This window comes from Callithrix jacchus, chromosome 7 (genome assembly GCF_049354715.1).
Source record: "Callithrix jacchus isolate 240 chromosome 7, calJac240_pri, whole genome shotgun sequence".
In the NCBI taxonomy this organism is placed as follows: domain Eukaryota; kingdom Metazoa; phylum Chordata; class Mammalia; order Primates; family Cebidae; genus Callithrix; species Callithrix jacchus.
This window is the reverse complement of record NC_133508.1, coordinates 149423630-149567808: the sequence shown is the minus strand read 5'-3', so window position 1 is coordinate 149567808 and position 144179 is coordinate 149423630. Positions and strand designations below refer to the sequence as shown.

General features: G+C 42.8%; 3 protein-coding genes and 1 non-coding gene across 8 annotated transcripts; 3 read left to right on the top strand and 1 right to left on the bottom strand.

Moving 5' to 3' along the window:
• The first annotated feature begins 41994 nt into the window (after positions 1-41994).
• TMIGD3 (transmembrane and immunoglobulin domain containing 3) lies at positions 41995-127050 on the top strand. 5 transcript variants are annotated; one of them, NM_001302788.1, is made up of 6 exons: positions 41995-42070; positions 119543-119649; positions 120991-121338; positions 123501-123567; positions 124299-124399; positions 126642-127036. In NM_001302788.1, the coding sequence occupies exons 1-6, from the start codon at positions 42027-42029 to the stop codon at positions 126710-126712; spliced, it is 738 nt and encodes a 245-aa protein (NP_001289717.1). In that variant the 5' UTR covers positions 41995-42026; the 3' UTR covers positions 126713-127036. The 5 variants fall into 5 exon arrangements, with proteins under 5 accessions (NP_001289717.1, NP_001289718.1, NP_001289716.1 ...); NM_001302789.1 differs by having other exon boundaries at positions 41995-42133; positions 126734-127036; NM_001302787.1 differs by having other exon boundaries at positions 41995-42133.
• ADORA3 (adenosine A3 receptor) lies at positions 105591-109928 on the top strand. Its single transcript, NM_001302791.1, is given in 2 exon segments — positions 105591-106688; positions 108809-109928. Coding segments are annotated over 2 exon segments (957 nt in total). The 5' UTR covers positions 105591-106338; the 3' UTR covers positions 109416-109928.
• On the top strand, positions 119888-119989 carry LOC118143397 (U6 spliceosomal RNA). The gene has a single exon (XR_004727618.1). It is a non-coding gene; the product is annotated as a U6 spliceosomal RNA (small nuclear RNA).
• A 5618-nt stretch (positions 127051-132668) lies between the features above and the next one.
• Positions 132669-137733, bottom strand: C7H1orf162 (chromosome 7 C1orf162 homolog). Its single transcript, XM_009001875.5, has 6 exons — positions 137690-137733; positions 135372-135419; positions 134270-134339; positions 133711-133805; positions 133365-133414; positions 132669-133157 (listed from the first exon to the last, which is right to left on the bottom strand). The coding sequence occupies exons 2-6, from the start codon at positions 135406-135408 to the stop codon at positions 133017-133019; spliced, it is 393 nt and encodes a 130-aa protein (XP_009000123.1). The 5' UTR covers positions 135409-135419; positions 137690-137733; the 3' UTR covers positions 132669-133016.
• Between the last annotated feature and the right edge of the window lie 6446 nt (positions 137734-144179).

Below are 144179 nucleotides of genomic sequence, written 5' to 3'. Positions count from 1 at the left end.
CCTGTGTCCATGTGTTCTCATTGTTCAACACCCACTTATGAGTGAGAACATGTGGGATGTTCACCATTTTTTAAACTGCAGTCATGAACATTTTAACTGGGAAGAGTAGGGGAGTGGGTTTTGTAATCCAACACAACTGTTCATGCCCCAAACTTGGGAAGGGAGAGAAGAAGGCATTTTACAAAGGAAAAAATGAAATATTTGTTACCTAAAATTTTCCACTTTGACAAAAACGAAAGTTCAATTTACAAGCTAAAGGAACATTCTGTTGAATCTTCAGTGCAACTCAGAACATCCTCCCAATGGCTTCAGCTCTGCCTAATTTTGACACCTTTCATCTCAGAGTCCCCAGTAAACACTAATTAATTTCCACAGCATTCTGAAGTTGGTCAAGTCTTTCAAATTATAGTGATGACAGGTTGGGCAAGAGGTGGTAATTTTCCCTTGTTGTCATTACCCTTCCCACATGCTGGGCAACTGAAGCATGGAAGAACAGAGGTAAGATGTCGGCGTCAAGGCTCAGAACCAAATCTGTGGGGTTCCAAGAACCAAACCTTGAACACAGAAGTCATCTCTGGGAAGTGGCTTTTTGATTCAGCACTTGTACTTTCCAGCGTCAGCACTTGTATGTGTCAGTAGCTAAGTCTCTCATCCAAGATCCCCAGGTCCTCAGCCTGTGCTTCATCTCAGGAAAACCCTCTGGCAGCTGAAGAGAATGGGGTGGGTGGGGAAGTAGGGTGAGGCCTCAGTGAGTCTGATGGTTGAGTGCTTGAATGGAAATCTAAGAGGGGAAGAAGAAGGGTTCTGTGATTGTGAATTACTACAAGAAGAGGTGATTGGATTGGAAAGAGCTGGCAGGACTTACGCCACATCCTCCCTTGATAATCACAGTGCCATGGCCGTGCCTGATCACACACTTCACTTGCCCTGCCCTCGTGGGTATTAGGTATATCCCCTAAACATTGGAAAGAGGCATAACGTGTAGCTACTGGGGTAGATTTTCCTGAGGTCTTATTCGTATCCACCTTTAATAGAAATAAACAGGACACTTATTTCTAGGTTGATCAAAATGGTCTTAGAGTAGCTAAATAACTTCGTGTCAGCTGGACTTTATTTTTTTAAGTGGCAGAAGAGAAGGATGAGCAATGTTCAGTAGGTAGGAAAGGTTAGAGCAGTAGCTGTTTTCTCCCATCTTCTTCATGATCTCTTGCCTCAGAAAAGTGAGAGAAACATAAAGCAGTGCATATCTGATGAATGTCCTGCCCCAAAGAGTCATCTAACTCTGTGTCTCAGCAGGAAGAGGGGAAAGAGGAAGAGAAACTGACATTTAACGAGTGCCAACTCTATATTGGTCACTATATAGAAATAGTTGAATTTAATCCTCCTGTACAGGCCCCTACTTTGTAGATGTTATTATCCCCATTTAAAAAAAATAAGTTTATTAGAATTTTGCGATTAGGAAGCCACAATACCAAGATTTAAAAGCCAGAGCTTCCTGACTCCAAAATCCTCTTTCTTTTTGGTTATCCTGTTGAAATGCCCCTTTCAAATGAAGACTGACTTGATCCTGAACACAACCTACAGGAAGAAAGGGACCACAGGTGGGCACTGTCTTCTTACTCAACACGGTTATTAGAATGCCCTCAGTGACAGAAAGGGTCAGGATGTAAAAGGGTTGTCTGCAAACGCTGTTTGGCTAAAGGATCTTATTCACTGAATGAACACATTTCTTTCCGGGGTGTGGGATGCGGGTCCTGGTGAAGGATCATGGACTGTGGAGGAAGAAACCCTGTGGTCTGTTGGTTGAAAATTCAGTTAAAGTTTACCCTGAATCACCAGTCAATAAAGTTACATGTGCCTTAAGCTAGATGGATCTTTGAGATCATACTCTTACCCTTGTTATAAAAATAATAATAGCCACATTGATTGAAGCCTTATTATGTGCCAGGAGCTGTTAGGCTTTATATGTGTCATTTAACCCTACAATGATCCTATGAAGAAGATATTATTATTTTCTCTTTTTCACAAATGAAAGGCATAAAAAGGTTAAGAAGATACTTTTCCAAGGTTACACAGAAGGGAAATGGCAGAACTGGGATTTGAACTTTCAACCCTGGGCATCTCTCAACCGTACTGTCTGCTACCAGTCATGAGGGAAGATGGTACATAGATAGGAAGGGTGCGTTTTGTCCTGGGTGGTTGTTTCTCTTTTTTTTTTTTTCTGAGACAGAGTCTCACTCTGTCGCCCAGGCTGGAGTGCAGTGGTGCGTTCTCAGCTCACTGCAACCTCTGCCTCCCGGGTTCAATTGATTCTTCTGCCTCAGCCTCTGTAGTAGCTGGGGCTACAGGCACACACCACCATGCCCGGCTAATTTTTGTATTTTTCGTAGAGACAGGATTTCACCATATTGACCAGGCTGGTCTTGAACTCCAGATCTTGAGATCTGCCTGCCTGTGCCTCCCAAAGTGCTGGGATTATAGGCATGAGCCACCTCATCCGGCCTTGGGTGGTTTTCTCTACTTGGAAAAGGAGATATTTTCCTCCTTTTCCATTTCTGGAGTAATAGCAACCTTTTCCCACAGAAAGCACTGAATCCCTTTATCCACATTCATGTTAACCTGCTAGATAAGTCCATTCACTAAAATCTCTTAGCCCTCCTTAGTCATTACATAGCTCTGTTCCTCCCTTTCCTTCTCCTCAGCCGGTCTTTGGCATCTTCCTCTTATGTTAGCAGTGAGGGGTGATTGTAGACAGGATCTTTTTTCTCAGCAGCGGTTACCACTCTCTGGTAAGGTCATTGTCCCAGATACCCACAGGTATTAGAGAGTGGCTGAAATTCAGCTTCTTGGATACAGAAAAATCCCACACTGATCAAAGGCCTCACCAAAGAGAAGCAGGTGGTTTACTCACACTGAACATTGCCATCGAGGTTAATGAACGTGTTCTTATATGGTCTAAATATAAATATATGGACTTCATTGAGGAGAGACCAGGCCCTCAAGAAAGGTCTTGGAGATCCCACCCTCTGCTGTTATGGAGAGGGGAGTAAGCCAGATGTAGCAACCTCAGCTTCTGATTTTGACCGCTGAAACTCACATCTGCCTAACCTTCTTGTGTAAACAGGGTTGCAAAATTACTCACTCCACTCAGATGTGTAAAGAATGTATATTTTCTTTATCTCACTTATGAGCTCTCACCTGCTGGGTAGCAAGAGAGAAAAGAATTAATTTGAGCTCAATAGATTTTAAAACTAGTCTGATGCAATTATTTAAGCAGTTTCTTTAGGTTTAACTTTGTAACTTTGGGACAAAGCAGTCTTTCACATTCCTTGCTGCTTCTGGTTTCTTGCTGGTAAATGGCACCAGGTCCCCTGGTGTCCTCCCCACATTGCTCTGCCCTCTTAAACATGCTGGTGTGGGGTGATCTACACAGCAGTGTCCTAACACGGAATTTCAGCGGGAATGGGGAAAGAGCTGTCCTGCCTTTGATGTTGTCTAATTGATTTCATTCTTCAGGCAGAATGCTGGAGAGGGGAGGCTAGGAGAAGACAAGCAGCCTCGCTGTCTGGCATGTGGCCACTCCCTAACTCTCCTAGCACTGGCTGGAACAGTTGTGTAAAAGGAAGACAGTGTGGCGATTCCTCAAGGACCTAGAAATAGAAATTCCATTTGACCCAGCAATCCCATTACTGGTTATATATCCAAAGGACTATAAATCGTTCTACTATAAGGACACATGCACACGAATGTTCATTGCAGCACTGTTAACAATAGCAAAGATCTGGAACCAGCCCAAATGCCCATCGATGATAGACTGGATTGGGAAAATGTGGCACTTATAAACCATGGAATACTATGCAGCAATCAAAAACAATGAGTTCATGTCCTTTGTAGGGACATGGATGAACCTGGAAACCATCATTCTCAGCAAACTGACACAAGAACAGAAAATGAAATACCACATATTCTCACTCATAGGCGGGTGAGGAAAAATGAGAACACATGGACACAGGGAGGGGAGTACTAAACACTGGGGTCTATTGGGGGGAATGAGGAGGGACAGTGGGCAGGGGGAGCTGGGGAGGGATAGCCTGGGGAGAAATGCCAAATGTGGGTGAAGGGCAGGAAGGCAGCAAAACACACTGCCATGTGTGTACCTATGCAACTATTTTGCACGTTCTGCACACGTACCCCAAAATCTAAAATGCAATAAAAAAGAAAAAAAAAAAAAGGATGTTCCTCTAGGCTAGCACTTGCTAGCCTCTATCACAGGCAGAGGAACATCCTTTTACACTCAAGGGAAGCTCTAAAATCAGAGACTTGGTTCTTGAACTTCTAGAGATTGTAGAATATCTAGTTTGTTTTTCAAGCTGTTGTGATTAACAGTCCTGACCTGCCAAGGCATTAGGCCAAGCGAGGCCTCTGCAATGTGAGCTGAAAAAAGAGGGATTTAGAGAGGAATGGAAATACTGTGTGTGATATCGTAAAATATATATTTGGTCTTTGTGTTAGTGTGTTCTTGCGTTGCTACAAATACCTGAGGCTGAGTAATTTTTTTAAAAAAGATGTTTTATTTTGGCTCATGGTTCTGCAGGCTGTACACAAAGCATGGTGCCGGCATCTGCTTCTGGTGAGGGCCTCAGGAAGCTTACAATCGTGATGAAGGTGAAAAGGAAGCCAGTGCATCACGTGACAAAGAGGGAGCAAGAGAGAAGGGAGCAGTGCCACACACTTTTAAACAACCTCATCTCATGAGATAGAACTGAGCCAGAGCTCACTCATCACCGAGGGAATGGTGCTAAGTCATTCTTGAGGGATCTGCCCCCGCAATCCAATCACCTCCCACCAGACCCCACCTCCAACACTGGGGATTACATTTCAACATGAGATCTGGAGGGGACAAACATCCAAACCATACCAGTCTTCAACTCCTCTTCCTGGCTTACAACTCCTAAAACTCTTAGAATCTCTAAAGTGCAGTCTTTTTATGTGTTAATGAATTGGCTAGTGGCTCACAACCCCTAGGTAGCTTCAGGATGGGGGTTGGTCACTGGAAAGACCAAGTCATAATCAGAGAGTTGGGACTTTCATTTCACCCCCAACCTCTGGGAAGGAGAGAGGGGTTGAAGCTCAAGTTGATCAACAGTGGCCAGTGTTTTAATTATACCATGCCTATGTAATGAAGCATCCATAAAAACACAAAAGGATAGGGTTCAGAGAGCCCCTGGGTAGCTGAACATGAGGAGGCTCCTAGAGAATGACATGTCCAGAGGGCACGGAAGCTCTGTGTCCCTTCTTTGCCCTATGCATCGAATCATCTGTATGCTTGGTATTATCCTTTATAATATACCAGCTAAGCTGAAGTGTTATCTCTGAGTTCCTGGAGCCACTCTAGCAAATCAGTGGAACCCAAAGAGAGAATCGTCAGAATTCCAATTGAAGCCAGTTGGTTGGAAGTTCTGGAGGCCCAGACTTGTGACTAGTAGGAATTACGGGCAGCTTTGTGAGACTGAGCCCTCAACCTGTGGTTTCTGATGCAATCCCCAGGTAGAAAGTGTTGGAATGGAACTGGAAGGAGGCCAGCTGGTATCCACTGCAGAACTGCTTGCTGGCTGGTGTGTGAGGAGAAACCCCCACACATTTGGTCACTGAAGTCTTCTGTGATGACTGTTGTGTTGTGAAAGCAGAGGAGAAACACAGTTTGAGTTTTTCAACTTTCACACTGTGTTTGCTGAACATTGCTCAGTGTAGGCTTTGGATGGCTGGTCCAGGATGTGTAATAGAATACGCTTAAAAGTGCTCCTCAATAGTTTTGAAGTCTGTGGGACGGACACACACACACACACACACACACACACACATGCTCCTCAACGGAGAGGTAGGATAGTGGAATGCTTAAATATATGGAATCTGGATTCAGACTGGGCTCTGGTATTTCCTTGTGATATAAACAGCTTTACTTACATGTAAACTCAGTTTCTTCATCCTTAAAATGGCATAATAACAGTATCTACCTCCTCAGGTCATTACAAAGTTTACATCTGTTAACATATATAAAAAAGACTTTTGCCTGTCTTATAGTAAGCACTCAGAAAATGTTAGCTATTTAGATTCCAAACACATACAACATTAGATTATAAACCTTGGAAACATCTTATGTACGGTACAGGAGAAAGAACAGGGATTTTCAAAATAGACTAAGTTCTTCAATCTTGAGCAAGTTGTACGGCCACTGTGAGCGTTGTCTGAAAAAGGAAGATAATTACATTATAGTTGTGAGAATTAAATGAAATAATATATGTGAAACACTTAGCAAAGCGTGGCACATGAGGCTCAACCTGTGTTTCTTCACCTTTTTCCTATGTCAGTAATATGCTGTCTTATAATTATTTACTATTATGTTCTCAACCAGAATTCTTGAGCTTTTATAATCTCCAAACTGGCCAGCACATAGTAGAAATTCAATAGAGTCAATAATGGTTCAAATGAGCCTCCAAGTCTGGGGCACGAGACCTAGAATGTCTCTCCTATCAAGTGTTGCTGGTCAGAAGACAGTTCCCACCCCTCCACCAACAACTGCAGTTGTTCTAGGTGTATATTTCTTCCCTTTCTTTATGAAAATTGCTCTGTGGTCTGTCTGAGGCATTTATGTCTGCTTTACTCACATTACTCAACCCACACTTGGAGACAAATGTGTTTGCATAAATACTAGCAGATGAATTTTTTAAATATCGCTTTTTCTCTCCTGGCACTCTGTAAGAGAAACGAGCAAATATAAACAGAGGAGTATCACACTAGAAATCTAGCAGATGGGCTTCTGCTGGGGATCTGGACTTTCCTGGAGTCTACACATTTGGGATATGTAGGATTATGACAAAATCCACTTGTAATGTTCATGCGTTTTATTTCTTGGGAACAATATTAATTGAAGACTGGGTTTAATGCACACTTTCAGCTCCAGTTTTTCCTTTGAGAAACAAGCAGGATCCTACAAACACTCTATGTCGTAGGGATGGTCTTCCTAAGTCTAACATACATCCAGTTTGATTGAGGAATCAAGGAGAAGAAAGAAAAAGAAAGTTTTCTTAACTCCATGCTGTAAGGACAGGGGAAAAAAGGAAACTCTTCACTCCTTATTTCAGATGGCTTCATGTTTATGACCCAGGGTTTATTATGGATATGAAAACATGGGAAGTGACTACACACACTCCTGACATATTTTGATTTAGGCCAACTCAATTCAGACTACACATCTTGAGAAATACATTTATATGAAGGGCGTTGACTATGAGCTATCCTTAACTTCAGCTCACATTTTTGGCCTGGATATTATTTTCATTTATTTATTCATTCAACAAACTTTGTTGAACATCTATGCTATCGACTGAATGTTTATGTCCCCCAACCCCAAATTAATACATTGAAAGCTAATCCTGAATGTGATGATATTTAGAGGTGAGGCAGCCCTTATGTGTGGAATTAGTGCTATTACAAAAGGGACTCCGGTGAGCTTCCTCTCTCCTTCCACTACGTGAGGACATAGTGAGAAGACTGCCATCTATGAACCAGGAAGCAGGCCCTCACCAGCCACCACATCTCTTAGCACTACAGATTTTGGACTTCTCAGCCTCCGGAACTATGAGAAATACATTTCTGATGTTTATAAGCCACCCGCTCAATAGCATTCTGTTATAGCAGCTCAAATGGACCAAGATCATCTGCTTTGGACCAAGCACTGTAAAAGGAATGGGACTATGGCAATGAAGAAGACACACAAGGTCCCTGATATTATAAAACTCAAATCTAGTGGGAAAACAGATTCTTATGTTACAATTTAATGATTCCTCTAAAAAAGGCACCGAAAGCAAGGCCGGGCGTGGTGGCCCACGCCTGTTATCCCAGTACTTTCGGAGGCCGAGGCTGGTGGATCACAAGGTCAAGAGATTGAGACCATCCTGGTCAACATGGTGAAACCCCATCTCTACTAAAAATACAAACAAATAGCTGGGCATGGTGGCGCGTGCCTGTAATCCCAGCTACTCGGGAGGCTGAGGCAGGAGAATTGCCTGAACCCAGGAGGCGGAGGTTGCGGTGAGCTGAGATTGCGCCATTGCACTCCAGCCTGGGTAACAAGAGCGAAACTCCGTCTCAAAAAAAAAAAGAATTTCTCATCCATAATTGACCTGGCTGACCCCAGTAGCCATGTTTTTTTTTTTTAAAGGGGCCCTCAAAGGAATGCTATAAATGATCCTTCCTACCCATAATGGTGATTCCTAGATCTCAGAGAAAGCCCTGCCTTTAATCAATAAACATTAACTCTTTTTTTTTTAATTGCAAGTACGTTTATCTGTTAGGTTTAACAAGGGAGGCAGCATAATGTAGAGCAAAGATCACAGACTTCGAGGTCTGCCTTATGTTATAATGTTGGCTCAAACATTTATTAGCAAGTCCCTTTGGCGAGTTATTTTACTTTTCTGCTGTTTAACTGTCCCGTGTGCAAACTGGAGAAAAGAGCACTTAACTCTGAATTGTTGGGATTTTTAAATGAAATAATCACTTAGAAGTGCTTAGTATGGAGCACATGCTCCTTTACTACGCCCAGGAACTGCATTTTCTATGAAACAGGACTTGCCCTTGAAAGAAAACAGCATTTACATGAAATATTTAATGATAATCGTACAACTTTGAGCTATTTGGCAAATGATAGATTATATCCATAGCCAATTCGCCCAACCCGACTGGTGCCAACTCTCTGCTTTTGCTGCCCTAACTGCGGCTCTCAACACACTTCTCCAGCAGGTAACTGAACCTGGGAAGCCCCGAATAAAGATGTCAGAATGCTCCAGTAGGAAATGAGAATAAGAGACAATTCACACTTTATGTTAAAATAAAAAGATCCTCAGCTTTGCCATGTGTTATCCTTTGTTTTATTGTTTTTGTTTTCTTCACTCAATGAAAATGTCATCTGTCTCATCTAGGATGCTTGAAGACATTGAGCTGGAGATGAGACTTGCGGGTTACATTAGACAGAGAATACACAGCCAGAGGGCTAGTGACATTGGCTCGGAAAATTTCTTTGTTCTTCAGGATCCCTGTGCCAGAAACTCCTATAGCCCAAGGAATCTGCACTAGCACCTCCCTCTGATTGTCCTACAGGTTTCTCCTGCAGCCTTCAGGTGGCTGGTCCAGATATGGGTTTGATTTGCCGCATGGCTAAGTAGTGGGGCTGATTCCGAAAGCTCTAAATTTTGTACCTTAATTGAATCAAGACTTATACTTTGAAAAGCTGAATACAAAGTTAATGTCGAAAACATAGTGGGGGAAGAGGGCTGATTAACTGTACTGATTATTAGGCAACTGTTAATATTGATGGTTGCATGATTTTCTATATGATAACAGTAATATATATTTAGTAAAAAGCAGCACACACAAGTCAATACACAGAATGAGTGCAACTGTGTTACAAGTCTCTGCCTATAAGAGAAATGGAAGGAAACACACTGAAGTGTTAACATTTGGAGGTTGGAACTATGGCTAATATTTTTTGTTTCTACTTTTATTTTTATAGCAATCATTTATTGTTTATAGTCTTACAAACCATTTTGTAATGAAGACTTTAGAGGCCAAGAGTATGCTTCCCTATGATGATTTTCATGAATCATTTCCAAAGAAGATTTTCATTTGTTCACCAGTGGGCTCAGCTGAGCAGAAGTCAAAATGAGCAGAGGCAGGCAGCCCTTAGGGAACTTTATAGGTTCAGAAAGTTCACCTTTATCAAGTCTTGGGTCTGGATCTTTTTTCTTTTCTTTTCTTTTTTCTTTTCTTTCCTTCCCCTCCTTCCCTTCCTTTCTTTCCTTTCCTTCCCTTCCCTTTTCTTTCTTTCCCTTCCCTTCCCTTCTTTCCTTTCCTTGGCTCCTTCCTCCTTCCTTTCTCTCTCTCTTGCCCAGGCTGGAGCACAGTGGCATGATTACAGCTCACGGCAGCCTTGGCCTCCTCGGCTCAAGCGATTCTCCTGCTTCAGCCTCTCAAGTAGCTTGGACTACAGGCGCACACCACCACAACTGGCTGATTCTTTTATTTTTTGTAGAGATGGGGCCTCACTCTGTTGTCTAGGGGATGAGTCTTTCTTTGCAGGTGCTATAGTTGTTTGTAGCTACCAAAGCCGTGTTAGTTTTAAATTTTCCCACCTTCTCTCAAGATCAAATTTTGCTCTTTCCAAGTCATGGCATCTGGTTTTACACTTATGCGGGATAGGGGTGGGAGAACTGCAGAAGATAAAACCAGAGGCTGACACCAGCCCCCACTGCAGGGTCAAGTGAAGCAAAACGTGGCTGGAGGCTTAAAAATCCAAATCAACTTATTTTGTTTTCCTCTGTTTGTAGGCTAGTCCTCGAACTTCCTGGTTTTGACCTAAGAGATGACCAGACAGCTTGTGATCAAATCCTGTCATCCTCATGATTTAAGACCACCTGTCTCAGGGGACATTTTATAATTCTTTTTTCAAAAGATTCTCCCGGAGGTCATTTCACATTAACAGTCCTGAATGTATCCTAGGCCTTGTTCTTTGCACACATGGTTTTTCTTTCTGGTCTTTTTGTGAAAGATTAAAAGTCCACTGTGGGCTGGCCAGGCCTCATGAAATCAGACCGTTTGGCTTGTTCCAAGGGCTCACCCTATTCCACTCCTTTTTTACTTAGAAAGGCTAAAAAAAAAAAAAAAAGTAAGATTCATATCTTAAGTTTTCATATCTTAAAGATTTATATCTTTAACCAGGACAAATTCCCAGTGGCTTCTAAGCAAAGCCGATCCTTATGGGGCAGCACCCCAGGATCTCTGAGCAGAGCCCCATCCTCTTAGGTGCTGTCATGGTCAGGATCAATGCTGCCTGGAGCCTTAGCCTTGAGGTGGCGACCCAGCTCCACCACGACACTTCAGGATCAGGTTTTGGAAAAATGATACATTCTGAACGTTCCCAACAAACAAAAAGGTACAATGAAGAGATTTAAATTCTGCCCTACTCTTGTCACCCAAATACCGTATAACCAGAAAGGGAATGGCCCTGAAGGATTTTCATTGCAGGTTCCCGATTAGCAGCTTTGAGGCAACTTGAACAAAGAATTCCAAGCCCTACAACTCAGAACTGTAAACACAAGAGAACGGCAGTTAGATGATTGTCTAGCTGATTCTTACTAGACAGCCCAGTGTTTGCAGTTCCTGAGGGGCCTGGGCTTAGCTTGAGTCAGCCAGGGTGTGACAAGCCACAGCACTGATCTCACCTTTGCAAGCCAACACAACCCAGCTCCCCGCCCCCTCCGCCCACTCAGCTGCTCTCAGTCACCTCTGCCAACTTGCTCGTTTTGTTTCTATATTTTCTCTCCCTCTCTCTGGGCAGCCGCCTCCTCTGCTATTTACCCCCGCAACACACCCGCTGATCCCCGGAGCTCTGCTGTGGAAGTGTGGTGACTCATCTGTTACTTAGGTATTTTGGGTTCATTACTCTCCAGCCACTTTACTCAGAAGAGCCCAGCAGAGCCAAAACAGAGAAGAGAGGAAATGGGGGCGTGCAGATGGGAGGGGGTGGGGCAGAAATCCAAGAGCTGCTGTGGAAAAGTTCAGCACAGTTGCTGTTGTCACAGCTAGGACTCAGAGAACAAGGCCATTCCAAAAGCAACAACGGGAAGGAAACGGTGCTTTGATTAAGACTTCATTGAGAGAGCTGAAAACACACCCCAGAGTTCCTTCACAACAGAGATGGTGTTTTCAGGAATCCAAAAGAATCGTCATTGCTCTTTGGGAATATTTAGGAGCCACGCCCAAGCTGTGTTGACTTGGCTAAAGCAAGGTGGAAGGGCGCAGTTATAGGATAGTCAAGCACGGCCTACAGAACATGATAGAAATCATGTACCCTAAACTTCAGTCTCCTGCTCCCCGATACACATGTGCCTTTGGCTCATATACCTAGATTTGCTCTGTGGACGATATCTGGTGTTGAGCGGCTGCTGTCCTGAATAGACAGACACTGCTTGTGATGTGAACAATAGTGACCCTGTGTGACAGGTCAGCCAGGAGATTTGTGAATATATATGTTCGAGAGACTTTCAGAATGTTCTTGTTTAGAAATTAATTTTCCTTAAATTGTGCTTCTCTAGAATGTGCAGTACATGATGCTTCTGCTTGCATAGCCTGCTTTGCTTTAGACTGTGTTCCAATCTCTTTAGAAAGAGTATTGAATTACTGTTTGTGACATTTGCCATCCGTTTCTAGTTTGGGGCTAGCAGGATTTGCATGCAGGGAGTATTCATTCTTTTCTAATTAGGTATTCTTTAACAAATAGTCCCCAAATGCCTAATGTTGGAGCCAGCCCTCCAGGTCCAGAGCTGGGGCGTGGGATAGAGTGAGACCTCTGATGAACAATTCCAAAATGGGACTCTGAACTTTGAGTTCTGAGAGAGAAAAGCTGATGAGACTGATTCATGATAAATCTCACGATTATTGAGTTTGGGCTGTTGAATCCTTCTTACGTAGCATGATGTAGGATGTACCCTACAGCTGCTATGTGCAAACCATTTTACTGAAAACAGTGGGGAATACAAAAAAGGTCCGTGATGGAAGTCATGTGTTAGGATAATGGAAATGAAAGATAGAAGGATCTAGGTCTCTGATGACATCATGCCACCATCTCAGCCCAGACAAGTCAGTATCATGTAGTTCATATTATCTGATCTTTAATAACACCATGCGCCCAGACATTTTAAAACACTTCTCAATAACTTTAGGAATAAATTAACTGTGATTGAGTCCTAAATAAAAGAACAAATTATAACTAAAGCTAGGTAATATAGAGAGCTAAATAATGAAATATATTCCAAAACTTATGCAGAGAAATTTACTGAGAGAAATTTACAAAAGCTTTAAAATGTTTATATAGTAAAGAAGAAACACTGGAAATTAATGAGCCACATGTCCATCTCAAGACACTGGATAATGGAACAATAGCATACATGCAAGAAAGTAAATGGAAGAATGTATTAACAGAGCACAAATCAATACAATTTAAAACAAGGTTATGATAGAAAGGATCAGGAAAAGAAAAAGCTGGTTCTTTGGAAAGACTAATGAAACTGACAGGAATAGAAAAAGAAAATCGCTACATATGTAACATTTTTAAAAAAAATAGGAGACTGTTATAAACTTCACGCAACTAAATTTGAAAACTTAAGTGAAATGGCCAGTTCCCAAGAAATATACAACTTACAAAACTGACTAAAGAAGAAATAGAAAATCTAATTTAAAAAACTATAGCTATGTTAAAAAAAGTTGAATTGGTAGTTTAAAATCTGCCTACAAAGACGAAACAAAACATACCAGGGCCAAAGGAGTTTATAAGCAATTCTGCCGAACACCTAAGAACAAGGTAATTATAATCTTGTACGATCTATTCCAGAGAATAGAAAAGGAGGAAATGACTACAACTTATCTTATGGTGCTGGCAGAATTTTGATACCAAACCAGACAAGGAAAATTATAGACCAATCTCTCATAAATGCAGAAGTAAAAATTCTAAAAAAATAATAAAAAATTAAATCTAGTAATGCGTTCAAGTTAATATTTGTGCTCCCTTTGAGCTTATCCCAGAATATAATATTAGAACATTAGAGAGGCTAGGTGCAGTGGCTCACACCTATAATCCCAGCACTTTGGGATGCCGAGGCAGGTGGATCACGAGGTCAGGAGACCGAGACCATCCTAGTCAACATGGTGAAACCCCGTCTCTACCAAAAAAAATACAAAAAATTAGCTGGGCGTGGTGGCGTATGCCTGTAATCCCAGCTACTCAGGAGGCTGAGGCAGGAGAATTGCCTGAACCCAGGAGGCGGAGGTTGCGGTGAGCCGAGATCGCGCCATTGCACTCCAGCCTGGGTAACAAGAGCAAAACTCCGTCTCAAAAAAAAAAAGAAAAAAAGAAAAAGAAAATGTATTATTACAATTTACTACATTTATACATCAAAGGAGAAAAAATTCAAATTATTTTAATGGATGCAAAGAAAACATTTTATAAAATTTAATTCACAGTAAACATTCTTAGCTAATTCATTACAGAAGGAACTTCCTTGACTTGATAAAGACTATTCATCCAAAATTTACAGCAATTAATATGCTTAGTATGCATGCTTGTTAGTTAAATGTTTGTTAGAAGCAAACATTCCATCCTTCAAGTCAGGAATAAGACAAGAATGTCTCCCATCACTATCTCTATTAAACTTAGTACTGGGGATCCTAGCAAGTGATAATAAGAAAATAAAATTAAATGTATAAGGATTTGAAAGGAGGAAAGAAACTACAGTATTCACAACGTTATCTACGTAGAAAACTCAAGACAATCTACAAACTATTAAGAGAGTTCAGCAAAATTCATAGAAACAAGATTAAAATGAAAAATCAGCTGTGTCCCAATGTAAGAAAAACAAATAATTAGAAACTACAGTAGGCTAGATGCGGTGGGTCATGCCTGTAATCCCAGCTCTTTGGGAGGCTGAGATAAAAGGATCCCTTGAGACTAGGAGTTCATGACCAGCCTGCGCAACATGGCAAAACCTCCTCTCTACAAAACAAACAAAAAACAAAAGCAAAAGCAAAATTTAGCTGGGCATGGTGACATGTGCCTGTAGTCCCAGCTACTCAGGAGGCTGAAGTGGAAGGATCACTTGCGCCCAGGAGTTCGAGGCTGCAGTGAGCCGTGATAGCACCACTGTATCCCAGCCTGGTTGACAAAGTGAGACCCTGTTTCAAAAATAAATAAATAAAAAGAAATAATTAAATAAATAAAATGGATGTGACAAAAGGCACAAAATTTCTCTGAAAGGAATCAGGAAACTGTACGTGCGTGGAGTTGTGGTTGCTTAGCATTTAAAGAGGTGGAAATGGAACAAAGAGATTCTCAGCTGAAGGAATTAAGGCCCATGTAGAGGAAATAACACATTGGGAAAGTGTGGAACATTTTCAGGGAGTGTTTAGAAGTTTAATTTAACTGGAATGTAGATTTGGTGCAGAATAATGGTGAAAGATATGTTGGGATAAAGTCATGGAGACATTTTATTTTATTATCTTACAGAGTCAGAATATTGCTATGTTGCCTAGGCTTGAGTTGACTTCCTGGGCTCAAATAATCTTTCTGCCTCAGCCTCCTGAGTAACTGGGACTACAAGTATGTGCCACTATGCATGGCCTTGGAGAAATTGAAATACCCAGTTAAGGTATTTGGTAAGAAAATCTGAATTGCCTAACGTGTACTAAGGTATCAAGATTGCGTTTTAAGTACGTTGGCTCCACTTGAATTATTTTATTAGAAGTTTGGATTCAGATGTTAAAACTAATAAATTAATTTCTTCACTTAAAATTAAAATAGCATTTAGACACCAAAACATTAATAATAGCTGTGTTAATATATTTAAGGGGATGACACAATTTAGAGAAAGATGTAAATACAGAATTCTACTTATAATAAAGCACTTTTTTTACAGTTCTTTCACTGTTAACACTACTTAATTTTTCTACAAGTTTTACTCTGTCTTTATTATAAAAAACACTTTATTTACTTGACCTTATTTTTAGACCCAAAAGCTCAATGGTTTATTCCTTTATTCATTGATTTGATGCTAATATTTATAACATCTTCAGCCATAAACATACAGTCTTTGCTTTCATGAAGCGTATATTCTAGTGCAGATGTTTAAACAAATCATTAATGATCATAGAGGTGATAGAGATATGCACCAGTTGCTCTTCTAGAATGGAATAGGATCCCCATCGAGTGGAAGTAGTTCAAGTTTCCTAGGGAAGAGATGAGTAAGAGGGATATTCAGCAATTAGTAAACTGGGCCAGAGATAAGAGGGTAGAGAGTGTCCCGGGGGGAAGCTCAGGGGCATGAAACATCGTGTGTATACAGTCAAGTGTGATCACAAAACAGCCATTAGAGGTACTTGGTGGAATAAGGGGCTAAAGATGTGGGCAAGGGCATATCATAGGGGACCTTGTGTGTTAGGTGTTTTAATTCCATCCCAAAAACTCCTGGAAGAAAAACCGTAGTATTTTTAAACAGGGAGAAAAACAAGACCTGATTGATTTGCATTTTAGAAAGATTATTCCGGTAGTAATGTGGTATGTGGCAGCAATGTGGCAGATGGACTAGGGAAGAAACATGCAGCAGCCCGCTATGATGCATCATGTGACAAATGGCAAGGGCCTCAGCTAAAGTAGAAGCAGTGGAAGTAGATTACAGAGATGGTAACTTACAGGCTCTAGAAGCATAAGTAACCAATCAGATGTGTGGGTGAGGAGGGGCACGTCCAAAGGAGGAATGCATTTCCAGATTGACACCTGTGTGCATGGCTTGACACCTGAGGCAGGAAGAGAAGCAGGCTTATGAGGGAAGGTGATGAGCTTGTGACCTGTCATCATCAATGCAGAGAGAAGTTTCAGTTGGGCATAGAGATTTGAGGCTGTGGGTCATATGTGGAAGCTGAAATAGTTAGTGTGTTTGTGACCACCAAAGAGAGCTCATAAATAGACCGGGGAAAGCAAAAGCCTTTTTTTTCTGTCTGACCAAAGAATAAAACAGAGAAGGACACAAAAAATGGAGAGAGAACAGTATCACAATAATCAAAAGGAAGGGAGGTCGAGGAAGGAATATTTCACAGCATTAAATACTGTAGAGTGGTAAAGTGAGATAAGGATAGCCCCTTTGGAGATAATTGGTGACTTTGGGGAAGAATTTTGTTGGCATGATGAATGTGTTTGCTAGATTGTACTAGACTTTTAAGTGAATGGGAGGTGAAAGTGGAGGTACACTTTAAAAACTTGGCTTTGAAAAAGAGAAATGGCTAAGAGCTAGAAGAGAAGAGAGGGCAGGTGGAAGTTGTTTTCACAGTAGAGATGAGAATATTTCTATTTTGCTGGGAAAGATCAAGCAGAGGGGAAGCTTGGAGTAAAGGAGACAGGGAGGATAACTAATGAGTAAGTTTCCTGAGACACAGGCAGAGGCCAGATGGAGGGATTAGTTGTGAACTAGAGAAAATGTCCTGAGAGGAGAGAAAGAAGGAATAGAATTAGACTAAAAGATTTTAGGTGTTAGTGATGGAGTTCGGGGAGTTCTAACCTGATAAAGTAGAAGTATGATTTACTGAAGGTGCAGATGAAGAAGGCTGAGAGTTTAAGGAAAAGAGAATGCATGAGAGAGCTGCTGAGCATGGCGGAGGGAAGAGGTTAGCAGCAGCTTGAGAGCCACCTGAAGTTGCAGCAAACGACTCTGCATAATGGCTTCTGCGTGCAGAAGGTGGGAAGGCAACATGCAGGGATGGGACATCGTAGAATGGTGGAAAAACAAGGACGAGGAGGAGGAGGGCTGAGAGCAGCTGCAGGGGAAGATAAGAAGGCAAGGTCACTGGTGTTGAGGAGTCAAGGAAATGTAAGACCTTGTGTTACACTGAGTCTTCTGCGTGGACCTTGGCATTTCAGTTTCACAGTCTGATAGAGGCATAAGCGGTTAGCAGGGGTTGGGGTAGGAATGTAAACCAGATTCCAAAGGTGAAGGTTGGGGCGCTCATGATTTTAGCCAGCCATGATGATTCAATACTGCAGTGCAGTTTGCCGTAAGAAACAATCTCAAAGAAGGCAGCTAAGTGTCTTTTCAGCACTCCCAATTAGCTACTTGCTCGTTTGCTCATTCACCCTTACATCCATACTTTCTTTTTTTTTTTTTTTTTTGAGATGGAGTTTCGCTCTGGTTACCCAGGCTGGAGTGCAATGGCACGATCTCGGCTCACCACAACCTCCACCTCCTGGGTTCAAGCAATTCTCCTGCCTCAGCCTCCCGAGTAGCTGGGACTACAGGCTGCGCCACCATGCCCAGCTAATTTTTGTGTTTTTAGCAGAGATGGGGTTTCACCATATTGACCAAGATGGTCTCGACCTCTTGACCTCGTGATTCACCCGCCTCGGCCTCCCAAAGTGCTGGGATTCTAGGCGTGAGCCACCGCACCCGGCCTTCCATTCATACTTTCATTCAATCTTCAACAACCTGCAAGTATTTAGGGAACACTTACTATATGCCACTCCTCTCTCATTGGAGGTGAAGAAGACATCTCGATTCTCAATTAATCACTACCAAACCACATACATCTCTTCTCCCCATCCCACCCCAACTTTTTTGTTGCTTAGATGTGGTCTCTGTTGCCCAGGGTAGAGTGCAGTGGCACGACATCAGCTCACTGCAGCCTTGACCTCCTGGGCTCAAGCAATCCTCCCACCTCAGCCTCCTGAGTAGCTGGTGCATGCTAATTACAGGTGCATGCTAATCTTTGTGTTTTTTGTGGAGACAGGGTTTCACAGTGTTGCCCAGGCTCCGGGTTGTTTTTTATCATCTCTGAAGTCAGTTGGAAGGTCAGTTAGAGTCGTCATGATGTAGTTGTCCTGGTCTGCCCAGGTTTAAACTTAGTCATAGCTGTTCATATAGTTAAGGACATGACTTCCATTTGGTTAAGGACACTGTTGGTAATAACATATTGAGCTTACTTGATGTTTAAATTACAAAAAAATTACACTGTGATTCCCATATTTGCAGAAGGTATGAACGTAGTGGGACATGAATTTGATATTAGTGAAGCAAATATTCATCATCAGAGAAATGTTTGCAGTTCCATATATTATTTTGAAAAAACAAGAATCAAGAGTTTTATGGGACCTGAGAAAGAAAGATACCTACAAGCAAAATTGTGTTGTTTCATTAGTGATATACATACAAAAGAATCGCCTAAAATCAACCAAGCAATGCAATGGAGGGCGGTAGGAATTGTCCTGTATTTGAAAGCATGCGAGGCTGGTGTGATTAATCCCAGGGTCACAGGGCTGTACTTAGGGTATTGTGTCATAGTTTAGCTGGCTGGGTCTTTTTTTGTTGGTAGTACATAAAATGATGGCATGCCTTCGAATTAAATGTGTCTAAGAGTAGGTGATAGGTGATAACTCACATCCCAGAACTCTGTAAACATCTTCCTTCAGAGAAGCACAGAATGTCAGGACTGTAAGAACCAATTCCCTCCTTTAGCAAATGGGGAAAGTGAAGGCTAAGGGGTGGGTGGCCAGTCCGGGATTACACTCACAGCATGTTCCAGGCAGAGGAAATTCATTTACTATAGGGGAAATAAATTGTCTTGCCTCATGGCAAAAAGAGTAAAAAAAGATAAAAATTACATAATGGCTTGATGGCCCAGACTGACATTAAAAACTGTATGATTGCTTTTTTTTTCCCTATTGGAAGGACGTCAACAGCTTTAATAACTACTAATCTTTGACAACATGCTTCTGATTTATATCCATCATCCAGATCTGTTTAATCTCCTTAATCACCGACCTTGCTGTCTTTATGGTTTAAATATTTCACTGAGCACACTCTCTCAGTGTACCTTTCTATTTTTCCCATGACATTTTAAAGGCGCATTAGACAGTTTTAAAACATATAGAGTAATTCATTGTTTGCTGTGATTATCTTTCAATACCTAAAAAAAAGGAAACAAATTCCCTCCCTGTTAATCCTCCCCTGGAACTAGGATAGTTGAGGCACGCAGGTGTCCAGGCTTGAAAGAGGAGGATTAAATTAGGAACAGAGGTGACATTTATCCTGTCCAGTTGATGAAGCCACCATGGAAGAGCTAGAGACAGACTTATCTCTTTCCACCCCATTCTTTTTGGTCCATGCTATCATAGAAACAATCTATTGATTTACCATCCGTGGCTCTTAATAAGAATATACAGTAAAGGGCGTTAAAATAAAGATGAAAAATACTTAATTTTCTAGTTTTGCAGTGGAAAGCTGTAGACCCTTGTCATGAGATTCTTAGGGCCAGCAGTTGAAGCTCATCCTCCTAGGTTCAGTATTTTAACTGAATAGGCTTCATATTTGTGGGGTTTTTTTTTCCTTGGTTAATTAGAGCTGCTACTCTTCCTAAACAATGGCATCCTGGTCATCAGCCACATCAGGCATATAAAGATTTTCCTATTTATATACCAATTTCTCTAGAGACATTAGAAGGATGTAAACAGCACTATGTGAGAGCCTGTTCATTTCTTTGCCTCCTTTTATTGAGTATGTATGCAGTGTCCCCCACATATATATGTTAGAGCCTAATACTCAGTGTAATAGTATTAAGAGGTGGTACCTTTGGGAATTGATTAAGTCTTGAGGGCTCCACCTGAATGAATGGGATTAGTGCCCCTTATAAAAAAGGCTTGAGAGGCCGGGCGCGGTGGCTCACGCCTGTAATCCCAGCACTTTGGGAGGCTGAGGCAGGTGGATCATGAGGTCAAGAGATCGAGGCCATCCTGGTCAATGTGGTGAAACCCCGTCTCTACTGAAAATACAAAAATTAGCTGGGCATGGTGGCGCGCGCCTGTAGTCCCAGCTACTCGGGAGGCTGAGGCAGGAGAATTGCTTGAACCCAGGAGGTGGAGGTTGCAGTGAGCCGAGATCGCGCCATTGCACTCCAGCCTGGGTAACAAGAGCGAAACTCCGTCTCAAAAAAAAAGGATTGAGAGTGCTTTCTTGCTCCTTCGCTCTTGTAAGGACACACAGAAGGCACCATCTACGAAGAACCAGTTCTCACTAGATGCTGAGTTTGCTGGCACCTTGATCCTAGACTACCCAGTCTCCAGAACTATTAACAGTAAGTTTCTGTTGTTTATAAATTACCCAGTCTAAGGTATTTTGTTACAGCAGCCCAAGCAAATAGACAGGGAGATTTGGCCTTTTCCGGTGATAAAATTCATCTGTGGTACATCTTGTTGTACATCTCCAATCATTTCTCTATGCATGATTTTCACGGTTGAAAATTATCAACTGTGGCCAGGCACAGTGGCTCACGCCTGTTATCCCAGCATTTTGAGAGGCCAAGGCAGGCGGATCACCTGAGGTTAGGCATTCAAGACCAGCCTGGCCAACATGGTGAAACCCCATCTCTACTAAAAATACAAAAATTAGCGGGCATGGTGGTAAGTGCCTGTAATCCTGGGCGACAGAGTGAGACTCCACCTAAAAAAAAAAAAAGAAATAACAATTATATAGACAGTTGTATATCTTGTTTTGCTTATTCAACATTGTTATATAATCATTCCTACTCGTAAGTGTAACCATTAATAGCCGCATAATATCCACTGTTAATGTACGACAATTTTCTTTACCCATTCGCTTGTGATTGTAAACTGCATTTAATTTTTTTGCTATTTTTTTAGTTTGGGTTTTTTTTGGCAACTCATGTTTTCGTTATTGTAAATAATGCTATTATAAACACTTATGCATTAATTTTTTGTGTAAAATGAGACTCACATAGAAATTGTGAAAATATGACTGGGTATTTAAAAAATGTACTGGAGTAGAAGTTAGAGAACTTGTGACCTGAAAGTGACACATCGTGCTTAAACTGACTATATATTTTTTTAATGGGATCTAGCTCTGTTGCCCAGGCTGGAGTATAGTGGCACAATTATAGCTCACTGCAGCCTTGAACTCCTGGGCTAACAGTGATCCTCCTACCTCAGCTTCCCCAGCCACTGGGATTACAGGTGTGAACTACTGCACCTGGTTAAATTGACTGTATTTTTTTTTTTTTAATTTTTTATTTGATTATAGGTTTTGGGGTACATGAGCAGAGCATGCGAGACAGTTGCGTAGGTACACACATGGCAGTGTGCTTTGCTTTTCTTCTCCCCTTCACCCACATTTGGCATTTCTCCCCAGGCTATCCCTCCCCACCTCCCCCTCCCGACTGTATTTTTTTTTTAAGCATGAGCATTTAACTATATCACTATGAGGGGTGGACTCCCTGCTCCAGAGAACAATTGGACACATGTCCAGCAGCCTGGACAGGGAAAGATATTGGGGGTGGGGGAGAACAGGAATGTTTAGAGGTTCAGTGGTGATCTGTGCCTGACAGCCTCTGCTCTGTGACACTGAAATATAGGAATCTCTACAAGATACTTTATAAACATTTTTCTTTCCCATTTTCTAATTAGATGATACCTTCCATAAAGGTGGATTGGCCTCTAGACCTCCATGCACCTTTCGTCCTCTGCAGTTATCACAGGGCTGTATGGTTGTAGGAGCTGGGAACTCAAGACAGCCAGGTTCAGGCCAGGAGCCCAGGCTCTGGCCTGGGTGGGAGTAATCTCCTAGCTTGGCACCCAGGAGTTTCAAAGCACAAGCAGTCTGAAAGCTCTTAGGTCACACTTTCTAACACAGCTGTTAGAATACACACCCTGTAAACAGGAAATGCCTTAGGAAGTACAACTGAGTACTTTTTATTTTTTAAGAAATGACTTAAAAGCCCGAGCAGAGGGTGACGTTTATCTGGCATTACAGTTAACAAGCTAGAGATGCTCCCTGACTGTCCTGGTTTTATGTTCTAGGCAATTGTGTGCCCACTGCTGCCTAACCGGAGGTGAAATATTCCCAAATTAATCTATAACTCATTTTGCTTGTAAAATGAATGTCTCAGTCAAGGGAGTTGTAAGTTACAGGGCTTGTTTTTGCTGTCAGAGGAAAGGAAAGATTTACTGAATCCTAAACCAATATTTAGACACCTCTGTGCTTGGAACATGAAAAATTTAGCACTGGGCAAAAGAAAAAAACATGTAAATCAGAGGACAGGAAAGCTCGATTATTTGAATAGCATCAGGAAAAGCTAAAATTAAGAGCGACTAACTTCTAGAAAAGACTTAGCTGCTTGGATGCAGTGGAATTTCTCCACTCCTTGTGGTCCACCTCTGCCCTTGCCCTGCCCTGTATCCTTTATTTCAGTCACAGAGCCGCACCAAATGGCTGTTCCATACCTCAGGGCCTTTTCATGTGCTCCATAATATCTGGAATACCCGATCCTTTTCCCCTTTTTGTTTGGCAAAGTCCTGCTCATCATTCAAGGCTGAGATGTCACTTGATTCACTTGATTTGGTTATTGCATGAAGACAACATAATACAGTAGAAACAACTTAGACTTCAGGGGGAGAGTGAACTGGGTTGAAATCTTGGTTCCATTTCTCACTAGATGAAATCTTGGACAAGTTCATTTGACCTCTGTTTCCTCCTGAGTTAATGGAGCTAGTATCTCAGCTGGTGTGTGGTGTATGTTAAGTCACACAACTAATTAAAGTGCTTGATAAAAGCATATATATTTTGAGACAGAGTTTCACTCTTGTTACCCAGGCTGGAGTACAATGGCACGATCTCAGCTCACCGCAACCTTCGCCTCTTGGGTTCAAGCAATCTTCCTGCCTCAGCCTCCCGAGTAGCCGGGACTACAGGCGTGTGCCACCATGTCCAGCTAATTTTTTGTATTTTAAGTAGAGACGGGGTTTCACCGTGTTGGCCAGGATGGTCTCAATCTCTTAACTTCATGATCCTCCTGCCTCGGCCTCCCAAAATGCTGGGATTATAGGTGTGAGCCACCGCACCTGGCAGATAAAAGCATATTTAAAGTGCTTATATAAAGTAGACACCCAATGAAAGTCAATTTTCTTTCTCTATTCCCATCTTCCAAGGCTTCCCTGAATTCTCTAGGGAGCATCATTTTATTCAAAACTCAGGGTGTGAGCTTGCCTCTTATCTCTGAGTCTACAGTACCTACATAGTATTCAAATTCTTCATGCCATGCTTAAGCTGTAGCGTTTCCAGATGAAAAGAGGGTTTCCAGAATGGAATCTATTTATGGAATTTTCAATTCATTCATTTATTTAGCAAATATTTATTGAGTTATATCAGTTGGAAGCTAATCCTATCACCTGTGTTCTTGGTCTGTTTTTTCTTCCTTTATGGTAGGGTTTCCTGACCTCCACATTGCTGACATTGGCCCGATAATTCTGTGTCATGAGGGGCTGTGCTGTACGTTGAAGGATATTTAGCAGCATTTCTGGCTCAACCTACCAGTTGCTGGTAACAACTCCTTTAACCCAGTTGTAATGACCACAAATGTTTCCAGACATTGAATGTCCCTGGTCGAGAAAAGCTGCCGTAGAACTTTGCACCCTTGGTTATTCCCTCTCTCCAGTCTTCCTGTTCAGTGTCTGTTGGCTCCTTTCCATCATAGAAATATGCTATTTTCTCCAGTTTTTAAAAGCAAAGCAAATCAATCCACCACAAAACCCTCTGCCATCATAGTCAAGCTCTCTAAAAGTACAGCCTGCATTTACTGTCACTTTCCATCCATTCTTCCACCTGCTCCAGTGAGGCTCCCTGTACCCCACTTCATAAAGGGCCCTGGCAAAGCTCCTACTGGGAAGTGGCAAAACCCTCTTTGGACTGCTCACCTCGATTGGCCTGTGTGACATTTGACGGTTGGTGAATTCCAGGATCTTTCTCTGGTGGTTCTTCTTTGACCCTCCTTCTCAGGCCCTAGTGGTATCTCCTTTGCTCTGCCTCTTAAAATCTGGCATTCCATAAGGCTCTGTTCTTGGTCTTCTCTACTCTGTCTTTCTGGGGCACATTCACTTATTCTCATGGCTTTAAATCTAATGTAAATGCCAATTCCAGCAGGGCGCCGTGGCTCACGCCTGTAATCCCAGCACTTTGAGAGGCCAAGGCACATGGATCATGAGGTCAAGAGATCGAGATCATCCTGGCCAACATGGTGAAATGCCATCTCTACTGAAAATACAAAAATTAGCTGGGCGTGGTGGCACCCCGCTTGTAGTCCCAGCTACGCTACTCCGGAGGTGAGGCAGGAGAATCACTTGAACCCAGAAGTGGAGGTTGCAGTGAGCCGAGATGGCGCCACTGCACTCCAGCCTGGCAACAGAGTGAGACTCCATCTCAAAAAAAAAAAAGCCAGTTCTAAAGTTTTCCATTCTAGCCCACATTTCTCTTTTAAGTACATGTGTGCCTTCCAACCTTCTCAAAGAGAACTTATTATCCACATCTAATCTTCCCAAAGTTGCTTCTTCTCTTACCCTCTCATGCTCCATCTCATCTACCCATGGAGCACAGCGAGAGCATCAGGCCTTGCCAGTGTAAATATTTGGCAGTTTTGTAAAGATGTTTCCTTAGTTTACCTAATACAAACAGTCTCCGACTTACCGTAATTGTTCAACTCTATGTACGGTGTAAAAGCAATATACATTCAGTAGAAACCATACTTCGAGTGCCCGTACAACTATTCTGTTTTTCACTTTTAGCTCAGTATTCAATAAATTACAGGAAGCTGGGCATGGTGACTCACACTTGTAATCCCAGCACTTTGGGAGGCCCAGGTGGGTGAATAACCTGAGGTCAGGATTTTGAGACAAGCCTGGTCAACATGGCAAAACCCTGACTCTACTAAAAATACAAAAAAATTAGCCGGGCATATTGGTGTACACCTGTAATCCCAGCTACCCGGGAGGCTGAGGCAACAGAATTGCTTCTGTGAGCCGAGATGACACCACTGCATTCCAGCCTGAGCGACAAAGTGGGACTCCATCTCAGAAAATAAATAAATACATTACAGGAGATATTCCATAATTTGTTATAAAATAGGTTTTGTGTTAGACGATTTTACTCAATGGTAAGCTAATGTATGTGTTATGAGTATGTCTTAGGTAGGCAAGGTTAAGTTACGAGTTCAATAGGTTAGGTGTTTCAAACCCGTTTCTGACTTAGGCGATGCTTTCACCTTACAAGAATGTGACCTCATCATAAGTTGAGGAGCCTCTGTAGTGCAAGACTCAGTTTGTTTTTCTCCTTCCCTAACCTCTTCAAAACCCTCTGGCTGTGGGTCCACATGGAGCAGCCACCCTTAGTGTTAGGTTAAATGATATAAACTTCATAAAGTGCCTGGCACATAGTAGGTGCTCAGGACATGTCGGCTCCCCTTCCCTGTGTGATATAATGTCACATATCTTTGGTCTTTTTTCCTGGTTCCTGTCATAGCTCCTAAAACCACTGGAATTTCCTGGGTGACAAGAACATCTTTGTTATTCATAATGAGCTCCTTCAGTAACTCCAGAGTTTATGCTAATAAGGCGACTTAGGGTGGGGGCCCTAGTTTGTCTCAGGATAGGACCAGTCACCAGAAAGACCAAGCTATTAGAGGATTGGAACTTTCAAATCCTACCCTCCAACCACCACGAGAAGGAAGAAGGATGTTGCTGATCATCAAGCTCTGTAATACTCAAACAAGAGTTGATGAGATTTGGGACTGCGAAACACTAGGAGACGCCCAAAAGGTGGCTCATCTAGACACGGCATGGAAGCTCTGCAATCCCCCCGCCTGCCATGCCTTGCCCCATCCATCTCTTCATCTGGCTGTTTATCCGTATTCTTTGTAATAAACTGGTAAAACAGTTAATAAGCTGGTAAATGTTTCCCTGCATTCTGTGAGCCATCCCAGCAAATTAACCAAACCCAAGCAGAAACTTGAGGGAATCTTAGCTTATAGCCAGTTGGTGAAAAATAAAAGTAGCCTAGACTTGGAATTGGCCTCGGAAGTGAGGGCAGTTTTGTGGGACTGAGCCCTCAACCACTGAGATCTGATGCTATTTCCAGGTAGATGGAATCAGAATTGGGTTCCAGGATACCCTGTGGGGGTCTGCTGGAGAATTGCTTGGTATGTGGGGAAAATCACACATCTGGTCACAGAAGTGTTCTGTATTGAGTAAATAGGGAGCAGGGAGAGAAGGAAAAAAAATTTGTTTTTTTTTTTTTCCCTTTACACTCTGTAATTCTCTCTGGAAAACTCACTCCAGTACATTACGAATTGGATATTGGTAGTGAGTTCATATGTAATTTTTTTCTTGTGTTCTCAATTTTTTTTCCCATTGAAAATAAATTGTTCTTTGCAACTAGAAAAAAAGTTTCCTTACAACCCTTACACATATGCCTGACCAAACCACTCCCCTCTTACTGGCTTTTCATTGCCCTCATGGTCAAACCCAAACTTCTAAGTATGGCTTTCAAGATCCTCTGTGAGTTGACCTTGATCTGGCTGTGTAACCTTATCTCTTGCTCTACCCACCTTCCCCACACATCCCACACTCTGGCAACTTCAGACCTCTTCCAGGTCCCTGACAAGCCATGCTGTTGCCTGTTTCTTGGTGACCCGTGCCCACAAATCCTCCCCTTCTACACAGTGCCCACACGCAAACACACACTCTAGAATACCTGGCCAATTCTCATTTCTGAAAACTCAGTTCAAACACATCCACTCTTGATACTTTTCTTATTTAACTCTCCAAAGCGAAAGTAAACATGCTCTGCTTCGTCACTCCTTGTCCGTTTAGACATTTGCCAGAGCACCTAAGATACTTGATTGTATTTATTTGCTGACTCATCCTGTCTCCCCCTAAGTGACTGTGGACTCCTTTAAATGCAAGGACTGTGTCTTTTGGCTGGCATGCAGGAGATGCTCAATTAAATATTCTCTAACAGAGAAGCAGTACAGCAGACTTCAGGATGGGAGGAGGGGAGGGAAATAGGCCCACAGCCCCGACTGCCTTTATAGGGCCTGCATTACTTCATGGAAACCAATGTAATTAAGTGGAATAAGGAGAGAAAAAAATTATAATAAAAGCCAAGTACTTTATATGCTTTATGTCTCAGTAAATCCATGATATATACACTAGTTTTTAAATTTGGGAAATTGAGACTTCAGAGAGGTTAAGGATCTTGCCCAGGTGAAACAGCTAGCAAACCTCCAAAATCCAAGTTCCTAATCCAAACCCAATAATATATTTGATTCTACAGTTTGAATGAAGCCCTAAAAAATCTGTTTAGGGAGAAGTGACCATCAAGGATCATCTTGACCACTTAACATACAAGAAACTCACGTTTCTACAAAAGAATACCCATGTATCGGCCAGGTGCGGTGGCTCATGCCTATAATCCCAGCATTTTGGGAGGCCAAGGCAGGTGGGTTACGAGGTCAAGAGATCAAGACCATCCTGGTCAACATGGTGAAATCCCGTTTCTACTAAAAACACAAAAATTAGCTGGGCATGGTGGCGCACGCCTGTAGTCCCAGCTACTTGGGAAGCTGAGGCAGGAGATTTGCTTGAACCCAGGAGACGGAGGTTGCAGTGAGCCGAGATCACACCATTGCACTCCAGCCTGGGTAACAAGAACGAAACTCTGTCTCAAAAAAAATAAAAGAATACCCTTATGTCAGCTGATTAACCCGTTTTCAGGGTCTGGAATTTCTGCTATTCTTTCTTGATTCATCCTCCGACTCTAGAAAAACCACTAAAAACATAAACATCTCCAAGGAGGCCTACCTCCTGGTAGCTTCGTTAATGACTTTAGAGTCTGATTGAGATCAGGTGGCCTCCAAGCTGGCACCAACACCCATTACACTCTCCAAAGATAAGGAAACCAAACATTAGCCAGCCGGAGCAAACAGTGCCATAAGCACACCCGCACATTCTTCCCTCCCCTTACCCTTCCAGAAGAGCAGCAAAATACCACCCCTGTACTTATTTGGGTAGGGAAGTAAGGAACTAAATACAGCTCAACTTGGACTATTTAAGGTTCCTTTAACCCAGAGGGATTCTCCTACAGAGAATGTTTTATTTTCCCCTGCTGAATCAAATGTCTTCCTCTCCTCCTGAGCACTTTAACTGCATTTTAACTCGATGGTCCTGGATTATTATATATATACTTAAGTGGCACTGCAGTCTCTAGTCATGATATATACAAATATAGGATCCAGTTTACTGAGACTCTAGCCACTTGATGTATTTGGTTTTGTGTCTTGCGTATGCAATAGTTTATAACTCTCCTTAGGACTCAGCAACCTATTTCTTCAGTGTCGCTTGCTGTGGTCCTGCAACCAGCAGCATCAGAATCAACTGGGAGCTTGTTAGAAATACAGACTCCAGACACACTGAATTAGAATTTGCATTTTAACAAGTTTCCCAGGTGATCCATATGCACTTTAAAGTTTGAGATGAAGCTACTCGGGAGGCTGAGGCGGGAGAATTGCTTGAACCCAGAAGGCGGAGGTTGCGGTGAGCCGAGATCGTGCCATTGCACTCCAGTCTGGGTAACAACAGCGAAACTCCATCTCAAAAAAAAAAAAAAGTTTGAGATGTCCTGGACTAGAATGTCGTTTATGGATATACTCTTTCATGATCCCAGTGCAGAGAATAGTACACAGGGCAGGTTCAGTTTTCTCTGTCCCCCAAGGTCTTCAGGTGTAGACAAATAATTCTACTGATTCCCTTTTGTATATTTTTTGTGTATCTTATACATTTTTTCAGTGCCCTGCTCAGACATTTTTATTATTGAAATATTTACTGAGCATTCATGTGCTAGATGACTTATGTGCATTATTTCTTCTAATTACTATTGTATTAGTTAAATAAGACTTCCATAGCAAAATACCCCAGACTGAGTGGCTTAAACAACAGAAATCTATCTTCCTGCAGTTCTGGAGGCTGGAAGTTCAAGATAAAGGTGTCAGCAGGTTTCATTTATCCTAAGTCCTCTCTCTGTGGCTTGCAGATGGCCACTTTCTCACTGTGTCCTCACACAGTCTTTTCTCTGTGTGCACTTGTTTCTGGTGTCTCTGTGTCAGTGTTTCCTATTCCCATAAGGACACTTGTAGGTACTGGGTGTTGACATCAACATATAAACTTGGGCAGGGGGACACAATTTGTTCAGCCCATAACAACTATAAAGTAGCTAATTATTATCATCCCCACTTTACAGATGAAGAAACAGAGGCTTAAAGATGTTCAGTACCTTCAGGCTGGGTGTGGTGGCTCATCCCTGTAATCCCAGCAATTTGGGAGGCTGAGGTGGGCATATCACTTGAGGCCAGGAGTTTGAGACCAGCTTGGCCAACATGGCGAAACCCGTTTCTATTAAGCATACAAAAATTTGCTGAGTGTGGTGATGTATGCCTGTAATCCCAGCTACTTGATTTTAGACACAAGAATCATTTGAACCCTTGCATTCTGAGGGCAGAAGTTGCAGTGAGCTGTGATCACACCACTGCACTCCAGCCTGGGCAACAGAGAGAGACTCTGTCCCAAAAAAAAAATAGAATGAAAGAAATTCAGTAACTTATGTAATGTCATACAGCTAGTAATGATAGAGTCAGACAGAGCTGGAATTCATTTATTCATTTATTTCACAAATATTTTTCAGAATATTTACTATGTAGCTTGCATTGTAGTAAGTGATAGAGATACAGGAATCATTATTCCTACTCTCATAAAACATATATTTTTTGCGGATTTTTATTTTGGAGTCTGTATGCTTACCCTATCTACTGCAATAGCAATTCATTTTTTGTGTAGCCACAGATCACATAATTATTATAGCAGAGCCAGTACCTTCCAAATAAAACCAGGCTCTGAATCTGGCTTCCCAAAACCCTATCTGGGACTATACTTGTTTCAGGTCAGTTCCAACTAATTTGCTACAGTGACTGACTCATCCTAGTTTGTCTGGGACTTTCCTAGTTTTAGCCTCAAAGAGCAGTGTCCCAGGAGAAGTGAACGATCTCTACACTGAGAATTACAAAACACTGCTCAGAGAAATCAGACATGACACAAATGGAAAAACATTCCATGTTCATGGATCAGAGGAATCAATATCATTAAAATAGCCATACTGCTCAAAGCAATTTACAGATTCAATGCTCTTCCTATCAAACTACTAATGACATTCTTCACAGAACTAGAGAAAACTATTTTAAAATTCATAGAGAACCACAAAAGAGCCTGAATAGCCAAGGCAATCCTAAGCAAAAAGAACAAAGCTGGAGGCATCATGCTTCCTGACTTCAAGCTATACTGCAGGGCTACAGTAATCAAAATAGCATGGCACTGGTTAAAAAAACAGACATACAGACCAATGGAACAGAATAGAGAACCCAGAAATGAGGCCACACACCTCTGGCCATCTGATCTTTGACAAACCTGACAAGAACAAGCAACGAGGAAAGGACTCCTATTCAATACATGGTGTTAGGAGAACTGGCTAGTCATATGCAAAAGATTGAAACTGGACTCCTTCCTTACACCATATACAAAAATCAACTGAAAAGTAGATTAAAGACTTAAATGGAAAACCCAAAACTATAAAAACCCTGGAAGACAACCTAGGCAATACCATTTTGGACATAGGAACAGTCACATATTTCATGAGAAAGACATCAAAATCAATTGCAACAAAAGCAAAAATTGATACAAATGGCATTTAATTAAACTAAAGAGCTTCTACAGCAAAAGATATTGTCAACAGAGTAAACAGACAACCTACAGAATCGGAGAAAATATTTAAAAATACGCATCCGACAAAGGTCTAATTTCTATCATCTATAAGGGACTTAAACAAATTTATAAGAAAAAACAAATCCATTAAAAAGTGGGAAAAGGACATGACAAGACATTTTTCATAAAAAGACATACATGTGGCCAAAAAGTGTGTGAAAAAAAGCTTAATATCACTGATCATTAGATAAATGCAAATCAAAACCACAATGAGATACCATTTCACACCAGTCAGAATGGCTACCATTAAAAAGTCCAGGCCGTGTGCAGTGGCTCATGCCTGTAATCCCAGCACTTTGGGAGGCCGGGGCAGGTGGATTGCCTGAGGTCAGGAGTTCAAGACCAGCCTGGCTAACATGGTGAAACCCCATCTCTACTAAAAACATAAAAATTAGCCAAGAATTGTGGTACACTCCTATAGTCCCAACTACTCGGGAGACTGAGACAGGAGAATTGCTTCAACCCAGTAGGCAGAGGTTGCAGTGAGCCAAGATCATGCCATTGCATTCCAGCCTGCTCAACAGAGTGAGACTCCTTCTCAAAAAAAAAAAAAAAAAAGTCAGAAAATAACATGCTGGTGAGGCTACACAGAAAAGGGAATGCTTATACACTGTTGGTGGGAGTGCAACCAAACTACCATTTGTCCCATTACTTGGTATATACCCAAAGGCATATAAATCGTTCCACCATAAGGACACATGCACACATATGTTCATTGCAGTACTCTTCACAATAGCAAACACATGGAATCAACTAAATGCCCAACAATGGTAGACTGGATAAAGAAAATGTGGTGCATATTCACCATGAATACTATACAGCCATAATAAAGAATGAGATTATGTCCTTTGCAGGAATGAGATTATGTCCTATGGATGGAGCTGGAGGCCGTTATCCTTTTTTTTAAAGACGGGGTTTCACCATGTTGGGCAGGCTAGTCTTGAACTCCCAACTTCAGGTGATCTGCCCTCCTTGGCCTCCAAAGTGCTTGGATTACAGGCGTGAGCTACCACGCCCAGCCTAGGCCATTATCTTTAGCAAACTAACACAGGAACAGAAAACTAATGCAGCACATTCTCCCTCATAAGTGGGGGTAAATGATGAGAACACATGGACACAAAGAGGGAACAATAGATACTGGGGCCTACCTAGGAGTGGAGAGTGGGGGGAGAGAGAGGAGCAGAAAAAATAACTGTTGGGTACTAGGCTTAGTACCGGGGTGATAAAACAATCTGTACAACAAACCTCTGTGACACGAATTTACCTATATAGCAAACCTGCACATGTACCCCTGAACCTAAATAAAAGTTAAAAAAAAAAACTTTTGTGTCCCAGTAACTTCTTCAGTCCTGAGAAAACCATGATAGTTGGTCACACTACTATTTCCTAGCCTAGACCTTGAGAAGATAGAGGATGAGGAAAAGTCCAGCATCTTGTAAATAGGTAACTTCAGAAGCAGAGCAGATTGATGGAGTGGTGAAACTTCAGCTTCACCTAGGCCCGTCTCTTTGGCTGAAGTAGAAATAATCCGGTCCAGCCTACTGTCGCTAGAGATGGGAAGTGAATCAGGAGATAAATGGAACATCGCAAGCATTGTCCATTCTCAATGTAAGCATGCACACTGTAAATGAACAAGAAGATCTCTTGAGGGACTTCAGCCTGAGGATTCAGGGATTCCTGAGTTGCAAATCTCCATGCATCTTTCCTTAATCTCAGCTTCAATTCACAACATGTAAGAAACTCTAATAGTGGGAAGCTGAGGGGTGGCCCAGGCAGTCCTCTCTGAGTCTGCCATCTTGAAAAGAACAGAGGGCTGTGTGCTTTTTAATGCAAGAGCCTTTGGAATGTGGTGAAAGGAGCTTGTGAAAGGCAGCCAAATCCTACTACATAATGGATTGCTGTGGCATTGCCTGGCGGACCTGCTCTGATACCTCCCTGGTGCTGATGCATCTTTCTGCTGCCATTTGTGTCTTTGCAACTTGCTCAGATGCAGCTCTGGCAAGCTTCTGCATGTGGAAATAGCAGGTTTCTCGGCTGCAGAGGTGCCAAGGGCACTGTGCTGCAGCCTCTGCTTTCTGTTATTCTGTTAGCTCCCAAGGATTCAATAAAGAGGGTCAGGGAATAAGGAGTAATCAGGGAGCCTCATAATTGCCTAAATCTGTGAAAACTCCCAAATAAGAAATTTAGCCTTTTTTAAATTAAAAAATAGCCAAAAATGTATGCCGTTTTATCTATTCCCTCACCAAATTTACAGTTATATATGGAGTTGGGGGCTATATGTTCTTCTAGCAGAATGACCAGTCCCAAAATAAAGGGTTTCCCATAATCTTTCTAATTTCAGAGATAAGGGACTTCTTAGCCATTTTTAGCTCCTCATCATGCTTCTTGTATTCCAAGCTCGTCAATGAATTAATGGATACATGTTTGATTAAGAACCTGTGTGTAATTGTGGTACAATAAAAAATACATTTGGTTTTAGTCTCTTGTTCAAGTCAAGAAGTTTCTAGAACTCTTTGAACTTCCTGACTGACAGTAGTGCCTTTTGTTATTCATAAGGAACTCTTTAACCACACCTGGATTTATGCTAATAACTGACTCAGGTTGGAGCCCCTGGATATTTTCAGGATGGAGGCTGGTCACCAGAAAGGCTGGACTTTCAGTCCCATCTCCTGAACTCCCGAAACAGTGGGAGGCGGGTCTTTTGAAATTGTTTATAAAAACTCTTGAACAATGGGACGTAGGAAGTTTCTAAGTTGTTGAACACAGGGATGGCCTGGGAGGGGGTGCACCTGGAATCACCAGGTACCTTTCCTTAATCTTAGCTTCAATTCACAACATGTAAGAAACTCTAATAGTAGGAAGTGGTAGGGGGAGCCCAGGCAGTCCTGTCTGATAGAATGGAAACTCTGTATACCCTGCCCCATACCGTGCCCCAAACATCTCTTCCATTTGGCTATTCCTATATTGTATCTTTTAAAATAAGCCAGTAAATGTAGGCAAATTGCTTTCCTGAATTCTGTAAGTCATTCTAACCAATGATTAAAACTGAGGGGGAATCATAGGAACCCTTGAATTTGTCGTCAGGTAGAAGTGCAGGTAGCCGGTAGCCTGGGCACCTGGAGTGGGGGTAGTCTCGTGAGACTGAGCCCTCACCCTGTGGGTCTGTGCCAGCTCCAGTTGTTAGTGTCAGAATTGAATTGAATTGTTGGACATTGCTATGGTTTGTCTGTCTTCACCAAAACTCATGTTGAAATTTGGTCTCCATGTGGCTTAACTGGGAAGTGGGGCTTGGTGGGAGTTGTTTGAGTCATGGGGGCGGCTCTCTCATGAATGGCTTGGGTGCCGCTCTTGTAGTCATGAGTTCTTGCTCTGGCCAGACTGGGTTAGTTGCTGCAGGAGTGATTTGTTATAAAGCCAGATGCCCCTCAGGCTTTTCTCTGTTTATGCGCGTTTGCTTCCCCTTAGACTTTCTCTATCATGTTATCACACAGCACAAAATCCCTCACCAGAAGCCAGGGCTATGCCCTTGAACTTCTTAGCCTGCAGAACCACGGGCTAAATAAACTTCTTTATAAATTACCCAGTCTCAGGTCTTCTTTTATAGCAACACAAAATGGACTAAGACAGACACCAAGTTGGTATTGGAGACTTGAAGAATCAGTGCGGAACCACCCGCACTGCCTTCACCCCCACATTTGGCATCAGAAAATACAATGAACATACTAAGTAGCAAGGAGGAGACACAGAAATAATAGGTGGTTACTTACAGAGTTTACAATCAGCTGTGGGTTCAAATGCACATGAAAAAAGGCATAATTCAAAGCCATTTTGATAGGTGCCCAACCTTCAACCTTGGTTTGACCTTGAAGTCCCTTTCACCTTTAGCGTGTTTTCACTCTGTGATTCTCAGACACACAGACAATAGGACTGTGAAAAGGAGCAGGAGGCAAGAGATGGCTCCTTGCCTCTTACGTGGCCTCTGAGGCTTGGTTTTGAAGCCTGTTTCCAGGAAGATCTGCCACACTCTCCAGTCACAACACACATGGCAGCAAGAGCAGGGTGCTGGCTATTTGCTCACAGGGCACTTGAGATCTCATGCCAAAACACAAGTTAGGTTTGCATGTCCGCTGGGACATTAAGAAGGTTCCCTTCTCTACACAGTCAGGGCATAGGACTCAGCAGTTTCCTCCATGACATACTATACTTTGCTTTTATTTTTTCTTTGTCCAAGTGGAAGGAATACCACAGAGACTCCTCTTCTCACTGGGAAAAGACTTTTTAATTTTCCTTGTTAATCAGAACCTTCCAGTGAGACCTTTGAATTCTTGTGTTTCCCAAACATTTTATGGATCCAAAAGTGCTGAAAAGTGGGGGATTCTGATACTTCTGAGCAGATAGTGCAACTTCCTGTACAGCAAACATGATTCCAAGACTTCCGGGAAGACCTCCTGGCCAAAGGTACCTCCCCATCTTAGAGAATAATTCCTTTATGTGGGCCTTGGAGACATTCATGAAATCTTTGGGGCCCTTAAAATTGAACCCCAGAAAGAAAAAAGTTTAGATCCCTGGACTCACTCAGGTAGAAGACGGCCTAGAAATAATCTAGCTCATTACTTTAATTTTCCAGTTCAGAGACAGAACTTGGTTTGCCTGGGATCTTGCACCCAGTACAGTGGCCGAGCTAGACAACTTCTAAGTACAGGTGACCCTGAATCATGAAGGGGTTAAGTTAGGGATGCTGACCTGGCACAGTTGGAAATCCAGGTGTAACTTTTGACTTTTCCAAAACTTAACTACTAACAGCCTACTGTTAACTGGACGCCTTACTGATAACACAGTCAACATAAATAGTCAGTAATATACAAAATAAAATTTTGCATATGTATTATATAATGTATTCTTATAATACAGTAAGCTAGAGAAAAGAAAATGTTATTAAAATCATAAGGAAGAGAAAATATATTTACTATTCATTAAGTGGAAGTGAATCATCACAAAGGTCTTCATCCTCATCATCTTCACATTGAGTAGGCTGAGGAGAAGGTGGAAGAGGAAGGGTTGGTCTTATTGTCTCTGGGGTGGCAGGGGCAGAAGAGATGGAGGAAGTGGAAGGGAAGCAGGAGAGGCAGGCGTACTCTGTAACTTTTATTGAAAAAAATGTGAGTGGCCCTGTGCAGTTCGAACCTGTGTGGTTTTGGGGTCAAATGTATCACCAGAACTCTTTCGGCATTGTTAGGCCACCTCCCTAATGAATGCGCAAAGAATCACTAGCTAGCTGTGGCTGATATAGTTTGGATGTTTATTTCCTCCAAATGTCATGCTAAAAAATGTGATTCCCAATGTTGGAGGTGGGGCCTGGTGGGAAGTGATTGAATCATGGGGGTGGATCCCTCATGAATGGTTTAGCACCATCCCCTTGGTGATGAGTGAGTTCTTGCTCAGTTAGTTCACTTGAGATCTGGGTGTTTATTTTTTATTTTATTTTATTTTTTTTGAGATGGAGTCTCGCTCTGTCGCCAGGCTGAAGTGCAGTGGTGAGATCTTGTCTCCCTGCAACCTCCGCCTCCCGGGTTCAAGCAGTTCTCCTGCCTCAGCCTCCCAAGTAGCTGGGACTACAGGTGCGCGCCACCACTCCCAACTAATTTTTGTATTTTTTAGTAGAAATGGGGTTTCACCATGTTGGCCAGGATGGTCTCAATCTCTTAACCTTGTGATCCACCCGCCTTGGCCTCCCAAAGTTCTGGGATTACAGGCATGAGCCACCACACCCAACTGAGATCTGGGTGTTTAAAAGAGCCTGCCCTCCTCCCCACCACTTCTGGGTTCCTCACCGGCCGTGTAACCTGCCTATTCCTGCTTTGCCTTGCACCATGAACAAAAGCTCCCTGAGGCCTCACTAGAAGCTGAGTAGATGCCGGGGTCATGCTTCCTGTACAGCCTGCAGAACCATGAGCCAATTAAGCCTCTTTTCTCGGCCAGGCGCAGTGGCTCACACCTATAATCCCAGCACTTTGGGAGGCCAAGGTGGGTGGATCACGAAGTCAAGAGATCGAGACCATCCTGGTCAACATCGTGAAACCCCCGTCTCTACTAAAAATACAAAAATTAGCTGGGCATCGTGGTGCACACCTGTAGTCCCAGCTACTCGGGAGGCTGAGGCAGGAGAATTGCTTGAACCCAGGAGGCAGAGGTTGCGGTGAGCCGAGATCATGCCATTGCACTCCAGTCTGGGTAACAACAGCGAAACTCCATCTCAAAAAAAGAAAAGGCTCTTTTCTTTATAAATTACCCACCCTCAGGTATTCCTTTATAGCAATGCAAGAACAGACTAACACGGTGACTATGAACCTTGGGAGATGACTCTAAGAGTAGCCTAGAGGGGCTAAGGTGTGAGAAGGAAGGAATAAGGCCCAAGGTGGTAAGAGGACACTAAACATCATTCTTGCATTTCCCCTGGAAATGTGGATAAGGAGGCACAGTAATGCCCCAGCGTTCCTGGATATTCTGCTCAGAGGTCAGGCATAGGGAGAAATTGACCATATTTGTCTAAGGATCATTATTAGTCTGCGCAGGCTGCCGTAACAAGGTACCACACACTGGCTGGCTTACACAGCAGAAATTTATTTTTTCATACTTCTGGAGGCTGGATGGCCAAGATTAAGATAAAAGAAAATTTGGTTTCTGGTGAGAACTCTCTTCCTGGCTTGCTGATGGTCACTTTCTCAGTATATCCTGGCAAGGCCTTTCCTCTGTGCCCTGCAGAGGGTTGGGCATGGTGGTGGGGAAGATAGAGAGAGAAATAGAGTAAGAGAGACACATATGGCTGGGCACGACGGCTCACGCCTGTAATCCTAGCACTTTGGGAGGCCAAGGTGGGTGGATCACCTGAGGTCAGCAGTTCAAGACCAGCCTGGCCATCATGGTGAAACCCCATCTTTATTTTATAAACATTTTAAAATTAAAAAAAAAAAGAGAGAGACACATAGATAACTCTGGTGTTTCCTCCTCTTCTTATAAGGACCCCAATCCTATTAGTACAGGGCCCTGCTCTTATGACTTCATTTAACCTCAGTATGTCCTTAAAGACCCTGTCTGCAAATATAGTTACATTTGGGGCTAGGGCTTCAATACATGAATTTTGAGAGGGCACAATTCAGTCCATAATAGGATTGTCATTTTATTCTGGAGAGAATTTCCAGCTAGTAGTAAAGAGTCAATCTTGTGTAGCGATGAGATTTTTAGCAAGAACTGGGTTTGCCATATAAGGTCTTTCTACTTTTTGCTGACAAAATTTCTAGCTTCATGGGACACAAAATATTATCCAAAACCTGTTTTCTACCTAGTGTTTAAGTAATTCACGTATCTTACACATCCTGCTGGTGGCACATCCTTCAGGAAGATACCCAAGCACCTTTCACCTCAGGTGAGTCTAGTGCCCCTCCTCTCTGCACCCACTATTCTCTGTGGATAGAGCTCTTACACCTGCATTCATAAGGTAGTTTTACAATGACCTATTTATCTGTCCCCTACTCTAAATGGTGGATTTCTTGAGGGCAGAGCCTATGTCTGTTCTCATTCATGTTTATATTCCTATGTCCTGCTCAGTGCCCATAACGCAGCAGCTGATACATGTTTAATAGATAAAAACAAAATGGCATTTGAAAACTATCGATACACCACAATGCTAATGAAGCTTAAGTGTCAGGGCCCCTTATTTGCATGAGAACCTACCTAGTGATTTTAAATTCATAATTGAGTAGTATTTTCCTTAAAAAGACCCTCCCTTCTCCCCCACTCCAAAACAAAACAAAAAACAAAACCCAACCAACAACTATAGACATGTAGGCTCCACTAACCTGGGCATGCCCCTGGGTTGCTGAGAGGGAGTGTGGCTCTATTTAATATATTTTCCCTGTTTGCCATTGGAGGACAGGGAACCTCCTCAAATGCATTTCTCCTTTCTTGAAATTATTTTGAGAGATATAATCTTGTCACTTTGCCATTCTCTGATCAAAGGAAATGAAAATGCTGAAGCAACGTACCCAGCAGCATGGAACACGTTGACTGCCGACAATTATATTAATCAAAGACAAACAAGATGCCCGAGTGGAAGTCCAGGAGACGTTTCTTCCCACCAACTATTATTCATAATCTTTATGGTGGGGGGATGTATGGCCATTGAGGTCAGCTCTCACACCCTGTGTTCCTGTAGGAGCTCAGTCATTCGCTTGGACACCCAGCTTTGGAGGGCAGTAGTCGTTTGCTCCTTAGGGCCTACAGTGTTAGGGACTGATCTTTAAGCCATCCTGCTGCCCTCATTCTTCATACCTATCCAATGACAGGTCTAGCCAACCCGATCTCTCATACTGTCTCACATTAGCCCGCTTCTCTCTTCTCCTCCACTGTCACTGCCCTCGATTCTTGCCTTGTTTTAGTAATCAGCACCAACTGGTCTTCCTTCTTCCATTCTAGCCTCACTTCAGTTTATGCTCCACATGACAGCCAGAGTGACCTTTTCAACAATCCCAGCTGGCGGGGTGTCTTCCCTCGGTAACTCCCTATTACACTCATGATAAAGCTCGAGTTCCCTTGAATTACACACAAGACATTCAAGCCCAGCCTCTGTTGACTTTTTCTTCCTCATCTCTGCCTACCCTCTTGCTGGCGCTTCAGGACTCATCATTCTGAATTATTTGTACCTCCTCGAAGGTGCCATGCTCTCTGAAATCTGGACGTTGGCACATGTAGCCCCTCTGCCTTGAGGCTTCTTCCATATCCCTGGCTTGTCTCTTCCATTCAGTTTAAATTAGTGCTGTCCAGTCGAAATATTATGTGAGCCACATATTTATTTAATTGTAAATTTTGTAGTACCCACGTTTTATTTATTTTTTCTTTCTTTCTTTTTTTTTTTTTTTAAAAGACGGGGTCTCGTTATGTTGCCCAGGCTGGAGTGCAGTGGCTATTCACAGGCGCGATTCCACTACTGATCAGCACGGGAGTTTTGACCTGCTCTGTTTCTGACCTGGGCCGGTTCACCCCTCCTTAGGCAACCTGGTGGTCCCCCGCTCCCGGGAGGTCACCATATTGATGCCGAACTTAGTGCAGACACCCGATCAGCATAGCGCACTACGGCCCAGAACTCCTGGACTCAAGGGATCCTCCAGCCTCAGCCTCCTGAGTAGCTGGGACTATAGGCATGCGCCACCGGGACTGGCAGTAGCCACATTTTAAAAAAGTAAAAGTAAAAAGTACCTGAGCACTACAAAGCAATCATGAAATCTTAAGGGACGCGATGGCCAAAGTGGAAGTAGTCCTATCAAAACTGTAAGGTTGAACTTAAGGGAAAAATGTTTCCCACGGCTTCAGTTTTATATTTAAATTAATTAGTATTAAACATTTGGTTCCTGGTCATACTAGTCGCATTTCACATCCTTAAGTCTCTTTCCGAATGGCACAGGTTTAGACTTCACTTTCTCTGGCATCCCATCTGCAGTCGGTGCCCTCCCTGTGTTACTATAATAATCAGGGCTTACCCCTCTCACAGTACCAGTTACACTGTGATATAAGCTGTCTGCTTACTTGTCTCTGTTCTTCATCGGACCCAGCTTCTTGACAGTAACGCCTTTGTCTTATTTATCTCTGTATCATCAGCATGCAACAATTCTGGCCTAAAATAATTGCTTGATTTGTTTGAACGAGGTTGAATGCCCGAAAAACAACAATCTTCTGTGGGCCTACAAGGCATTACAAAATCAGGTCCTTCACTTGCTCACTCTGACCTCATCTACCACATTCCCCTTTGTTCATTCTGCTCCAGCCACGCTGGTCTCCTTCCCATTCCATGAATAACCTAAGGATGAGTGGAGCTTAGGGCCTTTGCACTATGTTCTTTGTGCCTGGAAAACCCTTGCCTTGTGGGCAAATTGGCTTTCCTTCTTCCCTTATTGCATTTAGGGGGTTCATTAAATCTGCCTTCCCTGACCAACCTCTTTCCAAAATAGATCCCAATCTACCAGTTAATTTCCTAAGTTTATTTTTCATCATAATGCCCATCACCATTTGGCATGTTATTTATTTAGTTAATCTGACTGTCCCCACTGGAATTCTAGTTTCATGATAGCAAGCACTTTTTCTGGGGTGATCAGGGAAGCATTCACCCAACTAGGTTTTTTTTTTTTTAAAGAGTTGGGGTCTTGCTCTGTTGCCCAGGCTGGAGTGTAGTGGTGGTGCGATCATGGCTGACTGCACCTTCAATTCCCAGGACTTAGGTGATCCTCCTACCTCAGCCTCCCAAGTAGCTAGGAATATAAGTATGAGCCACCATGCTAGGCCTATACTCCCAACTTAGAATAGGTTCTGGCACCTAACAGGTACTTGATAAATATTTATCACTGAAAGAAAGTTAGACTATCACAGAGAAGGTTAGGGAATGGGAAAAGGCAATAAGATACTCAGAAGTAGAGTTCCAGAAATCTCAATACTTCTCCCATTTCAAGTTTACAATGTCCAAATGGCTTGGAAAGTGACACGATGACCAGCTTTTCATTGGTTTATGTGTAAAACTTGAAGCAGGAGTAACAGGATAGTCATGAGTTTTAGGAGCTCGTGAATGGTACAATTTTGCCACCCCCAAAATTAGGGGATTCCTGGTTTTCTACAAGCAGAAGGGTTGGATGAGTGGAATGTTGCTGTTGGAAGCTTCTGTGGCAGTTGGGAGAGATCGCCAGTTGGACCGATGGAAGGGAGTCCAGCAGGACCCATCGAGCAGAAGGAGGCCAGGTGGGAAAGCTCCCGGGAAGAGCAGCCAGGACCGGCATGGGGTTGCTCAAGTCCTGAGTCACAGTGAGTCATAGCAGAAAATAGAGTTGCTGGGACAGAGAGATTGGGGTCTGAGTCTGCACACTGACCACTTTGGAACATCTGTCAGTGACATGGGGCAAGCTACTCACTCAATGCTTCATCCCAGCTTGTAAAATAGGGATAATTTGTATTTCACACGGTCGTGAATATGACGTGAGATAATTCATGTGAAAATGCTCTGTGAACTCGAAAGTGTTTGATAAATACAAGTTATTAGCTCTGGAGGCATTTTTTTCTGGTGAAGCCTCTTGTCTGCCCACCCTACACCTTCGATCATTGAATTTATTGTATATAACTCAGGGCTCCTGTAAACTTTTATTCTGTTATAAAACTCAGGCTTGTTTCTCCTGAATGTCCCTCAAGGTTCAGAAAAACAAAGCTCAATCTGGCCTTGGAGCACTTCAAGAGCCACATCCTGACATTTCAAGGAATACAGTTTTCAAGTTATCTCGTATGTGAATGTCTTATCTCCCCAGATAAAGTGTAAGCTGCTTGTTGTTAAGAGCACAGACTTCAGGCCAGGTGTGGTGGCTCACACCTGTAATCCCAGCACTTTGGGAGGCCAAGGCAGGCGGATCACGAGGTCCAGAGATTGAGACCAGTCTGGCTAACATGGTGAAACCCCGTCTCTACTAAAAATACAAAAAAAAATAGCTGGGCGTGGTGGTGGGTGCCTGTAATCCCAGCTACCTGGGAGACTGAGGCAGGACAATTGCTTAAACCCAGGATTCCAAGGTTGTAGTGAGCCGAGATGGCACCATTGCGCTCCAGCCTGGGCAATAGAGCAAGACTCCATCTCAAAAAAAAAAAAAAAAAAAAAAAACGAAAGAAGAGCACAGACTTCGGTACTGGGTTTAGTACTGAAGATCCTGTCTCAAAAATAAATAAATAAATAAATAAAAATAAAAAGAATTTTTTAAATTTTTATTTATTTTTGAGACAGGATCTCACTCTTTCGCCCTGGCTGTATTACAGTGGTGCTAATCATGGCTCATTGTGGCCTCGACCTCTGGGGCTAAATTGATCTTCCCACCTCAGCCACCTGAGTAGCTGGAAGTATAGGCAAATGCCACTGCATCCAGCCTCAGTTTTGGGTTTAGGGTTTAGCTCTACTTATTTACCAGCCATATAGGACTTTGGGTAGGTTACTTACTCTCTTTAAGCCTTAGTTTTCTCTTCTACACTACTGACATTATAATAGTCATTTATAAAGGACTGTTGCGAGAATTAGCAAAGATAATCCATCTAAAGTTCTTAACCCAGTACCTGGTACATAGTAAGAGACTAATCCGTCTTGGTGATAGCTACCAGCACAAGGCGAAGCATCTACTGGTATCGGGCTTTTCCAAAATACTTGATTGATTGAGAACTGAAAGTAAACCAAAGAAAACAGAGTAATTCAAAACGAATCTTAGTTTTAGTCTCCCAGCCTATCAAGAGGATCTGGAAGGTGTATGGCCTCCTGAGCCAGGCAGGGAAGTAAACAACAATACAGAGGCAATTTATTTTCTTGGGCTGACAATGGATAAATTTCATTTGAAACATGGCCGTGCGTTTAGGCAGAGGAAGGGGATATGGGCTATTTTAGTCCTGAAATGTTGATGGGATGTTTATGAAACACAAGTATGGTGCAGCATGCCACAAATTGTTTAGGACATTTCCCACTTTCAGATCATCTGTCACATTTTCAGACTACATATTCTGATAGTTGTTCAGAAAATCTGATGGACACAAACGCAGGTGTACATGACCAGTGATGATTAACATTTTATTTCTATGGTTATTTATGTAATTTATCCATACAGATGACAGTTTTAAAACTCTTACTGGATTCTACCAACAGGTTTTCGGGGGCAAAGATAAAGTGTAATTCTGAACCTCCTATTCCGGTTGAGGAAACAGACACGTAACTGTATTGAAATGCTGAAGTGCCGTTTTAGGGGTTATGTACAAAATGATGTGGGTACGGAAGACGGGGGAAGATGTGGTGGGGCCAGGACACATTTCACAGAGGAAATGACAGATCTGAAGAATAGCTAATATTTTTCCATGCTGCCCACGAGAAAAGGCCATCTCATAGAAAAGAAATGGCATAAGCAAAGACCTGGAGACACATTGAATACAGGGTGGGGTGGCTGTTGCAGCTGAGAAAAAGACTGAAAAGTTAATTTGGGTTCAGAGATTGGAGGGTTTGAATTCTGTCCTAAGCAGAAATCTAAGCTAGGGATGACCTGGTGTCAGAGGGGAAACGCAGTAGGGAGAGGCCAGGGGCAGAGAGGAGATGGGGAGGAGTGTTGAAAGAGTCCAAGCCAAAAATGATTGGCCCTGAATTAGGACTGTAGCCATGGGAATGGAGAAAGGGGGTTAAATCCAGACATAATTCTGACAGAATGGACCCAACACAGGGCCCTCCTCATGTTATACGTACTCACACATACACACAAATCCACACACATATGAGAGAAAGACTCCACTAAGAGATACTTCTGTAAATGAGAAGGAGAAATCACAAAAAATTCTATAGGAGTGAGCAGTAGGAGAGAAGAGTAATGGCCTATGATTGAATAAAACTCTGTGACCTTGTGCTCTGTGTTCGACCTGACCATGTAACCTTGACGTGGAACCTATGAACTCTGTATCTCAGTTTGTTTCCTCCTTCTTCCTCCCTTTTTCCCCCAACAAGTACACAATCTGCTTCCCTGTCACATAGGAATTTTAATAATAGCTGTCAGCTGGTCACCAGATCTTCCATCTAAAATTAACAATTGGAGCCAGGCACGGTGGCTCACGCCTGTAATCCCAGCACCGGGAGGCTGAGTCGAGCAAATCACTTGAGCCCAGGAGTTTGAGACCAGCCTGGGAAACATGGCAAAACCCCATCACTATGAAAAAACTACAAAACTTAGCCAGGTGTGGTGGTGTGCACTTGTACTCCCAGCTACCTGGGAGGCTGAGGTGGGAAGATCATTTAAGCCTGGGAGGTTGAGGATGCAGTGAGCCATGGTGATTTTGCATGCCACTGCACTCCAGCCTGGGTGACTGAGGGAGACCCTGTCTCAAAAACAAACAAACAAACAAGATTGTGTAGGGAGGAGCTTTGAAGATGGAAAGTTCTATTATTTTCTCTTTCAGGGTATAGTCCTCTTTCAAGTCAGTCTTGCTCACTAGACGCCAGGTAAACGTCAGCCTAGTATAGAATGGGCTTTCAGAGGATGACAGCACTCTTTCACCTGACTTCTGGACCAGCCAGAGAACTGGTGCAGTTGTTGCAGGAGGAAGAGCTAATTGGGCCACAGGTCCTGAGGCAGGAAGAAAAGGTGCTGTGGTGCGTGTGTGTAATCCCAGCACTTTGAAGGCTGTGGCTGGAGTATTATTTGAAGCCAGGAGTTCAAAACCAGCTTTGGCAACAAAGCGGGTCCCTGTCTCTCCAAAAAATAGAAAAAAAAAAAAAGCCGAATGTGGTGATGCATGCCTGTAGTCCCAACTACACAGGAGGCTGAGGCAGAAAGAGTGCTTGAGCCCAGGAGTTCAAGGCTGCAGTGAGCTTTGATTGTGCCATTGCGCTCCAGCCTCGGTGACAGAAAAACTGTCTCTAATAAAGAAAACATTTTTAAAGTATTTATTGGATATTATGTGCCTGCTACCAAAGTCTTCTTTCACTCTGTTCCACGTAATCTATTCATTTACCCAACAAATATTTGTTAAGAACTCAATGAATACCAGCACCTGCCTTAGGCCTTAGGGATATGGAAACAATAAATGAGATCAGGACTCTCTACCTCTGCCCTCACTCTCCATTCTTGATTTTAGCCAAAAGGCTGAGAACAATTGACATCACTGTCTTTGTTAGGTCAACTCTAAAGATGATAAGACAAGGTTGGGATTGTGTGTAGGTGGGGAGTCTTCTCCTGCGATCTCTTGTGTTTAGATAAGAATGCTAAGAGAATGCTAAACAATTTTGTCAGTCTCACCAACTAAATTGGGATCTCTGAGTTTCCAATGCTCAGCCTATTACCTAACACATAAACAATGCTCAGTAAAAGAGTGTTGAATGAAAAAAAATTGCCCGCTCTGAGAGGCAATTTTTAACTCGGTGTTTGATGTGTCAAGAATCTTTGACCTTGAAGTGTGGGACAGGACAACTGATAAGTGCTAAATCCTACTGTGAAAATGCCACTGTTCGGAGTTGCAGAAATACAAGGCGTGCATGAGAGTAGACTTAGTAATTTATGCTGCATCTTTTATTTCACAGCAACAGGTGACCCAACACTCAGTCTCTCCCAGCATTGAGATCTGAAGCCACCGCATAGCTAGATTTATGTCATGACTTTTAGCCAATTAAAGGAAGGAAAGTTTTAAGTTAAGCTGTCATTTTCTTTCCCCAAGACTAGGAAGGCAGTGATAGCAAAAAGAATGTGGATGTTTTAAATATTATTAATAATAATTTTATATTTGTATAATGCTTATACTTTTCCAAAATATAGTTTGTGTCACTGGATACCATTTGACTATATCACATGATAGATAGTATTGAAATTATGGTCACCTTTCCAGATAAGAAAAAGGAGGCAAAATGAGAATAAATGATTTACCTAAAGACACACAGCTGGGTACTGGGAGAATTGGAATACAATTCAAATCTCTTGATGACCAGTATTATGCTGACTTCCATATTTGGTTTTGGAGGCACTAAGTTCCATAAGGAAAAGGATATTGTCTAGGTCACTGTTGAATGGTGGGTGGTCAATAAACATTAGTTTAATGTGTGAAATATGTGCAGTGGTGCGATATTGGCTTACTACAAACTCAGACTCCTGGGTTCAAGCAATTCTTATGCCTTATGGGATATACATACAGCTATAGGATATACATACAGTATATCTATATCTTATGGGATATACATACAGCTATAGGATATACATACAGTATATCTATATCTTATGGGATATACATATAGCTATAGGATATACATACAGCTATAGGATATACATACAGTATATCTATATCTTATGGGATATACATACAGCTATAGGATATACATACAGTATATCTATATCTTATGGGATATACATACAGCTGGGACTACAGGAATACATCACCATGCTCAGCTAATTTTTGTATATTTAGTAGAGACAGGGTCTTGCCATGTTCACCAGGCTGGTCTCAAGTGATCCTTCTGCCTTGGCCTCCCAAAGTGCTGGAATTACAGGTGTGAGCCACTGTGCCTTGCCTGTCTGTTCATTTTTGATAGCCTCTATTTCTTTTCTCCTATTTTCAATTAATTATCTTACTTTTAAAAGTGTTATACATACTTAAAAGTATTCTGTAGCCATTAATAACTACGTTTAAAGTCTTGGTAGGTAATTTTTTCCTTACATGGTGTTTCTGCTGTCTCTTATTCAGGGAATTTTGTTTCCTCATGTATTTTGTGATTTCTGAAAATTGTGAGCAAACATTTTTTGCAACTTTTTTAGATTCTTAGATTCCTGAGTGGAGAGAATTTGTGTTTGCTTTTGCCAGGGCCTTGGGGTGATGCAACCTGGATCACTTTGAAGGGACATGAAAGAAATGTGAGCCAGGTGTGGTGGCTCACAACTGTAATCCCAGCACTTTGAGAGGCCAATCCGAGTGGATCACAAGGTCAGGAGTTCAAGACCAGCCTGGCCAAGATGGTGAAACCCCGTCTCTACTAAAAATACAAAAACTAGCCAAACATGGTGGTGGGCGCCTGTAATCTCAGCTTCTCAGGAGGCTGAGGCAGAGAATTGCTTGAACCCGGGAGGCAGAGGTTGCAGTGAGCTGAGATTGCACCACTGCATTCCAGCCTGGGTGACAGAGTGAGACTCTGTCTCCAAAAAAAAAAAAAAAAAAAAAAAGAAACGTGAATTCAGGCTGTAACCTTATCAGAGGTCTCACACGTGGTTAAAAATTTTCAAGAGAAGACTTTCGGACCTTGTACCAAGTGCCATTATTTTTTTACTAGACTCCTTTGAGGGGTATATGTGTGTCTCTTTTAACTATTCCCTGAGGATGTGATCCTTTGCAATCCTGGATAAATGTTTGGGTCTCTAATCTTAGTTTTGAATTTGTGTAGACCTGAGACTTATTGTCATGCGGCCAAGTGACCACTGAAACAAGGGCTCTGGATTACTGTGGACCAGCAAATGTTCCAGAACAGGTACCAGCTTTAGCATTCACCCTCCTCTTGAGATCTGTGCTGTGCCTCTTTTGACCTTTGACTATTTCTTATATTTTCTTGTCAAAGAAAAGATGTTTTTAATTTTTTATGTGGAAGTTTTGAGAGGTTTTTTTAAAAAAAGGTTTTTCAAATTCCTCTGTAATACTAAGTTCCTCCATGGGTTCTTACACTTCTAAATTCCGGGATGTTTCTAACTTGATGTATGTTTTTATGTGTATTAATTCAATTTTCACAACAAGTCTATGAGATAGATATTATCATTATAATCATTCCCATTTTAAAGATGGAGAAATTGAGGCATAGAGAAGTTGAGTAATTTGCCCAAGGCCACATAGCTAATAAGTGGTGGTAATCTAAATCTGGGAATTCTGGCTTTTAGTGCACGTAACCATTCCAGTCAGTCACATTCAGTTTCTGCTTTGTGCCTGAACTCCTCCTTCTGGCTTACAATCAGAATGGGGAAGCAATGTATACCCATGTGGAACCACTGGAAAATAACACAATATATACTCAAACTCTTTGTATAGATTCTTAAATTCTACAGATGTTTGCAGGAAGAGTGATCAATGAGGAAGTTTCTTGGCAGTTTTGAACTCGAAGTAGGTGTTAAGAGATGGATTTGAGTTGACTAAACAGGAAAAAAGGGGAAAGGAAAGGAATTCCGATAAAAAGTAAAGTGGAATTTGAGCCTAATGTCAGAGGTAGAAAAGAACATGACAGTGTATGTGTAAAAATACTGGCCTATGAAGCAGAAAGTCATCTTCAAGAAGAAATAGACATTCAGCTGAGTAGGTAGGAAGGATCCTGAAAGCCAGATAAAGAAATTTAGGTCTAATCAGTAGAAATTAGGTTTAAGGAAGATGCCTTTGTAACAGCATACTGGTTGGAAGTTGTCAAAAACTGAAACAGCTGAGATTTTACTCTACACGTAAGCTTAGAAGTTATCCTGTTGCCAGGATGATGGTAGAGGACATGAGACCTCCTGAGTCAGAGACAAAGGACTCTATTACTCACAGGACAGGGGCAGCATGAATGTCAGTTTCATGTCCATTCCCCTTGCTCTTCAAATTCCATAGAGGTGATGTAAAACGAATGCTGTATATGTCGTGAGTTTTTGCCAAAGCTGAGGAATTCCAAGCCTGGGAAACTCACATTTTCTATAATGGAATGTATGCATACCTGCCTGGCCTTTGCCTTGGAGAAAGACCTTTTAATTATACGGTGCAATAAACAAACCTGTTCTCTGCTCTAGAGAAAGACAGTCCAAAAATAAGGCCATCTGTTCCTCTGGGGAAGAAACATGAAAAACTGTTTCCCGACAGCAGTCATCTGAGAAGTAGTAATCTGAGCATTAATTGTTTAGGACGTTTTCATGTAAGCTCCACAAAAGTGGAGCTCTTACTGTTGTCAGTCTTGCTCACTGTAATAGTCCTAGAGATGAGTGTATAACCTTAGAAAATGTTCGATGGATGTATTTAGTGCGTAACAATTTTTGAATGTTCACTATATGCAGGCCTAGTACTAATCACTTGACAAGTGCTAACTCATTTAATCCTCATAGCAATAAATACTTTTATTATCTCATTTTACAGATGGTGAAACTGAGGCCTAAACCATTTTAATTGACTTGCTCTAGGTCATACGTATAGATTCCAGAACACCAGCATACGATTCCGGAACTGGTGGTTTTAAATAGTATAAGAAATTGCCTCTCAGGGCCGGTCTGGTGGTGGTAGTGACTAAGAAAAACAGATAAAGGTTACCTTTAAAGGAATAACTGGCTAACTTTGGTGATTTTCTGAATATAGTAGATAAAAAGTGGGTGAGTTGCGGTCTCTGTGAAGATGGTAGAGTAAGGTACTCTGAAAATGAACTCCACCATAAAAACAACTACAAAGCTGGCAAAAGGATCAGAATCTACTTTTTCAGAACCTGGAAATTAACCAAATGCTTGCAGCAACTCAGGGAACATGTATTCAGGAAAAATAGCTGAGTTTTCTTTCTTTTTTTTTTTGAGACGGAGTTTCGCTCTTGTTACCCAGACTGGAGTGCAATGGCACGATCTCGGCTCACCACAACCTCCGTCTCCTGGGTTCAGGCAATTCTCCTGCCTCAGCCTCCTGAGTAGCTGGGACTACAGGCTCGCACCACCATGCCCACCTAATTTTTTTAAATATTTATAGTAGAGACGGGGTTTCACCTTGTTGACCAGGATGGTCTCGATCTCTTGACCTTGTGATCCACCTGCCTCGGCCTCCCAAAGTGCAAGGATTATAGGTGTGAGCCACCGCGCCTGCCCTAATACCTGAGTTTTCATAGGAGAGACAGATTTGTGACGTTATAACTTGCTATCCAGCTCCCCAGCTCAGTGGTAGCCTTGAAAATAACAGCCTGCATTCTAGCACCAGTATCAGAAGAAGTCGAATGAATGTCGTCGTTTGGAAGTATTTGTCCTTGGTTGATTGTCTGATGACTCCCTAAGAAACAGGCTCAAAAATCATGTTTTATCTTGTTTCAGAGCTTGCCCAGCCCTAAAGCCACTATCCGGAGTCACTTGAAAGCACAGGTAAATGTTTTAGCCTTTGTTACAGAGACAATGGATGACAGTTGGGGCAAACAATGGACGAACCACATATCTTGGGAGGAAAGCCTAAATGAAATTCTTCAGCAAGCAAGGACTTTGCAACGCTCTTATATTTCTGGGAATTTAGAAGCCCAGGTGCATGCCGAGGACTATTAACATGCTCAAGAAAGACCAGAGAAAGTCCCCACGGCTCCCCTCTTGTTTAGCTGAGCAAACAAAGTGAAGGCCAAGGCCAAGTGGTAAACTGCTTGGTGGAGTGCTGAAGGCACGCCCCAATAAAGACACAGAATCTCTCTGTAAAGACTGATTTACCTGGAGAACTTTTTTGCTCCAGGTGTTTAAGGAAATCTTTGTCCAATCATTAGCTGACCACTAAGTTAACAGAACAGAGACTTCAGTGGCTGTACATCAAAAGACTATAGACTTTATATAATTAGTTGAGAAAACTCACGAAACAAACTTGCTATGGCAAGCAGCAACAACAAAGCCTATGGATGGATTAGAACTTGATTTCTAGATTTGCCAAATTATTCAAAATGTCCAGTTGTCCATTAAAAATTATGAGACGTGCTCAGTGCATTAATCCATTTTTGCACTGCTGTAAAGATACTACCCAAGACTGGGTAATTTATAAAGGAAAGTGGTTTAATCGACCCGCAGTTCCAGATGGCTGGGGAGGCCTCAGGAAACTTACAATCATGGCAAAAGGGGAGGCAGGCTCATCTTACATGGCAGCAAGAGAGAGAGAGAGAGAAAGAGAGCGAGCGCACCTATATGTCAGCACAGGAAAAACTACCATTTATAAAACCATCAGATCTCAGGATAATTCACTCACTATCACTAGGGCAGCTTAAAGGAAACTGCCCCAATAATCCAATCATTTGCCACCAGGTCTCTTCTTAAATATCTGAGGATTACAATTCAAGATGAAATTTTGGTGGGGACACAAAGCCTAACCATATTGCAAATAAATAAGAAAGTGTGGCCCATTCACTGGAAAAAAATCAATAGAAAGTGTTCTTGAGGAAGCTCAGGCATTGGCTTACCAAACAAAGATTTTAAATTAGCTATTTAAAATGTGTTCCGGCCAGTCGTGGTGGCTCACACCTGTAATCCTAGCACTTTGGGAGGCCAAGGTGGGTGGATCACCTGAGGTCAGGAGTTCAAGACCAGCCTGGCCATCATGGTGAAACCCCATCTTTATTAAAAAAAAAAAAAATAAAATAAAATGTGTTCAAAGACTTAAAAGAAACCATATCTCAAGAACTAAATAAAGCATGAAAATGATGCCTCATCAAATAGAGAATATCAATAAGGAGGTAGAAATTATAAAAAGAAACCAAATGAAAATTCTAGAGTTGAAAAGTATAATATTTAAGTTAAAAATTTACTAGGGGGGCTCAATAACAAAGCTGAGGATGCAGAAGAAAGAATCAGCTACTTCAAGATAAATCAATTGAGATTATCCTATTTGAGGAACAGAAAGAAAAGAGAAAAATGAACAGGGCCTAAGAAACCCATGGGACATCATTAAGCAAACTAAGATATGTATAATGAGAGTTCCAGAAGTAAGGAGAGAGGGAGAAAAGAGGGCAGAAAGAATATTAAAGAAATAATGTCCAAAAATTTCACAAATTTGATGAAAAATATTAATCTACCACTACAAGGAACACAAAAAACTTCAAGTAGGACAAATTCAAACAGATCCACATCCAGGCACATCATAAACTCTCAAAAGCTCAACATGGAGACTCTTAAAAGCAATGAGGAGCAATATATCATATTCAAGGGATTTTTAATAAAATTAGACTTCCCATCAGAAACCACAGATGCCAGAAGGCAGTGGCAATACATACTAAAAATTCTATATTTGGCAAAAATATCCTTCAGAAATGAAGAAATTAGGACATTTTCAGATAAATAAAAACTGAGTTTATTGCTAGCAAATTTGCCTTACAAGAAATGCTAAAGAGAATTCTTTAGGCTAAAGTAAGAGTAACTAGAGTAACTCAAATCCACAAGAAGAAATAAAGCACAGGCTGGGCATGGTGGCTCACACTTGTAATCCCAACACTTTGGGAGGCTGAAGCAGGTGGATCACTTGAAGTCAGGAGTTTGAGACTAGCCTGACCAACGTGGTGAAACTTCATCTCTACTAAAAATACAAAAATTAGCCAGGTGTGGTGGTGTGCACCTGTAATTCCGGCTACTTTGGAGGCTGAGGCAGGCTAATCAATCGTTTGAACCCAGGAGATAGAGGCTCAGTGAGCTGAGATTGCACTACTGCACTTCAGCCTAGGCTACCCCCCCGAAAAAAGAATACCGGTAATGATAACTACAAAGATAATTATAGAAGACGTTATTAATGTATTTTTGTTTGTAACTCCTTTTTTAAAATCTGATTTAAAATACAACTACATAAGGCAATAATTATAAATTTATGTTGATGAAAAGCAATTTATTAAGATGCAATTGTGGGAATAACAGCATAAAGGAAGAAACTGAACTATATAGGAGCAAAATTGTGTATAATATTAAAAGCAAGTTGGTATTTCTGAATTACATTGTTATAAATTAAAATGTTAATTATAATTCCCAGGGAAGGCTGGACATGGTGGCTCACACCTGTAATCCCAACACTTTGGAGGCCAAGGCGGGTGGATCACCTGAGGTCAGGAGTTCAAGACCAGCCTGACCAACATGGTGAAACCCCGTCTTTATTTATAAAATTTAAAATTAAAAAAAAGAAAAAATTTCCAGGGAAATCACCAAGAAAATAACTCAAAAGTATGCAGTAAAAGAAATGGTAAAGGAATTAAAGTGATGCCCTAGAAAAGCATCTATTTAACACAGAAGAAAGTAGTAATGGAGGAACTGACGTACAAAAAAGATATAAGACATATACATAATGTATAGCAAAATGACACGTGAGCCCTTTCTTTTCAGTAACTACATTAATGTTAATGAAATTCTCCAATTAAAAGGCAGAGGTCAGAAGAATGAATTAAAAGAAACATGATGCAACTATATGCTCTTTCTAAAAGTCTCCCTTTAGATTTAAAGACACAAATGGGTTGAAAGTAAAAGAATGGAAAAAGGTAAGTATTTTCTGCAAACAGTAGCAAAAAGAGAGTTGGCACAGCTATCCTAAAACCAGACAGATGTATCAGGCTTTAGGACAAAAATCGTCATGACAGACAAAGAAGGCCATTTTATAATGATAAAGGAGTCAATCCACTAAGAAGATATAACAATGGGGCCGGGCGCGGTGGCTCAAGCCAGTAATCCCAGCACTTTGGGAGGCCGAGGTGGGTGGATCACAAGGTCAGGAGATCGAGACCATCCTGTTCAACATGGTGAAAGCCCGTCTCTACTCAAAATACAAAATATTAGCTGGGCATGGTGGCGCGTGCCTGTAATCCCAGCTCCTCGGGAGGCTGAGGCAGGAGAATTGCCTGAACCCAGGAGGCGGAGGTTGCGGTGAGCCGAGATTGTGCCATTGCACTCCAGCCTGGGTAACAAGAGCGAAACTCCGTCTGAAAAATAAATAAATAAATAAATAAAAAAGAATATATAACAATGATAAACATGGATACATTTAACAATAGATACCCAAATACATGAAGCAAAAAACTGGCAGAATTGAAGGGAGAAACAGACATTTCTACAGTAATATTTGGAGACTTTAGTACCACACTTTCAATAATGTATAGCACAAATGGAAGATCATCAAGGAAGTAAGACTTGACAACACTATAAACCCACTAGACTTAACAGACATCTAAAAAGCACTCCACATAACAACGGCCAAATAACATTCTTCTCAAATGCACATGGGACATTCTCCAGATTAAACTATAAACTAGGCCACAGAGCAAGTCTGAATAAATTTTAAAATGTTGAAATTATATAAAATACGTTCTCTGACCACATTGAGATGAAATTGGGCTGGGTGTGGTAGCATGTGCCTATAATCCCAGCTACTCAGGAGGCTGAGGTGTGAAGATTGCTTGAGCCTAGGAGTTCAAGGCCTGCCTGGGCAACATTGTGAGACCAAATCTTTAAAAATGTTTGGAAGTCAACAACAGCTGTAAATCAGGAAAGTTCCTAAATATATGGGCATTAAACAATATACTTTTAAACAAACAATGGGTCAAAGAAGAAATTACAAGAGACATTAGAAAATACTTGAGTAAATACAAATGAAAACATAACGTAGACAAACTTATGGGATACAGAGAATGCTGGAAGAAAGCTTAGAGGGAAACTTATAATTAGTTGTAAACACCTTCATTAACAAAGAAGAAAGATCTTAACTCAACAACATAATCTTCCATCTTTATAAACTAGAAAACGAGGGGCAGACTGAACCCAAAGCAAGAAAAAGGAGGAAAATAATAAAGATTAGGATGAAAAAAGAGTAGAAAAAGTATTAGAGAAAATCAATGAAACCAAAAGTTGGTTCTTTTAAAAGGTCAGCAAAATTGGCAATCCTTTCTCTATGCTGACCAGAAAAATAGGGAGAAAACAAAAATTACAAAAATCAGGAATGAGAGCAGTCACCTTACTATCAACCTTAAAGAAATAAAAAGAATTATAAGACTGCTGCGAGCAATTGCATGACAACCAATTTTTATAATCTGGAGAAAATGGACAAATTTCTAAAAACATACAAACTACTAAAACTCACTCAAGAAAGAGTAGAAAATCTGGATAGATGTATAAAAAGTAAACAAATTGAGTCAGTAATAAAAAAACTTCCAACAGAAAAAAGCCCAAGACACGGCTGGCTATTGTGGCTCATGCCTGTAATCCCAGCATTTTGGTAAGACAGGGCAGAAGGATTACTTGAGGCCAGAAGTTGTAGACCAGCGTGTGCAACATAGCAAGACCCTGTCCCCACAAAAAATTTTAAAAATTAGCTGAGCATGGTGGTGTGCCACACCCTACCCGACCCTGTCTTAAAAGGTGCAAAAAGACGGGCACGGTGGCTCACGCCTGTAATCCCAGCACTTTGGGAGGCCGAGGCGGGTGGATCACGAGGTCAAGAGATCGAGACCATCCTGGTCAATATGGTGAAACCCCATCTCTACTAAAAATACAAAAAAAATTATCTGGGCATGGTGGCGCGTGCCTGTAATCCCAGCTACTCAGGAGGCTGAGGCAGGAGAATTGCCTGAACCCAGGAGGCGGAGGTTGTGGTGAGCCGAGATTGCGCCATTGCACTCCAGCCTGGGTAACAAGAGCGAAACTCCGTCTCAAAAAAAAAAAAAAAAAAAAGTGCAAAAAAGGAAAAAGACAAGAAAAGAAAAGCCCATGACTAGATGGGTTCATTGATAAATTCTGCCAAGTTTTCAAATAATTATCCTTAAGCTTTCACAAACTTTTTAAAAAAAATGAAGGGAAGGATATACTTCCTAACGCCTGCTATGAGACCAATATTGCCATAATACTGAAACCAGACAAAGACAACAGGGAAAAGAAAATAACAGACTAATATCCATTATGAATATAGCTATAAAAATCTTAACAAAATGCGAACAAATTGACTTCAGTAGCATATGAAAATGATTATCTGAGGGGTCTTCAAAAGTTCATGGAAAACACATATGAGAAAAGAATGCCTGGATTTTAATTTTTTGCACTAAAATAAACTTGCACTACCTTATAACATGTCTGAACAGGATCTAGATTGAGGCACTAAGAAGGATAAGGCATCAGTGTGAAAAGAGCCTCTATTGGAGCACCATGAATTTTGTTAAAATTGAAGCAGGAAGAAACATCACATTTGTAGTGCAGCTTGAGTTGGAGAATGGTGAAATCATTGGTGCTTTACAGAAAGGTTATGGGGACAATGCCCCAAAGAATTCAGCAATTTACAAATGGATAACTCGTTTTATGAAAGCATGTGATGATGCTGAATATGAAGCCTACAGTGGCAGACCATCCACATCCATTTATGAGAAAGAAATTTATCTTGTTTGTGCCCTAATCGAAGAGGATCATTGATTAACAGCAGAAACAATAGTTAATGCCATAGACTTCTCAGTGGGTTCAGCTTACCCAATTCTGACTGAAAAATTAAAGTTGTGCAAACTTTCCACTTGATGGATCCCCAAACCATTGTGCCCAGATCAGCTGCAAAAAAGAGTAGAGCTTTCAAAGGACATTCTAAACAAGTAGAATCAAGATCCTGAAGCATTTCTTTAAGGGATTATAACAGGAGATGAAATATAGTTTTACCAGTATGATCCTAAAGACAAGGCACAATCAAAGCAATGGCTACCAAGAGGTACAAAGTGGTCCATGCCGGGTGCAGTGGCTCATGTCTGTAATCCCAGTGCTTTGGGAGGCTGAAGTGGATGGGTCACTTGAGACCAGGAGTTTGAGACCAGTCTGGGCAACATGGTGAAACCCTGTCTCCACTAAAAACACAAAAATTAGCCAGGTATGATGGCACAGGCCTGTAGTCCCAGCTGCTTGGGAGGCTGAGGCAGGAGAATCACTTGAACCTGGGAGGTAGAGGTTGCAGCGAGCTGAGGTCGTGCCATTGCACTCCAGACTGGGCAACAGAGTGAGACTCTGTCTCAAAAGACAGACAAATTAACAAACAAAAAAAGTGGTCCTATCAAGGCAAAAGTGGACTGGTCAAGAGCAAAGGTCATGGCAACAATTTTTTGGTTGCTCAAAGCATTTACTTGTTGACTTCCTGGAGAGCCAAAGAATGATAACATCTGCTTATTATGAGAGTGTTTGAATAGAGTTAGCCAAAGCTTGAGCAGAAAAATACCCAGGGAAGCTCCACCAGAGAGTCTTTCTCCACCATGACGATGTTCCTGCTCATTCCTCTCATCAAACAAGTACGATCTTGTGAAAGTTTTGATGACAAATCATTAGGCATCTATTCTGCAGTCCTGACTTGGCTCCTTCTGACTCCTTTCTATGTCTTAATCCTTAAAACATCCGTAAAAGGCACCAATTTTTCTTCAGTTTATAATGTAAAAAAAAAAAAAAAAATGGCATTGGCATCGAATTTCCAGGACCCTCAGTTCTCTAGGGATGAACTAAGTGGCCGGTATCATCGCTTACAAAAGTGTCTGAAATTGATGGAGCTTAGTGTTGAGAAATTAGTTTCTATTTTATATTTTTAATGCCATTTTTTCACAAACTTTTTGAAGTCTTCTTGTACATCACTACCAAGTGGAGTTTATACCGGAAATGAAAGATTGATTTGATGTGTAAAAATTAATCAATATAGTAAACCTTATTAATAGGATAAAAGGAAAAACTATTATCTTAATAAACACAGAAAAAGCATTTGACAAAATCCAGTGCCCTTTCATGATTTGAAAACACACCAGACCAGAAAAGAAGGGAAATTTTTCAATCTCGTAAAGGCCATCTTTTGAAAACCCCACTGCTAACATTATACTTAATGTTGAAAGATTGAAAATTTCCCCCTAAGATTATGAAAAAAAAAAAAGAAAGGAAAGAATATGACTATTCTCACTACTTCTATTCAATACTCCAATGCTCTTTTGAAAGTTCTAGCCAGAGCATCTAGGCAAAAAAGAAATAAAAGCCATTCATATTGGAAAGGAAGTAAAACTATATTTTTTCATAGTTGATATGATCCATGTATAATTTAAATATAGAAAACCTGAAAGAACACACACACTACACACACACTACACACACACTACACACACACTACACACACAACACACACACTACACACACACAACACACACATACTACACACACACTACACACACTACACACACACTACACACACACACTACACACACTACACACGCACACTACACACACACTACACACACACTACACACACACACTACACACACTACACACGCACACTACACACACACTACACACACTACACACACACTACACACACACACTACACACACTACACACGCACACTACACACACTACACACACACACTACACACACTACACACACACTACACACACACTACACACGCACACTACACACACACTACACACACTACACACGCACACTACACACACACTACACACACACACACACAATTAAATCTAGTAAATGAATTCAGCAAAGTTGAAAGATACAAGACCAATATACAAAAATCAGTTGTATTTTTGTGTTAGCTGTAAACAATCCAACAATGAAAGTAAGAGAATAATTTTATGTACAATAACATCAAAAAGAACACAATACTTGGGCATTATTCCACTTTACACTCCTTAGGATGGCTATTACTAAAAAACAAAACAAAACAAAACCAAAAAATCAGAAAATAACAATGTTGGTGATGATATGGAGAAATTAAATCCCTTGGGCACTGCTAGTGGGAATGTACAGTGGTGTAGCCACTGTGAAAAACAATATGACAATTCCTCAAAAAAATACAAATAGAATCACCAATATGATCCAGCGATTCTATTTCTGGGTATAGATCTAAGATCATTAAAAGTAGGAACTTAAACAGATATTTGTGCACCCATGTTCATACCAGACTTATTCACAATAGCCTAAAGGTGGAAGCAACTAAGTGTCTATCACAGGATGAACTGATAAACAAAACGTGGTATATACATGCAATGGAATAATATTCAGCCTTGAAAAGGAAGAACATTCTGACATATGCTACAAATGAATGAACCCTAAGGACATTATGCTAAGTGAAATGAGGCAGTCACAAAAGGACAAGTATTAGGTGATTTCACTTATATGAAGTACCTGGAGTAGTTCAGTTCACAGAGACAGAAAGTAGAAGAATGGTGCTTCCCAGAGGCTGGGAGAGGGAAGAATGGGGAGTTACTGTTTAATGGGTACAGGGTTTCAGTTTGGGAAGATGAAGACAGTTTTAGAGATGGATAGTGGTAATGGTTGCATAACAATGTGAATGTTCTTAATGCCACTGAGCTGTACAGTTCAAATACTTAAAATGGTAAAACAAAACACCAAACAAATTGAAACAAGAAGAGAGGAAACAAGATGGCAGTACTTTACAAACTGCTCTGCAGTTTTAATGTAAAACCTATAAAAAGTCAAACTGTTTTATTTTTTATTTTTGCAGAAATGGACAAGCTAATCCTAAAATCCACATAGAAATGCAAGAGACCTTGAATAACCAAAATAGTATTGAAAAAGAAATAGTTGAAGGACACACAATTCCAGATTTTAAAACTTAACTACAAAGCTACAGTCTTCTAAAGGGTATAGTATTCACATAAGGCTAGACATATAGACTAATGGAATTAAATTAAAATTCAGAAATAAATCCATCCACCGGTGGACAATTGATTTTCAACAAGGTTTCTAAGACTATTCAAGGGGGGAAAGGACAGTCTTCTCAACAGATAGTGCTGGGACAACTGAATATCCACATATCAAACAATGAAGTCGGACTCCTAGCTTACACTGTATACAAAAATTGCCAGGTGCAGTGGCTTATGCCTGTAATCCCAGCACTTTGGGAGGCTGAGGCAAATGGATCACCTGAGGTCAGGAGTTCGAGACTAGCCTGGCCAACGTGGCAAAACCCTGTCTCTACTAAAAATACAAAAAATTTAGCCAGGTGCGGTGGCACGTGCCTGTAGTCCCAGCTACTCTGGAGGCTGAGGCATGAGAATCGCTTGAACCTGGGTGGTGGAGATTGCAGTGAGCTGAGATCTGGCCACTATACTCCAGCCTGGGTGACAGAGTGATACTCTGTCTCAATTAAAAAAAAAAAAAAAAAACTCAAAATGGATCAAATAACTAAATGTAAGAACTAAAATAATAAAGCTTTTCAAAGGAAACATAGGTGTAAATCTCTGTGACCTTAGATTAGGTAATGGTTTCTTTTTTTTTTTTGAGACAGAGTTTCGCTCTTGTTACCCAGGCTGGAGTGCAGTGGTGCAATCTCGGCTCACCGCTACCTCCACCTCCTGGGTTCAGGCAATTCTCCTGCCTCAGCCTCCCGAGTAGCTGGGATTACAGGCACGCACCACAACGCCCAGCTAATTTTTTGTATTTTTAGTAGAGACGGGTTTTCACCACGTTGACCAGGATGGTCTCGATCTCTTGACGTCATGATCCACCCGCCTCGGCCTCCCAAAGTGCTGGGATTACAGGCTTGAGCCACCACGCCCGGCCTAGGTAATGGTTTCTTAAATATGACACAAAAAGCACAAGCAACAAAAGAAAATAGAGAAGTTAGACTTCATCAAAATTAAAAACTTTAGTGCACCAAAGGGCACTACCAAGAAAGTGAAAGTACAAACCATAGAATGGGGGAAAATATTTGTAAATCATATATCTGATAATAGTCTAGTAGCCAGAATATATAAAGAACTCTTAAAACTCAACAACAAAAGACAAATAATCCAATTTAAAAATGAGCAAAGATATTTCTGCAAACAAGATACACAAATGATCAATAAGCACGTGAAAAGACGCATAGCATCATTGTCATTACACAAATGTAAATCGTGACTGCAGTTGGATACAACTTCACATTCACCAGGATGGCTGTGATTTAAAAAAAGGAAAAGTAAGTGTTGGCAAGGATAGGGAGAAATGGAAGTCCCCATACACTACTGGTGGGAGTGAAATGGTGGAGCTGCTGTGGAAAACAGTGTGGCAGTTCCTCAAAAAGTTGAAAATAAAGTGACTATATGATCCAGCAATTCCACTTTTTAGTATATACCCACGAAATTGGGTAATTTCAAAAATTGATGTTCACATTCATTTTGAACGTTTAATTCAAAAATGGATGTTCACACAAAAACTTGTCCACCAAAGTTCATGGCAGCATTACTCATAGCAGCCTGAAAAAGGAACAAACCAAATGTTCATCCACTGATAAGGGGCTAAACAAAATGTGGTATATAATGGAATGTCATTCAGCTGTAAAAATGAATGAAATACTGATACATGTTACAACATGGATGAACCTTGAAAACATTATCCTGAAAGAAATAAGTTAGACACAAAAGGCTACATATTCTATTATTCCATCTATAGAAAGGTCCAAAATAGTCAGATCCATAGAAACAGGTTGTAGATTGGTAGTGCCAGGATGAGGGGAGGAGGAAATTGGGAAGTCTGGGAAATCCTCCGGAATTGGATAGCGGTGATGGTTGTACGACACTGTGAATATACTAAAAATTACTGAGTTGTGTACCTTAAAGTTGATAAAATGCTGAATTTTATGTTATGTGGATTTGAGCTCAATTTTTAAAAAAAGATGAGTGACTCCACTTTAGATTTTATGCCTGGGTGAATTTAGAGACTAATATTGCACTGACAGAGATGAGTAAGTTAGAAAAGGAAGCCTGATACTCAGGACAAATGGCAAATTTGACTTAAAACATATTCAAATGTTTCGGACTGAAGGCTGTACATTTGATTGGAAACTGTGACTTCCAATAGATGCCTAGGGAGACTACAGGGTTAGAAATAAAATTTAGAAACCTTCAACATAGACTATAGCAGGGCCTGGGAGTATGAAATGCCCCCTAAGGAGAGAGTCTCGTCTTTACCTGTCACCATCTACTCTTTCTCTGAGAAGGCCCAATGCTTTAAAATAAACCCTCACCAACTTCATAAATGCCCTTGCCACCCCGGGATGACAAGATGAATGATAATGTAGGAGTAAGGGTAATGCTATTTTTGTTTGAAGCTGTCCGATCTGCAGTAGGGCTTCTTCCCCCGACCTCCTCCTCCCACCCCTCCTCTTCTTCCTCCTTCTCCTCTTCCTCCTCCTCCTCTTCCTCTTTCTCCTCTTCCTCCTCCTCCTCCTCTTTTATCCTCCTCCTCCTCCTTCTCTCTCCTCCTCCTCCCCCTCCTCCTCTCCCTCTTCCTCTTCCTTCTCTTCCTCTTCCTCCTTAAGACAGAGGGCCTAATCTTTTAATGAGGAAAATCTACTGCTCATTTTCCCAAAGGATTAAGACATCTAGAAAGGATTGTGTTAACATTTTGGTGAACACTCTCCATTGGGAGTTTTGAGCAGAAGAGTGATATGACCCAATTATGTTTCTAAGAGATCACTCTGGTTGCTGAGTGGCAAATAGACGGGAGATGGTATTTGGCGAGACCAGACAGTATAGTTTTTCCCTTTTGGCAGTAAATCTCCTTGAAAATAAAATTTGTCAGTTGCTCTTTCAGAATCAGGTTCTTCTCTGATTTTAAGGTTAAACACACACACACACACACACACACACACACACACACACACACCAGAGTTCACACAGAATCACTTTAATTTGATTTTTATTGGTTCATCAGTGAAAATACTCTAAAAGCTATACTTCACAGTGGAGTTACCAAAGAGCTGTCACCTGCGCTGTGTGTGTGTCTCTGTGTGTGTGTGTGTCTGTGTGTAACAGAAATAATTTCTTCAGAAATAATCCAGATTTTATAACCCAGTGGGAGAATCTACAAATAGACTTTTGATGTCAGTTTCTCATGGTTCTAAAACAAATATATGGCTGGGCACCATGGCTGTAATCCCAGCACTTTGGAAGGCCAGGGTGGGAGGATCACCTTAGTTTGGAAGTTCAAGACCAGCCTGGCCAACATGGTGAAACCTCATCTCTACTACAAATATAAAAAGCCAGGTATGGTGGTGCACACCTGTAGTCCCAGCCACTCGGGAGGTTGAGGCAGGAGAATCACTTGAACCCAGGAGGTGGAGGTTGCAGTGAGTCAAGGCAGCACCACTGCACTCCAGCCCAGGTGACAGGGTGAGACTCCATCTCAAAAAAAAAAAAAAGACAGGTTTTGAATCTAGAAACTGGTCTGTATGTAGACAAACATGTCCACTATGGTTAGTTTGCATGTAAGAGAAATGCTCCCTTCACAGTGTAAGTCACAGAAGCAAGGTCATTCATTCTTCTGCTGCATGAAGTCTGCACCGCACTTCTCTCATAGAGAGAAGTGAACTCTCTCTGCATCGCCCTCAACTTGCCCTCTCAAGGACTGAGCCCATTCTTTTACCGAATAAATGGAGGTTGTCAGGCAGCTTCCTGCTCTACCATTGCTCAGCTGGCACAGTCCTTCACTCACGTGGATGGAGCCACGCAGACACTTCTCTTCTAACTTCTTTTCATCGCCCCAGGTTAAGCTGCTAAGAGAGGTAGTCCTATTTAAAGAAGGGAATGCTTGGCCGCGTGCGGTGCCTGAAGCTTATAATCCCAGCACTTTGGGAGGCCGAGGCGGGTGGATCACGAGGTCAAGGGATCGAGACCATCCTGGTCAACATGGTGAAACTCCGTCTCTACTAGAAATACAAAAAATTAGCTGGGCACGGTGGCGCGTGCCTGTAATCCCAGCTACTCAGGAAGCTGAGGCAGGAGAATTGCCTGAACCCAGGAGGCGGAGGTTGCGGTGAGCCAAGATCGCGCCATTGCACTCCAGCCTGAGTAACAAGAGCGAAACTCCATCTCAAAAAAAAAAAAAAAAAAAAAGGGGGAATGCTTGTGGAATGAATGGTGCTCCTGGTGACACACCTCATAAAATCATACGAAGTCGTCGCCTTGCCTCTCCGCCCCATTCGTTTCTTTGGAAGGCAGTGGATCTTTTGTTTCAATTTTGACAGGATTTTCTCAGTCTCTGCCACGTGCGGTTTGATTGCAGTTCCTCACCTTTCTTGAGACTCTCCAGTTCCTTGGCCTTGGTGATGCTCTCTTCTGGGGTCTTCAACTTCTCAGGCTCTTTCATGGGCCCCTCGTCCCGTGCTCCGCCACTGAATGTTGGGTTTCTGAGGGTCTGCTTTCGCCCCCTGCACTTTTCTCTCTCTCAGCTTTTCTTGGTTATCTCTTTTATTCTTGTGATTATAACAATTGAGTATGTGTGAATGATTTCCAAATAGACCTTTCTCCCAGAGTTTCAGACTATGCATTCTACTGTCTGCCAAGCGTCACTATTGGACACTTCATGACACCTCCAACTTGGCATGTCCCAAATTACCTCCCCTACAAATGTAATGCTTCTTTTTAAAGTCTGCCTGCAAATCGTCTACTGATTTTAGTTCAGTCAGAATTCGTTTAGGGTAATCATAGAGGACTTTAGCTTCCTTATATAGACCTTGAGCTAAGAATGTAAAGCCCGGAGCTCATCATTTTCTTTTCCGAAGTTCTCCAGCACATTTAGAAGCAATTAATCAATCCCATTATGGTTTGTATTTTCACTGAAATATTCTATGGCAGCAAATACTTGTTCATCCAAAGCTTTCCTTTTATGGCAGAAGTCGGCAAACCAAGCCTCCTGGGCCAAATCTGGCTTGCTCCTATTTTTGTAAATAAAGTTTTATTGGAACACAGCCACATTCATTCATATACATATTGTCTGTGGTTGCTTTTATGCTGTAACCACAGAGTTGAGTAGAAGCAGAGACTATACAGAGTCTAGCTGGAGTCTATGCAGCAGAGACTTCTTGGCTTCCAGGTTTAAAATATTTATCATCTGTCCCTTTTCTTTTTCTTTTTTTTTTTTTTTTGAGTTTCGCTGTTGTTACCCAGGCTGGAGTGCAATGGTGTGATCTCGGCTCACCGCAACCTCCGCCTCCTGGGTTCAGGCAATTCTCCTGCCTCAGCCTCCTGAGTAGCTGGGATTACAGGCACGCGCCACCATGTCCAGCTAAGTTTTGTATTTTTAGTAGAGATGGAGTTTCACCATGTTGACCAGGATGGTCTCGATCTCTTGACCTCGTGATTCACCCGCCTCGGCCTCCCAAAGTGCTGGGATTATAGGCGTGAGCCACCGCGCCCGGCCTCATCTGTCCTTTTTCAGAAACAGTTTGCCAATCCTTGTTCTATAGGCATTTGTTTAAAGGGGTTGATGGGATAGTTGGTTGCATAAGGTTGGTGCCCTCTTTACCACTGGAAACAGGGCATTAGGAAAATTGGAGGATAAATTCCAGATAGCCCAGAACCTGTTTAGACAACTCATTCTTAAGATTCTATACCCCTGGAATCTTGTCTGTAACTGAATTCTCTTATCGGGGTTTGTCAGGGAAGCAGAACCACCAGAAGTTGAACCTTACACAATTGTGAGATGTGATTAACCAGTCTCTGTGAGGCTGTTGTCTTTGTGTCTCATGCTGGGGCATGAAGTTTGCATGACTGGCATACAGGAAGTGGAGAGATGCATGTAAACCAGGGAAAGGAGGAGGAACAAGCTGAATCCAAGAACCACCAACTGGAACCCAGAAAGACGGATGGATCGTGTGTCAGTCTCTCCCACCTCTAACTTTGATGGTGTGGGTGTGTGTCTACAGGAGAAGCTGGCACACTTTGTCTTGGAGCTAAATACTCACCTGGCTCAAGAGTCAGAAAAGCTGATGGAAGATCCAGGAGGAGGTGGAGAAGCTAGCCGTAGGGCTGGCTGCTGCCCCAAGCCAAGAAGATGGAGCAGCAGATAAGTGATATCACGTCCATGTGAGCTTCATCAGTGCCTGGTGCTCCTGCACCACCCTTTGCATGTCAAAACATTATGGATGCTGCTTCACTTCCACCTTCCAGAACTCACACAAAATGTCTCTTCTTGTTTATCCCAACCAGAAACATGTAAGGAAGAGCAGTCTGGGAAATAGTCATTTTAACCAAGTTAACAAATTACAAACTACCGTAATCACACTTCCAATTATCAACTGTAATCAAATTGTTTAAAATTTTAATTAAAATAATTTAAGTTTCTAATAAAATTATTAAATTTCAGTTTCCCTGTGCATCTGGTCTCAAGTTATGGTGCATCACTAAGTTTCTAAAGCTAGGTACCTGGATTTCTTCCTCTCTGTCCTGATCATTAGTCATTCACCAAACATGTTTAGGTTCTCAATGTGTTTCTAATGTCTGTCCTTTAGCAGGGAGCTAGCTAATTAAGGCTTTCACTATCTTTTGCCTTATTGCTATAGCTTCATCACCAGCCTCCCTGCCTCTTCTTTTGTCCTGTTTAAATCTGTCCCCTTTCTATGGTTGGTTTAAGCTGCCTCAAACATGAATTGACCTGCATTATGCTTTCTCCATTTACTTCTCCAGAAAGTTGTGATTGACAGTGGAGACTGGGAGTAGGGGGATATTATGTAAGGTTATGAGTAGCTTCCTTGCTTTTTCTGTAGTTCCTAGATTTCTTATTGTGGTAAAAAATAACAGCATAAAATTTACCATTTAAAAATGTACAGTTACGTGACATTAAGTACATATACATTGTGAAATCATTACTACTATCCATCTCTGAAATGTTTTCATCTTCCTAAACGAAAACTCCCTACCCATTAAACAGTAAATCTCCATTCTACCCCTCTCCCTGAGTCCCTGGCAACCACCATTCCTATGAATTTGATTAATGATTACTCTAGGTACATAGTATAAGTGGAATCATACGGTATTTGTCCTTTTGTGAAGGTCTTATTTCACTTAGCATAATTGTGCTTTACCCTGCAGTAGCATGTGCCAGGATTTCCTTCCTTTTTAAGGCTGAATACTATTCCATTGTGTATGTAAAGCACATTTTGTATAACCATTTGTTTGCTGGATTGCTTCCACCTTCTGACAATTGTTAGCAATGCTACTATGAATGTGGATGCATAAATATCTGTTTGAATTCTTACTTTCAATTATTGATGGTATATTACCAGAAGGGGAATTGTTAGATCAGATGGTAATTCTACTCTTAACTTTTTTGAGAAACTTCCATCCTGTTTTTGTCAGCAGTTACACCATTTTACATTTTCACCAACAAATGCATAAGGTTTCTAATTTCTCCACATCCTTACCAACACTTATTATTCATTTATTTAAAAAATGATAGCCACCTTAATGGGTTTGAAGTGGTCCCACATTGTGGCTTTGATTTGCCTTTCTCTGATGATTAGTGATGTTGAGCTTCTTTCTATCTGTTTATTGACCATTTGTATATTTATTTAGAGACAGGATTCTGCTCTGTCACCCAGGCTGAAGTTCAGCGGCATACTTATAGCTCATTGCAGCCTCTAATTTCTGGGCTTCAGCAAGTATCTAGGACTACAGGTGTGTGCCACCATGCTTAGCTCAGCCTCCCAAATATCTGGGACTACAGGTGCGTGTCACCATGTCTAGCTAATTTAAAAAATATTTTGTGGAGGTAAAGTCTCATATCTTGCACAGGTTGGTCTTAAACTCCTGGCCCTAAATGATCCTCCTGCCTCAGCTTCCCACAGAGCTGGGATTATAGGTGTGAGCCACTGTGCCTGGCCTTTTCCCCATTTTTTAAATTGGATTTTTTGTTATTAAGTTATGTATGTTCCGTAAATATTCTAGACATTAACCCCTTAGCAGATATATGATTTGCAACTATTTTCTCCAATTCCATGGGTTGTCTTTGTACTCCATCAATAGTGTCCTTTAATACACAAATGTTTTAAACTTTGGTGTGTTCCATTTATCTATTTCCTTTTTTGTTGCCTGTGAATTTGGTGTCATATATAAGAAATCATTGCCAACTCTGATGCCACAAAGCTTTCCCCTGTGTTTTCTTCTTAGAGTTTTATAGTTTTTATTCTCTTTTTTTTTCGAGATGGAGTTTTGCTGTTGTTACCCAGACTGGAGTGCAATGGCACAATCTCGGCTCACCGCAACCTCCGCCTCCTGGGTTCAAGCAATTCTCCTGCCTCAGCCTCCTGAGTAGCTGGAACTACAGGCACACGCCACCATGGCCAGATAATTTTTGTATTTTTAGTAGAGACGGGGTTTCACCTTGTTGACCAGGATGGTCTCAATCTCTTGACCTTGTGATCCACCCACCTCAGCCTCCCAAAGTGCTGGGATTATAGGCCTGAGCCACCATGCCTGGCCTAGTTTTTATTCCTATGTTTAGGTCTTTGACCCATTGTGAATTGATTTTTATATATGGTGTAAGTTAAGGGCTTTTTTTTCTTTTGCATGCAGATATCTAGTTTCCCAACACTATTTGTTGAAATCTGCCCTTTCTTCATTCAGTGGTCTTGGTACCATTGTAAAAAGTCGTTTGACCATATGTGTGATAATTTATTTCTGGAGCCTCTATTCTATCACAATGATCTGAATATCTATGTTTACTCCGATGCCACACTCTTTTGATTATGATAGCTTTGTAGTAGGTTTTGAAATCAGGAAGTGTAAAATATCCAAGCTTTTTCTTCTTTTCCAAGGTTTTGGCCATTCAAAGTTGTAGTTTCTAGCTTTATAAAAAATATAATGAATATTAATTTCATTGGTAATAAAACATCAAAAGGCACATTTAATGGAACACTCTTTATCCAGACAACTTCCTACATACACAAAGTAAAACTTCTTCTAGGATCCCCATTGTGTACTGAATAAAGTGAAACCTCTATAGCAGCTCATTACAGGTTCTCCGCATCCTGTCTTCTATGGACTTATTCTCCCTTGTCTCACCTTTGTCCTCACCCTCTGTCTTGAGCTTTTTTCCTAACTTTTAAACCGATGCCTAACTGCTCTGCCTGTACTTCTTATTATAACCCATTTTCTTTATATGGTTGTGCCTCTCCCATATTACTCTCTCTGTTAAGAACACCCTTTCCACTTTTCTGGCTTGACTCTCCTAGTTCCTCCTTTAGAAATTAAATTACATGTCATCTTCTCCAGGATTTTCTCACCCTTCCTCCTCCAGGTTAGGTTAAGATTCTCTCTTCTCAGCTGGGCACGGTGGCTCAAGCCTGTAATCCCAGCATTTTGGGAGGCCGAGGCGGGTGAATCACGAGGTCAAGAGATCGAGACCATCCTGGTCAACATAGTGAAACCCCGTCTCTACTCAAAATACAAAAAATTAGCTGGGCACGGTGGCACGTGCCTGTAATCCCAGCTACTCGGGAGGCTGAGGCAGGAGAATTGCCTGAACCCAGGAGGCGGAGGTTGTGGTGAGCCGAGATTGCGCCATTGCACTCCAGCCTGGCGAAACTCTGTCTCAAAAAAAAAAAAAAAGATTCTCTCTTCTCAGTTCCAATGGTCCCCAATCTATGCTGTTTCGTTAAGCCATTGTATTACATAGCAACTGTGTATAAGCTCTTCAGTGTCAGTAACCAGATCTTCTTCTTCTTTGACTTCCAATGACTAAATGCAATTTTTGACACAGTTAACATCTGTTAAAATAATCTTAACATTTAAATCTTTAATTCATCTCAAGTTAATTTTTGTATATGGTTAAAGATGGGAGGGGGGTCTAGTTTCATTCTTCTGCATATGGCTAGCCAGTTTTCCTAGCACCCTTTATTGGATAGGGAGTCCTTTCCCTATTGCTTGTCTTTTTCAAGTTTGTAGAAGATCAGATGGTTTAGGTGTGCAGCTTTGTTTGTGGGTTCTCTGTTCTGTTTCATTAACTCAAGCAATAAAAATCCTAGAAGAAAACTTATGATATACCCTTCTTGATATTAACCTTGGAAAACAATTTATTACTAAGTCCTCCAAAGCAATTACAAGAAAAACAGAACGTAGGACCTAATTAAAGAGCTTCTGCAGAGCAAAAGAAACTATCAACAGCATAAATAAACAAGTTTCAAAATGGGAGAAAATATTAGCAAACTATGCATCCAGCAAAAGTCCAATATCCAGAATCCATAAGGAACTTAAAAAAAAAAAAAGCAAATAACAAATAAAATGTGGGCAAAGGACATGGACACTTCTCAAAATAAGACATTGGAATAGCCAGCAAAGATAAAAGAAATGCTCATCATCGCTAATCATCCAAGAAATGCAAATCAGAACCATAATGAGGCTGGGCATGTGGCTCACACCTGCAATCCCAGCACTTTGGGAGGCTGAGGCAGGTGAATCTCTTGAGGCCAGGAGTTCAAGAACAGTCTGGTCAACACAGCGAAACCCCATCTCTCTTAAAATTACAAAAGAATTAGCCAGGCATGGTGGCACACACCTGTAATTCCAGCTACTTAGATGGCTGAGGCATGAGAATGGCTTGAACCTGTTGCAAGGAGCAGATATTGCACCACTGAACTCCAGCCTGGGTGACAGGAGGAGACTCTGTCTCAAAAAACAAACCAACCAACAAACAAACACCGTAATAAGATACCATCTACACCAGTCAGAATGGCTGTTATTAAAAAGTCAAGAAAACAGCGGATGCTGGTGAGGCTGCAGAGAAAAGGAATGCTTATGCCCTCTTGGTGGGAATGTAAGTTAGTTCAGCTATTGCAGAAATCACTCCGGAGATTTCTCAAAGTACGTAGAACTATTATTCAACCCAGCAATCCCATTACTGGGTATATAGCCAACGGAAAATACATTATTCTATGAAAAGGACACCTGTATTTGTATGTTTATGGCAATACTATTCACAATATCAAAGGCATGGAATTAATGTAGGGGCCCTTCAGTGGTGGATTGCATAAAGAAAATGTGGTACATATATACTGTGGAATACTATGTAGCCGTAAAAGAGAGCAAAATCATGTCCTTTGCAGCAACATGGATATAGCTGGAGTCCATTGTCCTAAGCATATTAGTGCAGAAACAGAAAAGCAAATGCGGCATGCTCTCACTTAAGAGTGGGAGCTAAACATTAAATATACATGGCCATAAAGATGGGAACAATAGACACTGGGGACTGCTAGAGGGGAAGGAAGGAGGCAGTCATGGGCTAAAGAACACAGTATCAAGTAACATGCTCACTCCCTGAGCGATGGGATCTGCTGTATCCCAAACCTCTGCATCACACAACACATCCGGGTGGCAAACCTGCTTTTGTAGTCCCTGAATCTAAATAAAAGTTGAAGTTAGTTTTTAAGAAATTAAAAAATAAACCTAACACAACTGAAAGGAATTCACTCTTTCCAAGGCAAGGAACTTGGGTGGGATATCACTATCACTGGCAAGTGGGAGAGATCCTCTAGTGTAGGTCCTGGGGATCAGGCTCACTGAGGTGTAGAATATATGAACCCTTGCAGAGGAATGTAAGTATCACATGTACTCCATAGAGTAGACTTGGGAAATTTCCCTACTGCCAGGTGACAGCCATACAGGGCATCTATTTTCTAAAGTATATAAAGTTCAGGTCATTCCAAAGGCCACTGGGCAAAAACTCAATTCCTCTGTGGCGTAGTAATCCTTTCCTGGAGCAATGCCTGAGGCCCTGTGAACCTTTTTTTATTCCCCAGTGCATTTAGATAGAAACATGCTTTATGTAACTTCAGTTCTTGAATTCTTGAGAATGTTTCTCCAAATGCCTTTCAATGACTACAGATGTTGCGATTGTTTTGTAGACAATATGGTTCTAAACCCAAAGGAGACTCAGTGGGCTTGGTTCCTGGCACATGAAAGGTAAACAAATGCATTTAGGACAAAACGAGTGTGGTACATGCCCCCCATGAAGGGCCAGATGTAGCGAGTAGGCTGACTCAGCTGCCACAACCAAAGACAGACATCCTCATCAGAACCACCTCCTCATGTGCTTTCGGAGCCCTTAGTCACACACAGATGTTTCTAAACATGTGCTTTTGAACAGTGAGCCTGGTAATGGAAAGAACTTGCCATTTCTGTAGACACATGGAGGGAAGTGAGGGATAAACTTCCCAACTCAAATCCCCCTTCCCAGTACGGTAAACTTGAGAGCAAGGAGTCACCCAGATACACCTGCTGTTCTGCACAGGATCTTGTCCATCCTATGTATTTGATAAAAGTTTGATATGAAATCAATTCCAGAGGCACAAACTGTGTTTTTCAGTGAAATTGGTGTGATTTTCAGAACATCATAGGAAGTGTATTTTTTGTGGCTGTTATCATCCGTAACATCCTCCAGATCCGCTCAATTTTCTGATCCAACTCCTCTTAAAAACTGGGAAAATGCCGTATGTGTTAACAAATAGCAAATACGTGGTCTGATATCCTAAATGCTTAGATATTTAAGGAAAGCATTTAAAGAAAATAATAAGAGGGCTGTTTTAGTAGTAAGGGTGCCTGGAGAAAAATGCCCTTAAATAAATGAATTGTAAACTGGTCCAGCAAGAAAAGAGATCACATCTGTTTTCATCCCAGTCATCATGGCCCCTGTATGTGTCATATTGCTAATTGTATTGTTTTAATTTTACTTAAAATGTATTAATTCTACATTAGATATGTCTTTGGGCAAAATAAAACTGCTCTTTCAGAGATGTAATATTTTTATTCCTTATCAATTATGGAGTGTGTTCAGACTACTTTCTAGTTCTTTTTTTTTTTTTTTTTTTGAGACGGAGTTTCACTCTTGTTACCCAGGCTGGAGTGCAATGGCGCGATCTCGGCTCACCGCAACCTCCGCCTCCTGGGTTCGGGCACTTCTCCTGCCTCAGCCTCCCGAGCAGCTGGGATTACAGGCACACGCCACCATGCCCAGCTAATTTTTTTGTATTTTTAGTAGAGACGGGGTTTCACCTACTTTCTAATTCTTTAAAATAATGGGGGCACTCCTTTAAAATAGTAAAAGGGAAAGCTCCTCTTTAAAGAGGAGACCTCTGGCGTCCTTTCTGATGTCCTAAGACAAATTTTAAAGTGCTGCTTGGACTTCTGATCTCTTTGGTCTCATTTGCCCAAAAAAGGCAGTTTCTCCTTTAAAAAACAGTGCTTTATGAACATATCTTTTGTGTCAAAATTGCTGTTTATACACCTGCCTGCCTCACTAAATGATGCTCTGATTACCTTCAGGTGCTCAGCAAATGTTCACTGAGCCCCGTGCTGAGCTCTTTGCTGTGCTAGGAGCTACAAGGGAATCCAACGCAAGACATTTACTGAGCTCCTCCACTCTGTTGGACACTGGAATACAACATTTGAAAAGATAGTCCCTGTGTTCAAAAAGCTCAGAATCCACGTGAGGTGATAGCCTGTGAAGAAATATGTGTACAGCAATTTGGGCAGCCCTGTGCTGGAGGTGACTGCCCTGGGAGGAGTGAGAGAGAGCCGTTGCTCCAACAGTGGGGAAGAGGGACTTTTCAGAGAGCGGGTGATACATGATCCTAGGCCTTGAAGGATGAGCACCATTTCACCAGTTAAAGAAGAGTTAGGTGAAAATAGCAGGGTAATAAGTTTGGGTAGCTAAGGTGGTTGCAGGAAAACTTGAAAACCAGGGGAAGAATCTGAACCTGAATTGCTAAGTACAAGGAAGCAGTCAACTGCAGGCTTCCTGATGGAATGACCGGTGCATTGTTGAAGGAAAATTGGCCAGACACAATGCATTGGGGACAGGTGGCCTGGAGGCAACCATGTACCATCATTGGAAGGTGAAAAAGCCTGGGCCTGGGGGATGAACAAAGGGTTGGAGAGGAAAGGAAGGGACAACTGCAGGGAGGAACAGTGCTTGGCACAGGGAAGGAGACAAATACATATCTGTTGAGTGGATAATTAACAGGACTTGATGTATCAAAAAAAGGGATGAATATGAAACACGACTGTGACTCTAAGGATTTCAACCTAAGTGACGAAAAAATGGTTTATTATTTCATTGACAAGGATTGAGTGTATGAGAGGTGAAATGGATTCAAAGAAAAAGAAATTAACTCAGTCCCAGTAAACTCCTGCTGGCTACAGGTTTGCTTCCTTCTCCTGAGGACAGGACTTAGTATACAGCAATTTATCATGATCATTGATAGGAAGTTAATAGTGCAGGTAAGCAGAGGAAATGAGGGCACGGCTTTCAGTCTTGTGTCCTAAGATGGCTTGTCCTAGGGATTCCCCCAAAGCACTGCTTGGGCTTTTAGCCTCTTCAGCCTCAGTTTCCTCATCTGAAAAATGTGGAAGTTGATCTGTGGCTAATGTCCTTATAATATTAATAATCAGTGACTGTTCTTTTTGTTGATATCAGTGTTTTTTTCTCTCCTTAAAAAAAAAAAACAACTTAAAAAATAAACCCCAACTCTTTAGGCCTATTTCTTCCCTCTGATGAGGGTAGAGGAAACAAATTTTATGAGGCCCAGAGAGAAGCTAAAGGACTCATGAGCTGAAGGGCTATTTCTCACTGGTTTAGAGGATCCCATTGCCATAAATGGAAGTGGTGTTTGGAGTGTTGTTTTTGCCATATCTCCTGGACTTAAATGGAACTAAATTCTCTTGCAGACATGGAGAGGAGAAGGGAGGAGAGGAGGGGGTGCCTGGGCTGGAAGCTGGCTGCTGGTCTGTGCACTGAAGGTCCAAGTTCAAATATGCTTTCAGGGAAGCTTCAGTTCAATGTTCTTTCCTCATACAATGAAGCTGTTGTGTGTCCAGAGGCCGGGAGAAGGCAGCTGGATTTCTAGAGTTCAATGTCTAGCATCTTTTTGATTCCTTTTGATTCTTCTCTGTTGGAGACATCCCACAGGACACACGCATTTCTACGTGAGCCTGGAGAGTAAAATCCTAGCCAGTCATTGTCGTAAACTCTCAGAAACAAGCAGCACATCCTGAACAGGAGTCATTGGCCCTCAGCACGTGCTCTCTGTGATTGCTGAGCAACATGTGAATAATGCCTTTCAGTGAGACAAGGGGCAATCAAGCACTCTATCCCCACTTTCAACATTTGCTCTGCCTACGATGACCATTTTAGGTGGGCAAGTTCTTGGACTGCTGGATCCTTTTGCCGTGTTAGTTTAATTTTGTAAACTACCCTTACAGGAATGTGTTGAACAAATGCCCATCTGATTTCAAAAGTCCAGAGGGATTCCATGCCCACTGCTTGTAGCATCTAATCAGATCATGCCTGAAATGGCTCTGACCCTCTCCCTGGAACAATTTCTAGAGCGATATGTATGTATATACTGCACTAAGCCTCTGTGAGATATATTTTCTGTGATTTCTCTTTAAACAGAATGAAGCATAAGGAAGCTGGCACAAAAGGAAGCTGGGATTTAGAGGTGGGGTGGGTGGATGCATTTCGAAAAAATAGTTAACATTCATTCAGTGCTTACTCAGTGCCAGGTACTGTTGAGGTATTTTATGAATTAAATCATTGAATCCTCAATATTACTCTATAAGATAGTGTTATTCTCTTGATCACCTTAAAAATGGGAAAACTGAGGCACAAACAGGTTGTCATGAAGCTGGTAGGCAGTTCGGCCAGGCCTCCTACATCTGGTACTTACAGCTAGATGCTATACTAATTTCCTGTGAGCGAGGTGCTCCCCTGACTTTGGTGTCTCGTGGTTCCCTGACAGTCATGTTGTGTTTTAGTTTGAAATGCAGCTCTTAAGTATTCCCTGACTTTAGGTTCTGATTCCTGTAAATAAGACGAGCAGAAAGTAATGGGAGAGTAAATAGCGGGTGGAGAGTGAGGGAGGAAGTCAGTATTGAGTTCACACTCACACATACGCACATGCACATTCTCGCATGCACACCACACACACACACACACTCACAATCTGGACCCTTGATTTTACATTTACATCATTCATGTGTTCCCAGAGGCTCCTCACACATGCACACCACACACACCACACACACACACACACACACACTCACAATCTGGACCCTTGATTTTACGTTTACATCATTCATGTGTTCCCAGAGGCTCCTCACACATGCACACCACACACACCACACACACACACACACACACACACACACTCACAATCTGGACCCTTGATTTTACGTTTACATCATTCATGTGTTCCCAGAGCCTCCTCACACATGCACACACCACACACACACACACACACACTCACAATCTGGACCCTTGATTTTACGTTTACATCATTCATGTGTTCCCAGAGGCTCCTCACACATGCACACACCACACACACACACACACACTCACAATCTGGACCCTTGATTTTACGTTTACATCATTCATGTGTTCCCAGAGGCTCCTCACACATGCACACACCACACACACACACACACACACACTCACAATCTGGACCCTTGATTTTACGTTTACATCATTCATGTGTTCCCAGAGGCTCCTTTCCTGCCAGGTTATACACAGGCCTTCCCTGAGGGATCAGTTCTTCCCACTTCAGGCCATGGGAAGGGGCAGGAAAAAGACTTCCTTTCAAAGGGCCTGCTAGAAAACGGTGTTTGGAGAGAACGCTGATAAAAATTGATCAATTAAACCGCAACAGTAAGCACCGAACATCCAAGAGTGAGACGGTACAATTGTCAACTCTCAGATTGTGGCAGAAACCAGTCTTGTCCTTTAGGAGCTCAGCATAGACAAAAGCAACCACCAATTCTCACGTGTCCTCTCCCTGATGTTCCTACAACCCAGGATGTCAAGATTGTCATTTCGGGACATGTTTTGTGATATGCTGTCATGTATGCTATAGTTTCTTGTATCCTGGATTTAAAAACAACTCCAACTCCTGCAATCACACAATTAAATGCTGTGTTGTCATTACAATGAATGGGGTTGTATTACCATTGAAAGATACCCATGATATGTTCATTAGGTGATATAAGCTTGTAGAACAATACGTATGGCACGATTCCCTTTGTATAATGAAGATAAAAATACATGCATAATGGCCATGATAAAAATACATAATAATATCTATATCATTCTTATTATATAGAGGCATTATTCCAAGTGTTTTATGTTTATTAACGTATCTTCAGAACAAATCTATGAAGTGGATACAATATTATCTCAATTTTATATGAAGAAACCAAAGTATAAAGAGGCTAAGTAACTGGCTCAAAGTCACCCAACTAGAAAATGGGCAAGTCAGAATTCAAACTCAGGCATCCTGGCTCCAAAGTGTTTACTATTAACCAATATGATGTACTGGCTGGGTGTGGTGGCTTATGCTTATAATCTTAGCACTTTGGGAGCCGAGGTGGGTGGATAACTTGAGTTCAGGAGTTCCAGACCAGCCTGGGCAACATGGAAAAACTCCATCTCTATGAAAAATACAAAACATTAGCCAAGTGTTGTGGCACACACCTGTAGCCCCACCTGCTCGGGGAGCTGAGACAAGAGTATTACTTGAGCCGAGGGAGCAAAGGCTGCAGTGAGCCTAGATCATGCCACTGCACTCCAGCCTCGATGACAAAGTGAGACTCTGTCTCAAAAATAAATAAATAAGGCCGGGCGCGGTGGCTCAAGCCTGTAATCCCAGCACTTTGGAAGGACAAGGTGGGTGGATCACGAGGTCAAAAGATCGAGACCATCCTGGTCAACATGGTGAAACCCCGTCTCTACTAAAAATACAAAAAATTAGCTGGGCACGGTGGCACGTGCCTGTAATCCCAGCTGCTCAGGAGGCTGAGGCAGGAGAATTCCTGAACCCAGGAGGCGGAGGTTGCGGTGAGCCGAGTTCGTGCCATTGCACTCCAGCCTGGGTAACAAGAGCGAAACTCTGTCTCGAAAAAAAAAAAAATAAAATATAAATAAATAAATAAGCTGTACTATAAGTAATGTGTAAGTACAGAAACCTTGTAGACAAATCCACCACAAACTGCTCATACTGGTTAGCTAAGAGATGTGGAAATGACAGGTGGGATGAAGGACAGGAAGCAATATTTTAATTTTATATACCTTTATACTTTTTACTATCGTTCTTAAACTATTTTATTACTTGTCTACAATTTTTAGATTCCATTAAGAAATGCAGATAACCATTGTATCTGCGGTAGCCCAGTTAAAAAGACTGAACAGATTATTTTCAGGAAGAGAGAATAAGAACTGGGTCGGGTTTACCAGTGAAAGGAAAGAGCAGGCAGGACAAGACTCAAAGAGAAGACGGAGACAGAGGGCATGAGTCAGTAGAAACAGCAAAGAAGGAAACAGCTGAAATCTGCGAATCAACAGATGGTGAGGAATCTGGAGCGCTTCAAGGACCGCACTTAAATACGAAGTCTCAGCGGAGGGGAAGAAACGTGTGTTCTCCAGGTACAGAAACGAAGTATTTTGCACATGTTAAAAGTTAACCAATAATTATCCTTTTGGAAAATAGTCAACGGGCCCTGGGGATCCAATTATAACCTGCTTGGCTCCATCCAGAGACAACATATTCTGGTTAGGAGGGACAGTTAAAGCAGGAGTGGACTCCATGTCTTTGAAAAAGGCAAAGACAGATTGGTCCTCCCCTCTACAGAGCAGTGTGGATAAACAGGGCCACCCACAACCACACTAGTGGGACACCTAAGGCTTCTGTGAGGTAGTTTCAGTCCAGTAGATTCCAGAAGTTCTTTTACCAGGTCTGCTATCAACTCATCCACCTTCACCCTTGGACTAGAGCTGAGGTCTCTGGAAGAAGAAGTGTGCCATTGCCTTTCATGCCAGGGCCTTCCTGATACGAGCCGTGGTTAGGCAGCACTCAGCCCTGAGTGGTGTGCCACAGAGACCATCACTCCTTGTGGGGGCTCACAGGGGGCACTGTTATAAAAGGGGCTGAGTTTCTTTTTTCCTTTTGTTCTTTCTTTTTAAAAACTCTTAAAGGTAGAGAGAGGATCTCGCTATGTTGCCCAGGCTGGTCTTGAACTCGTCACCTGGAGCTATTCTCCTGTCTCAGCCTCCCACAGTGCTTGGATTATAGGTGTGAGCCACTGTACCCAGCTCAGGGACTGAGTCTCTGGAAAAAGTAACCTCTGAAGGACTATCTGCCAAGTCCAAGAATAGTCATTCACTTGGAATACTTCCGGCGAATACAAATGAGATTTTCTTAGTATTTTCCTGGGCCTGGACGGACTTTCTTTTAGGGCATGGCATGTTTTCATTGTGATAAATATAAAGAGGTGCCATCTTCATGTCTCCTTCCTATGGCTAAGGAGATGGACCTGGGAGAAACCAAGGGCGCTAGTTTTCAGAACAGAACACTGAACAAGAGAGAGTTGTAACCAGGAAGAGAAAGCTTTGGAGATCTGAAGAGGGTCGCCCTGAAGTCTTCAGCTGAGTGAGAGCTGGTCAGTCCATGCACGTGCGAAAACTACCTTCAGCTAGGAAAGGAACCATGCCAAAGAAGCAGAGTACCGGGCTATATCTTTCCTCCCATCCAGAGTGAAAACTGCATAAGTCATAGGGTTTTGGGTAATACTTAGATACTGCCTCAACGGTAGGAGAAAATTAGCTCAGATCAAAGGTGGCTCTTGGTTGCATCTAACAAAGCTTTTTTCCTTTGTTTTTCTTTATTTTTTGTTAAAACATTGTTTTCACCCAACAAAGTTTAAAAGTAACATAATTATGTTCCAGAACAAAGCTTACAAATATGTACAGGAAACCAGGCATAATGGCACATTCCTATAGTCCCAGCTACCTGGGAGGCAGAGGCAGGGGGATCACTTAAGCCCAGGAGTTTGAGTCAAGCCTGGGCAACATAGAATCTGTCTCTTAAAAAATAAATATAAACATTTTAAAAAGAATATTTAGAGGAATACAAAAATATCTAGCACTAACAAGGCAAAATTCACAAAGCCTAATCATCCAATTTAAAAATCATTTGGCATGTAAAGGAACAGAAATGTAATTCACAGTGAGGAGCAAAATAAAAAGAAGCAGACCCAGAAATGACACATTTCCTAGAATTAGTAGACAGCATTTAATAGTAGTTACGTATTCTATATGTTCAAGAAGGCAAAAATAGAGCATGTTAGATAGAGACATAGAAGACAGACAAAAGACCTGAATGAAGTTCTGGAGATGAAAATGACAATATCTGAGATTTAAAATGCAGTAGATTAAATACTGTGAATAAAAGATCAGTAAACATGAAGACAGCAGTACAAATGATACCAACAAACATAAAGAGGAAAAATAGTATTTTTTTTTTTTTTTTGAGATAGGTGTTGCTCTGTCACCCAGGCTGGAATGCAGTGGCATGATCTTGGCTCACTGCAACCTCTGTCTCCCAGGTTCAAGTGATCCTCCCACCTCAGCCTCCACAGTAGCTGGGACTAGAGGTGCCTGCCACCAAGCCTAGCTAATTTTTGTATTTTTTGTAGAGACTAGATTTTGCCATGTTGCACAGACTGGTCTCAAGCTCCTGAGCTCAAGCAATCGGTCTGTCTTCACTGTGCCTGGCCTAAAAGAATTTTTAAAAGTGAGACTGGGTATGGTGGCTCACTCCTGTAATCCCAGCACTTTGGGAGGCCAAGGTGGGCGGATCACCGGAGGTCAGCCTGGCCAACATGGAGAAACCCCATCTCTTAAAAAAAAAAAGTGAAAAAGCATGAGTAAGCTATGACACAATCTCATTCAGCTAAATATTCTTGTAAATAGAGTTCCCTAAAGGAGAGGAGAAATAGGGATGGACAGCAAAAATATTTGAAGAAGAAATGGTTGAGGAATTTCCAAATTTGATTAATACCGTAAAGTCAAATATCCAAGAAGCTTAATGAACCCCAGGAAAAATAAACAAAAAGCCTCATGAATAATTACATCAAGAAACATCATTATCAAATTGCTCAAAAGTAGAGATAAAGATAAAATCTTAAAAACATTCAGAAAAGGCTGGGCGTGGTGGCTCATGTCTATAATCCCAGCACTTTGGGAGTCTGAGGCAGGTGAATCATGAGGTCAAGAGATTTAAAAAAAAGAAAAAAAGAAAAAAAAAATAAAAAGAGAGAGATTCTATTATCATGGATAGTAAGACTCACTATTATCAAGATGTCATTTCTTCCCAACTATATCTTTAGTTCTGAAAATTCCACCAAGTTATTTTGTGGACATTAACAGATTGATTCCAAAATTAATATGAAGATACAAAACCTCAGAATAGCCAACACGATATTAAAGGAGAACACAGTCAGAGGACTGACACTACCGGACTTCAAGACTCACTATAAAACCATAGTAATCGCCGGGCACAGTGGCTCATGCCTATAATCCCAGCACTTTGGGAGGCTGAGGCGGGTAGATCACGAGGTCAAGAGATGGAGACCATCCTGGTCAACAAGGTGAAACCCCGTCTCTACTAAAAATATAAAAATTAGCTGGGCATGGTGGTGTGTGCCTGTAGTCCCAGCTACTCGGGAGGCTGAGGCAGGAGAATTGCTTGAACCCAGGAGGCGGAGGTTGCGGTGAGCCGAGATTGTGCCATTGCACTCCAGCATGGGTAACAAGAGCGAAACTCCGTCTCAAAAAACAAACAAACAAACAAACAAACAAACAAACAAACAAACATAAACTATAGTAATTAAGACAGTGTGATATTGGCAAGCAACAGAAAGGTAGATCAGTGGAACAGAATAGAAAAACCATAAATAGACATATATAAATATGGTCAATTGATTTTTGACAAGGGAGCAAAGGCAATACAATGTCTTCATTGTAAGAAAGAGTCTTTTCAACCAATGGTGATGAGCAAACGACATCCACATGCAAAAAGGTAAAATAAAATCTGGACACAGACCTTACATCTTTCACAAAAATGAACTCAAAATGGATTATAAACTTAAATGTAAAATGCAAATCTATAAGACTCCTAAAAGGTAACACAGGAGAAAATCTAGACGACTTTTGGATGTGATGGTGCCTTTTTAGATACAACTCCAAAAGCATGATCCAAAAAAAATTGACAAACTAGACATCATTACAGGTAACTTCTACTTTTCAAAAAACAATGTCAAGAGAGAATGAGAAGATAAGCCACTGTTGGGAGATAATTTTTGCAAAAGACATATTCGATAAAGGACTGTTATCCAAAATATACAAAGAACTCCTAAACCTCAACAATAAAAAAATGAACAACTCAATTAAAAGATGGGCAAAAGACCTGAACAGACAGCTCACCAAAGATGATATAAGGATGGCAAATAAGCATATGAAAAGATGACCCATTGCATATGTCACTAGGAATTGCAAATTAAAGCAACAATAAGATAGCACCACACAACTATTAAAATGGCCAAAATTCAAAACATTAATAGTACTAAATCCTGGTGAGGATGCATTCATTATTGGGGGAAATGCAAAATGGTGATGCCACTTTGGTAGACAGTTTGGCAGTTTCCGACCAAACTAAATATATTCTTATATATTTATAAGCAATCATGTTTCTTGGGTTATTTACCCAAATGAGTTGAAAACTTATGTCCACAGAAAAACCTACACATGGGTGTTTGTATCAGATTTATTTATAATTGCCAAAACCTGGAAGTAAATAAGATATTCTACAGTAGGTGAATAGATAAACTGTGGTACATGCAGACAATTGAATCATATTCAGTGCTGAAAAGAAATGAGCTATCAAGTTATGAAAACACATGGGGGGGGGCAGGCGTGGTTGCTCACGCCTGTAATCACAGCACTTGGGAGGGCCAAGGCAGGTGGATCACTTGAGGTTAGGAGTTCAGGTGAAATCCTGTCTGTACTAAAAATACAAAAAATAAGCCAGTTCTGGTGGCATGTGCCTGTCGTCCCAGCTACTCAGAAGACCAAGGTAGCCTGGGCAACAGAGCAAGACTCAGTCTAAAAAAAGAAAAGGAGAAAACTAAAATGTATATTACAAAGTGAAAAAAGTCAATCTAAAAAAGCCACATGCTGTATGATTCCAAATATATGAAACATATGACCCTCTGAAAAAGGCAAAACTATGGGCAAAGAGCAGTAAAACTAAGTAAAACATCAGTGGCTTCCAGGGCAGGGAGAGATGAAACGATGGAGCAGAGGATTTTTAGTGAAACTATTCAGTATGATTCTGTAACAGTAGATACAGGTATCATGCATTTTTCAAAACCCAATGAATAAACAACATCAACAGTGAACCCTAATATAAAGTATGAACTTTGGGTGATAATGATGTGTCAATGCAGGTTCTTTCTTTATAATACATGTACCACTCTGGTGGGGGATGTTCTTTCATTGTAACAAATGTGCCACTCTCATGGGAGAGCCTATTAGTCTGTTTTCATGGTATTAATAAAGACATAATAAAGACTGGCTAATTTATAAAGGAAAGGAGTTTAATTGACTCACAGTTCCGCAGGGCTCGGGAGGCCTCAGGAAACTTACAATCATGATAGAAGGGGAAGCAAACATGTCCTTTTTCACATGGCAGCAGGAGAGAAAATGAGAACCAAGCAAAGGGGGAAGCCCCTTTTAAATCCATCAGAACTCGTGAGAACTTGCTCATTTTTACGAGAATAGCATGGGGAACCACCCTCAATAATTCAATTATCTCTCAACAGGTCCCTCATGGGGATTATGGGAACTAAAATTCAAGATGAGATTTGGGTGAGGACACAGTCAAACTATATCAGAGAGGTTGTGTGTGTGGCAGGGAGGTAGGGGGACATATGGGTACTCTGTACTTTCCACTCAATTTTGCTGTGAACATAAGATCGCTCTAAAAAATAAAGTATATTTTTAAAAATTATTCAAAATGCTTAATTCTAAAGAAGGCACAGAAAGAGGAAAAGGGAACATATGACATAAATAGAAAAGAAATGTCCAGATGATAGATTTAAATCCAATCATATCAAAAATTACATTAAATCTAACTAAAAGGCAGAGATAAAAATCAATTCTATGCAGCCTCCAGAGAGATTAGTTTTGTTTTAGTTTGTTTTGAGACAGAGTCTTGCTCTGTCGCCCAGGCTGGAGTGCAGTGGTGCAATCTTGACTCACTGAAACCTCTGTCTCCTAGGTTCAAGCGATTCTCCTGACTCTGCCTCCTGAGTAGCTGGGACTGTAGGCATGCAGCACCATGCCCAGCTAAGTTTTTGTATTTTTAGTAGAGACAGGGTTTCATTATGTTGGCCAGGCTGGTCTCAAACTCCTCACCTCAAATGTTCTGCTTGCCTCGGCCTCCCAAAGTGCTGATTTTATAGGCATGAGCCACCATGCCTAGCCAGAGAAATTAGTTTTAAATATAGAGACATAGATAGGATAAAAGTCACAAGATGAAAAGTCATACAGCATGGTAACACTCATCAGCAGAAAGCTGCAGAGGTGCTATTAGTATAAAACAAAATAGATTTCAGCGCAAAGAATATTACTAGGGATAATGAGAGTAATTTCATAGTAATAACAGGGTCAATTCTTCAAGAGGACTAGCAATTCCAAACATTTATGTACTTAATAACAGAGCTTCAAAACTGTTAGAAATGCAAGAAGAAACAGACAAATTCACAATTATAATTAAAATTTTAAATCCCCTCCCTCAGTAATTTGAGAACAAGTAGACAGAAAGTCAGCAAGGATATAGAAAAACTGGATAACACCATTAATAAACTCAGCCTAACCAGCAGTTATAAACCTAACCACACAATAAATTAGAATACATATCCTTTTTAAGTGAACATAGGACATTTACCAATGAAACATAAGTTGCAATACATTTAAAAGGATTTAAATCATACAAACTGTTCTCTCAACACCTGAAATTAAATTAGAAGTCAATAATGATAACAGGAAACTCCTAAAGTATTTAGAAATTAACACATATCTCAATAATCCACAAGTCAAAGAAGATATCAAAAGGTAAATTAGAGGCTAGGAGCGGTGGCTCCCACCTGTAATCCCAGCACTTCGGGAGTCCAAGATGGGAGAATGGCTTGAACTCATGAGTTTGAGACTAGCCTGGCCAACATGGTGAAACCCTGTGTCTACTAAAAATACAAAAATTAGCCAGGTGTGGTGGCACGCACCTGTAATCCCAGCTGCTCAGAAGGCTGAGGCAGTAGAATCACTTGAATCCAGGAGGTGAGGTTGCAGTGAGCTGAGATTGCGCCACTGTACTCCATCCTGGGTGACAATGTGAAACTGCCTCAAAAAAAAAAAAAAAAAAAAAAAAAACGTTGGGGGGGAAATTAGGAAGTACTTTGAAATAAATAAGGGTAAAGTAAAAATATAACCTAAAAATTTGCAGCATACGGCTAAAGCCGTGCTTAGAGGGAAATAGATAGCACTGACTACCTATATTACCAAGTGTTCCAGAAAGTGACTAAACCGTATTACTGACAAGTATATTTCACCAAGTGTGGTGGAAAAGGCACGACTTCAGTAAGTATATCATTAAACATTTTTTTTTAAAAAAGAAGAAAGGTATCAAATCAATTTCCTTAATTTCACTATAAGAAAGAAAAAGAAGGGGGGTGGGGAGGAGGAAAAAAAGAAAGAAAGGAAGAGTAAACTAAACTCGATGCAAGCAGAAGAGAAAAAATAAAACAGAAATCAGTGACATAGAAAACAAAAGTATAATAGAGAAAATCAATGAAACAAAAACTGGTTATTTGAAAATATTAATAAAATTGATAAACTTTACTCTGATTGATCAAGGAGAAAGACTAAATTAATAATATCAAAAATTAAAGAGGGCACATCACTACAGCTCCCACCCACACTGAAAAGATAATCAGTAATTATTATTTACAATTTTTTGCCAAGAAATTCAACAATTTAGATAAAACGGAAAAAATATTTTAAAGACAAACTGGTTAAAGCTAAATAAATTAAATTTATAATCACAAATTTTCACATAAAGAAAACTCCAAGCCCAGATAGTTTTACTAATAAATTTTATCAAACACTTAAGGATGGAAGATTACCATTTCCACATAAACTCTTCCAGAAATTGAAGAAAATACTTCCCAGCTTGTTCTATGAAATCTACTCTTTATGACAACCTATTTAGTTTCCAGCATTGCTTTGGTACTGAAATCAGACAGACATTACAGGAAAAAAAAAAAATCATAGACCAATAGCCTCCATTAGATAAATGGGGAAAAAATCCTCAAAATCTTTTGCAAAGTTGAGTCTAACATTATATAAAAAGGATAATACAGTACATAGTGTCCAAGTGGGGTTTATCACAGAAATAAAGAGGTTGATTCACTATGCAAAATCCAATTTGTAATCCATATATTAAGATCTATAATAATAAAAACCATATTGTTATGTCAATATATGCAGGAAAAAAAGTTTTGACAAAATCCAACATCACCAATATAAACTCGTAATGAAGTAGGAATAGAAAGAAACATTCTCAGTGGGATATAAGGGCATCTGTGAAAAACCTACAACAAACATCATAGTTAATGACAAAAGACTGAATGCTTTCAGGAACAAGTAAGCATGGCTACTCTCACCCTTTCTATTTACCATTGTACTAAAGTTAGCCAGTGGAATAAGGCAAGAAAAAGAAGTAATAGGCATTCTGCTTGGAAAGGGATGAGGTAAAACTTTTTTTTCTTGCAGATTAAATGATTGCCTATGTAGAAAATATTGTATAAGTTCAAATATACAAAAATTAATTGTATTTCTCATTCTAGTCATGAACATGAGAAATTGAAATTTAAGAATAATACCATTTGCAATAGCAACAAATATATACAAATAATAGCAACAAACAATACTTAAGAATACATTTAATAAAAGGTATGTAAAATCTGAATTCTGAAAATTACAAAGCATTGCTGAGAGAAATTAAAGAGGGACAAATAAAGTGGAGAGATACAATGTGTTTGTTTGCACATTATAAGATTATGTGTTGTTGAATTGGAAATTCTCTCCTAAACTGATCTGTCAATTTAACACAGTCCAAATTCCTAGAAGACTTTTTCTGAAGAAATTGAAAAGCTGATTTTAATATTATGTGAAAATTCAAAAGACCTAGAATAGCCAAAACAACTCTGATGAAGAAGAACCAAGTTGGAGTACTAACACTACCTGATTTAAAGACTCCATAAAATGATGGGAATCAAGATGATGTGGTATTGGTATCAAGACAGAGAAATAGATCGATGTAACACAGTAGAGCAAAAATAGAAATAAACCCATATCTATATGGTCAATTAATTTTCAAGAAAGGTGCCAAAACAACTGAATGGGTAAAGAACAATCTTTTCAACAAATGGGGCTGAAGTAATTGACATCCCATATGCAATAAAATGAACCTCAACCCTTACCTCACACCATATACAAAAACTAATTTGAAATGTAATATTAACTTGAATATAAGACTAAAACTTTAAAATTTCTAGGAGAAAACATAGGAGAAGGGCTTAGTGGCCTTGGGTTTGGTAAAGGTTTCTTAAATATAATGCAAAAGCACAAAATATAAAGCAAAAATAAATAATAAAAATGAAATATTTTGTCCTTCTTAAGGTACTCGTAAGAATATAAAAAGGTTGGCCACAAACTGGGAAAAAAAAGATTTGCAATTTTTTTTTTTTTTTTTTTGCAACGGTCTTACTCTGTTGCACAGGCTGGAGTGCAGTGGCGTGATCTTGGCTCACTGCAACCTCAGCCTCCTGGGTTCAAGCGATTCTCCTGCCTCAGCCTCCCAAGTAGCTGGGACTATAGGTGCATGCCACCATGCCCAGCTAATTTTTGTTTTCTTAGTAGAGACAGGGTTTCACCATGTTGGCCAGTATGGTCTTGATCTCCTGACCTCATGATCAGCCGGCCTTGGCCTCCCAAAGTCCTGGGATTGTAGGTGTGAGCCACCACACCCAGCCTGCAAATCTTATGTCTGACAAAGGACTTATAACTAAAATATACAAAGAATTCTAGCAACTTCATTAAGAATATGAAAACCCAATAGAAAAACGGGCACAAGATTTAATAGTTACTTCACCAAGGATGTTATACAAATATCAACAAAGCACATAAGAAGGTGCTCAGTTTCAATGCTTAGCAGGCATATGCACATTAAAATAACATACCATTATGTAACCAGCAGAATGGCTAAAACGAAAGCAACTGACCATTCCAAGCGCTGGTAAGGATCTATGTGGAGAAACTGGACCTCTCATTCATTACTGGTGGCAATGTAAAATAGTATAATCATATTAAAAGAAAATTTGGCAATTTCTTGAGAAGTTATACATCCACTATATGATCCAGTCAGTCCATAACCAGATATCTACCAAAAAACATGTCCTCATAAGACTTCTTCATGAATATTTATGGCAACTTTATTTGTAATAGCCCCAAACTGGAAACAGTCCATATGTCCATCAATAGGTGAACGCACAAGCAAATTATGACAGATCCACACAATGGAATCCTGCTCAACATTAACAATGAATGAACCACCGATGCACATAACCAATGGATGAATGCCAAAATTATTTAGGAAGTGAAAGCTAATCTATAATAACAGAGAGCAGATCAATAGTTAAGGGATAGGGTGGGGAGGTGTGGGGAGAGATCGGAGGGAGGACTTACAAAGATGCATGAGAAGACTTGGGAGCGATAGCCATGTTTATTATCTTGAGTGTGGTGATGGTTTCACGGGTGTATACATATGCCAAAACTTAGGTAAGTCAAACGGTGCACTTTAAATATATGCAATTTGTTGCATGCTAATTAGACTTCAATAAAGGTATAAAACAAAAAGAATTCATTTCAGATTGCTACCTACCGGCATGCAAACATATAACTGAAACAAAAATACCATTACTATGTACAATGTAATCTGACATATCCATTCTACTCCATTTAATTGAAAATACGGTGTGATCATGATCCACTAAGTTGATTTCAGGATTCCTGAATGAGTTCATACCTGTAGTTTGAAAAACACTGTTTTCAGATATATTTGAAAAATGAATGCTTCCACCCAAAACAATCTCTTGGTTACACTGACAAGCCCCTCTGAGACAGTTTCTGCCTTTACTACTAAACTTCATCTCCCCTTCTATTCACCTTGTTGAGAAATCATACAGCCTTAAAGAAAATGTCCTCACCTTGCAGTTTCTTGCATTGGAAACTGAGATTTACTCTCACCCTTTGGCCATCATCATCTTATTATCTTGTTGGGGAGATTGTTGATTTTATGATCTTGTAATAAACACTTTTCTGTAATGACTCTAGTCAGGAGGAACAAAGTGGGGCTTTTGGTGAACGATGCCAGCTACCTGTCTGCACAGGTACTAAGGTTGCCAAGGCCTTTGGACTTCACTAACACGGGTAGCAGCTGCTATCAACTCTCATTTCCTCCATAAAAGAAAGCAAGCTGGCTCTGGCAGTGAACCCACTCTTTGTGACAACCTATTTAGCTTCCTGAAGAATTTACTATTGGTTGTTGTTGTTTTTGCCTATGCATTAAAGACCATATGGAAAGAGGTTCCTGTTTGTCCTGTTTGCTAACACACAGTACCTTAACAACGGTTAACTGTGTCTTTGTACAACAGGGCCCAGAAAAGAAGAGAAAAAGGCATTAAGCTGGAGGAGGGGAACAGAACAAAGAAATGATAAAGAAACCTGGGCTTGGGTTAGTTTCAATTCTGCTATGAATGCATCTTTCTGTACGCAACTTGAAAATTACGTGCCTGGTCTATCTTCAATTACACATCTCTCAGTGTCACGGGTTGTGAATCCATTTGCAAATTCAGTGCATTTTATGTTCATAAAGATTTTAATAAATTAATCTGGAACTGAAAGGAAATGAAACTCAGGCAGAAGTTTGAGTTGTGATTCTGCCCTCTGGCTCTTCAGCCATTAAACAAAATGCTGCCATTATCTCCCAAGACCATGATCTTCTCAGTGGTTCCAGAGGAACTAATGGAGTAGACGCTCAAACCAAGCCCCGTGGCACACTCAGGGGACAGAGGACTGTAAATGAGAGCTTAAATTCCTAGTCGGGAAAGGATGGCCTAGGTCACTGTTTATTTAGCTCCAAAAATCTTATATCTAGCTGTGCTCTGATAAGTAGCCAGAGGTTGTAAATTCAGAATTTGAACAGTTTTGGGAGAAGAGAATCAGAGTGCATTAATGGTATTGCTTCTGGGCAAATAGATTTCAGTATCTGGTTCACACCTTCCTCATTTAGGAACCAGGAGAGAGCATGACGTAATGATGATACTTGGCCCTTGATGTTAGGCAAAGCTTGGTTCAGATTCTATCTCTGCTGCCTGTCAGTCCTGTGACCATGGGAAATTTGCTTAACCTCTCTGAACTTTAGGCTGCTCATTTAGATTACTGTTTCTCACCTGGTAGTGATACCCATCCTCCAAGTTCTCCCAGGGAACGTTTGGTAATGTTTGGAGACACTTTTGATTGTCATGACTTGGCTGGGGGTTGCTACTGGCATTTAGAGGGCAGAAGCCATGGCTGCTGGTAAACATCCTGTAGTGCACTGACAACTCCTCACAGCAAAGAATCGTCCAGGCCAAATCTCATTATGTCTGAGGTTGAGAAACCCTGGTTTAGAGATAATGTATGCAAAGTGTCTGACTTAAAATAGGTAGATGCTGAGTGAATGGTAGCTACCTTTTCAAATGATCATTTCAGTGTGACTGATTAAAACCCAGATTCTAGGGAAGGGAAGACCATCTCCGTCTGTCTAATATTCAGAAAAAGTCCCGAACAGTGGGAACTGCAATCTATCAAACAGCCCAGGTACAGCAAAAAGGTTAAAAGTGGTGGCTCTGGAGCCAACCTGCTTGGGTCCAGATCCTGGCTCTACCATTAACTACATATGTGTTCTTGAGGAAGTCACTGAACTTCAGCCTACTGATCTACAAAACGGGTGCAAAATGATACCCGCCTCACAGAATGTGTTAAGATCCAGAAAGAATCCAGTCTGCAAAGAAAGTCCTCAACTAGTATTTGCTGTTATTACTGGGGGTGTTATCATGAAGCTAATGCTAAGAGGGGCACCGGTTTTATTAAGAAGCTATGAAGTGTTTGATGTGAAGTGTGAAGGAGAACACACCAAACAGAAATAGATAATCCACGCAGCAGCAGAGAAGTGCGTCAACCCACTGGGGACCCACCATTGGTTGTTGGGCAAAGTGCCAGGTGTCTATAACCATCATCTCACTGAAACCCCTCCACAGCTCTTTGAAGCGGCTTTTATTAACCTATTTCAGTCGCACTTTACAGGTGTGAAAATATGCTCAGAACAATTAAAGCAACTTGAGAAAACTCACACACCCTGCCACTAAGTGGCAGGGCGGGGTTATGAATCCTAGTGTGACTCTGGTGTGCATTTTTCATGGACTGAAATTCAGAAATGCTCTACACAGGGCAAATTCTCAGAATATGAAATATTTAACCAGTTTTCTGTATGTAAGGAAAGGAAGACAAATTTAAAATCAAGCCTCTGGCTCTAGTAGGTTGGATGCAACAAATGGCCTGGGGTATGTAGAGAAGAGAGCGACAGGCAATCTGGACAGCAGGATGCAATTAACAAGAGCTGTCCTTGATTTTTTTTTTTCCATTGACAACAGCTAAATCCAGGGAAGTCACCCTGCATTGCAATAGCAGCATAAAGCTACTTAGGAAGAACATTTCTTGGAAACGTCTAAGCCTGGTAGCCTAAGAGAAGGGATGTGGATTCAGTCTCTCCAGGAGAGATTTTACTGAGGGTTCCTCAAACATCCCTCATCCCACTAAATGTTTCATGAGGCTAGCATGTGTGTTTGTGTGTGTGTGTGTTCGTGCGTGTGTGCGTGTGCGTGTGCGTGTGTGTGTGGTTACACATTCCCAAGCATGAGCTTGTGCTCCTGCACTTGGGAGGGAGGGAGTGAGTAGGGGGATGGGGTCTTAAGTGCCTGGGACTGAGAAGCCAGCAGAACCAGGGAAAGGTTCTAGGTAGTTGCTGTGGCCTTCCCCTAAACACACAGCTCTGTTTAGATAAGGGTGGGAATGGTGCCTAGAAAAAGCGGAAAGGTCTGATTTATCCCAAGACTAGCTGTGTTAAGAGGTTTATGCATCAACTCCTGGCTGGGGCTGTGGAACAAGTGCTGTTTCGTGGATCCCTGGCTTTCCAGAGGGTCCCCTTCACCTTATCCCGTGTTGGAAGGCATCACACACTGCTCGTACTGGGAAAACCCTCTTTCAAGCTGAGGTCTTCTTCAGACTGCAGCTTTGGGGCTTACTGCCTGGAATAATGGGAGTTGAGGCCTTATCAGAAACCCTGGGCCCCACTCACCCAGCAGAAGCTGAGGAGGAGCCAAGAACAGGCCACAGGGCTCGGTCTTTGCCATTGTGTGTCCTGTGTGTTCTGTTGAGGGGGTAGGAGGGTCTGTTCTTCCCTGGGCAGAAATGCTCCCTCAAGTTCACTAACCTGGTTGTTTAAATATAGGAGAGGAAACAGATGCCGGCTGGGGCGGAAGTCTAAGGAGAAGAAGGGGTCTTGGCAGTGGTTTGCTGAGGCTGATAAGAGCAGGAGATGTGCTCCAAGCCTAGCCCCTGATAATTTGCTTTTGGGCCTTTCTGACGTCGCCCTGGGCTGTCGCCATCAGAACTTGGCTTTTCTGCAAGTTCCTCCTCCTGACTGACCTGGCGGGGGACTATTTTTAAGTTGATCTTTGTGACTTCCTTTTGGCTGGCATTCCCACTCCCCTCTCTCAAATTCCCTGAGGGCAGCTTCCTGCTTAGGCCAACTTTAGCACAAAGTGCTGCCTGCAAGGCCCTGGGAGGTGAGGGCTGTCTGTCCCTGGACGGTGGCCCTGCCGACGTGGGTGCTGAGGGCTCTGTCCTGGCAGCAGAGGGCAAACCCAGTCCTCTCGTGATGGGGATGTGGAGAGGACTCCCAGCCTCCCAGGACAGGCCTCGGATCAGTCCTCCAGCAGGAATCACGCGGCCCCACCTGCAGCTCCCGGCCGCCCCCTGACATATAACCGGTAGGAAAGCTGTGATCAGTTCCTCCAATCTGGGCCGGGGCGGTGCTGACCTCTGGGTGCTGCGGGGAACTCCCCTCCCTCCGGCCTCCCCGGCTCCCGAGTTCCGGAGGAGTGCGTCCGGCCCGCGCAACACCAGCATCCTCAAATTGTGTCTCCGATGAATCAGGTCGACAGTCCCGCCCCATCCACCAGCCGCAGTGGAGCAGGGGAGAAGAGCAGACGCCACTGCGACTTCTGGGGGGTTGCCGGGCCACAGTCCCCGGCGCCAGGGCCCCCTCAGCGCTGCTCCTGCGCCGCCTCTGTGTCCCCGTTCCCAGGCGCAGGGGAGCGGCCGGAGCAGCCGCGGAATCCAGACGCTGCCAGGAGGCCCGGCGCGCATCGCCTCTGGCACAAGGGACAGTTGGCTGCTGCAGGGACCTCCTTCCTTGTCATCTGCTGAAAGGGGACTGGCAGTGTCCCCAGCTCCCGTCAGGGAACACGAAGCCCCTGTCCTCTCCCAATCTCTACAGCCAGGGCAGGAACACGCCTCTCAGCCTCCTCACACAAGCAGGGCTGAGAACCTCAGGCCACAGTGTGGGACTGGCACTTCCCCAAGGCGCAGGAGAAGCCAGGCTCAGTTTTTAGTAGGTGGGAGTTCTGGTTCAGCCACCCCAGTGAAATCAGGCAGGAAGAGCCAGTCGATCACCCCCTGTGTCCGCCAGTGTGATGCCCAGAGCATCATTTCCAGGTTAGTCCGGTCGAGAACTAGGTCTCACTCTAGAGAGTCCCTCTGCAGTGGAAGAGCTAAAGCCTGTCATTCTGTTGATTTCAGGATTCTAAACGCTCAGCCTGTTTCCCGTCTGCAGAAATGAGCAAATCCCACCTCTCAAGGTTGCAATTGGATTCAATGAGGGGTTCCAGGCAGTGTAACACAGGCGACTGGGCATGGGACTGCCTGAGGTCAAGGCCAGGTCTACCCTTTGCTAGCAGTGCAAACTTGGGGCAAGTTACTTGACCTTATCAAGCAATAAAATGAAAATGGCCGGCTCTATTATACGGCTATGCCAAGAATCAAGCCTCTGACAGAGTATTCCAAGGTTAATGAAAGATTAGAGGATGTGCTAGTGTGATCCAGGCCCAGAGAGAGCCCTGGAGGGTTACGTTATTGTGTAACTGCATGGGGAAGTCTCAGCATGGCGCCTGGCTTTAAGGGAGACAACATGATATGGCGTGTGTGTGTGTGTGTGTCTGTGTGTGTGTGTGTGTGTGTGTGTTCCCACACTGCACGCACACTCATATACTAGCAGTGGGGTGACGGCAGTTCTGGGTATGGTTCAGACTTTGCTGCTGATTTTTTTTTTTTTTAAGATAAGGTCTCACCCTGTCACCCAGGCTGGAGTGCAGTGGTGACGTGATCCTGGCTCATTGCAGCCTCAACCTCACAGGCTTGACCTCACTGACCTCCCAAGTAGCTGGGACTACAGGTGCAGGTCTATAATTTTTTACACTACCCCTGACTAACTTTTTCTGATTTTTTTTTTTTGTAGAGACAAGGTCTTGCTATGTTGCTCATGCTGGTCTTGAGCTCCTGGGCTCAAGCAATCCCGGCTCGGCCTTCCAAAGCACTGGGATCACAGGTGTGAGCTGCCCCACATCCCAGGCTTGACTTGTAGCTACTACATCTACTCCGCCTTTGGGCCTTTGTCATCGTCCTATTGTTTGCTAAGAGCCATTTTGGCTTTGCCACACAGGAGTTTAACATCTTAAATGGCCAGGCCTGGTGGATCACGCCTGTAATCCCAGCACTTTGGGAGGCCAAGGCGGGCAGATGATGAGGTCAGGAATTTGAGACCATCCCGGCTAACACGGTGAAACTCCGTCTCTGTTAAAAATACAAAAAATTAGCCAGACATGGTGGCATGTGCCTGTCGTCCTAGCTATTTGGGAGGCTGAGGCAGGAGAACTGCTTGAACCTGGGAGGCAGAGGTTCTCGGTGAGTCGAGATCTGCACTCCAGCCTGGGCGACACAGCGAGACTCCGTCCCTAAAACAAAACAAACAAACAAAAAGCCATCTTAAATGATATTTATCAAAGGGTATGTGCATCCTCCCTTCATTTGATCGAGACACAGCAGAGTGAATGTTTGGGAGGTAAAAGAAGGGGAGGGGTTGTGAGGCCTGTGTGCAGTTTTCTGTTGCACCTTCACCCTTTGCCCTCCTCCCTGAGATTCCTGGACCTTCTTCCCACAACCCCTCCCACCAGCTCCCCTGCATCCCCACCCCAGCTGGGGGCTGCCCTGCCTCCCTGCAGATGTTTCCAGTTTGCAGACTGCATGGAGTTCACGTTGGTCATTTGTTCCATTTGCTCAGAAACAACAGCTAGCATTATTGGCAGGAAATGAAGAGGGTGCCAACTCCAAGATAACACAGAAAGCCCTAGTCATGGGCACTAGGCGTGGGTGGGGTAGAGGGAGGAGCACAGGCTGGACCATCTGCGGTGACCTAGGGTTCTGCTGAAGTCATGGTCACTGAAGCAGTGTCTAACTTTCCTCTGGAAATAAGCAGGCCAGTTGACTTATCTTAGAGGGACAAAGACAGAATGAGGTTTTATCTTGGAGGCCTGGGAGAGACTGGAGAGCCTGGCTCCCCAACTCTGAGGCTAAACTCTTAGCCTAGAATAAATTCTTTTTTTTTTTTTTTTTTTTTGAGACTGAGTTTTGTTCTTGTTGCCCAGGCTGGAGTGCATGGTGTGATCTCAGCTCACCACAATCTCTGCTTCCTGAGTTCAAGCAATTCTCCTGCCTCAGCTTCCCGAGTAGCTGAGATTGCAGGCATGCACCACCACACCCAGCTAATTTTGTATTTTTAGTAGAGATGGGGTTTCACCAAGTTGGTCAGGCTGGTCTCGAGCTCCCGACCTTAGGTGATCCACCTGCCTTGGCCTCTGAAAGTGCTGGGATTATAGGAGTGAGCCACCGCACCTGGATCTAGAATAAATTCTATTTCTATACTCCTTTGAAAGCAGAAACTATTCCAGGCTTAATGAAAGATTAGAGGATGTTTTGTGTTTCAGGTCAAGAGAAAATACAAATAAATGTAATGCAAATTAAATTACTGGCCTCGTGCGCTTGTGTTTGCCGTTGTGCAGTTGTTTTGGCCAGAGTGGGCTGTAATATCCCCCCTTGTTGCTGTCACTCAGCAACCCTCATACCCTCAGCAGGAGGTGGCCCCTGGATAGTAGTGAGTAGTGCTGAGCGATCCACCAGGCCTTCTCAAATGAGTGACACTCAAGAAGCAGAAACTGTGATTATTGCTCTGAATACCCTAGTTCTCAATATCTGGCCCTTGGAGGGCTTTGCCTGCAGCAACTGAGAGGGTCTGGGTGGCTGTCGGCGGCTGGTGTCCTGGAAGACTACATGTCTGAAAGCTGTGAACCATCAGGCCTGGGGCAGCCTTTCCCCAATGTTCACTAAGTCCACCCAGCAGGCCTGCTTGTGCTGATAAACCACTGCTTCCTGGGAAAGGTGGAGAAGGGAGAGGAAGAAGGTACAGTCTCCCATAATCTGTTTAGGAAACTTCCTGTTTCTAAAGCTAGAGATACCACTGGGGCAGTTGGAACAGGGATAGAGCACCTCCAGAGAAAGATGGAGACCATCAGCTCTGTAGAAACACAGCGGGACACATCCTTGCGGCTTCCCAACAAGCCTGTGTCTCACAGTTCAGTAGCCCACAGGGTGGTGAGTGTGGAATGATTTTCCTTGAATTCAACCTCTACCAAGCACCTTGTAGGTGGAAGTGGAGCACCAGTTGGGCACTGGAGTGGCTCTGATCATGAAGCATCACCCCCTGATGCCACCCAGCTGCAGCACTCACATTCCTGGTAGCTGTCCGAGGTGGTGGTGCAGGGGACCGAGTGCTGTGCCAACTGCCATGTCTAGGTTACTTCGTCCGGTGAGCAGAGAGGTATCTTCTTAAAGCAGGAAATGAAGACACAGAGATCGAGCAATTTGGCCAAGGTCATCCATTCAGAAAGAGAGTTCAAAATAAGAGAGATGCAGCATATTTGAAACACATGGCTGGAGGCTGACAGTGATTTCTCCTGTGGAGCACGTTGGGGTGAGTCGAGTGGGGCGGGCCTGATGCCCAGTGAGGAGGTGTGAGAGTGTGTGCTATGCCGGACGCACAGGTGGCGGCAAGTGTCTCACTACAGCTGGACATCCATTAGGCACAGCTTGAGAGGGCCTGAAAGGCACTGCCGATGTGGGTAGTGTAACTGATTAGCACCCACTATTCCACCCATTAGCATGGGTTGACGGGCTGACTGGTAAAGGGCAAGTGCAGTGATGAAGAAGGAAGGGTCAGCTGTGTGCTTGATCGGAGGGCCCTAAGCATTTTGGCCCAGGTTTTAGAAAATGGAGACAGAGTGACAAAGGAGCCAGTGAAGGGGGCTTGCTAGCAAAGAAACCTGGCTGCATTTCCAGGTTTGACCTTGAACTAGCCACTCTGGGCCTCTGTTCTCTCTGGTGTTCCATCTCACTCCAAATGTGTTGTGACCTAAAAACTTCATCATGAACACAGTGATTTGGGGCGAGATCAGCGGTCAGGGATCAGGAGTAACGTGCCAGACTAAGCTGGCAGCGAGCGCCAGAGGTGGTTCCAGGTCTGGCAGATAGAATTGTGAACAAGACAAGCAAGGGGACAGACCAAAGGCAAATAAAAGAAGAAATGAACTCTGATTGTGAAAGGTGTGGCATGGGAAATAGAGGATGGAGAGAGTATGTGCACGTGTGTGTACATGTGTGTATGTATATGTGTGTGTATGAGTGTGTGTGTGTATGTGTGTGTGTCTATGTGTGTGTGTGTGCATGTGTGTCTGTGTGTGTGTGTGTGTGTGTGTGCGCATGTGTGTAAGGGGCACCGATTGGGATAGATCACAGAGATGAGGGAATGAAATGGGTCGTTATGGGTAAAATGCTGAAATAGCAGCTGTAATGTCAATAGTAGACATTCTGTCTGAGGGTCACTTTAACTACGTCCAAATAGGTCACATGGTGTTTTCTATCTGTACTGGGTTGCCATTGAAGTTAGAAGATGCAAAAACCTTTTTTTTTTTGAGATGAAGTCTCACACTGTCACCCTGGCTGGAGTGCAATGGCAAGATCTCAGCTCACTGCAACCTCCACCTCCCAGGTTCATGAGATTCTCCTGCCTCAGCCTCCTCAGTACCTGGGATTACAGGCGTGTGCCACCATATCCAGCTAATCTTTTTTTTTTTTTTTTTTTGTATTTTTAAGTATTTCAGTATTTTGTATTTTTAGTAGAGACAGTGTTTCACTATGTTGGCCAGACTGGTCTTGAACTCCTGACCTCGTGATCTGCCCGCCCTGCCCAAAATTCTGGGATTACAGGCATGAGCCACTGCGCCCAGCCACAAAAACCTATTTTTTGTTGACAAGGAGGTTTTCCAATATCCCTTCTGATTCCTCACTGAGCATACAGAGGTATAGTTAGCATTCCTACATGTAAGGAGAAGACAGACCTGAGAATAATACATAATACATCCAACTGCAATCTATTGCGCGCCTTATATGTGGCAGGTATATTTTAGGCTCTTCAGGCTTTGGGGAGACGGGAAGTAGGAGGAAGATACAAAAATGAAAAAAGCATAATTTCTTCACTTAAGGAGCTTACCAGCTAGTGGGAGAAGCAGTCATGTAAATAAATAACTACGGAATTGTGTAGTAAGTGCTCCAAGAGGAATGTGTAAGCTGATGTGGGAGTGCAAAGGAAGAAGCCATCAGCTCAGCGTGACAGTAACTTCAGTCCTTGGTGGGAATAGGTGGGGTGCGCATCAATAAAAATACATGCCTCCTGCAGGAATCATAGCAGTATGGTTTACACAGTTCCATTCCTAGGGGAGCGTTTCCTAATACTGCTGGATGTGGATGCCTGCGTGCTATATTCAAAGAATCACTTTAAATGAGGGGACACTGACAGTCTCATCAGTTTTTTTTTTTCTTTTGCCAAAATTGATAATCTAAAACATTATTTTGGACCACTTGTGGGAGAAAAAATCCTCACCCCCAAATCACTGGGGTACTGACAGGCGTCCCTGCCTGACGGACTGGACCAGTCAACCTGCAATAGGCCTGGAAATGCACGGGTACTCCTAACGTGAGTTCTGTGGAGTATTTCTTACACCTTGCACACTGCCAGGAACGATGTGTAACTCCTCATGAAAAACAGGGCCTGACAGAATTACTAAAACACTGGTCGCCAGGGGATGATATGAGGCACACAGACATCCTAGAAAATGTAAGCAAAGTGTGATGACTGAGACCGAACATCGGCCCCGACACTCCTGGCTTCTCACACACAAATGGATGAGACAAACCCTGCCACTAACCAGATGAACAAGGCAGTCTAGTTTATTAAGAAAAATGACCTCTTTTCTAGCACTAAAACTCCTCGGAGAAATTTATCCTGTGAAACTTTATGCAAGAGACAGAGCAACAGATAGTATCTTCGATCATGGTCTCTTAGATCATGTCTGGAAGCTGAAACATACTTCTCAGGACAGTTTTTTTTTTTGTTAACCTTTCGTGAAAAGCAGAGGGACTGAGGTCATCTGGGAAGGCATTTCAGCAGGGACCTAAAGTAAAGCAGTTTTGCAGTGTCGTGTTCTGTTCAGAGACGAGGTGCAGGAGTTGCTGGTAGGGAGCGCAGAGGAAGGGCCTGCTGGCTGCTCTCCATGGGTCTGGAATAAAACCCTTGGCTGAGTTTTGAGAGGAGCTGGAGAGTACACCATTGACTCCGAATGCACTGCCTTCAATAGCTGGCCCAGCCTGTGAAGGAAGTCTTACCCGTTAGGATACCGAAGAATGTCTGCCCAAAACGGCAATGTGGGTCTTTGCACAATTGACATTGTACTGTTTTTGTGTGAATCACTTAAAGAGCCAGGGCTTGGCAGCCAAGATGGACTTGGGTTCAGGCCCTAGCTCTGCCATTTGCTGCTGTGCTGCCCAGAGAGAGTCAGTTCTCCCCTAGCCTTCGTTTTCCATCTGTGAAATGGCAGGATTGGTATAGGATTGTGAGTGATGAGTGTGAAACCCCTGGCAAAGTGCCTGACACATGTGAATTGGCATTTTATTAGTGGCAGCTCTTACAGTAATAATCATGAAAGGACCTTGTGCAGTAGGAGGGGAAGACACACGCATCAAATCAGGAGGTTGCGTCTCTCCCACTGTGGCAGTAGGGTGTGCATGCCATTCCTTAAGAAGTTTTGTCCCATTTGGTAGGTAGCAGGTTAGAAGAAGGAGGCCAGAACATCACCCTGCTGTAAACACTGGTCTATCCAGAGCTCATTCCTACACCTTCCAGTGTTTAGCTATAGGGCATGAGGACCAACATCAGGATCCAAAGTCTTCCTGAGTGAAATCAAGGGATGAGGCCCAACCGCTGTGAATAACCCCTGATGGATGGGGACACCTGGTCTGAGTGCCCAGAAGCCTGAGGCTGTGATAAAGAGGAGGCTGGGTGGCCGAGAGACATGTGGGCATTTAGAGAAATCTTGGAAGCTCTCCAGCAAAGGCTGGGAAAATTGGCCCTGTGCTTACAGGAGGGGAAGGATAGGTCAGAGGCTGATGGGTGCCAAGGGAAGGATCAATGATGTGTGTGGCAAAAAATCCCAGTGTAACCCCCTACTGGCAAATCCCTCCTGGTCTCCTCCATTCTCATCTTAAGCGAGGAGACCAGAAGCTGGGCGGCTCCCATCCTGGTGCTGCTTTTACCAGTTGTATGATCCTGAGCAGATCACTCATTCCCTCCGCCTCAGTTTCCTCCTCTGTGAGATGGGATTGAGGACACCTGCCTTGTGGGGTTGTTGATTTAATAAAGTTGATTGTGTGAAGAGCTTTGCACATGACAAAGAAAAACATAAATACTGCGTTTATTGGAAAAGTCACCGATTTGAAAGGCGAAGCTGATTCTCCACCTTCTTGAGTCAGGAGGACTGAACTTGGTACTGCCCAGGAATATTCTGTGGGATTGGATGAACTTCAGGCAGTCGGCCACCTATTCATGTTCCCCTTGCCTTCCCTTAGTTCTCACTTTTTTCATTTTCTGCACCATCTGAGGTTGCTAGTTAAGCAGTTTCAAAGGAGAGTTTCAAGTTCTCCTTCCCGTTTTCCTTTTCAGCAGCCCCCTGGGTCCCGAATGACAGCAGAAACGTGCTGCCCCCCGGTGGCCACCATCGAGCATAGCGCCTCAGGAGGGGCGCGGGAGTAATTCTTGCAGAAGCTTGAAGCCGACGCTACCCTGCTAAGACCCCGGCAGTGGAAACGCTTCCTCGCTCTCTGGGTGCCTTCGTTCAGTTAGCTGAACTCTTCCCTTTCCCCTGGGGTCTGGAGACCTCCTGACACACTCGGTGTGGATGGGGGTCTGGTGGGTGAGGCTGAGCGCCCAGAGCAGTTCCCCTTCGTGGGGCAGGATTTCCTGTTGCTCAGAGCGAAGGAACATTGACCTCCCTTTCCAGGCCTCACCCTCCCTCCCACCGACACTGGCACGGAGTGAAGCTCCGTGTACTCAGACTACAGGCTGTGAGTCTTGGGCTCCTTGGATGGGCTTCAGTGGCTGGGCCCTGGTTAGGAGGCCCCCAGATCAGCCCCCGGCGCGGCGCGGGGAAGCCCAGCCTCTTCCCTCGGGCTTGATGGAGCGGCAGAGCCGGGAGCGTGGACGGGGAGGGGCCTAGGGGAGCGCCGCCTTCAGGGCTGACTCCGAGCACTTGCGTTTTCTAAGCCTCTGCTGTCAGCTAGCAAGCACGAAGCTCTGTAAAAAAATACAAGTCTTTGGGGAAGTGGTGATGGGGCCAAGAGGAAGTGAGCAAGCTGATTTTGTGCAACTCTGCAGGCGGCCGTGGGGTGGGAGAGAGCCCTGGGCAGAAGCCGCCACCTTTCGCCTGCCCGGCATCCTGTCTCAGCTGCTCGTCGACCAGTTCTAGGGCTCCAGAGGTCTTTTTCCTGGGCTCCTGCTAACACTGCATCTTGCTGTTTTTGTAGGCTGGCAGCTGGGGTTTTCTAGGCTTTTCGGAGAAGCTGCAAAGGATCGGATGAATCATCTCTCCTGCCAGCCTCTCAGATTGTTAAGCAGAATCGCAAGGGCAAGGTTGCACTCCTGTGGTTGAGCCCCGTTGCATCAGCCCCAAGTAGGCCTCAGGCCAGGGTTTGGGACAGGTGAGGCCTTTCCCTTTCCCCTCCAGTCACTCTTCCTGTGATTTAAGCCCGTAGTTTCTCCCAGACCTTTGCTTCCCTAATGGAGTTCAGGTTCTTTTAGTAGAATTTTAAAATTTATTTTTAATTAAAAAAAAATAGAGATGGAGGTGCCTCACTATGTTGGCCAGGTTGGTCTTGAACTCCTGACCTCAGGCAATCCTCTCACCTCAGCCTCCGGAAATGCTAGGGTTACAGGCTGAGCCACCACACACCCAGCCTCTTCTGGTAGAATTGAAAAAGCCATGGCCTTTCTTTTAGGTGGAAAATTCTCCTGAACCACAGTTAATTTACATATTTTTTTTATTAAAAGAAAAACTTGGCACCTTGATCTAATGAAAATGGTTTCCTTTCTGGCCCAGAGCACCCCAGACTTACCAGCAGCCTGCTCATGCAATCATCTGTTTGGTCCTGCCATCTCTTCCCAGCTCAGAGCCGCTGCCAAATCTACATTATACTTGTGCTTTGTGCCCACAGTCTTGGTGGCTACTTTCTTTTTTAGATCTGAGACTACTTTCCGCTCCTGGTTTTGATAGCATGGTAACATCAAACCCAGGGACTCCTTGTGCTTTTGAAAGCTTCGTATAGTTCATTGGCTCATTTACTTACCGAGAGCTGGCGTTCAGAACCTGGGCTCTGAAGCAGAAGCCGGGGTTTGAATGCTGGCTTTGCCACTGCCTAGCTTACAACCTTGGGCAGTTATTTAACCCTGCTGAGCCTCAACTTGCTCAGCATAGTGATAGTATCTATTTCATTAGGAAGCATTGAATGAGTCTGTGAAGATAAGCTGCTTAACACTTGGTAGTTGGTATGATGGAGGGTACTTTAGAGTCCTTGCCGATTTATTGTTTCCTCATATACCCAATGCCAGGTTTATGCCACCTGATTCACTGAGGCGCTTTCCTATTCATTCATCAAAAATGTACTGAGCACCTACGATCTGCCAGGCATCAGAGCAGGGGCTAGAAACGCAGAAATGGAAAGTGGTGGTCCCTTTCTCCAGGAACTTACAGGCCAAGTGGGAAGTCACATACACACAGCACAGTGGGGTTCCAGGGGAGAGGCGAAGTCTGGGAAGTTTTCTTCAAGGTCCTGTTGGGGAACAGTCTTGAAGGAGAAGTATTTGTTTTCTAGGTGGACTTGGGGGAGAAGGGTCCTGCAAACCAGGCAGAGTGTGTGCATGGGGGAGAGGAAGTGAAAGAGGGTGACTCTGAGCCACGAGTTGCTTAGCATATTGGCGCTGATGGTGTCTGTAAGGACCCAGGTGAAAGGAGACTGCAGAGGAGACCCGCCACGAAGGGCATAAGCCACGAAGGGCATAAGCCACTCCAAGGAGTCTGGACTTGATCCTGAGGCAATACAGAGACTAAATGGTTTAGAAGGGGCAGGGAATATCCTGGGTATTGAGCTCTGGTGTGGTTGCTGTTGTTGCCTGAGGCACGGGGTGGGAAGCTGCAGCATCTCCTACTTGAGATGTGATGAAGTCCGTGACCAAGAGTGGCCATGCGCCACGGGCTGTGGGTGCAGCGGTGGGGAATGGGCAAATGAGGTGACCTGCTGCCTCAGCCTCTCTGTCCTCTTTCCCAGATTGCCTTTTGGTTTTCAGTCTAGGGCTGCGCCAAGTTCTAGGCCAGAATGTTAAGTGACTGTGACAGTCCTTCCCCTCTGTTCTCAAATCACCCCCCACCCACCCCAGCAGTGATGGACCTTGTCTATTCAGAGAACATGAAGGAAGGGCTTCCCTTGTTCACAGAAAAGGAATTCCCATGGTGCATGCAGAGAATTCTGAGGGTAGAATTCCTAGGTGGGCAGAGGTGGCTAGATTGGTGACCCTGTGTAGGTCTCCTGCCTTTCTTCTCTCTAGTGGGTCATTCTTTCATGTGTTAGCTTGCCTGCAGCATGCTGTGTTTAGACACAAACCTCTTTCCTTGGTTTCTCTGACCCAGCTGAGATGGACTGATTCCAAAGTAACTTACCTATATACTGGAGTAGGGGTAGGGAGGGTTTTTTGCAGTGTTTAACCGGGATTCACAGTGTTATATAGTGAGAAAGGCTGTTTTTTTTCTCATGGTAGCATGCAGCCTTCTGGAAAGTTCTCTTGGCAACTTTCTGCTCCGAAGCACAGCTAAAGAAAGCAGTTACAGTAAAAACATTTCTGAGAGGCCACGTTGGAGGCTGATGAAGTTTTTCAGGTTCCAGCAGTGCAGGGATGTGGGCAGAACCGACGCTGGAAAATACTAGAATGATGGAAATTCATTTGGAGAGGGCTGCCCTTTTTAATGTCTGCGGAGTTTGCTCAGGGAGGAATGACCAGTCTGGCAGGGATGAGCATGGGATTTGGTAAGACTTGGATCAACCTGGGATACAGCGGTCAGGGTAGGGGCAGAATCAATGAATGATGCCACCAACAGGAGGACCCTGACCGGCCCCTCCCTCATGCCCCTCTCCAAAGTGCTTGTTAGTAAACACCAGAACAGCACTGTTGTTACTGCTGAATTTTATTTTGGGCTGTACATATTTAGATGCTTAAGGTAAAGATGATAAAGCCCTCAAGCCCCTATGTGGCTTCAGTCCAAGTGTTCCTTCCCACTGCCTCTCTAGCATGCCTGGTTAAAACAACCTCTTTGTGTGGTGTTGAGACGCACCCGAACCAGATAGGAACGCAAATAACAATTGTGTTCAAGTGTTTGGTTCCCAGAAGTTGATGACTAGGTAAGGCATTTTCGGGGAGAGGGGGCTGAGTCCCAGTCGCCTGTTCCTGCAGGGTGGGGCTGAGGCTTGGGGAGTCTGGGCAGGAAGGTATGCCATGTGATTCTGATGCACACCTTCCTTTTCCTTCTTTCTGTATGTCTGGTCATGCTGTTATGCTGTCGTCCCTCACATAGGCTGGACACCGGCCGGCTGCCAGTGTAAGGGCCAGTGTGATTTTGCTGGGGTGTGAGCAGCAGAGAATCTTTGCTTATCCCTTTGACCAAGCATCTCTGCTGCAAGGGCTGGGCATTAGCTGTGTTCAGCGAGGCGTCAACTCATGCAAGCACTTAGCAGGAGTAGTCTGGCTAAGGTTAGGAGGCTGCCACCCAAGTCTCTTTTTTGTTTCTCTTCTTCTTCCGTTTGCCTTTTTGTCATAAGATTTTTTTGCAGCTGGCAGAAAGATTGCGTAGTCAGTGCTTCCAGCTCCCCCAGTCCTGCACTGTCATCTGGTCCCTGAATGAATGAATTCTGATACCCGATCTCGTCTTGAGCCTTCTCCATGCCACTCATGACTCCTCCTCTGCTCTTTCTATCTTTTTGCTGAGAGTTCCTGGCTCTGTACTTCCTCTTGGCCTGTCTCACTTCCTGAAACACCCTGAAGAGGGTTGCTTATCTGGATGGAACTAAAAAAGCTGAAGATAGAGGCCTTGACGGCCTCTGTTTGGGGAACTAAGAGCAGCAGCGCTTTCAGATTCAGTCCATGTAGAACTGTCCTCCAGGGTTCTGGGAACTCAAGGATGTGTGGCGCTCAAAGGGACTGGAAGTGATCCACCTGTGAGGAGCCCTTTATAAGGAGAGGGGTCTCCAAGAGATCACCCCACCAGAAAAGAGTAGGAATGAGTGATCTGTGAATTTTAGACTGTCACTGCACATGGACCTCTGGGAAGACGTCTGGCGAGAGCTACACCCACTGGCCCTACGGACGAATCTTGCTGGCTCACCTGTTCCCCTGGAGGTTCCCCTGGGAAGGCAAGATGTCCGTCAACAGCACTGCTCCGTCATTGGCCAACATTACCTACATCACCATGGAAATTTTTATTGGACTCTGTGCCATAGTGGGCAATGTGCTCGTCATCTGGGTGATCAAGCTGAACCCCAGTCTGCAGAGCACCACCTTCTATTTCATTGGCTCCCTAGCCCTGGCTGACATTGCTGTTGGGATGCTGGTCATGCCTTTGGCCATTGTCATCAGCCTGGGCATCACGATCCACTTCTACAGCTGCCTTTTTATGAGCTGCTTGCTGCTGATCTTTACCCACGCCTCCATCATGTCCTTGCTGGCCATCGCTGTGGACCGATACTTGCGGGTCAAGCTGACCGTCAGGTAGCCTGAGGGGTGGTGGGGTGGGCAGCGGTTAAGGCACATGGGAAATGAGGCTACAAAGCCCAGAGCCCAGACTTTTTGAATGAAAATGAATCCAGATTGGCCCTTGATGTTGACAGAGGGCAATAAGCGTCTTTTTCTGATATGGTCTGTGAGGGGGTTAGCAACAGTGAGTTGGAATTCAGGAGCTAGAATCAGAGGAATGCTCCGATCTTGTCTCCACTGACTAGGGGTGGGTGCTCAGTCCCCCCAGCTATGACCACTAATCACTGGCTAAAAATGATGAAATCTTGATGCATCTTTAATTCGTAATAAGTGCTCTTGAATTTTAGAAATGATAAAAACCTACTAGATGAGACGTACTATTTTAGGAGAAGCAGGCAGATAAGAATAAGAGGAGATAAACTGATGGTTCTGTTTTTTGCAAATGTAGGTTGTTATTTTACCTTTGCTTCCTGTTCTGTACCGACTTCAATGCTGAGAAAGGGATTCTTGGTATATATATATACATATATATCTTTCCCCCTCCTCCTCCTCCTGTGTGAGAGCTTTTTTTTCCCAAAAAACGTTCTTCATTACATGTGACCATATGAAGAGAAGGGACCGCCAAATGGAGAAATCTCATTCCCCGGGTGACCTAAATTGCATTGGTCTCGTGTTTCTCCTCAGTTCTCTTGAGGAAAGAGCTTCGTGAGGGAGCTACAAAGAAGCTTCAGATGCGGACAGGTCCAGGTTCAAGTCTCAGATGTGAGATGTGATCTTGGACCAGTTGTTGGACCTTCTGTCCTTTGGTTTCCACTCCATGTCACGGTGGCTACCGTGCTTGGAACGCAGGTTTACCTTGTTTTAATTTTAGCCCCACCACTTCTAACTTGTGTAAGTTACTTCTTTGTGTTTCACTTTTTAATCTATAAAATGGGGATAATTGGACTTTCCTCGTAAGATGAAATGAGTTAACATATGTCTAGTACCAGTCACACAATCTGTGCTCAATAAATCGTAGGTATCGTTACTATGATTTTCACAGTTGCCATCAATAAAATTGAGATTATGGCCGGGCGTGGTGGCTCACACCTATAATCCAAGCACTTTGGAGGCCAAGGCGGGCGGATCACCTGAGGTCGGGAGTTCAAGACCAGCCTGACCAACATGGTGAAACCCCATCTTAAAAAATAAAATAAAATAAAATAAAAATAAAAATAGAAGGCCGGGCGCGGTGGCTTAAGCCTGTAATCCCAGCACTTTGGGAGGCCGAGGCGGGTCGATCACAAGGTCAAGAGATTGAGAACATCCTGGTCAACATGGTGAAACCCCGTCTCTACTAAAAACATACAAAAAATTATTTGGGCGTGGTGGCATGTGCCTGTAATCCCAGCTACTTGGGAGGCTGAGGCAGGAGAATTGCCTGAACCCAGGAGGTGGAGGTTGCGGTGAGCCGAGATCACGCCACAGCACTCCAGCCTGGGTAACAAGAGTGAGACTCCGTCTCAAAAAAAGAAAAAATAATAAAATAAAATTGAAGTTATAATAAAATAGCTCCCATTTTTATTGTGAGATTTAATTGAGTTAAAATCTACTGATACTTAACTATATTTGTTTCCTTTTTGTGGCCTGTGTAGGCTGTTGGCAGGAAGGACAGTTTAAGGAGAAATGGGGACTCTTACTGGATGAGTCTTTTAAGGTCTCTGAAACACTTCAACACAATTTTGTAACTTCATTGATTCATTTAACTCAAATACCAAGCATGGATGCCCATGAAGGTAGAGAAGTAGGAGCAGGCTGTAAAGCTCTCGGGAAGTGGAGCCCCGAGGGGGCACATAAGCACTAGACTCTAGGCAACATCTTCCTAATCTATTCAGGAGTGTTCTTCTTTAGACGAGTCCTCAGAGGAGTTTGCTGGATTTCTCTCCAACCGTTGTCTGCTCATTTTGACTTCATATCCAGTGGAGTTTAGCTGGAATCACCGTAGAACATCAATACTATCCTGTCTTAGCAGAATATTGGAGAATTAAGAGAGTGTATGCCTCACCTCACCTTCTCTCTTTCCTTTACCAGCTCCGTCTCCCCCTACCCTTTAGCAGTTCCTGCTGTGGACTCACTGACTCTCTTCATTCACACAGATACAGGAGGGTCACCACTCACAGAAGAATATGGCTGGGCCTGGGCCTCTGCTGGCTGGTGTCATTTCTGGTGGGATTGACCCCCATGTTTGGTTGGAACATGAAGCTGACCTCAGAGTACTACAGAAACGTCACCTTCCTGTCATGCCGGTTCCCTTCCGTCATGAGCATGGACTACATGGTATACTTCAGCTTCTTCACCTGGATTTTCATTCCTCTGGTCATCATGTGTGCAATCTATCTTGACATCTTTTACATCATCCGGAGCAAACTCAGACAGAACTTCTCTAACTCCAAAGAGACAGGCGCATTTTACGGACGGGAGTTCAAGACGGCGAAGTCCCTGTTTCTGGTGCTTTTCTTGTTTGCTTTGTCATGGTTGCCTTTGTCCATCGTCAACTGCGTCACCTACTTTCATGGTGAGGTACCACAGCTTGTGCTGCACTTGGGCATCCTGCTGTCCCATGCCAACTCCATGATGAACCCTATTGTCTATGCCTATAAAATAAAGAAGTTCAAGGAAACCTATCTTTTGATCCTCAAAGCCTGTGTGGTCTGCCATCCCTCTGATTCTTTGGACACAAGCATTGAGAAGAATTCTGAGTAGTTGTCCATGAGCGATGACTCTCTGTCTCATTGACCTTCAGATTCACCATCAACAAATATTTGAGGGTCTGTCTGCCTGGGCCAAGGGATTTTTACATCCTTGACTACTTCCAGTGAGGTGGGAGCATCGCCAGGGCTCCCCAGTTATACCTCCCCCACTCCACTGGTCTCCATTTTTATTTCCACTCCACTTTTTCCTTTTCCTTCTCTAATTCAGTGTTTTGGAGGCCTGACTTGGGGACAATGTATCATTGATACTATTGTCTGTTTTCCTCCTTCCCATAGAAGAATAAGTCATGAAGCCTAAAGGGTGCCTCGTTGACTTACTGACAAAAGGTTCTAGGTGGGCTGAACATGTGTGTGGTGGTGATTCGGTTCCATGCCATTGTGGAATTGAGCAGGGAACCTGCTCTCAGAGGGTGCCCAGGAGATGCTGGGAACAGAAGGAATAAACTGAGTTCAAGGACGACTTAAACTGCGGAATTCACCTGTGGATCTTTTGAGTAAATAAAGGACATTAGCTAACTGTTGTGTAGCTCTTTGCTGGGGTCACTTGGGGCTTAAAAACCCAGCTGGCTGCCTTTGGCACTCAGCCTACTTGCTACTTGGAGCCATGTGGTGGCATAGGCACCTTCTTACTCTGCCCCAGAGCACCCTTCTCCTTATTCTCGGGTTCGTCAGACCATTTGCTAATTTTATGAACCATTCATTCATTCATCCATTGTGAGAGGAAGAATTCTATTCATTTCTCCTGGTGTTTCATTCTCGTAGGAGTAGTGGGGGAAGGGCAGAAAGAGACAGTGGATCGCTATTATTTGTTGACAATGGATAGCTATTATTTCTTTTTTTTTTTTTTTTAGAGACGGGGTTTAACCATGTTGGCCAGGATGGTCTTGATCTCTTGACCTCGTGATCTTGACTTCAGCCTCCCAAAGTGCTGGGATTACAGGTGTGAGCCACCATGCCTGGCCTCTTTTCTTCCTTTCATTTTTTTTTTTTTTTTTTTGAGACAGAGTCTTGCTCTGTCACCCAGGCTAGTGTGTAGTAGCTTGATTACAGATCACTGCAGCCTCAACGTCCCTGGCTTAAGGGATCCTCCCACCTCAGCCTCCCAAGTGACTGGGACCAGGAGCATGCCATCAAGCCCAGCTAATTTTTTTTTTTTAGTTTTTGTAAAGACAGGGTCTCTTTATGTTGCTCAGGCTGGTCTTGAACACCTGGGCTCAAGTGATCTTCCTGCCTTGGCCTCCCAAAGTGTTGGGATTATAGGTGTGAACCACTGCACCTGGCCTGTTGAGCACTTTTTATGCACTAAGTTCTTTGGATGCGTTATCTCCTTTGTTCCTGACAATCTGTGAGGTGGGTGCCACTATAATGATCATCTCCATTTTGCAGAAGAAAAAACTGAGGCACAGAGAAGTTAAGTAACTTGTCCATCGTTTCCTGATTAACAAATAATAGAACCAGAAATTAAGCTTAACCCTGCCTTACAGGGCAACTCAAGTGTCTTGCCACCTATTCTCAGACATAAAGAGGAACTTGTAACTTTAAAGCCCAAACTTTCAAGATCATCTTATGCACAATTAACAGACAGACAGGTACAAACTACAGCTTTGTACACTTGACGACTTCCGTTTTTTTGCCTTACCTACTAGCTGATCTCTAATTCATCAGGATACCAGACAGGATAGAGTGCCAGTCACATCTTCTGAGCTTTGACTGTGGCTTTAGAGATTCAAGGTGGCATCTCTGGTTTGGTCTATCCAAATTTGCTGCTGTGAACTCTTACTCCCAAGACAATATTTAGCTTGACAAGAGCAACAAGATGGATACTTCAATTAAACAATATCAAAGAGAATAAGTGTATCTGAAAATGAAATTAATTCTTAGCCAGTCCTGAAGGTTTATCCTAAACCTAATTTTAGGCCAGAGCCTGATAACCAAATTTATCTTGTTAACATTTCATTTCGGTAAAGGAATCTTGCTTCTCCTCCAGTCAGCCCAGGAATCAAGAATTCTAGGCGTTTCCCCTCTAATTTGTGGTAGTTAAAAGACACCTCCAGGATGAGGGCCTATGTTTATTCTATGGCTGCAGGTGTCTCAGACACACTATTTACCTTGGGACAACTCTTGCCCCTTTGGAGAAATGAGAGGAAGGGTCCTGCAGCCCCAGTCTCCTGGAAATCTTCAGACCATGCTTCTTAATTTACAAACAGTTTCTAATGTAGTTGCCATAGAAACACTTAACACTACCCTGTCTTTCAAAACATGATCTAAAGGGACCACTTCCCTCAAGGCAAAACAGCAATCTGTCCTGAGCCATTTGGTATCCTTAGCTCCTGAGTTTCAGAACCGCTTTTACTTTTTTCTTTTCTTCCCTCTTCCCTCCCCCCCCCCCCCCCCCCCCCCCCCCCCCCCGTCTCTCCTTTTACTTATTGTCACAGCTTAGCAAGTCCACTGATAGCTTGCTGGGAGTTGTGTTTTTTATTTTTGTCTAATGGGAATCTCCTGACTTAAGGTGTTCCATAAGCCCATAAGCCCAGGAGTCCTTATAGTGAAAATAAATGTCTTTCAAAGTAAACTCACTGGTGAGGAGCTTGATTAGAAGTGATACGATTCACCCTGGTTTCCGGTTTAGAGATTAGTGTCATGGGATTAGTGTCACAGGCCCCTCTTCTGGCTAGCTCTCTTTCAGTTAAACAGTAAAAGATAACTGTGGGCTTTTATTCTAAAGGAATAAGATTACAAAGGCCACCCCGACAAAACTGAGGTTTGCTTCCTCCTTCTCCTCCATATGAATAAGCTGGAACAAGGGTAGATGTTAAGTAACTGGGTTTATTTGTCGTTAAAAAAAAAAAAATCAGGCGGGGTGCAGTGGCTCAAGCCTGTAATCCCAGCACTTTGGGAGGCCGAGGCGGGTGGATCATGAGGTCACGAGATCAAGACCCTCCTGGTCAACATAGTGAAACCCCGTCTCTAATAAAAATACAAAAAATTAGCTGGGCATGGTGGGGCGTGCCTGTAATCCCAGCTACTCAGGAGGCTGAGGCAGAAGAATTGCCTGAACCCAGGAGGTGGAGGTTGTGGTGAGCCGAGATCGTGCCATTGCACTCCAGGCTGGGTAACAAGAGCGAAACTCCATCTCAAAAAAAAAAAAAAAAAAGAAAATCAAGTCAACTGGGGAAGAATGCAGAGGCCAACCTAATGAGAAGAAGCAAAGGCTGTTTACTCTGAGCTTCTGTATCAAGGGAGTCAGCTGTAGTCACTTGCATTTTGGCAGAGACTCAAAGGTAGGCAGAAGAGTGGGAAACATGTATAGTAGCATAAAAATACAAACTTAGGCACATTAACATTTTAATGAGTTTATTTGAGCATTCAATGATTCATGAATTGGGCAGCACCGGACTACAAGTGGTTCAGTGCTCCACCAGAGGAGGTGGGAGAGGAAACTTTTACAAGGTATTTGTGGAAGTAAGACGAAGAAAATACATTTTATTGGTTAACGTGGGAAGCCTCTAGTTTGAAATTAGTTTGGTGGTCTCTGATTGGCTTAGCTGAAGTTTTGTTTCACTGTTTGCCCTGAGTTGGGTTTCAGTTTGTGTTATGTAGGAATCCAAGGCACCACAGCCGTCTTCGACTAACAGCTGTCCAATTAATTTGTTTTCAACAGTGAAAAAAGGGAAAGGCTTTAGGTGTGCCTTGATTAGAGGCTGTTGGCATGGGAAAGCTGTAGGCAGGCTAACTAGAAGTGAGGCATCCTATGTCATTAACTGGGGACACATATTTGGCTTTCTTGGTTGGTCCTAAGATGAAACTGGGAACAAAAATTAGGGGAGTTTTTAGGAGCATGGATTATCTTCAGCACATTCATGCAGTAACAGAAAACCAAATACTGCATGTCCTTCCTTATAATTCTCCTAATTTTTGTCTTCAGATTCAATTTAGGACTAAGAAATCCAAATGTGTTATTAATCAAGTCCTGGCTATTTTTAAATGCCGCTTTAAAAACTTTTTAAATATTTTTAGGTTTTAAACTTCCCTTTTAGGTTCAGGGATACCTGTGCAGGTTTGTTATAATGGTAAACTCATGTCACGAGGGTTTGTTGTATGGATTATACCATCACATGGATACTAAGCCTGGTACCCAACAGTTATTTTTTCTGCTCCTCTCCCTTCTCCCACCCTCCACCCTCAAGTAAGCCCTGTGTCTGTTGTTTCCCTCTTTTGTCTCCATGTTTTATCATTATTTAGCTACCACTTATAAGGGAGGACATGCAGTATTTGGTTTTCTGTTACTGCATTGGTTTGCTAAAAACAATGGCCTCCAGCTCCATCCATGTTCCAGCAAAGGACATGATCTTGTTCTTTTTCATGGCTGCATAGTAGTCCATGGTATACATGTGCCACATTTTTTTTTAATCCAAACTGCTATTGATGGGCATTTAGGTTGATTCCATGTCTTTGCTATTGTGAATAGTGCTGCAGTGAACATGCACATGTATGTGTCTTTATGATAGAACAATTTATATTTCTTTGGGTATATACCCAGTAATGGAATTGCTGGGTTGAATGATAGTTCTGTTTTCAGCTCTTTGAGGAATTGCTACACTGCTTTCCACAAATTGAACAAATTTCATTTAGTAATTGGTTCAATTCATACACCAGTTGAATAATTTAAACTCCCACCAACAGTGTTTAAGCGTTCTCTTTTCTCTGTAACCTCACCAGCATCTGTTATTTTTTGATGTTTTAATAACAGCCATTCTGAGTGGTGTGAGATGGTATCTCATTTTGATTTTGATTTGCATTTCTCTAATGATCAGTGATATTAAGCTTTTTTTCACATGCTTGTTGGCTGCACGTATGTCCTTCTGAAAAGTGTTCATGTCCTTTGTCCACTTTTTAATGGAGCTGTTTTTTTTCCTTGTACATTTGTTAAAGTTCCTTATAGATGCTGGATATTAGATCTTTGTCAGATGCATAATTCACAAATAGTCTTCCGACTCTATAAGCTGTCTGTTTACTCCGTTGATCATTTCTCTTGCTGTGCAGAGAAGCTCTGAGGTTTTTAGATCCCATTTGTCAGTTTTTGCTTTGGTGGTGGTTGCTTTTGGCCTTTTCATCATGAAATCTTTGCCAGTTCCTATGTCCAGAATGGTATTGGCTAGTTTGCCTTCCAGGGTTCTTATAGTTTTGGATTTTACATTTAAATTTTTAATCCGTTTGAGTTGATTTTTGCATATGGTGTCAGGAAGGGGTCCAGTTTCAATATTCTGCATATGGCTAGCCAGTTATCCCAGCACCATCTATTGAATAGAAAGTCTTTTCCCCACTGCTTGTTTTGCCAGTTTTGTCAAGGATCAGATGGTTGTAGATATGTAGCTTTATTTTTGGGTTCTCCATTCTTTTTTTTTTCTTCTTCTTCTTTTTTTGAGACGGAGTTTCGCTCTTGTTACCCAGGCTGGAGAGTATTGGCACAATCTCGGCTCACCGCAACCTCTGCCTTCTGGGTTCAGGCAATTCTTCTGCCTCAGCCTCCTGAGTAGCTGGGATTATAGGCACGTGCCACCATGCCCAGCTGATTTTTTTTATTTTTAGTAGAGACGGGGTTTCACCATGTTGACCAAGATGGTCTTGATCTCTTGACCTCGTGATCCACCCGCCTCGGCCTCCCAAAGTGCTGGGATTACAGGCTTGAGCCACCGTGCCCAGCCGGGTTCTCCATTCTATTCCAGTGTCTGTTTTTGTACTAGTACCATGCTGTTTTGCTTACTGTAGTCCTGTAGTATAGTTTGAAATTGATGTGATATCCTCTAGCTTGGTTCTTTTTGCTTAGGATTGCCTTAGTTATTTGGGCTTTTTAAAAAATTCCATATTATTTTTTAAATAATATTTTCTAGTTCTGTGAAGAGTGTCATTGGTAGTTTGATAAGAATCACACTGAATCTGTACATTGCTTTGGGCAATATGGCCATGTTAATGTTATTGATTCTTCCTATCTATGAGCATGGAATGTTTTCCTGTGTTTTGTAATTTTCATGATAGAGATCTTGCAGCCGGGTGCGGTGGCTCATGCCTATAATCCCAGCATTTTGGGAAGCCGAGGCAGGTGAATCGCGAGGTCAAGAGATCGAGACCATCCTGGTCAACATGGTGAAACCCTGTCTCTACTAAAAATACAAAATTAGCTGGGCATGGTGGCGCACACCTGTAGTCCCAGCTACTCAGGAGGCTGAGGCAGGAGAATTGCTTGAACCAGGAGGAGGAGGTTGCAAAGAGCCGAGATTGCACCATTGCACTGCAGCCTGGGTAATAAGAGCGAAACTCCATCTCAAAAAAAAAAAGATAGAAATCTTTCACCTCCCTGATAAGCTGTGTTCCTAGGCATTTTATTCTTTTGTGGCAATTGTGAATGAGATTGCATTCCTGATTTGGCTCTTAGCCTGGCTGTTGTTGGTGTACAGGAATGCTAGTGATTTTTGTACATTGATTTTGTATTCTGAAACTTTGCTGAAGATGTTTAATAGCTGAAAGAGATTTGGGGCTGAGACTATGGGGTTTTCTTGATACAGAATCATGTGGTCCACAAGCGTGGATAGTTTGACTTCTTCTTTTCCTATTTAGATGCCCTTTATTTATGTCTCTTGCCTGACTGCTTTAAGGCCTGGCTATTTTGGGTTGATTGTTAAAGGGGCTATTGTTTGGCTTTCTGGCTTAAGAAAGCAATCTGACTTCCTACCAGTCTGACTGACAGCAGACTGGCTTACTATTTACTGATTAGCTGTTGGTTTTCTGAGCAGGCTGCTGCAGGTTGTAGGTCAGAATTCTATTTTCATATATGGTCTGGCCTCCTAATGGTCCACTTGTGTATTCAGTTTCTTATAACCAAATGCACATTTTCTAGAGAAACTCTGCTCTTAGCTACTATAGCTGGGTATAATGGGAATAAGAACATTTGGGCTGCATGTTTTCCCAACTACTCAGATGACAGAATTTCTGTAAAGACCCTTTGTAAATTCTAACATGCTCTAAAATAATTTTACAGTATTACAACTACTGTGAAAGCAGCACAGTGTGACGAAAATAGTTTTTGTTTGTTTTCTCCCAGATTTACCATAAAATCATAGTGGCTCTACTAGCTGTGTGAATGTGGGCAAGCTACTTAAACTTCTGAGCCTCAATTGTCTTCATTTGTAAGATCGGATTAATAATATCTGTGTCAAAGTTGTTTTTGTGTTTTGATTTTTACTTTTTCTTATGGAAAATTTCAAACACACAAAAGTGGAGTGACTATGTCTTAGTTTGTGTGTGTTGCTATAAGAGAATACCTGAGGCTGGGTAATTAATGAAGAAAAGAGGTTTGTTCGGTGCACAGTTCCACAGGCATCTGTTTGGCTTCTGGTGTGGGCCTCATGCTGCTTCCATTCATGGTGGAAGGCAAAAAGGAGCCAGAATGCACAGATGACATGGTGAAAGCAAGGAAGCAGGCTGGGGGAGGTGCCAGGCTCTTTGAAACAATCAGCTCTCATGGGAACTAATAGATTGAGAACTCACTCATTACCATGATGACAATGATGGCACCAAGACATTGACGAGGGATCCACCCCTATGATTCAAACACTTCCCACTAGACCCCACCTCCAACATAGAGGATCAAATCTCAACATGAGGTTTGGAGGGTCAAATATGCAAACTATAGCAGACTAAAAGAAGGACCCCTTATTTGTCTATTATCCTGCTTAGTAATTATCAACTTACAGCCAATCTTGTTTCATTTGTGCCTGTATCCACTTGCCCTGCCCTGATTATCCTGAAATTTCAGGTATCAAGTTGTTTTATCTATAAACATTTCATTTGGCATTCTAAAAGATCTTTTAAAACTTATTTGGTTTATTCTTATTGCCTATTTACCTTCATATTTATACATCTAAATAGAATGAAAGTTAATTCTTTTTTCTTTTTTTTTTTTTTTTGAGGTGGAGTTTCACTCTTGTTACCCAGGCTGGAGTGCAATGGCACGATCTCGGCTCACGCAACCTCTGCCTCCTGGGTTCAGGCAATTCTCCTGCCTCAGCCTCCTGAATAGCTGGGATTACAGGCATGTGCCACCATGCCCAGCTAATTTTTTGTATTTTTAGTAGAGACGGGGTTTCACCATGTTGACCAGGATGGTCTGGATCTCTTGACCTCATGATCCACCCACCTCAGCCTCCCAAAGTGCTGGGAGTACAGGTGTGAGCCACTGCACCTGGCCGAAAGTTAATTCTATGGAATTACTACATCAAGCAATATTCAAAATGTTAGTAGACACATCATTCATTCTCTGTGACTCTTGCACTCTCACTCCCTTTGCAGTTACTTTTTTGTGTCTTGGGCATTTTGCTGGTATCTGGGCACAATACATTTCTCTTTTGCTGGTTGCTTTGGCTTCATGTTGCCATCTCTGAGCAATGCTGAGTGTGTGTGTTTTGCATGCAGTATTGTTAGAGATAAGGACTGCTTTTTAAAAATATAACCACAATATTTGCAGTAATTATCCATTGCTGTGCAACAAATTACACCCAAAACTTAGAGGCTTGAAACAGCAATACTTCATCATCTCTTATGGTTTCTATGGGTCAGGAATTCAGGGGGCATTTTGGTTGAGTGGTTAATGCATGGTCTCTCATGAGGGTACTAGGTCTGCAGTCATCTGCAGGCTTGACTGTGGCTGGAGCATCCACTCCTGAAGTGACTCTCACATGTCTAGTGAACTGTTTTTTCCATATGGGCCCCTCTACAGCCTGCTCAAGAGTCCTCGCAGCATCGTGGCTGATTTTCCCTAGAGGAGCAGCATGAGAGCCTAGGGTGGAAGCTGCACACCTTTGATGACCCATCCTCTGAAATCACATGCCATCACTTCTGCCATAATGTATTGATCACACAGGCCAGTCCTGATTCAGTGTGGGAGGGGACTACATAACAGCATGAATTCCAGGAGCCACTGTGAAGGCTGGCTACGACAATGCCATTATCACATCTCAAAAAATAAATCAAAGAATTATATCCTAATCGTATCACTGGCCATATATTCTGAATTGTTTGCTTCAATCGTGATCCAAATAAGTTCCATATATTATAATTTGTCAATATGTCTCTTAAGTCCCTTTGGATCCACATATTCTCCTTTCCTTCCTTCCTTGTTTATTCATGTAATTTAATTGTGGAACTCATAGATGTTTTTGATGAGGAGCACCTGAGGTGATGTAGATAAAAACCTACCATGATACAGGCTTGCTGGTGGCCCACATGCTGACTACACATGAATTAGAGACAGGCTCCCCTTTCTCCAGAGAGGACATTATTGCACGACTGGACAATCCATGTATGACCCTCAGAGGGACGTGCTGACTCTGGGGCGTGATAAGTAGCACCCTGCTTAACTTTACCTGAGAGGTGGTTCAATAATTCAGACTTTGAAAGCCAGTGGTCAGAGCACATGAGTCCCATTAGAATCAGGAGAAGCTGCTGCAGCTGCATAGATGGAGCTCCCTGATTTGTTCCAACTCTTCTCAGGAAAGCTTTCAGGAAGTCTGAAGACTGCAGCCCAAACTGTGGTCATCCAAACACCCACACTTCTGCTTGCTCGCATGTTTCAGGTCCCAGGCACGCAGGCTACTGACAGCTGGCGTGCTCCACCCCTGGCCGTGCTCCCCATATGAGCCTGCAGTATCCACCTGGGAGCTGGGTTAGTTGAGAATCTGATTACTAGGAGTCCTCTCAACTGTATAAGAAATTGGGCCTCCAAGAGTGGTGAACAGACAAAATGAGTGGCCTCTGATGAGGCAGCAGAACAGGTTACAGTGGAGCACATACAAATGGGTGCCAGTGATGGTTGTGAGCATGTGCTTTTCTGAGTGTGGGCCAGAGCCCATTTATCCAGGAGGGACAGCTCTACTGCCCAGAATTTTCTTAGTTGCCCGGTCAATAAGTTTAAGTCTATGAAGAGCATCTGTGTGGTACCCTTGTGCAGTGTACCTATACATGGCAGCACTGCTTGGATTAACTGGTTGTTTTCCCTTTTCACTGGTCTCGTTAAACCAGGATAAAGCCATATTAAGCTCAAGCCTATCTGTTTCCCTTAAACAGATTTGGGATTCCTGTGCTCCCTGGGTACATTCTATTAATCCAGTTGATGGCTTGCGTCCTTCTCGTCATGTGGCTCGTCATTCTACTCCCGTTGACTCTCTTTTCAGGTAAGATGGGGGAAGGAACAGTTCCAGCCCTTTAAGCTGTGGCCTTCCCAGAGATTTTGCACTGAAATCCTCTCCTACTTGGAGTCCCTGCTTATTAGTTTGAACCGTCTGAGGAATGGGATGAGAAAATAAAAGGAGACAAAAATAGCTCTTGTCCATGTTGGCTCTTGTTCTTAGCTCAGATAAGAGACTTTGCGAGGAAATTGGAAAGCTTGGCTAACATGATGGCTCTCTGCACGCACTTTGGAGGCACACATACTAAAATTAGAATGATACAGGTAGATTAGCATGGCCCTTGTGCAAGGACGACATGCAAATTCATTATGCATTCCATATTTTCCCCAGCATCTCTACCAAAATAATATAAAATAAAATAGGAGCTCTGTATTTTCTCTTTTAGCTCATCCAAGTTCCCCTTCCCCCTTCTCCCCTCAAAAATATATGTGCAGATATATGAGGATACAACTTTCCTTTTCCCGCTCATGCTTGACTCCACAGATGAGACTGGGAAGACTGGCCTTTTCCGAGCTCTGTCGACCTTCAGTTGTGCAGTGTTTAGACTTGCTGAATTTTTCTCTGGGTCAGCATTCATACTTCTAAACTGAAGATCATGCTGTCTTCCTTGTGGGGTTGTTATAAAAACTCAATGTTATAAAGAACATGAGCCTACATTTGAGTGGTCTCTGCTACACAGCTGGAAGGCTGAAGGAAGGATAGGCTGTGCTGTACCATCTCCTCTCCTTGGTCAGACATTTTCCCTGCCACAGTCCAGCTGGACCTGGTGTGCGTGACTTTCTCATTGTGCAATATCTGAGATGATAGAGGTGCCTATGCTGATCTTGCGGGAGGGAACATGAAGTTCTTATCCCCTAAAGACAGAATACGACTTCCTCTGTTTTCAGCCCTGTGCAGTCAGCAGAAGATGAGTTCAAGATCAAGGTGTTTGGCGAGTTTGGTTTCATTCTGAGGCCTTCCCTTGGTCTGCAGATGACTACCTTCCGGCTATGTCCTCACGGGCCATTCCTCTGTCTGTACTGTCAGAGTCCTAATCTCTTCTTTATATAAGGACACCATTTAAATTGAATTAAGGACTACCCCAGTGACCCTATGTTAATTAATTATCTCTTTAAAGGCCTTATATCCAAACACTCTGGGGGCATGGGAGGTTAGGACTGAAACATATAAGTTTTGAAGGCAACATAGTTCAGCCCATAACAGTTGCCAATCAAAAAGAAGCAAAAATCAGTCTCCGATTCTTTAATTATCCTTCAGGAGGGCAGGAGCTGCAATGTTTTGAGAGAACAATGGCGTGTGTGCAGGTGCGCGTGTGTGTTTTCACAGATGCCATGGTCATGGATGAAAAGGTCAAGGAAAGCTTTGTGCTGGACACAGCTTCTGCCATCTGCAACTACAATGCCCGCTACAAGGACCACCGCAAATACTGGTGCCGAGGCTACTTCCGTGACTACTGCAACATCATCGCCTTCTCTCCCAACAGCACCAATCATGTGGCCCTGAGGGACACAGGGAACCAGCTCATTGTCACTATGTCCTGCCTGGCTAAGGAGGACGCAGGCTGGTACTGGTGTGGCATCCAGCGGGACTTTGCCAGGGATTACATGGATTTTACAGAGCTGATTGTAACTGACAAGAAAGAAACCCTGGTCAGTGACTTTTGGTCTGGGAAAGGTAAGGAGCCTGCCAGGGTCTGACTGGAGGTGACCCATGGCCACAGGTGTATGCTGCTGAGAGAGAATTCACTGAAGCTGGTGAGCCCCAACTCGGACTCCCACTGTGTTCTTTGGGGCTACGTGGCCTCTCTCTTCCTCTAGCAATCATGGGGTGGTCATTGACAGAGCTGGGGAATAGCTGGAAATTGGGGACAAGGAGAATGTCTGTGCCCTGGGGTGTATTTAGAACCTCTCTTCCCTTGCAGCAATCTGGTCTAAGGACCTTGGAAAAGGCTGACAGGGTCTAGTAGATGTGACATCTTTGTTTTGAAAGGCTTTGAAGTTGTTATTAAATGTCTGTGTGCCTGTGGGTCTAGAATTTTGAAGATTAGTTTCTTGAGAGGTGTCTAAGTTTGCAAAAAATGACCCAGGTGCCTGGTAACTGTCACCTTAAATAATTTGATAATATACAGAGGTAGCCAGGTAACGGTGGCTCACTCCTGTAATCCCAGCACTTTGGGAGGCTGAGGCGATTGGATTGCTAGAGCCCAGGAGTTTGAGACCAGCCTGGGCAAAGTGGAGAAAGCTCATCTCTACAAAAATTACAAAAATTAGCTGGGTGTGGTGGTGCCCACTTGTGGTCCCAGCTAGTTGGGAGGCTGAGTAGGCAGAATCATCTGAGCCCAGGGAGGTTGAGGCTGCAAAGAGCTGTGATTGCACCGCTGCACTTCAGCCTGGGTGACAGAGTCATCTCAAAAAATAATAATGAAAATGTACTGAGATAAATGCTGTGGCCCAACTAGTAAGCACCCTCTTTTGCTTTTAAGGAATGTGCAGTTTTTATTCGGAGACATGGGGAAGGTGTGGGTGGAACTGGAGTCCATAGCGGAGAAGTCTGAGTTGAGCAATTGGGACTTTTGGCTGGAGCTAAGACACAGGATTTCCAGATGTTCCCCTAAGTTCTTTCTGCTAAATGATGAAAACCTCCTTTTGCAACAGAAAAATCTCTGTTTCTCAGACAGAGGACTTATGGAAGGCACTAGCCTTTCTTTCTTTTTTTTTTTTGAGCTGGAGTTTCGCTCTTGTTACCCAGGCTGGAGTGCAATGGCGCGATCTTGGCTCACCGCAACCTCTGCCTCCTGGGTTCAGACAATTCTCCTGCCTCAGCCTCCTGAGTAGCTGGGATCACAGGCACACACCACCATGCCCAGCTAATTTTTTGTATTTTCAGTAGAGACGGGGTTTCACCATGTTGACCAGGATGGTCTCGATCTGTTGACCTTGTGATCCACCCGCCTCGGCCTCCCAAAGTGCTGGGATTACCGCGCCTGGCCTCTTTCTTTTTTTTATTTTCCTGTGTCTTCTCCTTGTTTCCATTTCTAGAAAGGATGTCCTTTTCTATCACAGTCCAAAGCACAATGCTGGTAGGAAAACAAACCAGAAGGGCTTAAGGGGTGCCTTGGGAAACCTGTCGCCATGCTGGAAAGAGAGTTTTGCTCACACTTTGCCAGCTGGTGATTGATTCTGCCAGGATCTTACTGAATGTGACATCGTTCACGCCCACAGTGTTTCTACTTCATGTGGTTCTGCTTTTAGTCAACTGTGCAGCTTGACCCGAATCTGAGGCTCAGACAAGAGAAGTCCCACCTGAACATACTCCTCAGTTTAGATGAAGCACAGATCCTTCCCAAGTCTTATCGGAGGAGGCATTGTAGGTGGTCGTGGCGCCATTGCTCCCATTGGGTTTTCGTCATAAGAAAAATACGGCAATTATATCACCAACGAGTAGTTCTTTAAAAATAGGATTGGCCCTCTGGTGCTTCTAGGGTCCATCCCCTCCTATGGGGAAAAGACCACAGTGTGGGACTCTGGGCCACTTCTAGTCAATGTGGGGCCTTTGTCCAAATCTGGAAAAGGGGCTGCTTCCTTCAGGTGCATGGAGGCAGGGTGCATGGCTTAACAGAGTGCGGGCTAAATGTCTGCCCTTGTTTGTCCCCTCAGCCTTGCTCCTTGTGCAGGGCACATTTATACAACTGTACTTGGTGCCTCTGTTTTACTCTGAAGTCAACCAGGGGACCCACTCTCTGGAGATTGAGAGAATGATAGGCAGAGCTGCAGCTGAGAGGCAGAGGCAGGGCCTGGCTATGGGCCTCACCAGACTTAACAATCCTTCTGATTCAGACCTACCAGGCAACAAAACCAGAAGCTGCAAGACTCCCAGAGTTGTCCGCAAGGCTGACTACTCCAGGTGAGCCATAGTCTCAGGGGACGAATGGGCGTGGGGCAGTGGGGTGGAGGTAGGGGCCGGGGGACAATTGTATAATATGACAGTTGATTTGCACCGACAGCTTTTCTGCTGCACATTATTTCTCCATTTGAACTATGTATCCTTAATGTGAGTATTTGCTTTCTTTAAAAAAAAAATATATATATATATAGTTTAAGACTCTTGGTTGAAAGCTGAAAAAAATACCCTCTAGCTATTTTAATTGAAAGGGGACATTTATCATAGGGAGAGAACGGCGTTTGCAATGTCGGCCACCCTTGAAAATCATCGGGAGCGTCATCAGGACTTTACCTCCATCTCTAATCTTGAAACTGCATGTTTGCTTCCTTCTCTCTCTGTTCTGACCTGGCATATTTCTGTTTTTTCCCCCAACAGTCAGCCATTTATAGTTCCTGAGTTTATTTCTCCCCCATTCAAGAGGCTGGCCAGTCTGAGACTGGATTCTCCTAGACCCAATCCACAGTTAATTTCTGAGGAAAGGGTTCATTGACCCAGCTTAGTCAGATGCTCAGCAGGTCCCATCGAGTGTGGTTCAAAGGACGGGGTCACTCTGAAGGAATACAGCTGCCAGGTGCTACTGTAACTGGATGCGGGGCGGGCAGGTGTACACATCCCAGAGAAAGGGATCCAGAGCTGAGAACCAATAGGTAGTTTCTTCCAAGGAACATAAAGTCTGCTGTGGTTCCTTCCAGGACGTCCATTCTCATCATTTGCATACTGATCACGGGCTTGGGAATCATCTCTATAATCAGTCATTTGACCAAAAGGAGGAGAAGTCAAAGGAATAGAAGGAGTAAGTAGCTACTGTCGGGGGCGGGGTGGGCAAGAATTAGAAAAAATGAAAGAGGTCAAGGATCGTCTTTCAAATGAGTGAACATGAGCCTCTTTGTATTGCCTGGTCACCTGGGAACAATCCAGCCAGCCATGGGCCAGGGTAGACATCTACTTGATGGTGACAAGGCATCATGAGAAGTAACAGAGGGAGCAGTAGACCTTTCTTTCTTTCTTTTTTTTTTTTTTTTTTGAGACAGAGTTTCACTCTTGCTGTCCAGTCTGGAGGGCAGCAACCTCAGCTCACTGCAACTTCTATCTCCCAGGTCCAAGCAATTCTCCTACCTCTGCGTCCCGAGTAGCTGGGATTACAGGCATGCACCACCACACCCGGCTAATTTTTTGCATTTTTAGTAGAGACGGGGTTTCACCGTGTTGGCCAGGCTGGTTTCAAACTCCGGACCTCAGGGGATCCACCTGCCTCAGCCCCCTAAAGTGCTGGGATTACAGGTGTGAGCCACCATAACCGGCCCACCGGAGCTTTCTTAAGTGGATACATGTGTAGACCAGGAAGGAGGGAGGCCCTGAGACCACAGCACAGGTTCCACATCTGCAGAGCCACCTACCTCCTCAGCTCACAAACTCTGGGCTCCTGTCAAAGGAAGGAGCTTCTGGGACCCCTGGGTAAGCAGGTGTAGAAAAGTCTCCTTTTTCATATACACAGAGTGTTGCTCCGTTGCCCAGGCTGGAGTGCAGAAGTGTGATCATAGGTCACTGCAGCCTCATACTCCTGGCCTCAAGCCATCCTCCCACCTCAGCCTCTAAGTAGCTGGGCCCACAGGCATCTGCCACCATGCCTGGCCAGTTAAATTTTTTTTTTTTTTAAACAGAGTCTTGCTCTGTTGTCAGTCTGGAGTGCAGTGGCTCCATCTCGGCTCACTGCAACCTCCGCCTCCCAGGTTCAAGCGATTCTCCTGCCTCAGCCTGATCTTTAGGTTTCCCCATTCCTAAATAGAGAAGGGACTGAGTGCCCACCTTTCCCTTTGGGACAGCACCAGAGACACCAAGGCTGGTCTTAAACTGTTTTGAGAATCCTCCAAGCCAACATATGGCGAATCTGCCAACCTCTGAAGTGTACCCAGAGGCGAAAGAACATCACACAGTTGCCACTGTTGGGCCAATGGTAGCTCCTCATTTTTCTTTTCAGGCTCAGAAACCACAGGAACACCTTAGGCGATGAAGAGACTGTAGGCCTAATTAGAAAACAGACTGCAACCTCCTGTGGGTATGGAAATGCAGAAGAACATTTCAGAGAAAGAGAAAAAACTCCTAGTAACCCTTGCTAGTGACACACCGGGATCCGTAGCCAGAAGAATCTGAAATGCCCAGCAAAGGCTGCAAGGCCTCATCCTTTCCCTGTGATATTTTGTTCCTGTGGTCAGAACAGGAGCCCTAAAAAAAGTAGTGGCTTCTGCAGCATTGTTGACCTTTGTCCTCCAGCAGCCTTGAACTACAAAGCTGGGGCATGTGGGCAACACCTTTTTCAGGTCTGCCCAAGCCCATTCCCTCTGGGACACGATTGTAGTCTAGGTTTTTGCTAAAACCATTGTCTACTTTATTCTTTTCTGGGCCTATTTTCTTCTTTATAAGTTGAGGGTCTCATTTGCATACCCTCCAATATTTTTATTCATTAGTTCAAGAGAAAAGGACCATGCTAGCTAGATGCTGGGGATATAAAGACGGGCAAAAGAGACGGCGTCTGCGTTCGCGGAACTTGTAGAGGGGAAGACAAGCGATCACACATCAACACCCAAATGCAACATTGCCAGCTGGAGTTGGTGCTCTAAAGGGGAGGCGCATGATACTGTGAAAGGCGAGGCAGTAGAACCCAACCCTCTTCCTTTTTAGCAAGAAGTTGTACAGCCTGTTGTAGCCAGGGCCTGCCTCCTCAGACTCAGGCAGCTGAAACGTGGCAGCCTGAACGAAGGCTCGTAGCTTTGACATTCTGATTCTGAAGCTCAGTTGTGTTCACATTGCCAAAACTCGGTGAGAGGCGAATGCGAGCCCCATGTACCAAGCTTTGCTGTTGACTTTCCTACCGATGAGCTTTGCAGTAATGATATCTGATCTCAGCCCTGAAAATAAACTTGTGTTCAGTCCCCATGAAACCCCCATGATAGAGTTTGCAACTTTCGCTGCAGAGACACTCCTCAGAGGTAGGCAATAGTTCTCAACTCAATTTCTCTTTCTATTCCCCACCAAAGTAGGCAACTATTTGAAGCCCTTCTCACGTATCCTGACTCCAAAGAACGTGGCTCCTACTGAACAGATGTGACTGAAGATTTCTTTTATTTAGTTTATAAAGTGATGCTACAACAGAACAGCCCCCATGACAACTGCCCCACACCTCACAGACTGATTCTGATCTCCTGGGAATTCTGAAGGACCCTCTATCCTTGCCAGCAGTCATTTGCAGCCTGGTAACAGCAATGGGAGTCAGAGGAGCTGTGACAGACCGTATGCAAGCAAGGCTGCACTCAAATAACATCCCCAGGTCTAAGTTCTCATGCATTCCATCAGTCAGAAGGGAAGAAGAGGTGAAGAATTTGCATCGGGGGCCAGGAAATCACTTATTTTTATTAGCCAATAAATTCCTGTCTGGTGTTGAATGAACTCTTGAGATACTAGTAACTTCTTCTAGGGTATCGCTGGAAAAGTATTTCTGGAAAAGTTTCTTTCAAAGAATAACATTCTAACTCATTTCTGAATTGGTATCAAATGCTGTCCAATCCAAAGAAAGGGAGATACACTAAATCAGGAGTTCTCACATTCTCCTGGTGAAAAGGCCATTCCTCTCATCCATTTTGGGAAACTGCCACCTGACTAAGGGGATGCTGCTTTTGATCAGTGAGAAACCAAGGTGTGATAAGTGAAATACTCATTCAAATCGAGAAACACAAATCAAGAATAAGGCATTGGCAGCCATAGGTGCAAGTGAGGTCATATTGTCATTCATGCCAGAATTACCAACACTCTTAGCTCCCACCTGCCTATCTACACCCTCTCTCCCCATATAGGGTCTCTTTTGCTATTTCTGGGAGTTCCCAGGGCCTCCCCATCACTGTCTGTGCTGCCCACATCACAACCCTGCTTTTCACCATGCCATGATCTCTTCTAATGGGCGTACTGGCCCGCTTCAGTCCTCAGGATACTCGAGTGGCTTTCTAGTCTGAGCAGAGTTGGAACAGGGAGGTTGTTGATATGATTCTGCACATGCCCTGTGTGTTTACACCCAGACTCCCACAAAGTCTTTCATGAACACACTTCCTTCATCTTCCACCCTAACTCCCCTCTCCAAAGGTAGGGAATTCAAAGCTACTCAACAGCCTGATGGGAAGGGATGAGGGTGCGGACACCACACCTCTGTGTTTCTGTACAACCCGCCTCCCTGCCAGAGACTCAGATCAAACATCAGAAGTGCTCTCTTTTTCCTCAGCCGCAAAACAGCCCCAATCCCTCCACTGTGGCCCTGTACTGAATTTAAACAAACAGGGTCATCAACACACCATTTCTGCAAATAGCAATTCAGTTTGGGTTCAGTTAGGACATCCCATTCTACAAGGTGAGATAGCAGATGTGGATCTTCTGCAGCTGATGAAGACATCTACAGATGTCTTGGAAGATTTACACTCATGATGTCCGGAGAGCTATTTCCCTATAGGTCTGTTCTGATTCCATGATCTAGGATTCAAAAGCCTTTGTTCTGCTCTTACCTAGCAAAGATCTTTGAATCTGGGATCAATCTTTTATCCTCCAGCAAGGCTGGTCGCATGATGTGAAGACAAAAAACAAGACTCAGTATAGGGCTGTACTGTTAAAAACAAATGGAGGTGGGCGGCTTCAAGAAAACAGGGAAGAGCAATTAATTAATTTGATTTTTCCTGTACGAGTGGATAGCCATGCGATAATGCTTAGTGTACTCTTGCATCTATGTTTATAAGGTGCCGACCCTGAACTGGAAGGCTGACAGGGCCTCTAGCTTCAGGGTTGGCAGAATTGTTTGACGTCAGCCTCGAGTTCGGGAAGAGCTGAAAGCTCCAGATGCTTCCCTGTGTGTGCTTCCTACAGTGAGCAAACAGAAGGCCATTCCTGGGTCTCTGCTGCCCTCGTGGGGCTAGCCGCCCTAGTGTTGCTGTGGCCGCTTCACTGAACTAGCTCCCTTAAACCTGTCTTTCTCCTAGACCTGTTCACTCCCACAGGGAGACTATGCTTTTTTTTTTTTTTTTTTTTTTTAAATCATACTCTCTTCCACCAGCCTCTCCCTCAAAATCCAGCCTCCAGGAGCAGCTGCTCTCTCTCAGAAAGAACATGCTCTCTGGATCATGTCACCTGACTCTTTGCCTTTCTCATCTTTTTGCCTTCATAAATAAGTGCTATGGGGTGGCTTGGTATGGAGGCCAGATGCAAGGAATTTGAAGTCAGAGGACTTGATTTAAATTTTTGTTCTGCCTTTTTATTTTTATTTTTTTTAGCCAGATGTCATTGAGTAAACTATTTTATCTCCTTGGACTTCAATTTTCTTAACTTGATTTTGCAAATTGTTATTATTATATTAAGACAGAGTCTGACTGCCACCCACGCTGGAGTACCGTGGTGTCATCTTGGCTCACTGCAGCCTTAACCTCCTGGGCTCAAGCGATCTTTCCACCTTTCCTTCCCAAGTAGCTGGGACCACAGGCATGCACCACCACGCCTGGCTAATAATTTTATTTTCTGTAGAGATGGGGTCTTCCTATGTTGCCCAGACAGGTCTCAAATTTGGGGCTCAAGCAATCTTCCTGCCTTGGCCTCCCAAAGTACTGGAATTACAGGCAAGAGCCATCACACCCAGACCCCAAAATACTATTTCATGTATTTTTGAAAGATCTGTGGTGGTTGCTTCTCTCCCGCTCCTGCTTCCTTCGGTATTCATCGAACCCTCACAGAACACTATGAGGTTACAACTATTACTCATTTTAGATACAGAAATGGAGGCACAGAGAGGTTAAATCGCTGAAAGTGTAATAAGCCTCAGGAAGTTCTAGCCAATTTGGTGTAGACTGAGCTCCATTAAGGCAACACTCCTCAGTGACTCCCCGTGGGAGGTAGAGGGGACTGTCTGACATTGGAGACTGGGAATAGGAACTGGGCATACATACTTTCTCTCTTCCCCTTCCTTTTTTGCTCTTTTGGGTGCAACTTTGAGAGAGAACATAATCTCTTCTGCAATCCCTTATGGGCAGGCTGAACGACCGCATCGCGTGTGGGAAGGGGCGGGGCTTGCTTATAACTCAGTTCTGGAGTTCAGGATTGTGAACTTCTTTGCAGCTGTCGTGTAAGCTCTGTTCTCCGAGGGTGACCATATTCATAATAAAGATGATATTTTGGTTTCTGTCTGCTGAGTCCTCTCATTTATGTCTGTCTACTTAGGGATCTTCAGTATCACAAGTAACAATTTCCCCTCCCCAGAGGCTGTCACTAAGACCTGTTAATTGCGTTTTCTCCTGGAGATATACTAGATATATAGATACACATATACTTTACTACATGTGAGTAGAGCATATTCAGAATGCTGTTCGACAGCTTGCAACGTATCATAAATATCTTTTTAAATTAGAACATAGAGAGCTGCCTCATTCTTTTTAATGGCTACATTGTACCCAATTAACCAGTCCCCTTTCCATGTCCAGTGAAGATTTTCTCAATCTTTCACTATTTCAGGGAATTGAGCATAATGGATAAACATGCAAACTCTGGAGCCAGCCTACCTAGGGTTGAGTTCCGGTGCCACTACTTACTAGCAATGTGAACTTGGGCAAGTTACTTAACCTCTCTGTGCCTCCATTTCTGTATGAAATGAGTAATAATTGTGACCTCATAGTAGCTGGGATTACAGGCAAGCACCAGCCTACCCAGTTAATTTCACAGTGTTCCGTGAGGATTCCATGAATACATGCCACACGCTTGGAATCATGCTGAAAGTGTAGTAAGCATCAGTGAGATCTAGGCAGTTTGATCACTGCTGTAATTCAAGTTATGTAGGCAATTTTCCATGTATTTGAGCAGGATAAATCCTTAGGATTTCCTGTAAATCCTTAGAAAAGAATTTAGAATGTTGTTGGCTATTGCCAAATCATCTTCTGTGGTAGCTGTACAAATGTGCTGTCCCACTAGTAGTATATGTGTGTCTTGGTTCCCCCCAATCTTTTTTTTTTTTTGAGACAAAGTCTCGCTCTGTTGCCCAGGCTGGAGGGCAGTGGCACGATCTTGGCTCACTGCAACTGCCTACTCCCTGGTTCAAGGGATTCTCCTGCTTCAGCCTCCCAAGTAGCGGGGATTACAGGTTTGCACCACCATACCCAGCTAATTTTTGTATTTTAATAAAGACGGGGTCTTACCATGTTGGCCAGGATGGTCTCAATCTCCTGACCTAGTGATCCACCCGCCTTGGCCTCCCAAAGTGCTGGGATTACAGGCATGAGCCACCGTGCCCAGCGGTTCCCTTCAATCTTGTTCACGCAGTTTGTTAGCAAACTTTTTGAATTTTGCCAGTCTTATTGATGAAAAAATTATCTAATTGTAGTTGTAATCATTATTTCCCTTATAATGAATGTGTACATGTTTTTATACATTTTAGTCATTTATATATTCTTTCCTGCAAGTTGCCCACCTGTATCCCTTGTCCTTTCTATTGCGTTGTTCATTTTTCCCCTATTGATTTAAAATAAATCTTTCTTTGTCTATGAGATGCTTTGCAAGTGTTTACTACGCTTGTCATTTGTCTTTTGACTTTTTAATGGTACTTTGGAAGTCAGGTTAATCTTTTCCGGTTTCTGGGCTTTGTGACGTACATTCAAAGGCATGCTCTACAAAAATATTTTTTATAATTCTCCCATATTTTCTTCTAGTGTTTTATGATTTTTACAATTACATTTTTGACATCTCTGGAATATATTATCATGTAAGAGGTGAAATATGGATCCTACTTTATTTTCATTTACATGGTTACCCATATATCTTAATACCATTTATTGAATAAACCAATTTCTCCCAAATGATTTCATATGCCATCTTCCTCACGCTCTAAATTTCCTTATGTGTTTGGTCTATTTCTGGTCTTTAAATTCTATTCGATTGATTAATTTATTCATGCACCAATAACATATTGCTTTACTTAGTCATGCTTAATAAAACGGGCACTTCAGTTAGCTGCAAGGGCTAGCCTTCCCACATAACTTTTATTTATTATTTACTTATTTTGATACATTTTCCTGAGTTTGCTGTTTTGTTTATTGTTTGCATAGAAAATTTAGAGTAAGCTTGCCTAGCAAAAAATAATCTTATTGATATTTTGTTGTCATTGTTCACCTTTGGGACTCATCTGATGATTTATTTATTTATTTATCTATTTATTTTGCGGGGGAGCTTTCTGGCAAAATCTGGAAAGCCTGCTATAAAAATGCCATTATAAATATCATCAAGTGTGTTGCACACAGGGAAGGGAGTAGCACTCACAGGGCTAGTTGGGAGTGGTGGAGGGGAGGGGAGGGACAGCTTGGGGGGAGGATGGGGAAGGATAACACTGGGAGAAATGCCTGACATAGGTGATGAGGGGGTGGGGGCGGATGGAGACAGCAAACCACCATGGCATGTATGTACGTATGCAACAATCCTGCAGGGTGCAGGACATGCACATATACCCCAGAGCCCAAATACAAAAAAAATAAAAAATAAAAATAATAAATATCATCAAGTGTCACAGCTCTTTTATAATGGCATTTGATATGTGATTATTCATTAGGATTTTGGGGGAATTAATGTTTAGATTAATCTTTGTCTTTGGTTTTCATATAATATTGTTATCCATATCTCTTATGCTATAGGACAGAAGTGGAAATCTCCATTTACGTAGTGCTTTTATACAGTAGGGACCTTGTATTTGTGTAGAATTCTGGGATGTACACAATGCTTATGTATAAGATATTTCATTTAATCCTCACACTAAATATTAGTGTTAAGTGTTATCTCTGTTTTCAAGATGAAAAACTTGAGGCTTAAAAAGTTTAACAAGCTTCCCTAAATGAATGCAGCTAGTTAGTAGCAGAGTTTGAGACCTTCACCCCAATCAAACCTGACCTTGTTTCCAAGTGCCATCACCTTTCGTGGCTGTGAATGAGCTATGGACTTTTAGTCTTGACCTCTGGAGAAGGTGGCAGGAACAGACAAATAAATAATAAAGAGGGAGGCAGCACTATGGGGGGTTTGCTTTTATTTGGAATTCCTGGTTCATTTGGTTGACTCCTCCCAAGCTGATTCACCATGCTGGGTGAATATCTGTTCACTGAGCTCCGTACCACACACTTTGGAAGGGTACAAGAAAGGCAGTCTATGCCCCCAAGGACCTCACAGGCTGTCTGTTCAAGTGGGAGGGCCATCAGTCTTTTCTCTGTCCAGGGCAGCATTGCCAGATCACACCTAAACAACTCCGACTGCAGTTTTACACAGGTGTTGGTCCAACATTTGTGAAAAAGGGAAAGTGATGTGTGAAGATGGAGCTGAGAGGAGAGGAAGTAGATTCAAGCCTCATTGGAAAAGCCGGGTTAGTTCTTTACTTTAATTTGAGCATAGACAATGGGGTCGAAGTCTGCAGCATGGTTCTCAGCCAAGCGATTGCTCTTTTCTTCTGAGTGTTTGAAGGTCATGTTAGCACAGACAGGTGAGTCCTCTGGGATGGACGACAGCTACAGTGGGAGAAAAAGGAGGAATGAGTGAGTTCAGTTTGGGGCAAAAGGTTGCTCTTTAGAAGCAACTTGAGCACTTTGGTCAAAGAATCACTTGCCCAGTATCTGGAAATCAATACCACCATTCTAGCAGATAATGCAGAGTGTGCAGGGGAAATCCAATGACAGTAGCCCTTCAGTGTCCTCAAAACAGTGTGATTATCTTACCATGGCCGGAGGATCTGTGTGAGGATCCAGGGCTTGGGGCTTGGGGTGACCTGCCACAGTGCCGGAAAGAAGAGGGACCCATCTTAGCAATGAGCCTGGAGAAATGGGAAGCCTCTCCCTTCAATCTTGGGTGAAGGGTCGGGTGGGGAGGAGGTGTTGGCAGGTGGGGAGGGCAGGGTAGAAGAAAAATGAAGGGTTTCGAGTTCTCAGTCTGCAGACAGGGTGGGCTAAGCAGGTTTTTATCACACTGCACCCTCCCCCACCTCCTCCCGGTACTCACTCATAGCTAATTCTAGTCTCAGTGGCAGAGAAAGAAGGGCTGTCCTGTCCCCTGGAGAATGCTTACATTTTCTGTAGCTCTTTATGATGAGGAAGATAAAGGCCATCAGCAGCAGCGTCAACAGAACCCCAACACAAAACGCAAGGATTAAATGTTCTTTGCTGTTTTGGCAAAGAAAGGGAGAGGATGAACTGTTGGACTTTTGAAGGCCTTTCCTAAAGGTCAGAGTGTAACCTTTCCTGCCTGTGGATGGACTCCTGCAAAGGTTTTCCTACTGGTTAATAGACCCAGTGGTTTTTAGCTTTTGCTTTTGAGTTTCACATCCATTTGGGGCCCCTGTGAAAGCTGTGGCCTCTCCACTTCCTGCTCCGTCAACCCACACAATGTTCATCATTCCCCACCCAGCAAATTTAACCTATAAGCTGAGGGGATCCATGGGTCTCCTGAAGCTTAGGGGAGGCCAAGTTAAGAGCCATACTCCTGAGATCACAAACTGACTTCGTTCTTTTACAGTTTCTGGTCCTTTCTCCCCAGACTCCCTGACCAAGTCTCCAAGCCGAGGCTGTCAACACAACACAAATCCCATGAGGTACAAGATGAAACAGATGGGAGAATGCTCATTTACTTGCGGGAGTTGGAGAGACAGGGTGCAGAGCTAGCTGCTGGGGCCGCTGTGGGGAGAGTGTCTTGTCTTTCTACAAGAAAACACAAAAGGAATTAGTGTATCTGCCACTTTTCATGATATCCTTCCAGCTTAAGTGTCCCCGGGTGCCCCATTCTGCCCAAGCAACCGGTGGAAATTCAGGATGGGGCTGCAACTGTTATAAAAATGGGAGAACATTATTTTTTCAGATGCCAAGTACTTTTTTTTTTTTTTTGAGACGGAGTTTCGTTCTTGTTACCCAGGCTGGAGTGCAATGGCGCGATCTCGGCTCACCGCAACCTCCGCCTCCTGGGTTCAGGCAATTCTCCTGCCTCAGCCTCCTGAGTAGCTGGGATTACAGGCATGCACCACCATGCCCAGCTAATTTTTTGTATTTTTAGTAGAGACGGGGTTTCACCATGTTGACCAGAATGGTCTTGATCTCTTGACCTCGTGATCCACCCGCCTCGGCCTCCCAAAGTGCTGGGATTACAGGCGTGAGCCACCGCGCCCGGCCGATTCCAAGTACTTTTAAATGAAAATTAGAACTGGAACTTAAAAATCAACCAGCTACATAAATGAAATACAAGCCTAGTGTCCCTTTGATAAACAAAAAAATCTCAGATGTTGCCCTCCTCAAAGATGTTAATAGGAATCCCTAAAGAGATAGGCTCCCGACCTAAGGAAGGCACCTCCCTGCTAGGGAGAAACGGAACCAATGTTTCCCAGAGTCTTGGGGAATTTGACCTTGAAACTGCTGCCCTTTTTTGTTTGCTTGTTTTGCAAGGCAGGGCCTAGCCAAAAACAGCCACAGTGGTTTTCTCAATGCCTACAGCACAAATGGGGAGCAGGACCCAGCTGGTTTGATATCAAGCAGAGACACCTTTTACTTAGATTTGGAGGGCAAGGTAGTTCTTTATGGTTCCCCCTTTCACCCCTCCCGGCATTAGATTCTGCGTCATGGTAAAATCGGATTCTTCCGACTCCAGAAATGCTAGTGCTTTTCCATTACAGCCCTTCAGCACCATTTCTAGTTCTTTTAGCTCAGAAGTGAAGCAAATAATTATTCCTGTCGTAAACTCACCAGTGTTGGGTTTAGGTGTGGAGTTATTTCCTCCCATGCTGTCATCCCCTGAGAATAAGAAAAGGTATCTCTTAGAAAGCTTGGAAGGGAGAGGCAGCTGAGGGGCCAGCTCTGAGACTGTGATTGTCAATAAGAGTAGTAATGGCCGGGCCCGGTGGCTCAAGCCTGTAATCCCAGCACTTTGGGAGGCCGAGGTGGGAGGATCACGAGGTCAAGAGATCAAGACCACCCTGGCCAACGTGGTGAAACCCCGTCTCTACTAAAAATACAAAAAAAAATTAGCTGGGCATGGTGGCGCGTGCCTGTAGTCTCAGCTACCTGGGAGGCTAAGGCAGAAGAATTGCTTGAACCCGGGAGGCGGAGGTTTCAGTGAGCTGAGATCATGCCACTGCACTCCAGCCTGGTGCCTGGTGACAGAGCAAGAATCTGTCTCAAAAAAAAAAAAAAAAAAAAAAAAAGAGTAGTAACAATGAGAGGCAATTTGTAGGTGTTCTGGTGCTATTGGTGGTCACAGACCACTCATCACTGGTCAAAAACTCTGGTGTTTCTGCAGCTCAGCAGCCAGCCTTCCCATTTGCAGATCTAGAAATTTGATCTTATCAGGGCACCAAGAATTGACTGATTTCTCCAGAGCTGATTCCCACGAACCAACTCACAGGAGACTGACGTATAAGCTGAATTGAATTAACGTAAGCTATGTGTTGGTGCAACCAGTGAATTTTGCCTATCAGAACATGTAAGAATGCCAATTAAAAATCATAATTTTGCTTGGTAAGCACTGGAGTAAGTATGAGAGAAAATGAATGGATGAGTTTTATATTGACAGTCAACTAGGTCTGATGTATCAGCCTTACGCTTCCCTGGCATTGCTGCCTAGACTTTGACAAACCCGCTCTTGGAGACCCTTACTCTAGGCTTCATTAGACACTTCTAATCTGTTCATGGATTGTCTTCTCAAGTCTGCCGATATTCTTGTTTAGGCTTTCTATCAAAACGTACAGAGTATCTGAAGACAGAAAAGTGAAATCACCCAAACTCCCTACTACTCATTAATATTTCTACTGTCTTTCCTTTTAGTCATACTTCCATGCATTTTTTAAAAAGCTAGTTGAGATATTTCTTTATGTAAGAAGTTATATCTTCCTTTTTAAATCAGCATTTATCATATGCATTCTTCTATGTCACTAAACACTTTTTATAACATTTTTAGTGGCAATAGGTCCTTCCATTATACCTGTTTGCTTAACGGATTCCCCACTTATTGATAGAACTGTTTCCATTTATATTTAAATCAATAACAATGAAACAGATATTTTTGTGCGTAAAACATTGTATGCATCCCTGATTTTCTTTTTTTTTAGGAGGCCACAATTTTACTTCCTATTTAGGCAAACTCATGGGAAAATGTTTTGGCTTTGTTATTTATTCTATATTTTAAGGTCATTTATTTAAACAAATGCCATCAATTATTTATTGTTGTATTGTTCAGCTCTCAAAAGTTAACTTCCAAGTCCTTGGAGCTGTGGGAGGGTAGGGAGGATACCTCATCTCCATGCACCTGTTACAACAGCAACACTGCCAAGTACCTTACAATTCACCAAACATTTTTAGATCAGGCACAATGTCAGATAATAAGAAAGGGGCCAACAGGGAAATGTGACAAGGAGTCTGAGCCATGATAACAGGAAGGCCATAGTCCGCAGCAGAATCGGTAGTGGTAATTTTTCTCACCTTTCTTTGTTCCTTTTCTGGTTTGTAAGTCAATGGTGCTCTTTGCAGACCGCCATAAAATATTGAAATATATGTTGGTGTGAAATAGAATATGAGCTTACACTAGGCTTTGTCACTGGGGAGGGGAGGAAGATTGGGTCATAGGTTTCTGTAAAATGCTGCCCTTCACATCAGCAGTTCTGCATTTACAAAAATGTTACCGTAGCCTCTGTAAAAGCATTAGGCCACCCCACCCTAACTTTCACATAAATGGACAAAATCATCACACAATACCACAGGGAAATAGCTACTCACAAATCCAGGCCAAAAAAAGCAGGCAACACATTTCCCTTTCAGCACACCCCAAACGTTTGGCAGAAGCATACATTAAAATAGAAATGATGCTATATTTACTTTTTCACGTTTCATCCAACACTGGAGAATCTTACTGGTTGCCGTAAAACACATCAACTAAATAGACCCATTCGAACACAGCCCTCCCCACACCAAATAAAACAGGTGATAGAAACCACTAACAACTAGATGACACTTACTTTTGGCGAGCGATTATTTAATCTAGATTAAAAGCATGTGGTAAATGCATTTACCTTTCAAGAAAACGTCCGGTCATAAGATGCAATCATTTAAGACTGAGCTCTTGGTTTGCTTCCGTGACTATGTTTGCTTCCTATGTTTCAGAAATGACGAAATAAAGATTACTGCCTCTGCCACTGCCAGCGTCACATTGTGTGTCACAAAGATCTAAACTCAAGGGTAGACTTCCTCTTTGATGTCAACGTTATGATCTTTTCATCTTTCTTTTGTGTTCCTTTGTGTCTGACACATGAATGCCAGAACATAAGGAGACAAGACAGGTTTCTTGCGAATTAAATATTTATTATTTACTTTAACCACTGTGCCAGATTTTCTATGGAAGGCGCATCATTATGACATTATCATTGTCATCAAAAGCCTTATAGTCTCATCTATTCCAACCAGGGAGATGAGGCTGATAGTGAAAAATGAAGAGCAAACAGTGTTAGGAGTTAAGTACTAGCTGTGCGGACTTCAAATGTGTTCAGAGAGTTTAGATCCCTTCAAAGGGAAGGTGAATCATTTCTTATAAATATTTATTTGTAAAATAATATGAATAATATACTTATTAAGTAAATGCTATAGGCCATACGGTGGGCTGGTTATAGGATTTTTTTTTTTTTTTTTTGAGAAGGAGTTTCACACTTGTCACCCAGGCTGAAGGGCAATGATACCATCTCGGCTCACTGCAGTCTCCGCCTCCCGGGCTCAAGTGATTCTCCTGCCTCAGCCTCCCAAGTAGCTGGGATTACAGGCATGAGCTACCACTCCTGGCTAATTTTGTATTTTTAGTAGAGGCGAGTTTCACCATGTTGGTCAGGCTGGTCTCAAACTCCTGATCTCAAATGTTCTACCTGCCTTGGCCTCCCAAAGTGCTGGGATTACACCTGACCAGGTATTAAAGGCTTTTTGGAGAGCAAGGTAGAAAAGTTCCTTGCCTCGTGGACTCTACCACTTAATTGAGAAGAGAAATGAAAAACAAGTAAATGATAAGTCAATGACACATTGCATTAAGGACCATGAAGGAAAGAAACAGAGTGCTAGCTAGAGAGAATACACTGGGAGAATGTCTTTAGAGAAGATGGAGGACTGGGGAAGCCTTCTCTAAGGAGTGGGCATTTCCACTTAGAGGACTCAAGTATGAGAAGGAGCTGGCCAGGCATAGAGTCTGGGGAAGAGGTTTTCAGGTGGAGAGAAGAGTAACTCACAGCTGGTGGAGCTGGAGAAATCAGGCAAGGATACATGCAGGTAAACCTTGAGCACGGATAGGCTTCGGGTGGATGGAGGGAGAAAGGGCTGTGGGAGGGGTGCCCAGGCCCAGGTTGGTTGCTGAAATTCAAGTGATGTATTTCTGGGATATCAGCACAGTTCAAAAGTGGGACATTTTGAGTGGGTGTGGTGGTTGACTCCTGTAATTCAGCACTTTGGGAGGCTGAGGCAGGAGGATCCCTTGAGCCCAGGAGTGTGAGGCTGCAGTGAGTCACAATCATGCCATTGCACTTCAGCCTGAGTGACAGAGTGCTTAAATAACCAAATAAAATAAACAGAGTGGTGCGTTTGGAGAGGGTGAGAGAGAGAAAATAGTTTACATAGATGGATTATAGCCAGATGGCGAGGAGCTTTAAATCCAAGCAAGATACAGTTAAAACATTTTACAAAAACACTATATCTGTTTGATTGAGATATAACATGATAAACATAGCCTTTTTGACAGATTATACAATATCATATAAGGTAGAGACAAGCTAGAGGGCATGGTGATATTCTGGGTATTGTGTAGTAAGGGTGTGGGCTGCAGGAGTGGGAAGGAAACCACGGGAATCATAACATTGGAGGACATATAACTTGGGACCTGGATATGGGGCATAAAATAGTAGGATGAGTCAATGATTACTTCAAGTTTTTGGATCTCAGTTGCTGAGATAATTCATTTCTTCATTCACTTACTCCAAAAACATTTACTGAACATTGCTATTCTAAGCTTTGAGGGTATTATGATGAGCATGAGGGCCTGCCTTCATGGAACTTTCAGACTAGTAAAGGAGGCCCTTCCCACACAAAGAAATGGTAAATTGTGACTGTTATGTGTGCTGTGAAGGATCAGGGCCCCATGCCATCAATGCCTACAGTAGAGGAGAAGAAGACCAGGGAAGCCTTCTTAGAGCCCAAACACAAAACAAAACAACCCAACAGAAATCTGAATGTGAGTTGGAGTTCCACTAGATCAAAAGGAAGGGAAAGTTCAGAGGAAATAGAACATTTAAAAGCCCTGTGCCAGGAGGGTAGGAAGAGGCGGGAAACACTCGTGTTACAAAAGCTGAAAGAGGAAGTATGTGAGGTGGCACTGGGGTGGGGACAGAGGGTGGAGCATGATGAGGATGAGGTTGAATAGGCAGGAAGGGGCCAGTCCCCCAGAACTTTTGACTTTAAGAGAAGTGGGTTTATCTGTACTAAAGATATTTAAACAAGGGTAACAAGATCAGGTTTGCATCCTGGAGCAATCACTAAAACTGGAGCAAACAGACTGGAAGTTAGCCAGAATAGATATGAATAGACCACTTGAGAGATTACTGCAGTGATCTAGTCGAGGAGGGTAATAGTGATGTGGACCAGGATGGTAGCAGTAGAGAGATGAAGAGATATATATGGATTTAAGAGATATATAGAAAAGTGGCAGCAAAAGCAATGGGGGATAAAAAAATCAGACTATGATCAAAGGTACCACCAAAGGGCAAGAAGGTGGAAGAGGAGCCAGAGAAGGAAACAGCTGTAGTTCAAGTCTTAGAGGGAGGATTAACTAATTAATCAGACATTTACTGAGCACCTACCCAGACACCCTGTCAAACTCTGGAGATTCAATCATGAGTAAGACATAGTTCTTGACTTGCAGGATCTGTCTCTTGTAGAGAGACATATATCTTCGTTCACGTACAAAAGTATGTTCCAGATTGGCCAGTTACATAAATAAGCATAATGAAATGTTGTAGATGTGAGACATCTGTATAGGATAGAGTGAGACACAATGAACAAAGGGGTCAGGCTGCACGATAAGGAGGGAGGATAGGTGTCAAGAAAAGCCTCGTAGAAGGGACAGTGTTTGAGTTGCACCTCGAAATATAAATAATTTTCTAGGCAAACCGAGGGTGGAAGTGGATTCCAGGTAGAGGGACAGGGTGAACACAGGCATGCTTTCGCACATTGGTTGAGTTTAGGGAAATGCAAGTATTTCACCATAGGTGATGCTATGGAGAACGAGGATAGGATAAGGGTGGGAATGGAAGAGGAAAGGCTGGAGAGGAAGGAAAAGACCAGGTAATGGTGGGCCCTAAACATACTTTACCCTTAAAGGCAATGGAAAGACTGCTGAAGAGGACTAACACAAGCACATTTGGGTTTTGACAACAGAGCTAGGGGGGACTGGTGAGGTACCAGACAGTGGGTGAAGAATTCTTTGGTGCTGCAGAGTTCCAAGTGAGAAACTAGGATGATCTAAAAAGAGGCAATGGCCATGGAGAAGAGATAAAGCAGACAGGTGATGACTCTAGTCATTTATTAGGTGTGAGAGGAAAGTAAGAGAGAGAGGGGAGGTGGCGATTACTACGTTTCCTGTATTGTATCCATCAACTAACATTGAGAATATGAAAGAATGGGTTATAGGATTGGCAAAAAATAATGAGTTTAATTTTGGACACATTGGGTTTGGGGGTGCCTGTGGAGCATTCAGGTAAAGATGTTGAGAGAGCAGTTGGATGCACAGATCTGGGGTTCACAAGAGATCTAGATTTGTGTGGTAGACAGTTCTAGCTCTCACCAATAACCACTTCTCTCCTTCTGTGGACCTTCCCTGTGGTTGGGTAATGTCATGTGACAAGTTCTGGCCAATGGGCAGCGAATGCAGTGATACACGTCCCATTTAGTGAAAGCATGGAAATGCTGACACAAGACCTCCTCTGACCCCCTCCCACAACAGGGCGGTTATGGAGATTTTGTGATGGGAAGGTGAAGGTAAGAGTTCTAATCCTTGATCATTGAATCAGCATATGGAGGACAGTTTCTCCGGGGAGTCATTTGGACCTGCAGTAGACTCTATATGAGCAAAAAGTAAATTTTCCCAATTAAGCCACTGAGATTTTGGGTAGATCTTTTCTTTTCCTATTTTTTAAAAAGACAGGTCTTATATGTTGCCCAAGCTGCTCTTGAACTCCTGGGCTCAAGCTATCCTCTCACTTCAGCCTCCCTAACAGCTGGGATCATAGGCGGTGACATTGCTATTATCTCATCTCACTTTCTAACCTATCTTTCCAAATACAATTTGAGATATAGATTAGGCAGTCACCAGCATATACATCACAGTAGAAGCCACAGGAATGGATAAGGTAATCCACCTACAGTGTGTATTACAGAATGAAAATAAAATCCTTAGGATAGAACTCTGAGAAGCACCAAGATTTAAGAGAGGGAGGCAGAAAAAGTGGAGTCAGCTAAGGAAATTGAGAAGAAGCAGTGACAGCAGAAATAGCATAAGCATATGTGATTAGAAACTAGAGGAGGGAAGGAAGGAAGGGAAAGCTGTGGCCAACAGTGCCAAATGCTGCTGAGAGAGAGGCCCAGTAACGTGAGGACTAGAAAGAGTTGACTGGATTTGGCAATTAAGAGATCATAACCTCTTGCTTCAGTAGCTTGGGTTATCCTAGTAGTAGGAAATTCACCTTCAATGGGCTGATGAGTAATGGAAATTCCCAGGCATATAGCAGATGAGGTATGTAAAGAAATCTTGTCATCCACACTTGTTGGATAAAATATTTTAAAGACCGTAACTTAAAAGCACATGGCTAAAGTCGATGTGGGAAATCCTCAAAGAAATAAGAAAGCTGATTGAGGCCTGAAGTGGGTATTTGTCCTGGGTATAGCTACCAATTTTTGGTGACCCAAAGGTTGGGTTTAAAGGCCATGTGTGCAAGGTTAGGAAACCAAGTCTAAAGTCTGCACAAAGGTGGCAATTTGGATTCACTCCCTGAAAAGGGACTCCTGTTGGGTGAATGAGGAAAAAAATCCATGCCACAGATGGAGATGGTAGAGACCTTTGCTGTATGTGTTTTCTATTGCTGCCTAATATATTATCACACATTTAAAAGCTTAAAACAATACACATTTATCTTATAGTTTCTATGAGTTAAAAGCTTGGACATGTTTTATCAAGGTTCTCTACATCAGGGTTTCACCAGGCTGTAATCCAGATATTGGCTGGGGTTGTGGTATTATCAGAGGCTTGACTAGAAGAAGATATGCTTCCAAATTCCCTCTGGTTGTTGGATGAACTCCTTGTGACTTATATGACTGAAGGCCCTGGCTTCTTACTGGTTGTCAGCTGGAGTCTGTTCACAGGTCCTAGGAGCTGTCTACAGTTCCCTGTCATGTGGTTCTCTCCACAGGCAGTTTACAACATGGCACTTTGAATGCCACAGAAGAGTCTCTCCAGCCTGTTAAGACAAAGTTGTATGTAACATAATGTCATGATGGGAGTGACAGCCTGTCACCTTTGCTACATTCTATTGATTAGATGCAAGTCACAGATCCCACCCACATTCAGGGGAGGGAGGATAATCCTTGGGGTAACACAAGGGAGCAGAGATCATGGGGCATTGTGGAATTCTACCTGTCATACTTGCTTATCTCAAGCTTGGCTCTGGGTAGAAGGGGATAAAAAGAAAAACAAAACAAAATACCTTTTACTTGGACATTCCTAACCACAAACCTAACTTTAGGAGGTTTTAGGCCAGACTTTGTACTCTATATGGACCTCAAATTTCCAAGTTGACATTGGTTGTTTAAGCTGGACCTTGGGAGAAGAAAATGCAAATTATCTGTAGAAAAATGCCTCTTCTACCAGGTGTCAAAGACTTCCAGACACATTTCTAATAAATATGAGCTAACAACAAGACAAATCACAAAAACACAAAAAGTAATCAAGCCGTCATGGAAGAGATAGCAGAAATAACAAATCACAAAGGTTAGAGACAGAGACTTGCAAAGACTGTAGGTATAGGAATGATCAGATCCAAAATAAAAATATGCTTAATATTTTTAAGTAAATAAAGTGGATATTGAAAGTGTAACAAAGAAACAAAAAAGTACTAAAATAATCAGGCAAATTTGAAAAGAAATACATAGAATGTAAAGATATTAAACCTACTGTAGAAAGTAAAAAGTTCCTCTTCAAAGTTTCCCTTCTTGCTAAAGAATAATAACAATAAATGTTAGAAATAATAGTTTGTTTTAAAGACTAACTTTCTTTAACAACCCACCAGAAGATATAGAAGCAAGGTACCATCTCAGAAGCAGAGAGCAGTCCTCACCAGACACTGATCTGGCTGCCACCTTGATCTTGGACTTTCCAGCCCCCAGAACTGTGAAAAATTAATTGTATTTTATTTTTATTTTAAAAAGAGATGGGATTTCGCTATGTTGCCCAGGCTGGAGTGCAGTGGCTATTCATAGGTGCGA

Coding starts and splice junctions, on each gene's coding strand:
- TMIGD3 (NM_001302789.1), top strand. CDS start 42,027: ATGGAAGGGAGTCCAGCAGGACCCATCGAGCAGAAGGAGGCCAGGTGG. Junction 42,134..119,542: donor TGCTCAAGTCCTGAGTCACA/GTGAGTCATAGC, acceptor TCCCTTAAACAG/ATTTGGGATTCCTGTGCTCC. Junction 123,568..124,298: donor CGCAAGGCTGACTACTCCAG/GTGAGCCATAGT, acceptor GGTTCCTTCCAG/GACGTCCATTCTCATCATTT.
- C7H1orf162 (XM_009001875.5), bottom strand. CDS start 135,408: ATGGGAGGAAATAACTCCACACCTAAACCCAACACTG. Junction 133,415..133,710: donor CATAAAGAGCTACAGAAAAT/GTAAGCATTCTC, acceptor GCACTGTGGCAG/GTCACCCCAAGCCCCAAGCC. Junction 133,158..133,364: donor ACACAGATCCTCCGGCCATG/GTAAGATAATCA, acceptor CTCCCACTGTAG/CTGTCGTCCATCCCAGAGGA.